We start from the raw sequence: 144179 nt of genomic DNA on the forward strand, positions 1-144179 counted from the left end.
CTAGCAACATTAGTTTAATTAGTTTCGCTCTTTGTTTAACTCTAAAATTTTAGATTCTTAACCTAGATATTTTTCTAAGATTTTTCATATTTTTATTATAATTTTTTGCAACATTTTTTCGGTACGCGCTTTTACGTAGCCAGTATCAGTTTTGATGTCAGTTCTCATTATTTTGACTTCAATCTTGTTATACTAGTCCTATATATTATTCTAGTAATATATACATACTTTTTATAATTTTCTGGAATACTTCATCAATACGCATTTATACCGTGAGGCAGAACCGGTATCTGCACTTTTCGTCAGAAAAACGACTTTCAACATTTTTAATCACTTACTATATTTATTTAAGCCCTCTTATAATTATTCAAGATCAATTATGGAATTTATCCACTTAAGCTCATAATTAATTAATTAAATTTCTAATTTAATGGTGCGGGTTCTTACATTGCACATTCCTATGCTAAAATGCTTAAACTCGGAAGAAACAAAATATGTGTTGGCTGAGATACATGAAGGAATCAATGGCCAGCACATGGGGGAAGAGCTCTAGCTACGAAATCCCTCCGAGCTGGCTATTACTGGCCAACTATAAAAGCAATTCCAAAGAGCATGTCAAAAGATGCGACAGTTGTCAGAAGCATGCTAAGCTAATTCTTTCACCACCGGAAGAATTGAAATACATCTCAGCTCCATGGCCCTTTTTCAAATGGGGGATGGATTTTGTGGGACCCTTCAAAGTTGGGAAGGGACAGTTGAAGTGGCTAATTGTAGCCGTAGACTACTTCACCATGTGGATAGAAGCAGAACCGGTTACCACGATAACTTCGGCCAGAGTACAGAGGTTTTTTGAAAGGAACATCGTCTCCAGGTTTGGAATACCAGCCGAGGTGGTGACTGATAATGGAACACAGTTTGCTGATAAACGGTTCCAGGAGTTGATGTAAGACCTGAAGGTCAAACACCGCTTTGCATCTGTGGAACACCCACAGTCAAATGGACAAGCTGAAGCTGCAAACAAGGTAATTGTTAACGGGCTCAAGAAACGAATGATGGATGCCAAAGAAAGCTGGGTCCATCAATTATATTTTGTTTTGTGGGCATATCGAACGAGTACCTAAGCAGCAACAGGGGAAACCCCTTTCAGATTGACATATGGATGTGAAGTCATGATTCTGGTGGAGATTGGAGAACCTTCTTGGAGGAGAATGAATGCTATCAAGCATAATGAACAAGAAAACAGTAACTGCTTACTGCTGAGTTGGATCTCGTTGATGAAGCTAGAGTCACAGCTCATTGTCGGGATATGATGGCCAAACAATTAATAGCAGTCAGATACAACAAAAAAGTGAGATCAAGAGTCTTTGAAAAAAATGACTCGGTACTCAAGAGAGCAGATATTGGTAATAAAAACACCAGAGATGGAAAGCTAGCTGCAAATTGGGAAGGTCCTTACCGAGTTAAAGAAAAACTTGAAAAAAGAGCCTATTGTCCTAGAAATAATAGAAGGAAAAGGAATCAAGAGAACCTGGAACGCGGATAAGCTGAAAATATATTACAGCTAAATTCGGGATCCACCTTCTAAAGATTTGAAATATTTCAATTTATTTGAAGTTTTCCTAGGCGAATTATTTTCCTTTCTTGGGGACTTGACTAAAGCTGAATATGCCGGCAAATTCATGTAATCGACAAGTTTGATATCAATAAACGAGGAATTTTTCTTTTTAAGATTTATTCTTATTCAGTTTTGATGCATCAATACACATCCTGAGGTGCAAGTGCAATTTGTCATACTGACTCTGATCAAGTCGAAATGCTCTTTACCTCAGTCTAAGGACCTAAGGGAGACATGTGACAATACTGCCTTTACCTTGGGTAAAGTCGGATTATAAAATCCAAGATATGATGAAATGGTTCAGTCAACAGAGACAACTACAATCATCAATGCAGGCTTACCAAAATGGTTAAACCAAAATAAACATGCATCATAGAAAATGACAGAAAACGAAATCCGTGTAATGCTTTTGACCTCGGCCAGGTCAATATATAGGCACTCATAAAATGCATGAGTTGCAAAAATGAAAATATATTCGAGTTGTTAAGAATAACCCATGCTGAATGGGGGGCAATGCGAATTAAGGTTTAAGAAAACTTGAAAATTTTTCTAAGTTATAAACTAGATAACGGATATGCAAATATGTTTATCAAATGCTAAGACCTAAGAAGTATTTGATAAATAGGTTAGGCAACCAAGAAAAAATATAAACCTTCGATACTTAGGCAGATGCGTCTAAGTTATTAAAGGACATGCAATACAAAAATATCAACATATGGAGCAAAAATATAAAGGCAAATAAAGAACTTTAAAAAGGTTATGAAAGACCGGGAAACACCATGTCAATATTCAAGACAGATTAAAAAGGGGCTCAAGAGCCCCAAATGAAAAAGAAAAAATTACAAGGGTAACCGGCATCTCGGACCTTCATTCAGCAGGGGTGGCAGGGGTCTCTTCTGGCGCCGAAGGAACGTCAGTGGGCTGAGTCCCCGGGATCTCTTCTGATATCGCAGGAACCTTAGTGGACCGATTACCTGCCTCATTACCCTCTTCGACGACAGTCCCTCCCCCCTCAGTATGAGTGACTAAGTAACCTGCTGGAGATGCAGAAGGAGGTGGAATGATTTGGCCATTGCTGACATATGCACGAGCATTCAACCCGACCACATTCAAAGGCAGATCTGGATTAAGGACTTGAAGTTGGCTTAATGCATTAAAGAAGGAACCTGTGATGGATTTTTCAAGTTCATCCTGGTAGAGCTAGGCACTATCCTCACATTCCTTCAACTTCTCCTCCAACTTCTCATACATAATCCGGAAGTCCTTCATCCTCAGGGAATCAGCGGCATGCAGGCTTCGAAGCTGAGTGTTGTCCTGCTGAAGAGTAGCGCAGCCCTCCTTTGCTTTGGCCAGGTCAGCAACAGTTTGGTCATGCGCCTCTTTCAGAGAGGACAAATCCTCCTTCACCTTCAGCAATTCGGCAACTATCTTGGCTTTCTCCTCCCGGGATGCAGCTACCTCATTTAAAGTGCGAAGATATTTGTGCTTAAGAGAAAGAAAAGACCTTGCTAATCTGGCCATCTTCACACAACAGAGTTCTATTTCCTCCAGTTCTTTAATCTGGACCACGGTAAGAGGAGATGAGTTGCAGAAGGTTTTCGGAGCGCAAATCGCATCCCGAAGAACACCGTTTATCCCGGACTGCCACACAACATGTTCGACCAGCTCGGGAGATGGAGGAGGGGGATGAGTCTTCATTACTCGCTGAGAAGAGGCAGGGGCACCAGTATCAGCAGGGACCCCTTATTCTTAGTGCAGCCAAAAACGACATGACTTTTATCAGCCGGGATGTCTTGAGGTTTGTTAGTAATGACCTTCTTCTTAAGCTCTAACGCTTTCCTTTTTTTTGGCAACTCGGCAGAAGTGTCCTTTCCCTAAGTCAAAATGGCCAGCCAGCTGGGGGGCTCATTCTGCTGGGAACTTCAAATTAGAAATAATAAAACAAGGTTATTAGATGCAATATAACGAGTATACATGCATTTGCAAAAATGAGCCATACTTAGTTCAGCATCAAGTTCATCTTGGAATTTGAAAAGAAGGGATGCAACACTAACATGCTTATGCGATTGGAGATATGTACCAATGGCAATTGCACTGTTGACATCCGTAGAGTTCAACTCAGTCTCTTTGAAACGGTAGCTTGAAGGAGGAAGTTGATCATGGTCATATGACCAGTACAAAGGAAATTTTCCCTCTACATCCTCGGTACCACAGTTATCAACAAACCACACATCCTTATCGGGATGAGCAGAAACTTTAAAGAACTTGTCTTTAAAGTTCTTGAAAGAATCAGTGTAAACTCGGAAGAGTTTGCGGCCAGGGATACCTCGGATGGTAATCCAACCTTTTCGTTCTGCGAGTTCACGGCCAGTTCGAGGGGTAAGGATTTGAAAAAAGAAAAAGAAAACACAAACAGAAGAAGCAAGAGCAAAGTATGCACAAAACACTCAAAAGCCTTAATAAAATCCCAGCCGTTGGGGTGGAGTTGGGTGGGAGCTATTTGAAGATGATTTAGAAGGTACATTTGAAACTCGGTTAGAGGAAACCAGATGCCAAGTTGAGTCACGACATCCCGATAGAATAAAAAGAAACAAGGTTCTTCTGAACTTTCCCCAGAGCAAATCGGTTCGTCTTCTTGTGGGGGGACTATATCATAATTATCTAACTTCCCAACGGGGAGACCCGCCGCATCATCCGGACCCAACTCAGAAGTGGTACTTAAAACCACGTAAGTTACCTAGGGAAACTGGGATACTAAAGAGGCAAGAGGACATATGGAGTATGATTCAGTAGAACCCGACTCTTCTACGATCTGCGGGGGAGGGGAGATGCCATAAAAACCTAAAACAAAGAAAACAACTTGATCAGAAGAAGAGAATAGGCATACCTGAATCAAAAATGTTATTATAAGAAGAATCACTAGAAGATGAAGAAGTCGATATATCTGAGATCATGATTGGGTCATCTGCCTCACCAGATGCAAAAGTAGATCCCGAAACATCTCCATGCCAGCAGCTAGCCAAAGTAGACTCGGCCAAAGAGTCACAGCCTCAATAAGTTTGGAACTCAAGTAGACACAAGAATAACAAGGTCTAGTTTTCTGGATAGGGGAAGACTGAGAGATATCCCGATGGACTAAAGCAGGACCCGGATGTGCTATAAGTAAACTACTAGAGGAGTTAAACTAGTTTGGGGAAAATGCTGGGGAGTACGTCGGCTCACAGAAAGACGACTCCTACCTCGGGTGACCGAACCTCTACCCCGGCTCTGCCCTAATCCTCTATCAGACAACCGGAATCTCCTCTGGGATCTACCACCGCGATAACCACGAAGCATGGCTTCACGCTCTTCTTCTTCAGTCCTTGGAATCCCCCACAACCAGAAACGAGCACCAGGGAGAATCTTTTTCAAACAATCAGAATCCTCCTCCTCCTTCCCCTCACAATGCAAAGCCGAAGAGGGAGGGTTTCCCCCCTCATTTTTTTAAATGATGCACACTAAAATGGCAGAAATGAAGCAATATGTAGCACTTTGGACATATTGAGCGTTGGAACAGCAAGGAGAAAAACCATCCAGCAAGTAAATTGCCAGAATAAGGTTCGAAGAAGAACAAACTCACAATAAAATGGCAAATGTCTAAAATTCAGACAACCAAATGCAAATCATGCAGAAAAAGGGTAAGGCAAGTGCGAAGGGAAGTGGTAAATACCTGAATAAAGAAGACGAAGAAGATGAACTTGCACAAAAAATATAAAAGAACACTTGCAGATGCTAACACTCAAAGGATTTAGGGCAAGAAACTTCTCTAGAATAAGCAAAGTAAAAAATGAAAAGAGGGAAAAGTTCGGACTTATATAGCCACAAGTGTAACTGCTGTGGTTACAAATGGCAAGGATCAGGGGCAACAATGTCACTTCACTTGTGAATAGAAACCGCAGCAGTCGTGGATGGCAAGGGTCGGGGGCACCAAAGTCACTGCACCCAAAAAATAATGATTAGACGTCTGAAACGACGCTCCTAATCAATGCGCACAAAATGCAAAAATGGCATAAAACGACTGCAACACGCTACCACATGCGGCTGGCAGCACGTGTCAAAATGAAATGAGTGCTGTTGATAAGTCGACACGCGAGACTGACATGTATACAACTCTTAGCCGGATTATACGCCTGATTCTTGGGGGCAACATTCGTTACTCGGATACACATAGAGTATCTCGGCGGGTTCATGCATAACCCGTCCTCATAGGTGACCAGGGAAAATAATTCCCGGTTTCATAAGAAAGCTACAAACTCAGGACGTGTGCATAAAGAATGATACTTGAGGGCAACCCGCCAGTTGGACCCCAACTACTCAAGATCATCCCTAACTCGGTGCGGGGATACGTGAAATGTATTCCCAAGTTTATGCTCAACCCGCCGAGATGGGGGGCAATGAGGACTCCGGTGGAAAATCCTGAGATGTAAGGAACACCTATGCAAAGAGTTTACTAAAACTCAAACGCGCCCAGTTCAGCAAAGAACCTAAAGCAAAGCGTAAAGAAATTCACCCCGACAACCCGGACACCCAGGTAGCCTGGCTGAGGGGCAACTGTTATGGACCTGTATAAGAGGCCCATTGAATGACAGGCCCAATAAGGGGCAATCCAAGATTCAAATCAAGGATAATTACGGATAGAATCCATCGAGGATACTAATCCTAATACGACAGCATAGCAGATAGGCCAGGGCCCTCATCAAAGGAACCAAAGGCCCATTTCATACTACCCACAAGTAACCTCTATAAATACAACGTAAACTCTAAAAGTATGTTACGCTCTCTCTCTTACTGTTATGCTGTCACTGTGCGCACACACCCCATTGGCTAACGTTGTTATTAGTTCGTTGTACACAGTGATCTGCTTGACTCAAGGGTATCTCTTTCATAGATACCTTGAAGAGGGAACCAGATCCAAGATTAACATACCAGTCCATTGGGCTGGACATCTCTGTTGCTAAGACAGAACAGTATACTATGTATGTTTGGATTACAGTTTGTGTAATAGACAAATGTAAAAAAAAATGGTGAACAATGCAGCACTCTTAGCACCGTCATGTGAGGGGAGTTGGCACCAATGGCACCAAGATATTTGACAAATTGGTTGGCGTTGAAAGCACAATTTGTGTGAGAAGATGGCGATTAAAGCATCATGTTTTATAAAACTAACAATGCCATGTGGAAAAATCAACGCTGAAAAACGTTAAAATTAAAGAATAAATAATAATAAAATAAATAAATATTAAATATATTAGAATAATAATAAATAAATAAATACGTAAATAAAATATAAAAGTAATCAAATAAAAAAATATTTATAGATAAATAATAAATTATAGATAAACAAATAAATAATATGATATACAAAAAGATAGGGACGTGTGGAATAAAAATAAAGATGCTTACAATTAACGATTAAGTGTCGATGATTACGCAGATAGTTAGATTTTTTTAAGGAAAGCATAAAGTAAAGGAAATCATATATATATATATATATATATATATATATATATATATATATATATATATATATATATATATATGTGGGATTTATATTTTTACAGCTGTTGTACGTGCAGTAATCAAATACTTGCCATATATATACTTGAAAGCATTAAATGCGGGGAATCATAACCATACAAAAGATGAAAGCATTAAATGTGGGGAATCATAACCATACACCTATCATTGATTTACGTAAAGCGGCTGCAGAAATGATTTTACCTATATATATATATGTAGGATCCTTTGACACCAGTGATTTGTAAGCATGTGACACCATTGGTCTTTTTTGATCTAACGGCTCTGAGATAAAGTGTCAAATTTCAAATTTGACACTGGTGTCAAATGATTCTACATCATATATATAAGGTTTGATGTTTGTCATTTTAAATGACACAAGTTATGTCATTTTAGAAGAGAGCTAGACACAAGAAATGAAAATAATGGGAGAGAGTGATTGGTTTTTTTTTAAATTTAAATTTTAAATAAAAAAATATTATGTGTCTATCTCTCTCTTAAAATGACAAATATTTTTCTGATATATATATATATGGTAAAATCATTTCTGCAGCCGCTTTACGTACAACAACGACAGGTGTATGGTTATGATTCCCCAAATTTAATGCTTTCATCCTTTGTATGGTTATGATTTCCCGCATTTAATGCTTTCAAGTATATATATGGCAAGTATTTGATTGCTGCACGTACAGCAGCTGCAGAAATGTAAACCCCTATATATATATAGGCTTTAATATTTCTACAGTGAATTTAGATAAGTTATCTACATTCACTCCCAAAATGACGTCGTTTTGAGCTGAAAAATAAAAAATTATAATAAAAAGACTATTATATGAAATAAATTATAATTATAAAAATACCTTGATTTTCGCCCCAAAATGACGTCATTTTGAGCTCAATGTAGATAACTTATGTACATTAACTGTAGAAAAGACGAACCCATATATATATATATATATATATATATATATATATATATATATATATATATAGGGAAAGGATATACTTACCACCAAAAAAGTTTACCACCTTTACAACTTACCTAATCACCATTGATTTTCGTCAATCTAATGGTTATAATTTATTGGAATTATTGGGTCGTATTTATTAATTAATTATTAATTTCCAATAAATCCAATAAATTATAACCGTTAGATTGACGGAAATCAACGGTGATTATGTTGGTTGTAAAGGTGGTAAAAAATTTTGGTGGTAAGTATATACTGCCCTATATATATATATATATATATATATATATATATATATATATATATATATATATATATATATATGAGTTTGATGTTTGTCATTTTGAATGACATAACTTATGTCATTTTAGGAGATAGTTAGACACAAGGGATGAAAATCATGGGGAGAAAGTGAATGATTTTTTTAATTTAAATTTTAAATAAAAAAATATTATTTTGTGTCTATCTCTCTCTTAAAATGACATAATTTATGTCATTTAAAATGACAAATATTTTTTTCTATATATATATATGTACACACACGAATACATGACGAAGAAAGAAAGAAAGAAAATGCATAAGAAAAGAAAAGATAGAGAGAGTGAGTGAAAGAAAAGAAAAGAAAGAGAGCGAAACAAAGAAAGGAATGAAAAGGAAAGAAACCGAGAGAAAGAAGTGAGAGGGGGGAAAGAAAGAAACAGAACCAAGGAAGAGAAAACTAACAAAGGAAGATAATATTGGGAGTAAAACTCCATTCTCTTATGTTTATTTCTTTGATATTTAGGGTTGGTATTTTAGAATTATTTCTTAAAAACCTGAGAAAGTGCTATTACTCTGTCCAAATATTTTCTTATAAATCTTTTTTACTCTTTTGGTTTATTTGCTATCTTTAGTTTTGTGGATTTCATTAATTTATTATTTTACTCATTTTCAAAGATTGATTATCAAATTAAGGAATTGTTTGGTACCATATAACTACTAAAAGAATAAGTAAATTTTAACTGATGAAGATTGCTATGAACTGACCCACAAGGGGATTAGACAGTTATAGGATAAGGATGCCTTATCGTAACTTGAGCTTCGCCACAACATAACTTTTCACATGCAGGAGACCCACAGAATTGGAATTTAATTAGCTTCAGTTAAATATTACATGTTCTTTTGTATGCAGAAACCCACAAAGGTTTGAGTATATGTTTATTGAGAAGAAACAAAGGTATGGACTTATGATTGTTATTTATATTATTATTTTATTATTATAAATATATTTTGAAAGAATGATATTTTCCGTTAAGATGGCTGGATAGGTTATAGTTCGAAAACTCACTGAGATTTTTCTCACGTGTTTATTTATTTTATGCTAACCTTTCTAGAAAGTACGCATCCCAGTATGTACAACTTTGGAGCAGGATGAAACACTATGGATAAAGGCTTTGAAGACTGTTCGGAGTTTCTATGGAGTGATTGATAGAGAAGAAATATTTTCTTTTTAGTTAGATGATGATGTAAATTAGTATTTTTTAGATGTAATAATGAACTCGACTTCTGTTTCATGTATATTAAATTTTAAGAATATTTCTTTTATATCTGCTGCATTAGAATCTTACACTCTTTAATTTAAAATAAAATTTAAGAATGTATGTGATATCCTCTATATTAGCCAGTAATAGAGGATGTTATAGTTTGCAAATTTAATTTTGCAAAATCAACTTTAGTTATAAGTGTGTTTGAATGAATTATGTTTACAAGCGTTTACTTAAAAAGTGACATAATAAATGTCGCTTCGATAGTTGCGATAATATTTTTTATATGTATTTATAAAAAATGGTATAAATTTTTCTATAGAAATTGAAATGAAAATAAAATAATATTAAAAATATTATAAAAAAATTGATCACCAAATAATTAATTTTAAATTTTTTTGGATACTGTACAATTAAATTTCCAAATTATGTTTTTTTAATAATTTTTTATATAGAAATTCCTTACATTGGTAAAAAGCCCCAAAATTAGTAAATATCATATAACATATGTTTAAGGGGCAGGATATTCTTATATCGGTATAAGAATAAGAATTACATCAAATCATTATCATTGTTTTGCATGCATATAACGGTTCAAATATTTGATAAATCAGAGCCGTTAGATTTAAATAGGATCAACGATCAAGATTGAGAATGTAACTTATATCGGTGTAAAATGATCCTTACCCTATGTTTAGATTAAAAGAATCAAATGATGGTAGCTCAGTTGATGCATGGGAGCTGAGAGCATTTGTTCGATCCTTTTCAGTACCATCTTTGAGAGGGGTTTAAAGCGTTAATTTTGGATCCGCCCCAAACATAATTGTCTCTCTAGGAGGATACATGTCGTTTATAATAAGAATAAAATTAAAATATATGAACTAAATTTATCCTATTGAATGTATCTTTTATTAACCTATATTTGCATCTTTTTTGAATTTTTTATATACAATGATGAATTCAAACCTATGGTTTTATATATATATATTATCAAAACCCTACACCATTATTTCACATTGAATTGCTTTGTTTTTCATTGTGTTTTTTTGTTTGTTTAATATGTGTTACATTGTTAATGTTGTCGATTCTTGTTTGGGTTTTTGAGGGGGGGAAAAATAACTTCCCCCATTGATATCTAAGAGGGAGATGGCGAAATGACAAAAAGTAATGCATAAGAAGCAATGAAATGACATGAAATCACATATAAATATTAAATACGTCAAGCAATGCTATCGTCAAACTTGTGGATTGCATTGCATAGAAGTGAATGTGAGACAAATGCGTTAAGTGGCTGCAAATTAAGGGGACCGGGTTGTACTCCCGCATGCATTTACGGCTAATGAAAATGACCATGGTGGCTACTGCCTAGTCAAACTTCTTGGATTGTGTTTGCCCAATGGCTAGCAATTTTTTTTTTTTTTTTTATAAATCACAAATATCTTTTACGATAGATAATTTTGTTTGAGGCGAGAATATCCACATCATGAAAGAGCTAGCTCTTTCAAATAATTTTTTTTGCATTCATAAGAACTTGAACTCAAGACCTTACTTTAACAAAATCAAATATGTATCGCTTACACCAATTCCCTTTGATTATGGCTAGCATTCTTTGCTACGCACTTAACAAAATAATTTTCCCCTAGAATACCAAAAAAAATAAAATATTTTTCCCCTTATTATAAAAGAAAAAAAAATCTCTAGACTTTTACCTCTTCTCTCAATTCCCTCTATTTTTTATTTTTATTTTTTATAATCTTATAATGGACTCCCCTGCATTTAAATTTGTTTAGTAGAATAATTAGTAGTTCATGAAGTTTCCTTGAATTTGAATATAAATTTTTTTCCTTGTAGTAAAAAGGTGTCAACTGACTCACTCAGTTGGTAAAATTATTTGTAAATGAACTCAAGAATGTAAGATAAAATTCATCTTGAATTGTTTATTAATTAAAACTTGAAGGATTTCACATATTAGTTAAGTAAAATATAAAAAATTATTTCAACTGGAAAATTTAGAGCACTAAATGATCAATATTTTCTCTCTCTTCTCTTTCCCATGCTGAAATTCCGGTACCTGTGTTTTTTTTTGTTTTGTTATAATTGGACTCAAAGGCTCCAAAGACATGGTAATTAGTAGATGAATCATTCTCAAAGTTTAGGTTTAAAATCCCCATGTACTCCTCTGGTGTGGTATACTATATTTGATTATTTACGTCATAAATTGAAACTCCATTATTAAAAGCATATTGTTATCAATTCCGTGAATAGATACCATGAAAGTTTCTCCTCAGTTGGTAACTTGGCGCTGAGTTAGTGGGGTTGGATATGTGTTCGATTCCCGCTGAATGCATTTTTGGGGAGGGGGCTGAACCTTTAGCCATCACTGTTCTCCCGCACTCCGGATTAGTCTCATAGCCGGCTCAAAGAGTCGAAGCTCGTGGGGATACCGGAGGGAGCCAACTCGTCTCAAAGAGATAATTAGGGTTGGGTAACTCCAAAAAAAAAAAAATTCTCCACAAGCGCAATGAACAAAAAATGCTCACAATATTCCCTTTATTTTTTATTTTTTTAATACAATCACAATATTCCCTTTATAGCTACTAATTAATTAGTTGTCTTTCATATTACATATAAAAAATTGTCTCAAAAGGCTAAGCTTAAAGAACATTGGATAAAATACATCAAATAATTCACATCAATTAACTGAGAAAAATATTTAATTTGGCTTAAAAAAAAAACCATCCGTGTGGATAACTCAGTGATAAACATTGCGATTATTCTTATAAAATGACTTTTGACTCTCTGTAACTAAAACTATTTTTTTTTCCAATAAATTATTTTACTCGTGTATTTATTAGCTATCCTCTTCTAGAGTGTTAAATCCTAATGGAATTGAACTGGGACACGCTTGATAAGATGACTAGAAAAAGTTAGTACGAAATAAGAAATAAAATAAAGGTGAAGTGAATATACTTTTAAAGAACAACCCTTTTGGCCTCTTTTAGTGTGTTATATTATGTCTTACCAGTAAAATATAATTATAATATAAAAAATTATATTTTTTCACTTTACATAGCTGATATAATTGAGAAAAGAAAAAAAAAATAATTTTTCGTATTAATACTATATTTTATCAGTAAGATATAGTTTAAACACACTAAAATTAGCTGACACACTTTTCCCCCATAAAATAAACATATATAAAATTATACTTAAGCAGTAATACATAATTACATATAGACATAATAGCTGAAGTGGAGAGCATTGGGATGCATACCAAATTGATGTGGGCATAGCCAAAAGGTCCACGAGGTAATAAAAGACATCGCACTAAACTGAATTAAAAAATCAAAACGATAGCAATGCTTGAAGCCAGAAATCCTCTAAAGTGAGACCATTTCTGATTGTATAACATAACTTGACGTCTAGTACCCAGAAATATATATATAATTTGAAGTCAAAACTTAAGGATCCAAATCGAGATTATTATAACTATTTATCGCGCAGCTGAGCCAACGCAATAGTCCATAATGTATCTTCTAGAGAGGTTGCAAAGAAGATGCAACTGCAATTGTGCTCCTAAAATATTGTTTGAATGTGCAACTTGTGAGGTTTTCGTGTGGTTCCATTGCTCATATAATAATTGGCATAAAGATTAAATAGTCATGAATGGTTTTGTCCGCCGATAGTGATATCTTTATATTTCTAAAAACAAATCTGAACTACTACTTTACCAAAATAAATTAATAGACGATGCTTAGAATTTTAGCCTCTCATCTTATTGAAGCCCAGAAGTATATATATATATAAACAAGTGCCCGATTGAATTTCATTATTCTATATTATCATGGAATGGTTTGGGTAGCTGTTCATAAAAAAATGAAGGTGCCAAAGAGTAGGTGGGTCATGCAAATGGATTGTGGAGAAGGTGGCTTAGTAATTAGGTCCTGCCACTTGCAAATAATGAATGATGATGGCATTGAAATCCCGCGCTCAATATTATTAACAAATTGGAAATTAATCGAGCACTTCATTGTTTGAATAACCACATTTGATTTGATTAGAAAAAAGAACCTTCTGATTGGTTGATGCCAGATTTTTTTTAGATATGTAATATATACAGGGGTTATTCATTCCTTACCCTTCCTTCCAGAGTGGCGTTGTATTTCGAAAGCAATCATGTACCTAAACCATTTACCTATGCTACATGGTCTCATGAAAAGGTACAGTGATTTTAAATGCCATGGGTCAAACTTTTATATGTTATAATCACAGGAGAATTGTTATATTTTACGAAGATTATTACATGAAAAGTCAGACTTCTGAATTGCTGATTTTTATTCAAACAACGAAGTCATGTATCCTGATTCGAGGACAAATCATTCAGTTTTTTTCTTAATAACTTTAATAATAAGTAATGTTGATCTGTACATCTATTTTGTGTGTGTTTATGCTCAAAAATTAATATAAGATATATTTTGTATTTTTTTTTAGGAACGTATATTTTCTTAATACCTTTTTAATATAAACTTTATCGTATATATAATAAATGACATAAATATCTTAATAAAAAACTTAAACATGCGAGTTTATAAATGTCGCCAAAATTTTGACTTTATTGGTTTGATATCGTAAATATCTCAATTATCTTGTTGTTAATGCTTGATTGAAATCATAAAATGTAATAAAGAAAACAGTGAAAGATGTTCCATTCCGTCAAGGAATTGCTTATAAGGATAAATTCTTTGACTTAGTAAGGTGACAATATATATACTATGAAAGAAAATGTGCTCACAAAACACTACAAGCAAAGTGCAAAACACTGTTTTTACTTTTACAAATATTTTTTAAATAAATTTAATTATTGATGGAAATTGACCAAAGTGCCTACTTGAAAAGAATATATATAGGCATTTACGTATAGATACATTTTTTTTTCACGCTCTGTATAATACTTCTACGAGGTCAATTTATAATTTCGTTTAACAGTTTTAATAATAAATTTCTAACCTACACTATCTTCGCTTATAGTGTATTTATTAAATTACCAAGTTTAACAAAGAAAAAAGAAAGTATACCTTTCGTCCCAAAAATCATCAAAGACATGAAAAAAATAATATTGCTCATACTTATTAACTATGATGCACGGATACTGACACGGGACACGACACGACACGCCGATACGTTAATTCTAAAAAATGTCATATTTCCACACATTGGGACACATTTTGATATTAAATAAAATTTTTAATATATATAATATAATTTATATTTAATACATATAAAAATCTATAATAAGTCATATAACCGATCAAATATTTAAATTTCATAAAATAAATATAAATATAAATAATTTTTCGTACTTTGTTAATTATTCATGTCAAACTTCATAATAGAAAAAAATTAATTTATAAATTAAATTTTTTATATTTAGTTAATAAAATTAAATTAAGATTAAAAAAAAACGTGTTCGAGCGTTGACCGCGTGTCCAAAAAAATTAACTGTGTGTCAGAAAAACGTGTCAGAACGTGTCGGAGAGTTGACTGTGTGTCTCCAAATGTTGACCGCATGTCGAACGCGTGTCCAAATATGTCTGAGCGTGTCCGTGTCGAATACGTGTCCGTGTCCGACACCCAAAATTTTGAAAATTTTCATGTCCGTGTTTGGTAGCTTATTAAGACATTGTCTTAAAATACATATATATTTTTTCACATTTACTCTTAATTATGAGACCTTATTCTGTTAAAAGTAGATGTACACTAAATATTATTCCATTTGAAATGTCAACAGCAATGTTGAATAGCATATTCAACGAAAGTAATGGCCCGCATTTGTCAAATTATCCAAATATTCAGACTGTGTAGAGTGATTTCACCGTTATCATTATCCAACCACCACTCCATCATCTCACCATAACACATTCATTGAAGTATAGCAAAGTGTTTCTGTTGATGTTTAGTTTTTATTTTATTTTTCAAACAACTCTTGGGAAATCAGAGTTGGCAATTTGCTCTCTTGGATCGAACGGTGATCGTGGCACGTTTATCAAGGTTCACTTTTTAAAAAAAAAAAATTTATTTTTATTTTTTGACCTTTCTACATGTTGACTTTATAATCCTCACCCAGGGTTGATTGTAATTTCACATTCTTTTGTACCGCACCCAAACGAAAACAATCCTCAGGCAGCGTGTGATGTGGTGTGGGGCACACTAAAATCATTCACCAATGGTCCCAGATCTTGTCCACTTGAGGCAGAGCGTGTGTCTCACGCTCCCCAAGAAAGGTTAGTTGACGAATAATCATTCACCTTTGAGTTTTACTTAAGCTATAAAGCATTGTCAACGCCCCACCCCAAAACATCATTAACTTTGTTTTCTTAATAAGAAAACGAAACCGAACATTTTCTTATTTCAAGAAAAAACTCTTTTCCCAAAGTCAACGCCTCTCTTCTTCTCTCAACTTCAGCTTCTTTTTCTTCACCTTCTCTTTCTCTCTCCTATGCTTCCCATCTACAACTATCTGCTATGAACACTCGGTTACACTAGTTAGCGTTGTTAGTTACATCTCTGTTGCTGCGATGGGTAACGGTTTACGGAAGCTAACGGTGTGCTTCACCGGCGGTAACCGGAAGCAGGACATAACGGTTTTGATAACGGAGCCACTCGACGAGGGACACGGGCACTCTTTCTGCTACGTTAGGCCCGACCCGACCCGTTTATCTTCTTCGAAAGTTCACTCGGAGGAAACGACGACGTTCCGAACAATCTCCGGCGCGTCCGTGAGTGCGAACACATCCACTCCTCTCTCCACGGCGTTGGTGGATTTGTACTCGTATGGCTCCATTGATAGAGCTGCGGCTTTCGAGAGTTCAACCTCGTTCGCTTCGCTTCCTCTTCAACCAATCCCAAGGAACCTCATGAACTCGGGTCCCTTCTCGGGAAATCTCGGTGGAATTCCCGGGTCGGGTCCTATGGAGCGAGGGTTCATGTCGGGTCCGATCGAGCGTGGATTCATGTCGGGTCCTATCGATCGCGGGTTGTTCTCGGGTCCGATTGAAAAGGGTAGCTCCGATCAGTTTCAGAGAAGCTTTTCTCATGGGGGTTTCGCTTTGAGCCCCAGAACGAAGAAGGGTCGATGGTTTCAGTTTCTTCAGAGGGCAATTTCGAAGACCTTATCGATCAAAAGGGTTAAAGTTAAAGATCTGGAATGGATTATTGGGGCGGAGAAACAGCATAACGAGAATCTGACTGTGAGTAGCGTGAATTTTGGCAGCGATGGTAGCTTGGAAGATGATGATTCCATGGAAAGTCAGAATCTTCATTGGGCACAAGGGAAAGCAGGGGAGGACCGTGTTCATGTCGTGGTATCCGATGAGCACGGTTGGGTTTTCGTGGGAATCTATGATGGCTTCAATGGTCCTGATGCTCCTGATTACCTCCTTTCGAATCTTTACCCCGCCGTGCACAAAGAATTGAAGGGGTTGTTGTGGGATGATGGGTCAAATGAGAATTTTGAAATGCGAGATTCGTTGTTGCCGAGCAGTGATAGTGAGAATGATAGTGATAGTGATTTGAGGAAGAGAGGAGATGCTTGTTCTCACTGTGTTGAGCCAGAGAATCATCCGTGCACAAGTGGGGCTGATGCGAATTTTGATCCTATTTTGAAGAGAAAGTATCTAGAACTTGATACAAGATTAAAGGAGCAACTGAATCGATGTGTTGGGACCAGCGCAATTAATCACTCAGAAGTGTTGGAAGCACTTTCTCAGGCTCTGAGGAAAACAGAAGAGTCTTATTTGGATGTTGCGGATAAGATGGTCATGGAAAACCCTGAGCTGGCGTTGATGGGTTCATGTGTTCTTGTAATGTTGATGAAAGGGGAGGATGTTTACGTGTTGAATGTAGGTGATAGTAGAGCTGTGCTAGCTCAAAAGGCTGAGCCTGATTATTGGCTTGGGAAAATAAGGCAGGACTTGGAGAGGATCAATGAAGAAACAATGAATGATCTTGAATCGTGGGATGGTGATGGGACAAACTTGGTTCCTAGTCTAAGTGCGTTTCAGCTAACCAAGGATCATAGTACTAACGTGGAAGAAGTAAGTTGTTTACCTCAATTTGACTGTTTCGAGCAGAGTTGCATTCATCTGCTTTTTATCTTGATAGAAAAAGTTCCTCATTTTTTCCATTTCAGGAAGTCCAGAGAATAAGAAAAGAACACCCGGATGATGCTTGTGCAGTGGTAAATGATCGTGTTAAGGGTTCTCTGAAGGTTACCCGAGCATTCGGTGCTGGATTTCTCAAACAGGTTGGTATATGTTAGTCCATGTGTATTAATATCCATATAATATCTAAATGTATATATCCTGCAGTTATCTGCAGTTCAGTTACATTTTTTCCCCATGTTATGTGAATGAATGTGAAGAAGTTTTGGAATAACATTATTATACCCTCTAACTAACCTAATCCTCGGATGAAACAAATTTTGCTACCACTAGTATGAGCTCTGATTCTGTGAAACAACTGGAGCCAGATGTGATTTTCTTAAGGAGAAAAAGTAATTAGTAAGAAACTGATTAATTTCCTTCCATTTCGATGATATTGGATTCCGAACATAACTGAGATGTGAACTTATCAATGGTAATGGTTATCAGAAATCGACCAAATTTTACAAACTACTTAAGGTTTTTTTTTGCTGAATACAAATAAGTGAATGCAGATTGTTTTAATACTTGGAAATGTCTCTAACTTTGTTCTTCATTTGATTATTGTTTCTTTTACTCCCCACTCTACAAGGGCCATTATTCTACATTTGCTTATTGCCGGTTACCTTTTGAACATTTGCAGCCTAAGTGGAACAATGCACTTTTGAAGATGTTTCGAATAGATTACATGGGAACTTCTCCTTATATAAACTGCCTACCATATCTAAAGCACCATAGATTAGGCCCAAAGGACAAATTTTTGATTTTATCCTCAGATGGGCTCTACCAATACTTGACAAACGAAGAAGCAGTAGCTAAAGTTGAGCTTTTCATTATGTTGCAACCTGAGGGAGACCCGGCTCAGCATTTGGTTGAAGAAGTACTATTTCGAGCCGCGAAGAAAGCTGGTATTACTTTTTTTTTTTTTTTTTGCCCCTGGTACAAACTATATAATTTTTTTTATTTAATAGATCACATAATTGCGCTTTAGAACCGAAAGGGTCGTGGTTGTACTAATTATTCTGTCTTAATCTTCAGGTTTGGACTTTCACGAGTTGCTTGAAATTCCACAGGGTGATAGACGTCGTTATCATGATGATGTTTCCATCATTGTTATTTCTTTCGAGGGAAGGATATGGAGATCCTGTGTACAAGTATAGTGAACTAAAAATTATGTTACATTTGAAAAAAAGTCAAAAAGGAAGGTGAGAGATACACTGCCGAAGGGTTGGGCTATAATTTTGCCCCTTCTATGAATCACCTTTTGTCAAATAGCAACCAAGTTCTGGGAGAGTGCCTGAGAGACTTAGTTGTGCAATTTAGTGGCTTTGATGAAAGTGAAAGTGTAAAAGCTGGATTTGTTTATTATAACTCAGTCTCACATAGAATTGTAATTTTTTTTTAATAAAAGTCATTTCTTAAAAACTATTTGTCGTGCATAAAGCTTTTTGAAGTTCTGGTTGGCATCATGTGGTAGAGCTAGTCATTCGTTTGTGCATAGCATATGTCTTAATGTGTTATGAATAAAAAGTTTGAGTTGAGAATATGTGTCTTTTCATCAGTCACCAATAAGTGTCATCCAAATCGTGACTCAACATTTTTTATAAATATAAAGTGAAACAGATTTTTCGGGATTCTAATTTTTTTTTTCTACTGATTTTTTTAACATTTATGTACATATTTACATTCTCATGTTCCATTGCAATTCTTCAAATATTGGGTTACGTGGAGGGGTCTTGATTGGCTATTTCGGGCTATGTTTGCATTTTCAATTTGACGTGGATCGAGAACTATTTGTAAGAGGTTATGCGAGCATTCTTTTTTGTGTCGCACTATAGGGGCGTTTGATAGAGGAGAATTTTTTTTAATCGGGAATATCAGTTTTCAGAAATATGATAAAAATATTCAATTTACGATAATATCCAAAAATTAAAAATTTAAAAAAATTCAGTTTCCCGAAAATCTTGTAAAATACTAGCTACCAAATACTCCATATATTCTTTCAGCAAAATTGTCTTCTTATCTTCTTCCCTTCCCAGAGTTCAATTCAAAAAAGATTCTTATGTCTATTTTATTTCAAATAAGAAACAGATATCAAGTGGTATTTTGTATTCCCCACTCAGTACATCAAAATCAATTTTAAAATTTGATTTTGACCTTAGCTGTCTACTTCCATTTTTTCATAAGAGTTTACATTTATAAACAGTGAATCTCGGTATATGTGAGTTGTATGAATCGATCAGATTAAACTTTGACTTCAAGCACAGGTCACTATGCAATTCCTATACCAGCTGTAACACCCTATTGGAAGCCCCAAGAGGATGATTGGATCAATATGAACTTTGATGGAGCATGTAATAGTGAGGGTAGGGCGGCGAGTTGCGGTGGACAACTGAGGGACACCAATGATGTTTGGATTGTAGGATATGCAGTTTTTCTGGGATATACCAATCCCCTTGATGCTGAGCTCAATGGAATACTTCTAGGTATGCAGGTGGCTTGGGAGGCAAGTGTGAGGAGGCTCATAGTGGAAAGGGATGCTACAAATGCTTTAGCAATCTTGGACAGAAGTGGTGCAACAGCAAGAGACTCTACAGTGATAAAAGAGATATGTGAGTGGCTAAAGAAGGATTGGGGGATAAAGAAAAGTCATTCCCCTGGTCAAAATAATGATTGTGCTCATTTGCTAGCAAAGTCTGCACTATCTAATGTTCGAGAAAGGAGAATTATAAAGGAACCACCTCTTCATGTGAGGCATAGGCTGTTGTTAGAGGCTAGGGATGGTAGAGGTATCTCCACCCCTGGATAGTTTTTTTTTCCTGTTTGCTGGGCTAGTGCCCTCCTATTGTACCAAAAAAAAAAAAGTCTCATGGACTACAATATCCCTAACCTGTTTAATTAGAAAAGGGCATATGATTAAATATTTGATCATGGGTTAAATTAAGTAAAAGACCTAATTAAATAAATTAGGGTTACTTTTGAGGTAAAAAGTATAGTCAATGAAATTTTTTGGGTAAAAATGTGTGGAGAAAAAATTACCCAGAATACAAAATTAAAGTTAAGAATATGACAGAAAAAATATTCTAGTTCATTGGGTAAAGTTTGGTATTGAATGGAGGTGTGTAGATAGATAAGTTGTTACCCAGTTAAAGCAACTTAACTTTACAAACCGTGATTCCTTTATATTTCTTTTCCTTCCTACGATGTCTTTCCTCGTCTCTTTCTCCTGGTGTTGTGCAATTTGTAATCAATTAAATCTACCACACAAATACGCAAGTACACGTGTCACAAGTAATAAAGGGATGTGTGAGTCCAAGTATCGTTCCCATGGAGATAAGTATAAAGTGTCAGCTATTAAAGTAAAGAAAATAGGAAAATATTGATTTTGATGATTGGATTTATAAAATAAAAGACAATTAAAAATAAGAAAACAATAAACTAAATTTAAAGGTGTTAAGATGATGGATGAGATATAGGTTAGGTTCAATTTCCCTGATACAGCAATACTGAAACAATGCTTTAACAATGCTATATCAATGTTTAACTAGTAACCGAACACTAAGATATGCTGAGGCTTTTGGCCAACCTAACATATATACCCAATAACTAATTCCCACATCTCTATGGCCAAACTAATTATTGAATTGTTAAAGTTAAAGTTCAAAGGCTATGTGGTGTGAATAATCTCTCTACCCACAACTTAATCAAGTTAACTTTAACCTAATTAATCCACACAATTCAACAAGGGTCTGGATTCGGAAATCTCTCGGCCCCAACCTCTTCAATATCACATATGTATCTCTCGACATGCACACATGAATAAGAATAAGCAAACTCGTTGAATAACTAATTAAACATTAATAAAAGCAAAGTTTAGGCATACATCTCAATGTTACAGCATAGGTACTTTATCACCTAACCTATAGAGAAAATTAGCTCATAATGGAATTAAATAAAACAGAGAAAAGGAAGAAAGAACTCATTGGAAAACAGAAAAGAAGATGAAAATGAATGTTGTTGTAAAACTTCGTCACGGTCTTGCTCCAGCAGCTCTTCCTCCTCGAAGAATCTTACTTTCTCTCTCTAAAATGTCCCTTTGACTTCTCAGCCTCTTTCTAACTTCATCTAACCTCCTTCTGTAAACCCTCGGATCTACCTTCGAACCTCTTGAATCTGTGGGGGAATTCACTTTAAATAGATAAAGTGGTTGGATTATTAGGTCTTAGGTTTGGGAGTGAGATTCCTTGAATCGTGTTGCTACAGCCTTATCTTATTCCTATTTTCTTGGGCTGTTGGCACTTGATTGGATAAGATCTTGATTTTCTTGTGCCAATATTGTTATGGACTAGGTACGAGTTTGTTGTCCTTGATCCTTGCGATTTTAGGATAAGAATCAGTCTTCAAGAGCGCTTTTGATCCTTCCTTGTTGGTGTCTTTTCCAATTGTTGGGTAATAACTAACTTTTGAATTTTGAAAATTTAGTTGTTCCCTTGTCCACGCTGTCATGCTGTACCGATTGTTATATCATTATTTCGTCAGCTTCTCTGCTACATCATTCTGACGTCAACTTTTTCTGCAAAGATAAACACTCAACAAGTCATCTATTCTTATACAAAATCAAGGAATATTGTCTCATTTTCCATAGTTAGTCATCTCAAAGCACTTAGTCATGAATATGCAACATTTAGCTTAATTATCATGCAAACAAGACAACTTATATGGAATTTATGCAACAAATTCATCAATAAAATACCAAATTAACTCTCATTTGGGAGAGTTAACACACTCCAAACTCAAAACGTTGCTCGTCCTCGAGTAACAAAGAAGAAACTGATTAATTGGCCTGCATAAATTCAGTAGCATAATTGCAACAATGACTATTATTGAGATGAGCAGTTCTGATGTAGCATTCCAACAACAATGTACACGTGAGAGTTGCTTTTCAACCTTGGCTTACACTTCCACTTTGGGACCTTTGTTAGCTTGACTTCTCTTGGCTTTTTGCTTCTGGAGTATTGAGTGTGTGTGTGAAGAACTTCCTTGTTGGCTTGATCCACTTGAGAGTATCAAACTAAGAATCATAAGACTTAGTTGCCGTATCCATACTTTGCCAATCAAATCCTATGTGCAGAGAATTGAAGGAACGAGTGTCCACCTTGCTTTCTTTTGACTTTGGCTCCCTCTTTTATTTTTGTGAGCTTTACTCATGTGCATTGGCACTTATTTTATTTTTTTTACCTTTAACTTGATTTTTCTTTTTGAGGGGCTTTCTTTTTCACTTGTGCTTTTGCACTTGATTTAGCTCGGCTTCTTTCACCCTTATAGCCTTCAAGACTTACTCATATGGTAAGATTCAAATCCATCAAACCTTGAATCCTAAGTCCTCATCCGTAATCAACTCTTTCGGCTTCTCTTACTTTCAAGTTAATCCTTTGTGCTTGAGTGTTCAATGACTCCAGTTGCCTTCTGCCTTGTTCAATTCAGCCTCCAATTTATAATTTCATTGCATTTAAAGTTAAAGAGCACTTACTCTCATTCAACGTAACTACTACTATCCTGCTACAGTAAAAAAGATCATAACAACATAGATAAAAATGCAATCTGTTTTACCTTATTGATGCATCATTATTCTAAAACTTTTTGTTACTCTTTATTTAGGCTTTTTCCAACTCTTTTTCTTTATTCTCATGCTATAATGTATAACCTAACTTCTTTATTCAAACTAAACTGAAAAGTAAATTTACCGAATTTAAAATTCTAACTAGCTAGCAAACATGTTCCTCTTTTTTCATTAATTTCCTAAGTGATGCAAGAGATTACACATAGCAAAAAGAAAATAAAAGAGCAATACAACCTAGATGTTTCCTTCTTCTAAATTAGAACTATTACAAGTTATGATATAGTCTTCATCTTTCTCTTCTTCGTCTGAGGGGTTCTCTTCCATGTCATCATCTTTTTGTTCGACCACCTCTTCCATTTCTTCTTCGTGTTCTCCTTCATCATCATTCCCTTGCTGCATTGGCATTGCTACATCAGAGGCTTGAGGTGCAAAGTTGAGAAATCCCAACTGACCCAAAACAAATTTGTCCATTTCTTTTAACTTGTTCATCACAAGTTTTCTTGTCTTCAATTGGTCTTTCTCTATCTTCTGCAGCCTCTTATCAATTTTCCCCCAAATTTTAGCACCTTCAGCAGGTGGTGCTGTGTCATCATTTTTGTGGGGAGTTGTAGTAGCACTGCTTTGTGCTAACTCCTCAGCCTTCTTTGATATTCTCTTTGCAGCAGCATGGGAGATTTCTTCATTCATTTTGATTTTCTCCTCTTTATCTCCAATTTGTACATTGGCTTCCCTGCACAAACGTGTTATTAAACCTGGAAACCACAAGTAACCACTGTCAGCCTTGGCACAAGCCAAGATTTCAGAATGTATAATTTGGCCTACATCAATAAGCCTTCCATCCAACAAACAACAGAGCAAGACTGCTCTATCTTTTGAAACTGTCTCAGTGTGAGATGTGGGCATCAATTTATTTTTCAGAAAATGATACCACACTCTAGCCACAGGATTAAGTGTGGTTCTTGAAAAAGACATGTGTTGTTGGGGTGTCACGGTCTATTCAGTTCCAGACCTACAACATTCATCCAGTACTTCTTACAACTTTTCTTGATCAAAGGTGTCCTTCCACTCATAAAACTCGTCCACCACCTTGGCCAAGTCATAAATCTTTCGGATAGAGGCAGCGCTGAATGATACAACTTTACCTCTTACTTCTACCTTTGAAGGTCTTCCTTGGGGCATATTGGCATAGAACTCTCGGACAATGGGGAGTACACCATCTTGCTCATGTAAACAGAAAGTTCTCCATTGGTGAGCCTCGATGATGACTGAAACGTAGGATGGATAGGCATTGGAGTCAAGAAAGTCCTTGACAAAACCCTTGTCTGGTGATGGTGACCTCTTGAGCATGATCTCATGCCTCTGCATTGCTCTTTCGGTAGAAAAGGAGGGGATTGGTTCTGATTGAGAGCTTCTCCCACTGGTCCTTGCCCTAATTTTGCCACTTCGAGTACTTGGGGCCTCCATTGTTCCACTCCAAACTCAGTTTGGTTGCCTCGAGTGAAAGAAAGAAAGAAATATAGTTGGGGGACTCCAAACTCAAGCCTTTGCTATGGCTTGAGTTCTTGCAAGAAGGTTCTTAAAATTGGAATTATAGAAGAGATAATATTTACTCAGAAAATCAGTACAAACACGATAATGAAGGTAGAAAATATAGAACCTGGTTTTTATAGCAGGGTGAATGTGCACATGGGTCACAACAGTTCACTGTTTGTGGCTGGGTGAATTGGACGGTGCTGCATCATGATGTGCGTACGATTCTGACAGCTGTGTCGTTTCATCCATTCCTTGCATTTTAAATTGTTGCATTGTTACAGCTTCAGTGATGATGTGGCAGCCTCTAAAAATCTTACCGTTGGTCCTGCTGTACATCATAATGACTTTAATATCTGCATCTGAATTGGGCCTAAAGCTTGCTTGGCCAGATTCTTTTATTCCAACCCAATTGCTATGGGTTTTCCTTGTTTTCCCATGACCTTGTGCTGTAGCCCGAGTTCTTATATATTTTTTTTTTTGTTTTTAATGGGTATCAACACCCTTTCTCTCCCTGCAAAACATCTTAGTTTGGCATTTTCATACGCATTCATTCTGAACTCATCCAATTCATTTAGCTGTAGCATTCTCTTCTGTCCAGCTACTTGTTCATCCAGATTCAGCTTTGATATAGCCCAGTATGTTTTATGCTCTAACTCAACAGGTAGATGACATGCTTTGCCATAGACAGTTCTGTATGGAGATGCACCTAATGCTGTCTCATAAGCAGTCCTATATGCCCATAGTGAGTCATCTAATCTGAATGACCAATCCTTCCTTGAAGGATTTACCACCTTCTCCAAGATCCTCTTGATTTCTCTATAGGACACTTCAACTTGCCCACTGGTCTGAGGGTGGTATGCTGTAGCAATCCTGTGTTTCACTCCATATTTTGCCAAAAGATGTTCAAATTGCTTGCTACAAAAATGACTTCCTTCATCACTTATGATTGCTCTTGGTGTGCCAAATCTTGTGAAGATATTCTTTTTGAGGAACTTCCAAACCACTTTGGAGTCATTGGTGGGTAATGCTGCTGCTTCTACCCATTTGGAGACGTAGTCCACTGCCACCAAGATATATTGATTTCCAAACGAAGGTGGGAATGGTCCCATGAAATCTAGCCCCCCAAATGTCAAATAGTTCAACTTCCAAGATAGGATTGAGAGGCATTTCATGTCTCCTTGATACTTTTCCGGTTCTTTGGCACCTATCACAACTTGAAACAAAAATATGTGAGTCTTTAAATAAAGAGGGCCAGTAAAAACCTGATTTCAGCACCTTTGCTGCTGTTCTGACTCCAGCATAGTGGCCACCATAGGGAGATGAGTGACAATGTTCAAGTATAGATTGCATCTCCTCTTCCGGCACACATATTCTTAAAATCTGATCTGGGCATCTCTTAAATAAGTATGGTTCATCCCAAAGATAATATTTACAGTCATGGATGAACCTCTTCCTTTGTTGCGAGTTCTTATGATTTGGCATTATTCCACTCACTAGAAAGTTTGCTATATCAGCGTACCATGGTGCTATAGCATAGTCAATAGCAAATAGCTGCTCATCTGGAATTCATCCTTCACTGGTTCTTCATCAACTTCTGACTTTCCATCATCTAGCCTTGATAGGTGGTCTGCAACTTGGTTCTTTGTGCCTTTTTTATCTTTAATCTCCAAATCAAACTCTTGAAGTAAAAGAATCCACCTTATCAATCTTGGCTTTGAGTCATTTTTGTCCACCAAGTATTTAATGGCTGCATGGTCAGTAAAAACAGTCACTTTAGCACCAAATAAATAAGATCTAAATTTTTCAAATGCAAAAACAATAGATAAAAGTTCTTTTTCAGTGACTGTATAATTAAATTATGCCCCTGTAAGCGTTTTGATAGCATAATAGATAGGATGGAATATCTTATTCTTTCTTTGACCAAGTACTACACCAATGGCACTTTCACTAGCATCACACATGATTTCAAATGGTGAAGTCCAATCGGGTGCAATAATTATGGGTGCTGTAACAAGCTTCTGCTTTAAGTGCTGCCTTGCATTGATCATCAACTATAAATGGGGTGTTCTGCTCCAGCAATCTGCATAGCGGTCTGGAAATTTTTAAGAAGTCCTTGATAAACCTCCTATAGAATCTAGCATGCCCCAAAAAACTTCTGATTCCTTTGACATTAACGGGTATGGGCAGCTTCTCAATCACGGGTATCTTTGCTCTATCAACTTCTAGTCCATCCTTTGATACTTTGTAACCCAAGACTATACCTTCTTTGACCATGAAATGACATTTCTCCCAATTCAGCACTAGGTTAGTCTCTTCACATCTTTTGAGTACCTTTGATAAATTCTCGAGACAAGATTCAAATGATTCTCCAAAAACCGAGAAATTATCCATGAATATTTCCACAATTTTCTATCATATCTGTGAATATTGCAATCATACACCTTTGGAAGGTGGCAGGTGCATTGCATGATCCAAATGGCATCCTTCTAAAGGCAAAGGTTCCATACGGGCAAGTAAATATGGTCTTGTCTTGATCTTCTGGTGCTACAGCAATCTAGTTGTAGCCTGAATATCCATCTAAAAAGTAATAGAACTCCTTCCCTGTAAGTCTATCCAACATTTGGTCAATTAATGGCAAGGGAAAGTGGTCTTTTCTTGTAGCATCATTCAGCTTCCTATAATCCTGTCATATTCTCCATCCGGTCACAGTTCTTATTGGTATAAGCTCATTTTTCTCATTCTTCACAACTGTGATTCCCCTTTTTCTTTGGCACACATTGCACAAGACTTATCCATTGGCTATCTGAAATAGGGTATATTACTCCTGCATCAAGCCATTTAATCACTTCTTTCTTGACAACTTCCTTCATTATAGGATTTAGCCTTCTTTGAGGTTGCACATTGCTGCTGTAACCTTCCTGCAACAATATTTTACGTGTGCAGAATGTAGGTCTAATTCCTTTTATGTCTGCAATGCTCCATCTGAGGGATGTTTTATGCTCCTTCAGTACTTGTAACAACTGCTCCGTTTCTGCATCAGAGAGAAAAGATGAAATAATAATAGGTAAAATATTTTCATCTCCTAAATATACATATTTAAGATACTGGGGCAGTGGTTTGAGCTCAAGGATAGGAGGTTCTTCTATAGATGGCTTGAGTGTCTTTATTACTCTTTCTCCAAGAGTCTCAAAGTGTCTCTCCTTGTATGGCCTTATTGGTTGTGAATCCATCCATGCAAGGCATTCCTTCATTTTCTCTTCATCTTCTGCACATTCCACTTCTATAGCAACATTCAGTGGTTCTGTCTCTGTTTGTTGCTTGAGTTGTTGTAGCAGAACCGCATCGATAGTGTCCATGCTAGCACATTTTTCCACTTGTTCAGGATACTTCATGGCTTTGAGTACATTGAATGTAACTCGCTCATCATTGACTCGCATAGTCAAGTCTCCTTTCTTAACATCAATCACTGCTCGTCCGGTGGCTAAGAATGCTCTTCCCAAAATGATGGGTACTTCCCTATCTGCTTCAAAGTCAAGAACAATAAAGTCAGCGGGAAAAATGAACTTATCCACTCTTACCAACACATCTTCGATTTTTCCTTCTGGATAAGTCAATGATCTATCAGCCATCAATAACGTGATAGTGGTTGGACGTGTTTCTCCTATTCCAAGCTTCCTGAAAATACTTTTAGGCATAAGGTTAATACTTAAACCAAAATCTAATAATGCATTGCCTACATATTGGTTACCAATAGTACAAGGAATAGTGAAACTCCATGGATCTTTTAGCTTTGGTGGTAACTTGTTGAGGGAGTATTGACTATTTTCTTGGGTGAGAGCTACTGTCTCATATTCCTCCAGCTTCTTTTTCTTTGCCAAAATGTCCTTCATAAATTTTGCATAACTTGGCATTTGCTCAAGAGCTTCAACCAAGGGTACATTAATGTGTAACTATTTGAGAACATCAAGGAACTTCTTGTACTGCTTATCATCAGTCTGCTTCTGTAATCTTTGAGGAAATGGAGGTGGTGGTCTTGTTGCTTTGCTGAAAGTCTGACCTTGTTGTGGTTTTGCTGTAGCAATATTCTCAGTGTTAGCAACTTGAGGTTCTTTGGGTTTATCATGATTTTCCACCTCTTCAGCAACTTTATATTCTTCATTCTGATTCAATGCTTTTTGCTTCTGCTCATGGTAGTTCTTTATGACTTCTGGTTATCTACGGCTTTACCACTCCGTAATGATATAACATTGACCTGTTCTTCTCCATTCTTCTTTGGGACTTCAGTATTGCTTGGCAAGGCTCCTTGAGGCCTACTTCTAAGTGCTTCTGCCAATTAACCCACTTGAGTCTCCAAATTCTTGATTGATGCAGCCTGATTATGAATTATAGCATCACTCCTTGTCATGTAATCTTTCAGCATACTTTCCAGCGTACTTGATGTATCAGCTTGCTGTCTGGGATGTTGTTGCTGTTGCGTGAATCCAGGAGCGTATGGAGCTTTATATGACCTTCTTGTTGTATCTGAGGACATTCGTTGCTGTCCTTGATGTTGTCCTTGAGAATGAGAAAGATTTGGGTGATTTCTCCATCCGGGATTATAGGTATTTGAATATGGATTGTTGTTCCTGTTGTAATTACCTATAAAACAAACAGATTGAGGGTTTTGTGGACAATTATCATAAACATGGGGACCATTACAGAAAACACATGATATAGCATCAGTTATGGCATTGACTGGTTGTGCTTTAGCTTCAGCAGACAGATTCAACGTCTTGATAGAGTTATTCAAAGCTGAAATCTGTGCTGACAATGCTGTTATAGCATCGAGTTCTAAAACTCCAGCAGCCTTCTTTGGTGTTGAACTTGATCTTTCAATAGGCCACTGATAGTTGTTGACTGCCATCCTCTCTAGTATTGCATATGCTTCTGTATATGTTTTTTTTCTAAAAGAGCTCCTCTAGATGATGCATCGACCATGCTCTTTGTTGTTCCATTAAGTCCATTGTAGAATGTCTCCATTTGAATCCATTCAGGAATGCCATGATTTGGGCACTTCCTCAACAGATCTTTGAATTTCTCCCAAGCCTCATAAAATGACTCTTCTTTCAATTGCTTGAAGGTTGAAATATCATTCCTGTATTGGGCTGCCTTCATGGAGGAAAGAACTTCAATAAAAACTTGTCCACTAACTCCTCCCAACTTCGGATTGATTATGGTTGTAAAGAATTCAACCATGCTTTAGCTTTGCTGGTGAGGGAACATGGGAACAACTTCAGCTTTAGAGCATTGGATGTAACTCCTCTGATCTTGAAAGTGTCTGCTACATCCATAAAATTTTTGAGGTGAGGGTCTTCACTAGGCAGTCCATTGAATTGACCAATGGTCTACAACATATTAAACATCACTGGCTTCAGCTCAAAGTGCTCTGCTGCTACATTAGGTTAAACGATTCCAGAATGCAAATTGTTGAGCGTAGGAATTGCATGCGCTCTGATTGGAATCTCAACTTGATCTGGACCTCCATTGTTATGTTCAGGTTTATCCTCTTCACCGTTTCTCAGCCTTTTAGCCATGTCAGGTATTGCTGTAGGATTGCTACGTCTTTGTCTTCTCCTTCTTGCTCGAAACGTTCTTTCAATCTCAAGACCAAAATCTGCTTCTTGCTCAGATGAAGAACTGCTCATAGGCTGTAATTAACAACTTGAAAACAGTAAGGAAGAAAGGTAAAGGATAGAAAAGAAAGAAAACTTCTTCACTAAAATAAAAACAAACTTTATAAAATTATCCCCTACAACGGCGCCAAAAACTTGTTGTGCAATTTGTAATCAATTAAATCTACCACACAAATACGCAAGTACACGTGTCACAAGTAATAAAGGAATGTGTGAGTCCAAGTATCGTTCCCATGGAGATAAGTATAAAGTGTGAGCTATTAAAGTAAAGAAAATAGGGAACTCGACTCTTCTGGTCCTCATTCCAAAAGTAAAGAGACCTGAAAGTGCTAAGCAGCTCAGACCAATCTCTTTGTGCAATGTCATTTATAAAATCCTCAGTAAAATTCTGGTTAACAGAATGAAGCCCCTAATGGAAGAGATGGTGTCTCCCTTCCAAGCTAGTTTTGTTCCTAAACGACATATCCAGGACAACATCATCATCACCCAAGAGCTGATCCATTCAATGCGTAGAATGAGAGGAAGAAAGTGTTTCATGGCAATTAAAATCGACTTGGAAAAGGCTTATGATATGTTAAATTGGGAGTTTGTTCGTAAAATTTTGGATGAAATTCAAATCCCACACTGGTTCACAAATATTATCATGAATTGTATCAACTCTGATAAGGTCTCAGTGCTTTGGAATGGAGCCATTGCAGGTGACTTCCTTCCTTCAAGAGGAGTTCGTCAGGGTGATCCTTTATCTCCCTACATTTTTGTTCTAGCCATGGAAAAATTGTCTCATCTCATTCAAGATGCGGTTGACAATAAGAGATGGAAGCCAATCTCCGTGGGATCAAAAGGTCCTAAGATAGCCCATCTGATGTTTGCTGATGATTTGATGTTGTTTGCAGAAGCTTCTCTAGATCAAATCAAAGTTATAGTGGATTGCTTGGAGACTTTTAGTTCAATGTCTGGCCTAAAGGTTAGTATTCCGAAATCTAGTATTTTTTTCTCGAAAAATACAGATGCTCACATTGCAGATGATATCACAAATGTGTGTGGCTTCAAGCAAACTCACAATATAGGGAGATATCTTGGGTCCATGATGAAACATGGTCGAGTAACCAAAGACCATTATGCTGATGTTGTTGCAAGAATTAGGCACAAGTTATCTGGTTGGAGTAACCAGGTCTTATCTTTTGCCGGTCAAATTACACTTTCCAACTCCGTTATTTCAGCAACTCCTATATTTCAAATGCAACACAGTCTGCTTCCTGTAGCCATTTGTGATGAAATAGAGAAGTTGCAGCGTGCCTTTATTTGGGGTGATAAAAATGGTCAAAGGAGATCTCATCTGGTTGCATGGGATAATATTTGCAAGCCTAAGAGCATGGGTGGCTTAGGGGTGATTAACCTTCGTGTCCAAAATATGGCTTTCTTTCACAAGCTTGCATGGACGATACTTACTTCGCCCGATTCGTTGTGGGTTCGAGTTGTAACAAGTAAATATAAGAGAGGTTTGGATCTTCGGAGGGAAGTAAATCATAAAGCATATGACTCATACTTCTGGAAAAATCTGTGTAGTGTTTGGCCATCTTTTCTTCAAGCAATGCAATGGGAGATTGGAGACGGTAATGATGCATTATTTTGGACAGACAATTGGTTGGGTTTAACTGAGTGTCTTGCCTCTCTGGCTACTCGTACTCCAACTGGTTTGGAGTTGAATCTCCCTGTTAGTGCCTTCGTGAACAGCAATACTGGTCAATGGAACTTTCCCTATATTCGTCAATATCTCAATGATCAAGCTGTTGCAAGGATCCAAGCTGCTCTCATTCCTAGCGCATCGGATGGAAATGACCGCATTATTTGGAGAAATCAAAAGGTTGGCTGCTCTTTAGTTAAAACCGTGTATTATAACATGCTTGGTTTCCCTCTCATGCCGTTGAAAAATTCTTGGACTACCATATGGAAATGGCATGGGCCTCAACGTGTTAAATCTTGTATGTGGATCATAATGCATGGCCGCCTTCTTACTAAAGACCGCACATCTAGATGGAGTGGGGAATCTGGTCATTGTAAAATATGTCCTGGTGAGTTGGAAACAAACCTCCATGTTCTAAGAGATTGTAAGCATGCTAGAAGTGTTTGGAATTCTCTGGTTTCAGCTAATCGGCAAAGCTTATTCTACAGCTTGGATCTTAGAGATTGGGTTGAAAATAATATCTCAAAAGCTTGGAATCAAAGTAATTCAGATGATTGGCGTGATGTCTTTTTTATCTCTTGTTGGTTCATTTGGGGATGGAGGAACAAAAGTGTCCATGATACTAACTTCAAGCATCCAACCCATGGAACGCACATAATTGCTATGTATATAGAGGAAGTTCGTAACTGCATGGGTAGGAAGGCTATGGCTACTACTAGCATTCATCCAACTCGTATGAGTTTATGGAAACCTCCAAGGTTAAATTGGGTGAAGATTAATATTGATGGGGCAGTTGAAAGGAATACTGAGGTGGCTGCTTGTGGTGGGATTATCAGATCTGATGATGGCTCTTGGTTGGGAGGCTTTGAGTATCATATTGGTGCTTGCACTCCTTTAATGGCGGAGCTTTGGGGAACTCTAAAAGGTCTGGAATTGGTTTGGCAACTGGGATTTAAGAAGGTGGAACTAGAAGGAGATGCTTCTGAAGTATTCTCTTTGCTTGCTGATTGCAATGCAGCTTGTCAGCCTCGTATAGTGGCTAAGATACAAGCACTCATCGGTCAGGATTGGGAGGTAACGTTTTCTCATATTCCAAGGGAAGCTAATTCCTGTGCTGATTGGTTAGCCAAGTCTGCTCTTCACAAAGATACTGGATTCTGGAGTCATAGAGTTATGCCGTTTCACCTTGCTCAGTTATTTGATCACGATCTACAGGGAATCTCCTCTTGTAGGGGTATAGACCCTGGATAGTTATTTTTTGTTTCTGGTTGTTTGTTTGTTTTTGTTTGGGGCTTCGCCCCTTAATGTTATCAAAAAAAAAAAAGTAAAGAAAATAGGAAAATATTGATTTTAATTATTGGATTTATAAAATAAAAGACAATTAAAAATAAGAAAACATTAAACTAAATTTAAAGGTGTTAAGATGATGGATGAGATATAGGTCAGGTTCAATTTCGCTGATACAGCAATACTGAAACGATGCTTTAACAATGATATATCAATGTTTAACTAGTAACCGAACACTAAGGTATGCTGGGGCTTTTGGCCAACCTAACATATATACCCAATAACTAATTCTCACATCTCTATGGCCAAACTAATTACTAAATTCTCAAAGTTCAAGTTCAAAGGCTATGTGGTGTGAATGATCTCTCTACCCACAACTTAATCAAGTTAACTTTAACCTAATTAATCCACACAATTCAACAAGGGTCTGGATTCGGAAATCTCTCAGCCCCAACCTCCTCAATATCACATATGTATCTCTCGACATGCACACATGAATAAAAATAAACAAACTCGTTGAATAACTAATTAAACATTAATAAAAGCAAAGTTTAGGCATACATCTCAATGTTTACAACATAGGTACTTTATCACCTAACCTATAGAGAAAATTAGCTCATAATGAAATAAAACAGAGAAGAGGAAGAAAGAACTCAGTGGAAAATAGAAAAGAAGATGAAAATGAATGTTGTTGTAAAACTTTGTCACGGTCTTGCTCCAGCAGCTCTTCCTCCTCCAAGAATCTTACTTTCTCTCTCTAAAATGTCCCTCTGACTTCTCAGCCTCTTTATAACTTCGTCTAACCTCCTTCTGTAAACTCTCGGATCTACCTTCGAACCTCTTGAATTCGTGGAGGACTTCACTTTAAATAGATAAAGTGGTTGGATTATTAGGTCTTAGGTTTGGGAGTGAGATTCCTTGAATCGTGTTGCTGCAGCCTTATCTTATCCCTATTTTCTTGAACTGTTGGCACTTGATTGGATAAGATCTTGATTTTCTTGTGCCAATATTGTTGTTAGCTTTTCACCTAGTGGTAGGTGCTCGATCTAACACTTGGTATCAGAGGTGAGGTCATGGTTTCAATTCCCGGTGATGACACTTTGCGGAAGGCAGGTCTTGAGGGGATTGTTGGTGAGACCAACATCCTATCTTGTCACGGCTTAGTGTAGGGTCGGAGTCAGATCTAACCATGGTGCTTGGGCTAATAGGGGTAAGTAGAAAGAGTTGCATCTTGACTAGTTGTAGGTGCATGATCCAACACTTGGTATCAGAGTTGAGATCATGGTTTCGATTCCCGTTGATGACACTTTGTGGAAGTCATGTGTTGGGGGGATTGTTCATGAGGCCAACATTCTACCTTGTTAAGGCTCAGTGTGGGGCCGAAGTCAAATCTAACCAAAGCGCTTGGGTAGGTAGGGTGAGTAGAAAAAGTTGTGTTTAACTAATAGCTATAGCTTTTGGCATGGTGGTAAGTGCTCGATCAAACACTTGGTATCATAAGTGCACGATGGCTTAAAAAATAATTAGACTTTAAAAAAAAATGGACTAACTATTACCTTGGGTGTATCTGACTTGAGGGAGAAGGTGAAGAGCATTATGTTATCCAGAGTAGATTCCCAATAAGAATCTGCCAATGCCATTGAGATATTTGCTTGTGTGGTAATAGAACAAAATTCTGGTGTTTCTGACATTCCTTTGCAGCTTAAGTCATTGTTAGGGGTCTTTGCTAATGTGGTTCATGAGGAGATGTCATTAGAACTGCCATATATGAGAGACACCTAATATTGCATTGACCTTATGCTAAGATTTGTTATTCCCAACAAAGCGCCATATAGGATGAGCATTGAGGAGCGAAAGGAGTTATATTCATAGGTTCATGATCATATTCAGAAGCAGAATATGAAATATAAGTAGCAAGCTGACAAGCATAAGAATCAAATCTTTTTTCAAAGAAGGCGATATGGTGTGGATCCACCTTAGGAAGGATCATTTTTTGGCTAGCAGGATTAACAAACTACCTAGAGCTAATAGTCCCTTCAGGGTGCTTGAGAAGATCAGCAACAATGTTTACAAGATTGAACTTCTTGGGGAATACAATGTTTCTAGTATTTTAATGTTGCTGACTTGTCTCCTTATCATGATAACGAGGAGGGCAAAAGGTGCAAGAGCAACCATGAAGACCCATTAGATTCGAGGACGAATCTTCTTTTGGTAGGGGAGGATGATGCACCTCGGTGATTGACTTGGATTGGACTCAAATTTGGACAGGAAACTCGAATGGGCTTCTAAGCAAGACCTATCGCTTTGCAATGGGTATTAATAATCTCGAGCTTTTCTATAGTTTAGGGTTTTTCAATAATTGTTAGTTATTTACCTTTTTTTATTTCTTAGATTATGTTTCATCGTGCGTTTATTGTGCGTTATCTCCTGTGATTGAGCATGATTCCTTCTGATTCTATTTGATTTCATTTTCATTTTATTTAATTTTTCTTAGAGAATTGATATGCGTCCAGCATATGTTGCTTTCTAAGTTAAAAGAAGTAAGGAAGTAATCATAAATGTGTGAAGGTAAGTCATAAATGCAAGAAATATTGATTATTCCTTCTTAATCATTTTCTCACTCAATTTATGCATTTTAATAGCAGGAAACACAAAAAATGAAGTGAATGAGAGAAGTTGCAGTTTTCCAGCCAGCGCGTTTTGCTCGGAGCATGGCGCAAATCGCACTATTTCAACCTGAAGATTCTGTATCTCCACGCGATTTGCGCTGAGAGTGGCGCAAATCGCGCCATTTGGTCCAAATCACTTCTATTTCCTGGCGCAATTTGTGCGGTGAGTGGCGCAATTTGCGTGAAGGTGGCGCAATTTGCGCAGAGTCTGGAGCAAATCGCGCCATTTGACAGTTTCAGCTCTGTTTTCCCGTGCAATTTGCGCGGGTGCTGGGGCAAATTGCGTGGGCGATACTTTTTAATTTTAATCTGATGCGAATTACTCAAAAAGGAGACCCAATTGAAGAGCAATTAAAATTAGGTTTTCCCAAAACCTAATAAAAGGATCAGATACAGAGGAAGGAGGCACTTTTGACAACAAGGAGAAGAAAGATAACAAAGAGAGTGAGAAATCTTGGGAGCCTCTTGGAGTTTCAAAGATTCGAACGATCAAGACGGAAGATCCTCATCTTCTTTCTCTTCTTTAGGTTCTGAAATTTATTTTCTCTCGTATTGATTTTGTCAGACATGAATATGTCTGGCTAGTTTTTAATTATTGTGGTAAGGGTCACAACCCTTGATCTGAACCCCTTGTAGTTTGGTTGATTTTATGTTTATTTATTTAGATTGAATTTATCTTGCTTTATTCTTCATCTTATAGTTCTTCTAGAACCGATCAATCTAGTAGAATTGCTAGGGTTAAGGTTTTCAATAGGGATATTGAGATTCTAATTCCTCACAAAGGGTAAGATAACTATTCATGTATGCAATAGGGATAGGCTACATGAATAGAAAACGTTAAAGATTCATTGATTCTAAGGTTTAACTTGAAAATGGATTTCTAAGGGATTAGGATTCTAATAGAGTTAATAAGGTTAAAGTCACTAAGGAATTAGCGTTTAACTAATCATATAAAAGATGATGAATCGTTTGATCAATTGAATAAGTAAACGTAAATGTAATCGAAGTTGCAAGGTGGGGATAATAAAGGTGTTTGTTTCTCTTTACCGCAATATTTTCTCAACCTTTAATCTTTTGTTCTTGAGCTTTAAAAGAACCTTTGAATTATTTACATTTTTTTTAGAATTGTTCTCATTATTTCACAAATCATAATAGTCTTTAAACCATTTTCTTATTAATCCAACAAGAGATGAATAGTTATAATAAATTCGGTGCCTCAATCCTCCTGGAGACGATACTCTACTTACCCTTTTATTACTTGAAACGATCGGTACACTTGCCGATTGCGCAACAAGTTTTTGGCGCCCCCAACAAAGCGACATATAGCGTGAGCATTGAGGAGCGAAATGAGTTACATTCATAGGTTCATGATCATATTCAGAAGCAGAATATGAAATATAAGTAGCAAGCTGACAGGCATAAAATCAAATCTTTTTTCAAAGACGGTGATATGGTGTGGATCCACCTTAGGAAGGATCATTTTTTGGCTAGCAGGATTAACAAACTACCTAGAGCTAATAGTCCCTTCAGGGTGCTTGAGAAGATCAGCAACAATGTTTACAAGATTGAACTTCTTGGGGAATACAATGTTTCTAGTACTTTTAATGTTGCTGACTTGTCTCCTTATCATGATAACGAGGAGGGAAAAAGGTGCAAGAGCAACCATGAAGACCCGTTAGATTCGAGGACGAAACTTCTTTTGGTAGGGGAGGATGATGCACCTCGGTGATTGACTTGGATTGGACTCAAATTTGGACAGGCAACTCGAATGGGCTTCTAAGCAAGACCTATCGCTTTGCAATGGGTATTAATAATTTTGAGCTTTTCTATAGTTTAGGGTTTTTCAATAATTGTTAGTTATTTACCTTTTTTATTTCTTAGATTATGTTTCATCGTGCGTTTATTGTGCGTTATCTCCTGTGATTGAGCATGATTCCTTTTGATTCTATTTGATTTAATTTTCATTTTATTTAATTTTGCTTAGAGAACCCTATTATTAGTTGATTATTTTTTGTTAATAGAATTCAGAAAAGAGAAATAGTATTTTCTCGTAATTTTTGTTTAGCCAATTGGTTACTATTTCATCATTAATAGTGTTATTATATTACTATGAAGGTTATTTTTTATTCACTTTTGGATTTAAATGCTAGAATCTATTCAAATCAAACTAATGCTTATGAAATTCTAGTTAAAGGATGCAATGATGTGTTCATTTGCAAACATTTTTTTTGGTAGACACATTTGCAAATATTTATATGTTTGATTTCATTATTTTGTTAATAATAACACTGAAATGATTAATTAATCTTAAGATATGATTTGTACAACTATGTTAAATGATATTATTGGTTTAAATCATTCTTTCATATTTAACTTATTGGTTCATGCTTTTTTCAAACTTGAGAAAAATTTAGATGCTAGAGATTAAAATAAAATGATTAACATTAATACATTTAGATATTTTTAATATTTTATTTTTGAGCCAACCCGCCTCAAAACGGGATGTGTTGGTATTTTCAACCCACTCACCAATGGTAGGTCAACCTGCTCCACATGTTTTTGGTCTGGCGGGACAGGTCTGGACGAGTTGACTGGTTTTGCCATCTTTAAGTAAAAAAAATTGTGCTCTGACTAACAACTATAGCTTTTGATTTAATAATAAGTTCTCGATCCAATACTTGATATCAAAGGTGAGGTCATGATTTCAATTCCCCCGGAATGACACTTTGCAAAGGTAGATGTTGAAAGTTGTGAGGCCAACATCCTACATTGATAAGATCCATTGTGGGGTCGGAATTAGATCTAATGATAAAGCTTGGACTAATAAAGTAGGGGTAAGTAGCACAATTATAACTTTTGGCCTAAGCGCTTGATCCAACCGGAGAATCTTTCCTTTGTTACGTGTGATTTTCTTATTTCTAATTAGAATGGAAAGACATGAATGTCTTCTTCTACCTTCTCACTATTCGGAACTTATTCCGTAAGAATAAGATAACGCTGAGATCAAGAGAAATTCTAAAATATATATGAAAGTATTATCTTGGGAAATTTTTAAATATTCTTGACAGTAACATGTTCTAATGTTTAGTATAGTGATGTAATACTCTCGGAATAAATAATAATTTCTTCTAAACTAGAGACTTTTTTTGTAGTAGTTCAAACTATAGGAGAAGGTCATCTTAATAGACTTAACAACAATACTAGATACGCACATTTATGAGCATACATATCATTTCATATTTGCACAATTTTTATTATTTGATTATAACTAGATTCTGTAAATGTAAATGTAAGAGGTGTGAATGTTTCTAATTAGCAATTTTCTTCGCAATTAAGTGCTACACAGGCTTCGAAGGGCCAGTTGAAGGAAAGTGGACTCTAATTCCTAAAGAGTTGGGTTGATATGCAAATTCATTAAAATCTGGGCTGGATTTAGTTGAGACTAAAAATCCACAAGAAGTTTCTTCGTGATGCTTTTTTCTATCATTGCTAGTCAATTCAGGGACAATATTTTCACATTTCCGATACAACGGTTTCTGATTTTGGAAACGTTTCTTACCCAAATATGTCGTGCGCACAAATGTCATACAAGCTATATCAACCATTGAAAAGAGGAAGGATAGGATATTATGAAATACGTGAAGAAATTTTTTTTATATATATCATTATTAATTTATAGAGTTAGTTTTGTAGTACGTGTCACACGATGTCATTGCTGATGAAATCATTGTTCAAAGTTGGTGGCGGAATTTCTCATGGTGTTTGGTGCTAATGAGTATAGTTAATTGATTATGACTTTGTCCAAATTATCATTGTCCTTTAAGTTTCATCTTAGCATAGCAAATGGGTCGGCAAAGCCAAAGAGTAGTTTAATTTTTTTGTTCTTTAAGCCATATATTTATCAGAAGTATAATTGTGATACTAATTCTTCACGCAGGGATAATGAATAGGTAATTCCTCCATAAAAATTGAAATCGTATAAAATCATATAAAATTATAAAAAACTGATCAGTAGGAAGTTTGACTCTTTGATGATGAATTTGAGCTCAAATCAACAAAGATGATTTAAAGTCAGAAACAGCATATATGATTGACTTGAAGATCTAAAATAAAAATAGTCTTCTCTTGTAAATTACACACTGCTAGATCTGGAATTAGTAATAAACAATTTCAGAATTCAACATTCAAACTTTAAAACAGGCTGTGATGTTGACTTCACAAAGCCATGCTTTTATATTCGTTTACAATTTCAAAGACTCTGAGCCAAACCCAAATTACAATTCTCTATACCCCTTCTTCTCTTTCCTTTTTAATCTCAGTTCCTTCGCCAAGGGAGTAACAAAGTTTAGATCTTTTTTAAATTCATGTTGAACAAAAACGGCAGCTTCCATGAATTTAAAAAGCAAGCTTCTTTCTTCCTCAAGGAGAAATTCAAGACTGCTAGATTAGCTCTAACCGATGTTACCCATGCAGAACTGTAAGCTTGTCACTTTTATAACTCCATCACAAGATTTTGACATTTTGATTGCGCTTTAATGTGTTTCATAATCAAATTAGCTCTTGGATTTGTGATATATAGTTTTTGTTTTCCCCTCAACATGACCTTTTACTATTTGCAGGATGACAGAAGAAGTTACAAATGGAAATCCATGGGCACCAGATTCCCTAACACTCGGAACAATTTCAAGGGCTGCTTTTGAGTTAGATGATTATGGGAGGATTATAGAGATTCTGCACAAAAGGTGTTTCTGGCTCCTCTTTTTTTTTTTCTTAGTATACCTACCACATTTATAGCCAATAGTAAGAGAAGGCTTTTGTTGTTGTTTATGTTAATCATCTAACTATAGATATATGAATGGGAAAATTCTGAAACAGACTACTTAAATTTGACAAGATGAATTGGAGGGCCTCTTACAATTCACTGGTTGTGCTTGAGCACCTCTTGACTCATGGACCAGAAAGTGTTGCAGAGGAATTTCAGAGTGACAAAGATGTTATTAGTCAGATAAATTGCTTTCAGTATATTGATGACAGTGGGTATGTTTTTTGCAATTCTTAATCTAAAATCACACACTGCTCTCAAATTTTATTGTTTTTTTCTTCTGGACAGTTGGTATGTTTTTGAGTATTTGCATGCAGGTTCAATTGGGGCCTAACTGTTAGGAAAAAATCAGAACAGATATTGAAACTGCTGGAAGAAAGAACACTACTTAAGGAAGAAAGAAACCGTGCTCGGAAGTTATCCAGAGGAATTCAAGGTTTTGGGAGTTTCTACCAAAGGCCAAATCCAGCACAAGGTGGCATTCTGCGGAAAAAATCATTGCCAACCACATTTGACCAATGTAACTCTGACTTCAACAACCATGAAAATGAGGAAAACCAATCATTTTGCTCAAACCATTGTATAGACACAGCAGCATTTAAATCTTCAAGTCCAAGCCATCAAGGTGGAATTGTCAAGTCCCTGGATCTGGATAGTGTAGAAACCGAGAGTGAGTTCAGTGAGAGCTACCTTGATGATCTGGGTAACAATCAAATGCTTGAGAAATCTGAAACAAGCTCTAAAGAAAACATGACGCCTAGCAAGAAGGAATTCCATCTTTGGAACTTGAAAGCGGAATCCAATCCACTTTTGGATGGTAGCCAAGAGCATTCCAGACTTGGGAACTTAGTAGCAGATGATGATCACCCCTTTAACTTAACAGAAATGCATGCCACTTCTTCCCTTCTTTCTTCCAGATGAAGCAAGTTGAACATTGAACTGAAGGCAACAAAGTTTTAGCAACTATTGCACTTCCAGTGCAGAAAAACCCTTCCAATTAGGAAATATCTATGGTACTACTGTTGTACCATTTACTCAGTACATCTATCCAATAAAAAATGAGGAATGACTGTCATGCTTGAATGAAAAGGAGAAAAAAATAATTTTTTTATCCAAGTGTCACTTATTCAATGACAGATGTACCTACTACAGATGTACAGAAGATGATCTCTTCCAATTAAGGTTTTATGGTACAAGTATTTATGTAAGCGGATTATACTTATTTTCTCCCACAATTTTCTCCCAATGCACAAATCCTTTGTGATTGTGCAACTAGAACTAAGTATTGCTTATTTCGGACACTGCCAGCTTATTTGTTATTATGCGCTAAAGATTTACGTTAGTTTACAGACATAAGATCTAAGCAATTTGCTAAGAAATCGGCAATTCATAGTATAAATTACAAGATTAAAAGCAGAGTTTAGACTCATCTCCGTAGAGAATTTTATAAGCTCTAGAATTTTAAAAGATTTTCCAGTGGCAATTGCGAATGCAAAATCAATCAACTTGATCGCTTCTCACTGATTCAGGGAAGCAAAACCAACAGCAAAACAACTAACCTTGTATATCATTAAATGGTTAACAATGACGAGGCTAGATGTTACGAGTTCCGTATTGATTGTATGAGCAACTAATGTAAGGTTCATAGTGTCTTGGACACTCTTATTTTTTGAGGTAGTTTTTGGAATGATGACTACAAAGTTCATAACAATTAGTGTTTTCATTTAGAGTTGGTCCTACCTATAGGCCGGAATGGATTAAGGTGTCATATCTCTTAAAAAGGAGGTGTTCCGCCATTGACGACGGTCCTTAAAGAGAGTGATAATGTTATAAGTTCCATATTGATTTGTTTTATTTAATGTGACCTTTATAAGGCCTTAGCATACACATATATTTGTTAACATGCATGAACAAGCAGCAAAATTGTTCCTTTTGCCCCCTAAATACTGAACTTGTTTCAATTTAATCCCGTAACATTTTAAGCCACGATAGAATGACGGGGGCATAGACGATGACCATGTCGTACTTTCCCTTTGTTCTCTTGGCATGAAACTATGGCGAAAATACAATCTTTTTTATTCTACTTGAATGGCGTAACATCGGCAATTTCCATAAACTAAAGTTGACTAACTTCAACTTAAGGGTTTAGATCAAATAAAATTGACAATGTTTTGTTAGATACAGGATAGATTTACATCCGGGAAAAATAAAATAAAATCATGACACTAAAACGAAACTAGCCCCAATCTAATAGTAATAATAATAATAATAAAAAAAAAAACAATTTAGCCTATATGAATTAACGAACCTTCAAGATTTGCAAAGCCAGTCTTGGATGGCAAGTCTAAGTGCGTGATTGGGAGTAAGAAGAAGGTGACTCAATTTTAAATTAGTCATTGGAGAAGTATTATGCCCATTTTCCAACCATTCACGTATGGCATCCCCTTCATAGGTAAATCCATCTGCTGCAACTTGAGGATCATGCATTATTTCCTGAAGAAGGGATCCAACAAAAACATGAGCCACACAGAACACCATAACTAACTTTAGCTATAAAAAGAAGAAGAAAAAAATGGATCCTTCAGAATAGGTCAAAAACAATTTTGAGTCCTCAGTCCTGACATGCACTCAGTGATTCATTAGCTCTTTTACGGGGCCTACTGAACCCAGTTAAGTTTTATTAATAAAAAAGTATCAGTTACCTGAAGGATTGGACATAAGAAAAAAGATGGCACAGGTCGTTCTTCTGAAACATGCAACTGCTCCAATTCTCTTACTAGAGTAGGTGTTAACTCTGGTCTGTCTCTTCGATTTAGTTGACAGCATTGCAATCCTAGTTCAAACAAACGTGTTGCCACAGCTGAAGGCCATTCTCCAGCTGAAGAATCCAGAATTGAAGACATTTTTCCACATGAAACTGCGCTGCGAACTACAACTGTTAATCCAACAGGAGTCCTACCGGTGAGAAGTTGCAAAATGATGATCCCAAAGGAGTAGATGTCAGACTTGGGTGTTAGTATTCCAGTTCTCTGAAACTCTGGATCCGTATATGTGAAAGCACCCTTTGGCTCAGTGCTCAAGCGGAAACTAGGACGATAGAGAGACTCCTCTGTCACCAGCCTGCAGAACCCAAATTCACATATCTTGCAACTAAGCGAAGAATCAAGAAGTATAGTTTCAGGCTTCAGATCACCATGGATAATTGTTTCAGGTTTAGAAGAATGTAAGAAGCAGAGTGCACTAGCGATTTCAGCAATCATTCGTGCTCGGGTATTCCATGGTAGAGGGGAATTGTTTCTTTTTCGGAATAGGTAGTCTTGAAGATTTCCATTGGGGGCGTACTCATATACAATTGACCAGGCTTCGGGGCAAACACCAAGCAAAGTCAACAAATGTGGGTGCTGGAGACAACCAAGAACTTGAACCTGCTCACAAAAGGACAACTTTAGTTGAATCAAACAAACACAGAAAAACAGTTGAGAAAGTTTACAGTTAATTATAGTATAACACATCTCCATTTACTAATGTGAGGAAAGAAATAAATATATATAAAAACCCAAAGGCCTCAAAATCATGCTTCCACCTCCAATCCTCTCAAGCCATCCCAAAATCATTTCAAGATAACAATTTCAAAAGCAGAAAGACCATTATGAACTCACCTCTTGATAAAACTCTGCGGGTACTTGCGTGTTATGTGGATGGAACTTCCTTATAGCAACAGTCCTACCCAACATTTCCCCCTTATATATACAACCATATCCACCTTGCCTGATTTTAAAGCTCTCGGAAAAATTGCAAGTGGCATTTTGAAGATCTGATAATGAAAATTCTGCTAACTCAGGCAAATCTTCAGCAAACCCAATGACCCCATTGCAATGAGCTGCTCCAACTTGTCCACGACTTTTCCACCGCTCGAGCCAGCGGAGGGCTTCCATTTTCTGTCTCCTGATCTGCTGCCTTTCTTGCCACAGGGTTGAGATGGATGCTTGAATTAGTGATAGTTCGTCTGCAGCTTCATTTCGCCTTCGGTTTGCTTCCTGAAAATGACTATCAAGTAGGGTAATATTTCTCATGGTCATTTGTAGCTCACCAGCAATTTCTTCGCTCTCATCCAAGATCTTTTGTTGTTCTTGTACTGTAACTCTCAGTGCATCCTCAGCCTCTTTTCTGAGCTTCACTTCACGTGCAACGGCAGATTCAAAGAAATTGACCTGAAGATAGGATATATAACTTAGGTTTGGGCAGATGTCATGTTATTCAAATATTAATGATACTATAGACTCAATATCCTCATTAGTCACTAATTCGGAGATGTACAGCTCAATCATATAACATCATGTCTGAGAAATTTCTGAACTGACACATTTAAACAAATCAGAGTGAACTAGGGCAAACCAGTTCAAAGTGCTGCTTCTACAATTTTATTCTAAAATGTTTAAGTTTCAGAAACTTGTGTACAGGATCCCAGTACGATGCAGAGGGATCCTCTCTTATTTTAATACTTTTTCAAAGTTTCTAAAATACATAAGACAGCATGCCTAATGCCTCATGACTAGCAAGAACAATAAATGCAAAGACCAGAAGCTCCTTTGCTAACAAGAGTCCTAAATGATGTTAAATCACTGGATCATGCTTACCTTCCTTATGGCATCCATGGCTTCGACTTCCAACCTCTTGCACTTCAATAGCTCTTCAAATGCCTCATCTGTTGCTGCCTCAGCTTCTCTTTTGGTTTCAGCAAGTTGACTATTAATACTTTCTTCCGTGACCTCTAAATATGTATCTAAATATACCCCAGAAGAATTTTGGGGGGAACAATGACTGTTACAATTGGATGATTTGGATGAAAAAGTGGCTTCGGTTTCAATAATTTCACCCTGAACCCAACTTCTAATTCTGGAACATGTGGTAGTTGTTGCAGAATTTGATTGAAGATATTCTGAATGGAATAATTCATTCTTACCATATTGAGAAGATTCACATCTCAAGCTTTCTGTGGCTACAATCTCAGGTTGAGTACATGAAGATAAAGAACATGATGTTTCGGAAGCCTCTCTTGTACAAATGTGTTTACCTTTACAGATAAACCATATTTCACAGAATGGGGGAGCATTTTTGGCAGCATAATTTGCTTTACTGGAATTCCTTTTCATTTTCATCCAACTGCAATTTTCAATTATGATTTTGTAAGTGAAAAGATTTATTTTTCCCTTCTATGAAAGAAAAGAAATTTCTGAAGCAGATTGTATGGTTCAAGTTATCAAAGAAAGATACCACAAGTTTTGTCAGTCTCTACTCTCTATACAAAAGATGGACATAGGGATACGAAATACTTGAGGGTCAAAAGAATAAAATTAACTTTTTCCAATCCACTTGAATGAATCCATGAAGCAAATAAACCAAGTTCAATGCAGACTAACAAGGTAGTTTTATACAGAAGAAACAAACTCCTCCCCACCCCCAACACACACACACACACACAAAAAGAAAAAGAAAAAGAAAAAAGAAATACAGCAAAAGAAAGAAAGAAGAATCTAAGACAAATCCAAAGAACAATGGTTAAGTAGAAAATCAATGCAGTACTTACTTTTCTGGCACTGCTCCGATAACAAGCTTCCTAATATTGTTCCTAATAACCAAATCAACAATTCCTTTTTGGACTTGGTCAGCTTCAGTAACAATAATGCTAGCCTTAACCTGACAAGAAATGTATATCAACAAGGACAATTAATAAAGGGTTTTCCTTTTAACATAAATAAATCAAGTTATAATTACTCACAGATCCTGGAGGCAGAAAACATGAAAACAGAATGATCATTAGCAGGATTTAATGCATTATTAGGTGCTTTTGCCCACCAAGACAGTTACAGAAAATACCAAAATGCAAAAGAACAAGCAGAAATGAGAGCATTTACCTTAGCCGCGCGGCAAATGCTCAAGCACTTGTTTAAAAGCCTCATGATCTGTTCTCTTTCATCTCTTCGAAAAGCAGACACCACTTCAGGATTAGCCTGGGATGCTGGCAATTTCCCCACTGCTCAATATATCAAAACGAATTCGCAACAAAAAATTGAGCAACATAAGCCAAATTGGCATATCAAAAGCATATTAATTTTACATCTAAAATTGAATCAATTGAGCTTACATAAAGTGGGGATCAAGAGAGAAGGTTGATAAACATGAATTATGATGATTTCTGTGTTCCGAAACTGGTTGAAAGTCCATTTAAGCAAGTTGACAGTTTTCTCGAGCGATTTCCCAACGGCTACATGAACCTTACATGCACGTTCTTCCATAGGTTGGGGTATCTGAGATTGAACAGAAGAGGGCACACGGTGAAAGCCAAGGTGTAAAATCGAGGTAGGTGCTGCATGGTGAGGATGAGGAGGATGAGAAGGATTCAAAAGCTCCATTGTTACAGTGAAGGATATGAATTATTGGAGGAGGAAATGGGTGGGTCACAACCAACCACCACCACCGGAAGCAGGTTGGGTAGGAACGAAAATCACAACATTGAATTGGGATGCAAATGGTTTTTTCTCTTCCGAAAAGGAACGAACGCTTGACTTTTAAATTGACTTGATGCGCGTAGATGCCATGCCCATGTAGAAATTGGAGTCATTTCGCTTTCCACCGCAGTACAAAGTTAAATAAACGACAACCTTTTTCAATTCAACTGCTCCTTTGTTCTGTCTGTTTGTTACTTTCGGTTAAATTAACATTTTATTATTTGCATATTTATTTGTAAAACCTTCAGGTATTAGTTTTTGTTGACTGGTCCTAATTCCTTTTCCATCAACGTCTTGCAATTGCAACCCCGAACGAGTCTTCTACAAGAGTTCAAGCTCAGTAAAGAATAAGTACAAGGACGAGGATATCAATACAATATTTATTTATTTATTTTAGATAAACTCTTATGTGCTTTTGTCAGTTGTCATACTGCATTTTTTCAAAATGTAAATTAAATAGATTTTTTTTAATCTGTATGGTATAAAACAAAATATTTTTATTTTTACTAAGAATTATAAAATTTCATTTTATTTTTACGCTAACTTTTTATTATTTTTATTTAGGGTTTATCGTTTCTTTCTGTCACAAGAAATAAAATTGTCGCAGACAATTTTAAAATTATGTCATTTTGAGGATTGAGAGAATTAATGAAGGATGATTTTGATGAAATTTATATGACAAATAAACAAATACATTTCTTAAAATATTCTTAATGAATTCTTCCAATTCTTAAAATAACGTAGTTTTATTTTTTGTGACATGAGAAACTTTTTTTCCATTTATATTTATTAAAAATATTCAAAAAAAATAAAAAAGAAAATGATATTTTTATCATTATTAATATAACAAATGTGAAAACAATTATATACAAAATATTTTTTATTTTTTTACGCATACTTATTTTTAAATTATAAGTTAATTTACTTTATAATAAAGAATACTTTAAAGCCCTCCTCCCCAAAAAAAAAAAAAAAAAGAATGATAATAGATGTTCAGTATTGAGAGGAGAGAATACTGTATTAGTTAGTATAAAGCCCATGAGGGGCGCGAATGAAAAACTAAGAAAAGTTGGACAATCTCTCTCTAATTACCCTTTCTCTCTCATCCTCTTCAATCTCTCTTTCTGTTACGTCTTTCTCCTTATCTCATAAGAAAAACCCTTACACTTGTAAGAAATGAAAAAGGAGAGTGGATGAGTGGATTCATCGAAGATTTAGGATACACTAACCCTCTTGAAGCTGAACTAAACGGTGTGCTCACAGATTTGCAGTTAGCCTGGCAGATTGGAATTCGAAAACTAATAGTGGAAGGTGATGCCTCTAATGTCATTGATATCCAAGAGTGGCTTCACAAGCAATGGGATGTGCAAAGTTCACATGTTCTCCGACACGTTAATCATTGTGCGCATTGGTTGGCTGGATATGTCCATCATTTGGAACGACGTCTGCATTTACTTGCCAGACCACCACAGGAGCTATTAAGGTTAATGGAAGCTGATTGTTCTCAGGCTTGCTTAGTTGTTTCTTGTGTTTTCAGCCCTCCACTTGTACTTAAAAAAAAAAACTTTTTATTCAAGTGTTACCTCTTGAAAGGAAGAACCACGTCGAACATGGAACACCAAAAAAAATGCCGCAAAGTAGGTAGAAACGAAAATTACAACATTGAATTGGAATGCAAATGGTTTTTCTCTTCCAAAAAGGAACGAACGCTTGACTTTTTATTTGACTTGATGCGGGTTGATGCCATGCCAATTTAGAAAATGGAGTCATTTCGCTTTCCTAAAATCGGTTCAGTCATATTGATGCGGTTCAGTCATTTGTGAGAGTAGGAAATTTGATTTTATATTACTAACATAACAAAAACAATTCCCTTAGACTATGGGAATTGTTTTTATTATGTTACATAACATAAACTCATCTTCTTACGCACACAAATTTTATATGGGATCCATTTTAAATTTTTTTTCTTTTTCCTATTCTCTCTCCTCTCTCTTCCTTTTGTGAGAGTAGGAAATTTGTTTTTATATTATGTAACATAACAAAAACAATTCCCTTAGATTATGGGAATTGTTTTTATTATGTTACATAACATAAACTCATCTTCCTACACACACAAATTTTATATGGGATCCACTTTAAATTTTTTCTCTTTTTCCTATTCTCTCTCCTCTCTCTTCCTTTTGTGATAGTAGGAAATTTGCTTTTATATTATGTAACATAACAAAAACAATTCCCTTAGATTATTAGGTTATTGGTTTCATTAGTAGCTCATTGGTTGAACCGATCCGGTGATTATACGTAAATCTATAATTTATATTAAAAAAATTATAAACATACTCAAATAATTATTTAAAAATTTAAAAATAGAGATTTAAAAATTACAAACATGACCCGATGATTATATTTTTTTAGAGTAAAGACCCAAATTGGTCCCTGACAAAAAACTCGGTGCCCAAATTAGTCCCTCACAAAAATAAACTCGTTAGATAGTCCCCAACAAAGTGAAACAGGACCCACGTTAGTCCTTCTGTCAATCCAAAACTCACGGTGTCAATGACAGTGATGACGTGTCACGTTAAGTGACATGCTGGAGGCCACGTGGGTTGAGGAACGACGTCGTTTTGAGAGACTCATCCTCGTTGGTCAGTATGGTCCCTAATAGTTTTAACAAAGGGGACCAGTATGGTCCCTAACATTTTTATCGGGGTCCTTTTTAGTCCCTGCTGAAGTTTTGTTAACATCAGTGCCACCATTTGCTATTAGCACACCAGCAATGTCATCTCCCCTTGTACATGCTGATATTAGTCATGCATAACACAATTAACTTCTGCATAATTCACACCATGACATTCTTAGTTTAGTCTTTATATATTGTTTCCATTCCTTTTTTTATCTCCATCGAGTTTATATAACATTTTGTGCCAATAAACATAACTTCAAATACATAAGTCATGCTACATACATTGCATGAACAACAATTCATTACACCAGCAAATCTCAACAGAACCACATTTTAAATTTTACTCCAGCCTACTTGCAAGATATATACATACTAGAAACACAACAATAATGGATCCAGCAAACACCCTAGCACACATACACACATGCATTATTTCCTTCTCAACATCCTAGCAAACACCCATACACACCAGCAAACACCCTAGCACACATACACACATGCATCATTTCCTTCTCAACACATGCACACATATACACACATAACTTCAAATACATAAGTCATGCTACATACATATACACATATACATAAACACCCTAGCACATATAGAGGTGTTCCTAAACAGAAACTTCCAATAGATAATCCCATAATTAAAGCAGGAATGCCAAATCCAAGACCCCATCCTGCATTGTCTTGAATCCATACAATTAAGCTGCATGATACAACGGCACCTAAGTCGATAGAAAAGTAATACCAGTTGAAAAATGATCCCTTCTTAACCCTTTCCTTGGGATCAGTATCATTAAACTGATCTTCCCCAAAAAGTGACACACATGCTTTTACACCACCGGTTCCAAGTGCAATAACGTAGAGACCAAATTACAACACAACATATTGTGCAGTAGTAGTTGGAGGGCATTCAGAACCCAAACAATCCAACACATCATTTCCTTTTCAACACTTGCTGGAGTAAAAAAAGTTATGTGCATGTGTATATGTGCTAGGGTGTTTGTGTATATGTGTATATGTATGTAGCATGACTTATGTATTTGAAGTTGTGTGTGTATATGTGTGCATGTGTTGAGAAGGAAATGATGCATGTGTGCATGTGTGTATGTGTGCTAGGGTGTTTACTGGTGTGTATGGGTGTTTGCTAGGGTGTTGAGAAGGAAATGATGCATGTGTGTATGTGTGCTAGGGTGTTTGCTGGATCTATTATTGTTGTGTTTCTAGTATGTATACATCTTGCAAGTAGGCTGGAGTGAAATTTAAAATGTGGTTTTGTTGAGATTTGCTTGTGTAATAAATTGTTGTTCATGCAATGTATGTAGCTTGACTTATGTATTTGACGTTATGTTTATTGGCACAAAATGTTGTATAAACTCGATGGAGATAAAAAAAGGAATGGAAACAATATATAAAGACTAAACTAAGAATGTCATGGTGTGAATTATGTAGAAGTTGATTGTGTTATGCATGACTAATATCAGCATGTACAAGGGGAAATGACATTGTTGGTGTGTTAATAGCAAATGGTGGCACTGGTGTTAACAGAACTTTAGCAGGGACTAAAAAGGACCTCGATAAAAATGTTAGGGACCATACTGGTCCCCTTTGTTAAAACTGTTAGGGACCATACTGACCAACGTGGATGAGTCTCTCAAAACGACGTCGTTCCTCAACCCACGTGGCCTCTAGCATGTCACTTAACGTGACACGTCATCACCGTCATTGAGACCGTGAGTTTTGGATTGACAGAAGGACTAACGTGGGTCCTGTTTCACTTTGTTGGGGACTATCTAACGAGTTTATTTTTGTGAGGGACTAATTTGGGCACCGAGTTTTTTGTCAGGGACCAATTTGGGTCTTTACTCATTTTTTTAAGTTAAAAGTTACTTCTAATTTAAAAATTAAAAAATACAGATTTAAAAATAAAGTTACAAGCTGTTTAATGATAATATAAAAATTTTAGTTTAAAAATTAATTAAAAGCTGTTCATTTTTTAAAAAGCACAATGTGTAAAACAAAATCTTGGGTATTAAAGGTGAATTCAAACGTTTGGTACATTTAGTTTGTGAAAATATTTTTACTTTTATTAAGAATTATAAAATGTCATTTTATTTATACGTTAAATTTTTTTATTTATTTTTATTACAAACATTAAAAAAATAAAAAAAGGAAATGATATTTTTATCATTATTAATAAAACAAAATATGAAGACAATTATAAACCAAATACACTTTATTTGTTTAAGCATACTTTATTTTTAAAATTATAAATTAATGTACTTTATAATAAAGAATACTTTAAAACGATCTGCATTTTTAACTTAACCTAGAGAAAATTAAATCCCAACTTAAACGGTTCATTGGGTGGCAAAAATGATTAAAAAAATTAAAAAGTCCAAATTCCCCTTTTGTTTGTTTGCGTAACCAAACTTAGATTCAGTATGTAAAACAGTAAAAGTCTGAAAGACAAGTACCTGAATGCAAAGTTCGGTTAAATAAGAAAAATGATAGCTAATGGCAATAAGTGAAAGACTCATGTATCACATGTCAATTTTTTTTTTTGGTACATTGTCAGGAGGTATCCCATTCAACCTTCTCCGAGCACCATGCCCTCGGGGTACGGCCCGTTTGGGCTAGCCCCTCAATTTTTTTATACGTGCGATAAATGACAGATAATGTGCAATTTTTTACTCAATAAATTTTAGATTTGATTACAAAATTAGACACAATTAAATTAAGAGTAAATACATTTTTTAGTTCCTAAGAAAAATACGGTCTTCACTTTAGTCCTTTACAGAAAAATTTAGTTTCGAGATCCCTAACAAATTTAAAATAGACTCATTTAGTTGAAATCGTGGTACCTCATAAATTCAAAAAAGATCCATATTAGTCCCTCAAAAGGACTAAAATGGGTCCACTTTGAATTTCATAAGGGTCCACCGACTAATTTTTTTTTATAACGAACTAAAGTGGGGACTGTGTTTTTTGTTAGAGACCCAAAAAGATATTTACTCGTAAATTAGTTTTTATAATGTTTATATGCCAAGAAGCTCGCGAATTTTTTTTTACAATATTTGAAGATTTATTCAGAGAATTTTTTTCGCTCAAAATTAGATATTAAACACGCAAATTATTTTTGAGATAAGAAAACCGAATTGAAACCAGGTTGCATTTACCTTTTGACCTACAAAGTGCCCAAGGTAAAAATTTGCCCTTACGCAAATTTGATACTGAAATTAGTGTGACGGTAGTGCATTCTTACTAGGATACGTAGGCAGATCTTGGAGTCCTAAAAATTTGCACAAGATATGTCTACGTATCCTAGTAAAAATGTGTTAATGTCGCACTGAACTTCAATTCGATTGGTGCATTGAAAATTTGTTCCAAAAAGAGTTGACCAAGGAGCAATACCAGAACAGAAGTGGGCCAAGAAGCTCCAATTCTTATTTGATTGGGATGAGTAGAGGTGTAAATGGGCTAGGTTTTGGCTTTGATAGCTTAAGTCAATGTAAAATATTTAGAGCCTATTAGTCTAGGGGTGTGCAAAATAACCAAAAAATTGAACCGAACCGAACCGCCCTAAAATTACCAGTTTTTAAAAACCAGTTCATGAACCGAATCTGTTTTTAGAACCAGTTCAAGAACCGAACCATTTTGAACCGAACAGAACCGTTTCCGAACCGAACCATTTTCAAATCGAACCAAATTGATTTTTATAACTTTATTTTTTAAATTTTAATTTTTTTTTTCTATTCAAAAGAGGGTCGACCCGAACCGGTTCTGAATTGAACCGAACCATTTAAACCAATTCGGTTCGATTTTTCAAAAAATCTGGTTCGGTTCGACCTATGCACATCCCTATATTAGCCTATTAAAGACTTGATTTATAGGTCTGGCCTAACCTATTATAAAAACTAAAAAGCCTAACACAGTCAGTAAGACCTACCAAGTTGTAAACTAAAGTTTATAGGTCTAAACCAAACTGGAATATAAAATATAAAAGATCTCATTCACAGAGATCATGTAAAATAATATTTTCATGGGTAAAGTGTGTGTTATTTTAAAGGATGTAAAGTGTCATTTTAAGAGAGAGAAAGAGATAGATAAAGGAGGAGAGAAAGTTGACAAAAAAAATAAAGGTGTGGGTCCCACATCTTTGTGAGAATGAAAGAATATAAGTTGTGTCATTTAAAAGGATAAACATTTTTTTTCCTATTTTCATTAACACATGAATTAATATTCATAGAGATCACATGAAAATTTCACGCACGCACACACACACATACACACACATATATATACACACATATAATTTACACTTTCTTTACTAATTTTATTTAATATTATATTTTAAATTTAAAATAAATATTTTTTTTTTGTAAAAATAAAATCAATCATATTACCTTGAAAATTATTGCTACAAATCGTGATTTCAGAATATGTCTTTAAGTGAACAATATATAACGTAAATATATTATATTATTAAAATAATACTTCTTGTACTTCTAGCAAGTAAAAGGTTGTTGGGCTTCCTCCTTCAATGCTAAGTCCAAGCCCATTGAGGGGTTTTCTAAAAACCCTAAACCCTAAACCTTAGATTCCACCTCCTCTATATATTCATTAGTTGTGGGTGGAGGCTAGGTTAGAGAAGGAGATTTGAGAGAAAATTATTTGAGGATTTGTGAGCAAAACTTTAAGCTTTGTATTTGAGAGATCTCTATAGAGTTTGAGTGAAACATCTCTAGGGTAGTTTGATCATCACCATTGTTGGAGAGGTTGTGTTAACCACCACATTGGTGTATTTTGATTCTTTGTATCCATTATTTTCATAGTGGACGTTTGATATGGACTAGATCCCGTGGGTTTTTACTTCTTCAATAGAGAAGGTTTTCCCACATTAAAAACTGTTTGTGTTCTCTTTCTCTCTCTCCTTTGTTTTTGTTTTTTCGCTGCGCTGCTCGACCTAGTGAAGTTCAGGTCGAGGTAAGATTGACGAGTTCTGAGATCCAGGATCTTGTTGACTCATTTCCGCAAAAAGGCTGCTTAGCCGAGTTGAGGGAACCGAGTTCCTAACAGTGGTATCAGAGCCTGGGTTCGACCGGTTCTGAGGGAGACGAGATGGAGACCAGTGGTATAACCCATTATGGAGATATGTTCAAGATGACCGCAGACAATTTCACCTATTGGAGACCGATGTTGGAATATCATCTCTACTACAAAGATTTACATGAGCCCATTATCCTTGATGAGAGACCGACAAGCAAAACATATAAGGAGTGGGAGATCCTGAGTCGTAAGGTGTAATAGCCCGTTACGTACCGGTGATGTTATCATTACGTATGGTATTAAGCGCAGTTACAATCACAGTAATTGAGTTAATTAAATTACGGGTAAACTTTTTCTTTTATTAAATCCTTAACTTTAAACATTAACCATTTTCGTAATCAATTAAAAACAACACTGTAATCGTAAATGCAAAACTCGCGGAAGCGTAAAACTTATTTATTATGACCCCTTTAAGCAATACCATCACTTTAGGTTGTAAAATGACACCTTTTCAAAATTTGGCACAGTGGGAATCGATTCCTAACCTCAAGGAATCGATTCCCAGCAGCTACAATATCACACAGATGCTGAAATTTGACTCCCCTATTTTGAGGAATCGATTCCCTCCCAAAAGAAATCGATTCCTTGAAGCAGAGAACGCAGAATTAAGCCACTGTGATGTTGTGAATCGATTCCTTTCAAGAGGGAATCGATTCCTTAACTGTAGAATCACATTTTAACAGCTTTTAATGCACTATTTGGGTCATATAATCCACTCCTAACACCTTAATACCCATTATACATCTTACACAAGTACTAAAGTAGGCACTAGACCCTTCCATCATGCATATTCATTAATCAATGCATCATTTACAATAATTCACAATATCCTTTGCCATTTACACATCATATGGCTCATTTTACATCATAAGTTTCTAAATGCCTTTAAACATAATGTGTGGCCATGGACAAGTCTCATGCTCACCAAAATACCAATATACACAATAGGCATGAAATCTAAACCAAATACAAAAGACTTAGAATATAACCATGAACACCACAAAAGCATGGAAACCTCAACATGCAATAGATTCATGATCTAAGTCTAAAATGCTAAATGTAATGCTATGTGCATCAAATATGCTCCTCCAAAATGCCAACCTCACCCTATGCACATCATCCTCAACTCATCACTAAGCGGTCATCTTGCCCGAAGCTCCTTCATGCTCACTATAGCCTGAAATGATGTCCTCAAACGCGGGGTGAGATATACAAATATATCTCAGTAAACCAAGGGTACTAGAGGATCACTCCACCCCATGGCTCACTCAATGTGCAACAAAAAACATCATGTAAAATACATAACATACAAAATCACAACAACTGGGCACAAATCCAAGAACATCCACATAAGGATTCTGTTCAAGGACCCCATCATATAACTCCCGGTAAGCTTCCTGGTGCCTCTCCCATGGATGAGACGACCCCATGGCAAAACCCAACTAGAACTTCTCATGAGCCCTATCCAGCGGAAGTCCCACATTTGGATCATCCTGGTACCGCTCCCAGAGTCGGCCCCATGGCAAAACCCGACCGGAATCCCCAAAGGATATCTCCAGCGAAAGTCCAAACCAACACACATCTACTGGTCAGAGATCACAAAATTTAACACACAACATGCTCCAAGCATGTCACACAATCAAGCAATAATGCATGGACATACATATTCACACAATGACAAAAGTACAAAATTCAACCACAACCTTCCACTAGGTGTGGTGGAGCACACAAGGGACTAAACCCAAGTTTCAAAGGTTTACCTCAATCCAAGAGCAATGCTCCACACGTAAGCTCCAAGCTTAGTCTGTTTCTATCACGTCCATGAGAGGCAACCTATATGATCAAGACAATGACCATCAAACATATGCAAACAATTCATCATTTTACAAAATTTAAAACCAATTTATAGCCACTTAGGCCTAATGGCCCTTTCCCATTTGATTTAATTATCTTACTACTTGACTCATCAAAGTAATTCACCAACCCATCAATTATACACTAAATCATCATCCATTGCCTAAACCATATTTTCAGATCATTTTTCCTCCCAAACACCTATGGTTCGAAATCTTCAAGGAATCCCCCCACAAGGTTTTCAATCCAATTCAACACTTACACATGTCATAAAATCCTATTATTAACCTATACCAATGGTCCATAATTCAATGGTTTAATTATATCACATACCAATTTTATAAAGTCTTGAAAACTCATCACAAAATTTCCTAAGTTAAAATTCTCACATCACCATAAATTTTATTGCATCAATCATCATCATTTATCATTCTAAGCATTTAATTCCAAAGGAGACATACCATTTAATGCTCCTAACTATCACAACTCAACTTATAACTTCAAAACCCTCATCAATATTATGATCTCATTGAAAACAAAGTAAGAGAGAGAAATCTTACCACCAATAGCTTCCTAGGACCCGGAGGAATGATCTCCAAGCAATGAATCAACCCAAAAGTCACCAAAAATTCCCCAAAATCTCCAAAATTTTGTGGCTATTTTAGGGCATTATCTCCCTCCACAATGCTCCCCACAAGATGCACTCTACATGGAAGTCACTCACAAGAGTGTGGGGAACAACTTTGTAGTTGAGAGTTTTTCCTAAAAGTGGCTAAAAATCAAGGTTGTAGAGAAAAAGGCTCTCTTTCCCTTAAATGGAGGAAGGTCACGATGGAGAAGAAGAGAGTAGGAGAGAGAAGATCGGATTTTCAAATGAAATGGGTTCACTTAAGTCACTTAAACCATAGGTGGGTCCCACATGCGAATTTACTTTAATGAATCACCTAATTTAAACCACAAATTCATAACCTACGTATTTTTTCGTTCGTGTCATATTTTTGTTTCCTAAAAACATTAATAAAAATTTTACGCTTATCGGTACAATTATACCGCAACATTTTACACCTAGAAAATCATTATTCATCAAAATTTTCGAAACTTGCCTATCCACTCGATTTTTCGTTCTGAATCCATTTTCGACCTTATTTTTACCATTTGAAACATTCTACTCAATTTTTCATGCCTAGGGATATGTGTTTGGTAAATTACCATTTTGCCCTTTTTACATATTTCGGCCCTAATTTCAGGATTTTCACTAATCCTACCCTCTTAATCAACATTATCACATATAAATATATATTTAGAAATACGAGGTGTTATATAAGGCGGTAGCTACAATCAGGAAATACATTGACAAAAGCCTTTTTGAGCACGTGTTCGAGTTCACAAACGCGTACGAGTTGTGGATGAAGCTGGAGTCCATGATTCAGAAGAAGACTCCCAGGAACAAAGCACACTTGATTCGCCGACTTGTAAAGCTGGAATACAAGGACGACATGAGCATGATTGAACACCTCAACACCTACAAAGGTATTGTTAATCAGCTGACTGAAGCCGAGATGAAAATCGATGACGAGATGCAGGCTTTGCTGCTGCTGAGCTCACTGCCAGAAAGCTGGGATACTCTGGTGGTGACTTTGAGTAATTCGGCTCCAGAAGAAAAATTAAAAATGGATGTCGTAACCGATAGTCTCCTGAACGAAGAAGCCAGGAGAAGAGAACGAGATGTTTCTAGAATGTCTGAGGCCAACGTTGCAGACAACAGAGGAAAATCTGACTCCCGGGGTAGAAGCAAAAGCTGGGGTAGATATCCTGATAGACGAGGAAAGTCCAGAGGCCGGTCAAAGCTGAAATATGAGTTGAAGTACTTCTATTGTGGGAAGACATGACATAAAAAGCCAGACTGTTGGACTTTGCAGAATGACGAGAAGAATGACTCATTGAAGCCGAATCAGACTATTCCCAAGAAGAGGGAAGACAAGAGCATCACTGCTGTGGTTGCCAACTCGGATGTCAAGATATTCCTCCTTGGTGAGGATAATTATTTGAATGTTGCATATGATGACTGCACCTGGATTATTGACTCTGGTGCCTCCTTCTACGTTACTCCATACAAAGGTTTTTTCTCGTCTTACCGAGGTGGTGATTTTGGAGTCGTGAAGATGGGAAATCAAGTGACCAGCAAGATTGTTGGTGTCGGTGATGTGACCCTGACCACAGATGTTAGGTGCCGACTTGTGTTGAAGGATGTGAGGCATGTAACTGAAATGCGTTTGAATCTAATCTCGGTAGGCAAGCTTGACGATGCCGGGTTAGTGAACTACTTCGGTAGTGTAGTGTTAGAAGGAAGCTGGCCAAGGGAAACTTGGTTGTTGCCTGAGGTAAGAAGGAAGGGTCCTTGTACGTGATGCAAGGAAAGGTCAAGGGCGGTGAAGCCAATTCTGTCCGAGATGGACCTAGCTTGGAGATATGGCATAAACGCCTTGGCCATATAAGTGTGAAAGGGCACCAAATCCTGAACAAGAAAGGATTACTGACCGGGTTGAAAGGCCAAGTGTTGGAGAGTTGCACGCACTGCCTAGCTGGAAAGCAGCGCAATGTTTCTTTCGTGAAACCGGATCAACCAAGACGACGTAGGTATATTCTTGACCTCGTCCATACTAATGTCTGCTCCATGTCGGAGAGAAACCTTGGAGGAGCTTAGTATTTTTTTTCATTTATTGATGACCATTCCCACAAAATGTGGGTATATTTGTTGAAGTCTAAAGACCAGGTACTCCAATCCTTTAAAGAATTCCATGCTATGGTTGAAAGGAAGAATGGAAAGAAATTGAAGGTGGTCCTATCTGACAATGGTGGTGAGTATTGCGGCCCTTTTGATGCATATTGCAGAGCTGTTGGGATTTGACTTGAGAAGACGCCCCCCAAGACACCTCAGTTGAATGGACTTGCTGAGCGGATGAACAAGACTATTGAAGAAAAGGTACGAAGCATGCTATCCAATGCCGGGTTGCCAGAATCATTTTGGGGAGAAGCCGTCAGAATTGTTGTTGATTTAATCAACCTCTCACCATCTCAGCCACTTGAAGGAGAAATTCTAGAAGAAGTCTGGACAGGTGGGAAAACGGCCTATGATCAATTGAAAGTGTTTAGATTTCGAGCTTTCATGCATATTCCTAAAGATGAAAGGGCAAAACTTGATGCGAAGACTAAAGAATGCATTTATCTTGGTTCGCCGAGATGTGAGTTCGGGTTTCGCCTTTGGGATCCAATTAATAAGAAGATAGTGTGAAGCCGAGATGTGATCTTTCATGAAGATGAGAATATTCTTGACATCTCGAAGCCCAAAGTCTGGGTTACTGTCAGACGTGAAGAACTCAACCCTCTTGTTCGAGCTGAACCAGGGGGAGAAAATCAAGAGAATGAAGAAATTGATGACTAGCAACAAGCTGATGATGAAGTCCGAGTTGATAATGAGATCCGGGGTAAGAATGATGAACCGGGTTCTCAAGCTAAAGAACAGCCGAGATATCCAACCTGAGAAAGAAGACCCTCTACAAGATACCCATATGATGAATAAGCTGTTGTTGCTGAAGACGGTGAGCCTCAGAGTTATAATGAGGCTGTGACGAGCTCAGAGAAAGAAGAATAGGAAAAGCCAATGCAAGATGAGATGAAGTCTCTGCACGAGAATCAGACTTATGAGCTGACCGAGTTGCCTGAAGGAAGATGAGTTCTGAAAAATAAATAGGTCTACAAGATTAAGACGAGCTATAATCAAAAGAAAGAAGTAGACTTTGAGGAGATTTTTTCTCCTGCGGTGAAAATGACCTCGATCTGAACCGTGTTAGCCATGGCGGCTTCAATGGACCTTGGTCTGAACCGTGTTAGCCATGGCGGCTTCGATGGACCTCGAGGTAGAACAAATGGATGTGAAGGCGACATTTCTTCATGGTGACTTAGAAGAAGAAATATATATGGAGCAACCTGAGGGGTTCCGTGCTCCAGACCAAGAAGACTTGGTATGTCGATTGAAGAAGAGCCTCTATGGCTTGAAGTGGTACAAGAAGAGCCTCGGCAGTGGTACAAGCAGTTTGAATCATTCATGACTGATCACAAGTTTGAGAAGACAGAAGCTGACCACTGCATATTTGTGAAGAGGTATGAGGCCGAAGATTTTTTGATTTTGTTGTTATATGTTGACGACATGCTTATTATAGGGAAAGACAAATCGAAGATAACCGCTCTCAAGAAGGCGTTGAGCTCGTCCTTCGCAATGAAGGACCTCGGCCTTACAAAACAGATTCTCAGAATCAAGATTATCCGAGATAGACAAAAGAAGCTACTGTGGCTGAGTTAAGACAAGTATATTGAGAAGATTTTGAAGAGATTCAGCATGGACAAAGCCAAAACAGTGAGCACCCCCTAGCCGAACACATAAAGTTGAACCAGAAGCAATGTCCGAGATCTGATGAAGACAAAGATGAGATGCTGAAGATCCCATACCAATCCACCGTCGGAAGCTTGATGTATGCAATGGTTTGCACTAGACCCGACTTGGCGTATGCTGTTGGAATGGTAAGTCGATATCTGTCAAACCCCGGCAAAGAGAACTGGTAATCAGTGAAGTGGATCTTCAAGTACCTCTGAGGTACGACCAACTTATGCCTCCAATTTGGAGAAGGCAAAGCCGAGTTGCAAGTCTACTCGGATGCTGATTTAGGGGGAGATTCCGACTCGAGGAAGTCGACGATGGGATACATGATGAGATTTGTTGGAGGAGCTGTCTCATGGAAATCAAGATTTCAGAAGTGTGTTGCACTATCGACAACCGAGGGGGAGTACATTTCCGCTACTGAGGCAAGCAAAGAGATGTTGTGGATGAAGAAGTTCCTCATGGAACTCGGCCATGATCAAGACAAGTACGAGCTGGGTTGTGACAATCAAAGCGCAATACATCTTGCGAAGAATTCGACCTATCACTCCCGCACTAAGCATATTGATGTGAGGTATCACTGGATTCGGGATGTGGTGAAAGGTGGAGAGCTCAAACTCGTCAAGGTGCACACTGACCAAAATTGGTTCGACATGATGATAATGCCAGTTCCAACAAGAAAATTTGAAGACTGTTGTGAAGGAGCTGGGTTGATATTGAAGCCGACGCATTGAAGTCGAAGGGGGAGATTTGTTGGGCTTCCTCCTTCAATGCTAAGCCCAAGCATATTGAGGGGTTTCCTAAAAACCCTAAACCTTAAATTCTAGATTCCACCTCCTCTATATATTCATCAGTTGTGGGTGGAGGCTAGGTTAGAGAAAGAGATTTGAGAGATTTGTGAGCAAAACTTTAAGCTTTGTATTTGAGAGATCTCTAGAGAGAGTTTGAGTGAAACATCTCTAGGGTAGTTTGATCTCACCATTGTTGGAGAGGTTATGTTAACCACCACATTGGTGTATTTTGATTCTTTGTATCCATTATTTTCATAGTGGACGTTTGATCTGGACTAGGTCCCGTAGGTTTTTACTTCTTCATTGGAGAAAGTTTTCCCACTTTAAAAACTGTTTGTGTTCTCTTTCTCTCTCTCTCCTTTGTTTTTTTCCCCCTACGCTGCCCGACCTGGTGAAGTTCAAGTCGAGGTAAGATTGCCGGGATCCGAGATCCATGATCTTGTTGACTGACTTACACAAAAAGGTTGCTTAGCCGAGTTGAGGGAACCGAGTTCCCAACAAAAGGTGGGGTCCACTTGGAAAGCAAGAAGAAAATGATGCTATAAAGCTTGACTGGACGCGGGAATTAGCATCTTTTGTCACTTTTATTTTTCAACTTTGGAATCACTTTTTGGATAATTGTATGAGAGTGAAAAACACTGCTGCATTCTCTTTTGCAAGTAGCTTTGTAATTCGAACATTTTTCTCTGTAGATTGTCTCTATAGTTCTTTTTCGTTCAGCTTATCTACTTTAGAGTTGAAGCTTTCTTAGATCGGACTTTAGAGTTATGAAGAATGCACTTCAGATTTAGAAATTCTCCTCCTTCTATTCATCTTTTAGTTTTGGATCTCAGATCTCTGTTTATTTTTCATTAGTGTTCTAAATTTAGTTTCAAATTGTTGTGAACATTTGGTAAGATCTATATAGAAAACATGAATGTATATCTGAATATTAATCTCAAAAATATGGAAAGCTAAACTACTTTTTCAGATCTGGAATCTATGAAAATTACCTTTAAGTTGTAATTAAGCTTTGTTGCAGAACTTAAGTTGATTTATCTAAGATGAACCAATTTAAACTCACTTAGATTTGGCCAATTTAATTGGTTAATTAGGTTTAATTATTGGAAAATAGTAAATCAGATCAATCCTAGACATTACTCAGTTAGTTTAGGAATAATTAGCTGTATAGAGCATAGATCCGGGACGTTCATGACATTTAGGAGTGACTTTGGGAGTAGGAATACCTCAGATCATAATTGAACTCAGTTTATGATGCTGGAAGGTGCAAAACCGCTGTAGCAGATTAGTTAATCAATGAAGGTTCTATAGCAGGTTTTGGAAAATAAGAGAAAAACAAGGTAATTGGATTAGCTTTCAGATCTGAAGTCTTTAATCAGTAATTACAAGTTTTAAAAAATCAGTTGCCTAGTTTTTTAGCTTAATTGCTTGTACTTTCATTTTACGTCATGCTATTTCAATTGATTTTTAGAAAATTAATCAAGTGTATAATTGTATAAATCCTCGAGGAAACGATTTTTTAAACTCACATATTATATTACTTGCTGATTGTGTATTGCACGTAAGGTAGTTCTCTTTCTTCACTTTTCATATTCATATATTGGAGATTTACAAATCTGAGGACTGATACTGCATTGGTGATGTTGAGTGTTCTAACCTGTGCACACTAAGAGTGGAGTGCAAACACTAATCATGAGAGGTATTCATTGGTAGGAATCTATAGTATTCTAAGCTAGGACCTGCGTTGCATTTAACTGACATGATACATTGATGGTTTGTTTAATTTGAATTTGGTTATCTTGGATTAGAAGTTGAATAAGGAAAGAGCTGATTTCATTGATAATATGCATACGATGGCTGCACTATTCTGATGGGTTGTAGGATACTTGAATTTGGTGAGATTAAGATTTAGGCTTGTTTATTGATGGCTGAAAAAGAGGGGTTGACATTTGCTTGTAAATATTCATTGGTTGAACTGAAACTCTGACCGTGCATACTTGCACGTAAGGTAAATCTCTACCTTCACTAGGTTTTGGCAAAAATGAGTTAACCCATTGGGTTGGCTCGTAACCCGACTAAAATGGGTCGTGTTGGGTTAGGGAAAATGAGTTAGTAACTCGAGTCAGCCCGACTCGTTTCAGTTCGAAAAAAACCGAGTCAACCCACGGGTCAAACGGATTGGCTCGCGGGTTATGGTTTTTTTTTTTTTTTAATATAAAAGTATAAAAATTAATGAAGGTAAAGTGAAAAACTAAAATCTAAAATCCCAATTCCAAAGACCCAAACGAAAATACCCTGCAGCTGCCAATAGTCCAAAACCATGCATTAAGGACCTTTTTTATAGCATGTATGACAGTGTAAATGTGGTGCCAACTGCCAATAATTCCAAGTCCAAATGCAAAAGGAATTTTCTATGATTTATCTGTATAATGCCTTTGTATTGAATGAAATAATAATTTAGGAAAAAAATTTAAAAGTTATAGCATCAATGAAACTTTGAGGCATTTTGGATTTTTTTTATTAGGGAGGATGTTCTTCACATGAGGCAAACTTCATGTTTGTAGGAATCATAATCAGAAGCTTTGGTCTCATTTGAGCTTTTATTCTTTCTGTATTCTTGAATCATGCCATCATCTAATCTTTGTGAGACCTCTTTCGTTATTGGCGATGCCATCATCTAATTTTTTATTCATTTTTTTTAAAATTTATAGATTTTAATAACAAAATTAGACACAATTAAATTAATTTTTATTAAGTTTATATGCCAAGAAACTCGCCAATTAATTTTTTTTACAATATTTAAAGATTTATTCATAGAATTATTTTCGCTTAAAATTAGATATTGAACACGCAAATTACTTTTGGGATAAGAAAACCGAATTGAAACTGCCCTTACCTTTTGACCTACAAAGTGCCCAAGGTAAATGCAATGACGACCTTGGCCCCAATCACAGACAGTCTAAAACCGAGGTCAATGCAATGAGGTGGGTCCCACAATGTTTTATGTAGAGACATAATTAAATGAGTCTCACAATTGAAAAAAAAAAAGAAAAAAAGAAAAGAAACGATGACTCGGATTTCGATGAGTGCGTAACACGATAACATAAGAAAAACATTTCCATAAATTATTTGAAGTCTTGTACCAAAAAAAAAATAATAATTTATTTGAAGTCTTTGCTGTGTAAACCTTCAACTTTTAAGTATTTAAAATGTTCCAACACTTTGAATACACAGCAAAAACATGTATACGTTAAATATTCAAAATCTCACCTCAGCAGCCAAAAAAAAAATATATATTTAAACATTTTGAAAACTCAGATTATGTAACAATTGCACCATTCACAAATCCTAACTCAGTAACCTATTGGGCAAGAGGCTCAATTCAATATGATTAAATCCAAGAACAGGTTAGGTTTAATTAACTTGGAAAGCATATATGTTTATTTCTTCTTTTTTGGTATGAAATTATATGATCCGACTCCAGTTTAATTAGAAGAAAATGATTATGAGAAAGCAAGTAGTAACAAATTGAAATGGCTTCGATTTATCGTTAAAGATCAACTGTTCAACAATTGCCAATGCTAAAACAAAACAAATGAAAGAATTAACTCTGCCATCAAACTCCACTTTCACTGTTCTAACAACACATAAATATTTCTTTAAAAAAATCATCAATCGTTGCAAGGTGCTATTGTATTGCCAAACGAGGACACCTACCTCCACCAAGCCATTCTGCAGCATTTAAAAGCATTTCCTGTGTACAATTGAAGGACCAGACTCATCATACTCTGCCTTCGCAATCCACATCTGCATTAACAAAAGTAAGTGTCTTATCATTAGTATCCCTAATAAATCGATAAAAGCTAAAAGTTGTTTTCTGATTACATAAAATTTTTAGCTTAAAAGTTACTTAAAAATACATGTTTCAAGAAAAATATCTCTCTTTATCTCTATGGCTCTTCAATTCCAAAAAAGCACACAATTCAAAAAAAGTTGATAAGAGCTTAAAATAAAAAAAAAAACTCCTTCTAGGAACTTTTGGTTGTTGACTTTTTTCTTTATTGTATAAAAAAGAGTTTTTCATTATAAGAGTTTTTTTCAAAACCTGTTTGATGTATCTTCTGTTTATAAAGAGAAAAGAAACTAAAAATTAGAGGATCCAAACAGACACTAAGGTGTGCACAAATGCGAGTGGATCCAAAAATAAGTGTCTATCCCTAATAAAGTGCATGGGGGCATCACCAATATGGATTTATTAGTTCTGCAACACAAATTACTTCAGTCATTAGAATCACTACAGCACATTTACCTGTTGGAAAGTGCTGAGAGAAGCCAAGATAGAGCCACCAATCCAGACACTGTACTTTCTCTCAGGTGGAGCAACCACCTTGATCTTCATGCTGCTTGGGGCCAAAGCAGTGATTTCCTTGCTCATTCTGTCAGCAATACCAGGGAACATGGTAGAACCACCACTGAGGACTATGTTTCCATACAAGTCCTTTCTGATATCAACATCACACTTCATAATTGAATTGTATGTGGTCTCATGAATACCAACAGCTTCCATTCCAATCATGGATGGCTGGAAGAGGACTTCAGGACAACGGAAACGCTCAGCACCAATGGTGATGACTTGTCCATCAGGTAGCTCATAGCTCTTCTCAACGGCAGAGCTAGTTTTTGCAGTTTCAAGCTCTTGCTCATAATCAAGGGCAATATAAGCCAGCTTTTCCTTAACATCCCTTACAATTTCGCGCTCGGCTGTGGTAGTGAAGGAATAACCACGCTCAGTAAGGATTTTCATCAAGGCATCAGTGAGGTCACGCCCAGCTAAGTCAAGACGGAGAATGGCATGTGGGAGGGCATACCCCTCATAAATGGGTACAGTGTGGCTGACACCATCTCCAGAGTCCAAAACAATACCTGCACAAATTAATTTAACAAGCATAACGAAAACCAGCCAAGTTAGACAACCTCAAACTGATCAGATAAAATTGCCAGAGACAAAACCGAAGTTTTTTAATTTTGAACTTAGCTAGACTTCACTTTCCATATCTATTCCATATTTCCATTAGTAAACTGAACCTTTTAGAGCATTGGTTGTTTTTAATAGCCAGCAAAACATTCTTAGAATGTAGACTAAATGCAAGATAATATTTTTCTTAAACAAGAAAATGACTAACCAGTTGTACGACCGCTGGCATATAGGGATAGAACAGCCTGAATGGCAACATACATAGCAGGTGTATTGAAGGTCTCAAACATAATTTGTGTCATTTTCTCACGATTAGCCTTTGGGTTGAGGGGTGCTTCAGTGAGCAGAACTGGGTGCTCCTCTGGGGCCACACGGAGTTCATTGTAGAAGGTGTGATGCCAGATCTTCTCCATGTCATCCCAATTACTCACAATACCATGTTCAATGGGATATTTCAAAGTTAATATACCACGCTTGGACTGAGCTTCATCACCAACATATGCATCTTTTTGGCCCATGCCAACCATCACACCAGTGTGACGTGGACGACCAACAATGCTAGGAAACACAGCCCTTGGAGCATCATCTCCAGCAAATCCAGCCTAAAAGTTGCAAATTGCAATGCAGTAGAAATTGAAAGGCACCATGCACATGTATGAGACAAACAGCAAGCAGAAGATAATTTACTAGCCAATGACTTTTGCAAGCAAAAATTTTGGAAATAAAATCATCCTTGTATTTTACCTTAACCATTCCTGTCCCATTATCACAGACAAGTGGCTGAATATCCTCAGTGTCTGCCATTGTATTTCAAAAGCTGCACAAAGCATAACATTTCCACTCAGAACATTGTTTGACATGAGCAGGTGTAAAGAAAAAACAACTTTAATATATATATATATATATATATATATATATATATACAATGCTTGGAGTCTTGGACATTCTAAATCAACCACATATTGATCATACCCACAACTCAAAACGCTTGCTGGAATAATGCCTTGTTTTTTCTTACTTAATTCTACCACAATGTGAGAAGAATCAAATTCGTGACCTCTTGATCATTTTCAACACAAAAAATCTTAAGGTATTATTAGGTAAGAATATATTAATGATTTTGTATGTTTTGTATTTCTCAAACACAAACTAAAGATGTCTAAATACAATGTTTGGCACAAGGCATTCACAACATCATTATCTAAAACTCTTCAAACATATGTTTTTACAAATACGGTATACGTATTGATCCATACGAGACAAAGAGAAGTTAACAAACCCGAAATGGCGCGTCAAGGAGAGGATTGATTTTCCGATCTCAGCTGGTTCAAAGCAAAAAAATTATAGAGGAGAGAACAACGCCCAAATGAAAACTCAAATTTCAATGTGTTTCGGTTTTTTAAATGAAGCCCATCACGTCCACGACATCCCCTCAACAACGTCCAATTCTATGAACGACATTCATGTTGTTCGTCACGCGTGTCCTTTCGATATGTGGCTCCGCAGACACACCCTGTCGTGCGCTGAAACGTCGAATCTGCTCCACTGCTTTTTATAGTTTGGCCCATTTTCAGCACTACCACTACTTCTTCTTCTTCTTTCTCAATTTTGGGCCTATCTTTTCCTTTTCGACCCACTAGATTACGCTTATCGCAAATTGATTTGGGTCCATAATGGGCTCGTTTAAATGATTTTTTATCAACATTTTTTAGATAATAAATTTAAATTATGGGAAATAATTTTCTCATTTTTACATGAGAGAATTATTTTCCCCAACTGACCCAATAAATAAGTGAGGCCCATACAAAAAAGAGAAGATAAAAAAATCAAAATAAGACCTGGACCTACCTTGAAATTGTGTGTGTAGAAAGAAAACATTTTCTCATATAAAATAAGAAAAATAATCCCCTTAAATTATATACTCAAAAGAGCGAATTAACGAAAGAAAGAGGTTGAAATGTTGGAAGGACATATGGTTCATGAATCTTAGGGATGCAAAGTCATTAAGCATGAGCATGAGATGCGATTATGTTCCATGAGAGTGTGTTTTATCCTCTCTTTACTTTTATTTTTGGCCCTCTTCCTCCTACTCATACCCTACGTTTTTATTTCTTTCTATTTCTTAATTTGTATGCTTATGTAGTAGTAGTACTACTCATATATAAATTAATATTACACTATAACATTCACCATGTTTTGATCAATGATTTTCCCAAATCGACAGATCGAAAATATATATAGAGCTTGATTTAACTAAATAGATGCACTCCTTTTTGTTGTACTTGTTAAACAATATCACATGTTAGCTCTCATGTCTCGTTATTATTTCCTCAACAACGGACAAGTAGATACCTTTGGATGAAGATTTATCTTATTTGGTCTTATGAAACACGAAACATGCTCAAGTATCAAAGAGAATAATTTTTTTTTTCTCGGAAATCATGATTCCCAAGAATATGGTAAAAAAGAGATTTTTGGGAATGTGATCAAAAATTTATTTGGTAGGCCAAAATATCAAGAAATTGGGTCAAATTTACCAAGTCTATGTTTGGTTGATTGTAAAATATTGTTGGGAATTTGATGCAATTTTACAAAAATAACCTCCTTTTCATTATTTTCTTAAAGCACGATGGGGTTTTTAGATTTTAAGATCTGGGTTTTCTTCACCCATCTTAGTCAAACACGATTTCCTTTGGAGTACATCAAGTTATTGTACATCTGGATAGTCATTTTAAAAACCAACAATTAGCAATTCCAATAAAAGTGTTTCAGCAATGAACGCTAAATGAACTGTGAATGCACCATTCTAAATTGATAATGAAAATTGGTGTGTATGGTTAGCTAGAGAAAATCCTAAGAAAAAGAATCAGAGTTGATAGTGAAAAATGGTGTGTATGGTTACCTAAAGAAAATCCTGAGAAAATGATGAACCAAATTGCTCTATGGAGGAGAAGAAGAAGAAGAGCAAAAAGGGGTTGTGGGGTATGGAGGCAAAGTGGGGTTGCTTGGTAAGTAGAAGAAGAAAGGGGAACCCAAGTGTGGTGGCTCAGTTGGTAGCATGAGAACTGAGTGGTGGGAGAGGACCTCGGTTCAAATCCCACCAACACCATATGGGGAGGGGCATAAGTACTGTAATCCTTGGACTCGCACCCGAACTCTGGATTAGTCCCATAAGAGACTCAAAGAGTCGAACCCGTGGGGATACCAGAGGGTTCTGATTCGCCTCAAAGAGGTAATTAGGATCAGTTTCAAAAAAAAAAAAAAAAAAGAAAGAAAGGGGAAGGTGCACTGAAGGACGAGGGGATGAGGAAGGAAGGAAGAGATGAAGGTTTGAAGGTGAAGGGAAAGAAATAGTAGAGGATGACACTGAGACTAAGAGAAGTATTCTTCTTCTTATTCACAATCACAGACTTATGTTGAGAGGAGTGAAGCAGGTGCTTTATGGTGGAGTAGTGGACCAATCATCATTCCTAGTACAATATAATATTATAAGAGGGTTATTTTAGTCAGCTTCTTCCCTTGCCATTTTCTATTTTTTCGATAATCTAAGAATACTACCCTCTGTTGGATGGTATTTTCAATCACAATTTGCTCGCAAAATAAAATCCCAGGAAAATCACATTCTCAGAAATTTTTTCATAAATCCTATATCAAACATGGATAAATAGGATTATACCATCCTCACTTTCTCGAAAATCTCAAATAAATACCCTAACAAACACCACCTTAAGAAATATGGAAATGGCGGGAAAGCAAGGAAGACAAAGAAAAAGAAGAACATCAACATATTCGAAGATGTGGTGAAATTCGAGTAATCCAATTCGGTCCTCATCTTCTCTGCATATTCGATTTGTCAATTTCATCTACCGAGTTGAAAAGTATCGTTTCTTTTCTTTTCTTTTTTGTACAATATGACAAATATCGTAACCTCTCTATTTTCAATCCTTGATTTTTGTGTACACAATATCTTTGCATTTTTCTTAGCCTCTCTATATAGGTATACCCAAAAAATGAAACTTACCTAACCTCTAACTTCCCCTGGATGGTTTATATTAAAGTTTAGGAATACCAAGTCCAACCAAAAACCTCTACTCTATTGCTTGCTCGCCCAATTATCAGCTACATGCATGATAAATGACCGACAGTAAAACCTAAATGATAATTATATGTTGCTCTATAGTATTAAAGGTGCGCTGAAAGCACTGCTTGAAATAAATTGATATTTAATTTAGCTGAATTTCATGTTTGAGATCATTGTAAACTTTCTAAAATTATAGAAATTCAATGATATACTCTCTCATAAGTGGTTCCATCCTACGATTTATAATTTAGTGCTACGTCTTTGGATCGACAAATTATAGCAACTTTCTTTTCATATATGGATAAATGATAATGGTCTCCAATAATTTTTTATTGTGTACTTTTTAAAAAATTTCATATTACATATTGTATCAGTCATTTAAATTTTTTTTTTTTAACTAAACATGTTTTAAGAAAATTATAAATAAAATTAATCATATCAATCTTAATGAATCTTATGATAGTAGTAACAGAATCATAAAGCAAATCATACACATATCTAATAGCACTAATATTTTATGGAGATAACTTTATCTCCTGCACTCACATGAAAGAAAGTGAGAGGAATATCCCCTAAATATAACAAATATATATAGATATATATATATAGATAAAGAGCTTATTTATTAGCCTTTAATTTGCTAATTATATTAGAAGAAAAAAGAATTAAAGATATTGTTTAAATTGGAATTTAGTCCAAAACACAATCAGATCTATGTGAATATATACAAATTATATTGTTGGGGATATGGGCTTGGTTTGAAAACCTTGCGACGCTTTCTAGACCACTGAATTAATGGAGAACAACATTTGTTGCTGCCCCTGCATTCAGCAACAAATAGAATGTTTGTTACCCACCCCAATTTACGTCAAAGACACTCAATTCACAGAGGAAACTTTTGAGTAAAAGTTATTGGAAAAAAAAAGTCCCTTTCTTGCCAATGTTGAATAATTAAGTGGAAACCAAGATATTATTTATCAGCAACTAAAAATAGTGACAAACAAACAAGAAGTTATGATATGATATATAATTAATAAATATCTTTGTTAGACTATTAAGGTCAAATGTATCTTGGGAATAGTAGCGAGAATATTTAGTAATGCAAAGTAGCATGCATGTTTAGACTGGATGGCTTTCTCATAGTAAACCACGTGTTTAGATGCATCAATGTTCGTAGAAGTTATGAAGGAGAAAAAGGGAATTGCATAAACGAAGTTTTATAGTTAGTTTAATTAAAAAGGTTGACTCAGAGTAAAAGTCCCCTACTTCCCGTATCCAACTTATATATATACAGAAAGAAAAAATTGTGTGTTTGTGTAGCATTTGTTGTTTGCATTGGATCCTTTGCCGTAGTGGGTTTCAAAGCTTCTCTTTCTCATATTTCTCGTAAGTCATAGCACACATGATATGAAGAAAGTCTGCGGTGCCCAAATTTGTTGGATTCCACAACTTGTCTAATTTTGATGATAAGAAATAAATAAAGCCAAATTATCTAACGATTTGTTTAATTTTTGACAAGTTGTTGCAGGACTTAATTTGTAATGAATTATGATGAACAGAATGCAACACAATTGTCATGAAATTGCGAAGATCGTAGATGCAAGATAAAATTTTAAATTTTATATAATGGTTGGATGAGGTGAATCATGTTCATGCCTTGAGTTAAAATCTTTAAAGTTTTGGAAAGAAGATTTAAAAAAATTATTTTTAATCTAAATAGATTTTTAAGATTTAGTTTTTGATTTGAAAAATAAAAAGTTAATTTTAGATTAATTTTCTTTTAAAAAGATTTGATTTGATTTTATCTATTTTTGAAAAGTTAATTTGATGATTTTGGTTTTATTTTCAAAAAGATATTTTGAAAAAATTTCTTTAAAATCATGATAATCTTTAGATTTTTTTTTAGGATTTGATTTTGAGAAAAAATCTATAAAAATCATACTAGGAGCTTTTCTCCAAAGTGGTTGTGACTCTCAAGAGAAAAAGATTTTTGAAAATTCAAGAAAAAATCCTTAAGAATAAAGGAATAGTTTACGTTCATATATAGGTACATCCACCATGCATCTTTTTTCTCTCCTCTCCAACCAAGCCTCCCATCACTCTCTATACCAACATTAGCATTGTTATATATCCACCTTATTTTAAATAAAATTTGGATCTCCTTCTTTAGTTTCTTTATCAATTTTGAACATTCTTTATTCTTAAATTTTTCTTGAACATTCTCTCCAAAACGATCATTTTGCTTCATGGGTGTGTCATTGAATTGTGCAGTTTTTCTTTCTGACAAAGATCTGAAAGGTAACATGGGAATCCACGAGAAGGAGTGCCAAACTTCAATCCAACAAGAACAGCACCAGGTTATTGGACTGAAACAACTATCAGTGCAACAACGTGACCAAGGAGAAGATAAAGATCATCAAGAGGAGCAAAAACAACAACACAATAACATTATTGTTGCAGTACCAGTGGCTCCTTCTTCGTACGTAGGATCAGAGAACGATGAATCAAACGATGGATTCAAGACACCAACATCTTCAGATCACAAGATTCCAAGGATCCTAGAATGTCCAGGTGCACCGAGGGTGCCAGCCACCAAACGAAAAGCATGTCACCGAAGAATTGTGCGTAATCGTTCCAAAGAGTTTGAATCTTTGTTCCCCACACCGTTAGATCTTGGTGATGGCGGTGAGAATAAGAAAGTCAAACAATGTTCTTTGTCTTAATCATTAATTGTTCTAGCTAGTTTATGAGAAATGTAATTTTCTTATGTCTTCTCTAGTAGTACATTGATTTGATAAATGAGTCCATTTTTTCTGCGGTTACTGCAGATAATTTTTTCTTTTTGCAGCAGACACAGAAAAAATAAAACTCATTTGTTTTTTTTTTCTAAGAAAGGATCCATCAGCATATCTTGACTTTTCTATGTGTCTGTAGAAATTTATTTTGTAGCAACAACAGAGTTATATTTCCCTTGATAAATATAAAGGTTACTCATACAGCTTTTAAATTTCTTTTTGAGATTTTATTTTATTTTTCCCATTATGTTTAACTTGTATGAGGGGATGGATGTTTTAGTACTATGTGTGATGGTGGTATTATAACTATGTATTTCGGAAAATAAATAATTATAATATTAAAGTTATTTTTTTTCTCTCTCCACGTTAGCCGACAAATTTTCAAAGAGAAAAAAAAATAACTTTAATATTATAACTATATACTCCCCAGAAAACAAAAAGTAGAATGTGATTTCCAGTAGTGACAATGTTGGAGCTTGATTTAACTAAATAAATGCACTCCTTCCTGTTGTACTTTTTAAACAATATCACATGTAGAGAAGTTAACTAGCCGAGCCGAGCTTTGGTCTTAAAAAGTTAAGTGTATGTTTAAATATGTCAGCCAGATTTAGCATATTACCTATTATGAATATAATTATCGGCTTGTGACATGATTTATTTACAAAAAATAAAAGTCTGGTTTAGCCTAATTAAAAAAACACAACAAAAATTTATCCAAACAAAATATACAATCAACATTACTAATAATTCCACAAAGATTCATAAATTTAATGTATCCAAACAACAAAATCATTTAAAAAGTCTGTTTAACAAATAAAGTAGAGTAAAATGTGTTGAGGAAATAAAAAAAATAAAAGTTAGTATACAAGGTCAGTCCGAGAGGCTCTAAGGCTAGGCTTTTAAATTGGAGCCTGAAACTTTTTTATTAAACGAGCTTTTATACAAGTTCAAGCTTAGTTCAACAACCAATTTTAGACATGTAAGTTCAAGTTTTCGCGAGTCAGGCCTGAAAAAGGTCACTGGTTTGTTTAGCACTCCTAATCACATGTTAGCTCTCATGTCTCATTATATTTCCTCAACTACAGACAAGAAGATACCTTCGGATGAAGATTTATCTTATTTGGTCCTATGAAACATGAAACATGCTCAATCATCAAAGAAATTACTTAAGAAATATGGAAATGGCGGGAAAGCAAGGAAGACAAAGAAAAAGAAGAACATCATCATATTTGAAGATGTGGTGAAATTCAAGTAATCCAATTGGGTCCTCCTCTTCTCTGCATATTCGATTTGTCAATTTCATCTACCGAGTTGAAAAGTATCATTTTTTTTTGTACAATATGACAAATATCGTAACCTCTCTATTTTTTTTTTTTTTTTTTGTTGGTATTCAACCTCTCTATTTTCAATCCTTATTTTTTTGTGTACACAATATCTTAGCATTTTTCTTAACCTCTCTATATAGGGATACCCCAAGAAACGAAACTTACCTAACCTCTAAGTTCCCCTGGATGGTTCATATTAAAGTTTATGAATCTCAAGTCCAACCAAAAACCTCTAGGGGGTGTTTGGTTGAGGGTATATTTTTATTATCCCATGCATTTGGTTGAGAGATTCTTAGACATCCATGTTTGGTGAAGGTTTTTCAAAAATTTCCCCATCTAACTTATTTCCCTAGCATTTGAAGAATGTGTGTAAAATGAGAAATGTTTCACTATTTAGAATGACAATTTCAATGGTGGTTTTTGTAATTGCATGGGTAAATGGCAAGAGGGACATCATGATAGAGACCACAATACCCCAACTAAAGAACATATATTGACATTCAAAAATTATAAATGGATTAATTTGGTAATTTTAACCCATTTACCTATTTATATTTTATCTCAAACCAAACATAGATTTTATAAATCTTACCTAATTTTCCTGGTAAAGTTTTTTCTAACCAAACAACTTTTTTGACAGTTTCCTACCAAACTCACTTTCCAACCATTCCCTATCAATTACATTTTCTTAGTATTCAAAAATTTTCTCCTCAACCAATCGCCCCTTGCTTGCTTGCCCAATTATCAGCTACATGAGAAATGGGCAATAGTATGAGAAATGGCCAGTAGTAGGTCCTAGATGATAATTATGTTGCTCTATAGTATTAAAGGTGCACTGAAAGCAGTGCTTAAAATAAATTGATATTTAATTTAGGAATTTCATGTTTGAGATCATTGTAAACTTTCTAAAATTAAAGAAATTCAATGATATATTCTCTCATAAGTGGTTCCATCCTTCGGTTAATTATTTAGTGCTACTTTGGACTAATAAATTATAGCAACTTTCTTTTAATATATTGATAAATGATAGTGGCCTCTCATAATTTTTGGTAGTGTACTTTTTTAAAAATTTCATATTACATATTATATCAGTCATTTAAAAAAAAAAAAATTAACTTTACATGTTTTAGGAAAATTATAAATACAATTAATTGTACCAATCTTAATGAATCTTATGATATATAGTAGTAACATAATCGTAAAGCAAATCATATGCCTATCTAATAGCATTTCACAATAGACACAGATTTTTTCTATACATATAGTAACAATAAATTCAATAGAATTAATGTTTCTCATTTAATATAGAGATATGCACTCACATGAAAGTAGGTAGGAGAAATATTATTCCCTAAATATAACAAATATATATATAGATAAAGAGCTTATCTATTAATAGCCTAAAATTTGTTAATTATTTTAGAAGAAAAAAGAATTAAAGCTATTGTTTAATTTGTAATTTAGTCCAAAACACAATCAGATCTATGTGAGTATATACAATTATATTGTTACAGAAATGGGCTTGGTCTGAAAATCTTGCGACACATTCTAGACCACTGAATTAATGGAGAACAACATTTGTTGCTGCCCCTGCATTCAGCAACAAACAGAATGTCTGCTACCCACCCCCAATTTATGTCAAAGTCACTCACAGGTCACGGAGGAAACTTCGAGTAAAAGTTATTGGAGAAAAAAAAATGCCCCTTTCTTGCTAGTGTTGAATAAGTGGAAACCATGATATTTACCAGAAACTATAAAAATAGTGACAAACAAACAAGAACTTATGATATGAGATATAATTAACAAGGGGTTTGCATTTGTCATATTTAACATGACACAATAAATTTTTCTATGTATATAACATTTTGTGAGGTCCATACTTTTTGAAGAAAAAAAGAAAAAAAAAATTACGATACTCAAAACGAATTTCTATAACATTACACAATCACTTTTTCTACAAATCGTAACTCTTATAAAACTCAATCAATTAATTCGACAGTTAAGGTCAAATGTATCTTGGGAATAGTAGCAAAAATATTTAATAATGCAAAGTAGCATGAACGTTAAGACTGGATGGCTTTCTCGTAGTAAACCACGTGCACAGTGACAGATGCATCAAAGTTCGTAGAAGTTAGAGGAGAAAAAGGCAATTGCATAAAACGAAGTTTTATATAAGTTAGTTTTAAATGGCTGACTCAGAGAGTAAAAGTCCTTTACTTTCCCCTATCCAGCTTATATATAGAAAGAAAGAAAAAATTGTGCGTTTGTGTAGCATTTGTTGTTTGCATTGGATACTTCGCCGTAGTGGGTTTCAAAGCATCTCTCTCACAAGTCATAATAGCACAAATTACATGAAGAAAGTCTGCAGTGCCTAAAACCAAACAAGGTTGAGAAAATCCTTTAAGATAAAAGAATAGTTTATATGTTCATATATAGGTACACAGAATTTCATCCACCAAGCATCGTTTTTCTCTCCTCTCTAATCAAGCCTCCCATCACTCTCTATACCAATATTAGTATTGTTATATATCCACCTCATTTTAAATAAAATTTGGATTTCCTTCTTTACCTTCTTTATCAATCTTGAACATTCTTTATTCTTAATTTTTCTTGAACATTCTCTCCTACAACAATTGTTTTGATTCATGGGTGTGTCGTCGAATTGTGCAGCCTTTCTCTCTGACAAAGATTTGAAAGTCAAAATGGGAATCCACGAGAAGGAGTGCCAAACTTCAATACAACAAGAACAGCACGAGATTGTTAAACAACTATCAGTGCAAGAGCGGGACCAAAGAGAAGATAAAGATCATCAAGAGGAGCAAAAACAACAACAAAATAACATTATTGTTGCAGTACCCGTGGCTCCGTCTTCGTACGTGGGATCAGAGAACTATGGATTCAAGACACCAACATCTTCAGATCACAAGATTCCAATGATCCTAGAATGCCCAGGTGCACCGAGGAAGCCAGCCACAAAAGTGATGAAACGTAAAGCATGTAACCCAAGAATTGTGCGTAATCTTTCCAAAGAGTTTGAATCACGCCGTTACTGGTAGATCATGGTGTTGTCGGTGAGAATAAGAAAGTCAAACAATGTTCTTTTTAATTGTTACCTTTAGCTAGTTTCTGAGAAACTTAATTCTCTTATGTCTTCTCTAATTGTACATTGATTTGATAAATATAAAGGTTATCATCCAGCTTTAAAATTTCTTTTGTGCTTTCTTTTTGTGATTTTATTTTATTTTTCCCGTTCATGTTTGACTTGCATGAGGGGATGGATGTTTTGGAGATACAACTTAATTTGCATAACTCATTTGAAAACAAACCCTTCCTACATACGTCATAAAAAAGTGTACCACTCATATTTTGTTTTTTATCCCACACTTAATGTATTTATGACATAAGATTAGAATTTTCCTTCATTTTTCCCTAATAAGATTTGAAGACGAAAACGAAAACGAAAAAGTAGAACGTGATTTGCAGTGGCAGTGTTGGGGCCTAGATTTCGCATTCTCTTCTTGTGGGATCATATCTCATTGACTTTGTTTTCAGAAACAAAAATCATTAGAAAATAAAAATGGGATACATCAAACATTGACTTTCCCAAGAAAAGCAAAATATCCATCTTGAGTGCGCAAACCCATGCGCAAACCCATGTGGGCTACGGTATTCTTATTCGAAAAATTGCTAATTACACAAGTTAAGCAGAACATTTTCCATTTATTACAACAGTTTATTATAATTTTGTACTACTCATAATATATAATTATAAAAATAAAATTATTTTTTCTCATTTCGTGATATCAGACGATAATATTTGAAGATAAAAAACAATTTATTATTATAATTATATACTATGTGTGATACATTATTATATTATGACTGTTCTATTGAATACTCGATGCAACGGTTGTATCTTAAATTTTGAGTAAATATCATTTTTGGTTCCTAACAAAAAATACGATCCCTACTTTAGTTTCTTATAAAAAAAAATTAGTCTCGAGGTCCTTAACAAATTCAAAATGGACCTATTTAGTTAAAATCGTGGTCCCTTACGAATTTAAAAAAGATCCATATTAGTCCCTCAAAAAGAGCTAAAAAGAGTCCACTTTGACTTTGTTAGGAACCAACCGAGTAAAATGGGTATTTACTCTAAATTTTTTCTCAACATTCAGACACTCTAGCTTCTCACATTTGTTCTTCGATTTCGAATACTGGAATTACAGTATAAGCCTTAATTGTGTAACCGTATTCTTGTATTTTGTGTTTTCATAAAGAGGATGTTTTTCAATTCAAACATGTGACCTCATTGTTATAAAGTGTCAGTTATACCACTGCTTCAAGTTTACTTTTTTATTTTATTATAAAATTTAATAAATCATTTATTATTTATTAAAAAAATATTAAACTTTTAAATAAAATAATGGGTCAACGCAGGTAAGTAACTGTCTTTTATTATAGCTATACTATCTCTGTTTGAAAATCTTAGTCATTTAAAGTAATGTATCCAAAAAAGAAAAAAAGTTATGTATAAAATTTAAGAAAGTTATTAAATAATTTTAATTTAAAAATATAAAAATAGAACTACATTTAATTAAATCATCTTATGACTTAATGATCTCTTCTATTTCACTTATTGAAAATATCAAAAGATAATTAATATTTTTTTAGTTTCCAAAAATAAGAAATAAACGAATTTATTTTTTCAAATGAATGATATTTTAAAGCAAAATAAACATTCAGCTAATTTAAACAAAACAAAAAATCAGTACCTCAAAAAGTATTTTTCATTCCCCTTGAAATTATTTTAATTGCAGTGGCCTCAATCTGATTTTTTGTAACTTCCTTCATGATTTGCACGTTATCAATCGGCTCCTCAGTGTTGTATAACTGCTCGTTATTAATTTTCTCCCATGCTAGCTAGCTTGTAATGAGTTTCCGTTTCAATCAGAATATATTGGCATCCCTTTTCTTCCGTTGTTCTCCATGCTTGATATTTGAGTTTCATGCACACATTCAAGATAGAGTATCATTATTGTGATTTTCCTTACTCATTATGGGTGTAACGTCTGCAATCATTGGGACATTATTGCTGATTGCTCCAACGGTAACATCCTCCGCTGATGGACTTAGGGACCAAGGGTGGTATGTTTACATGCTGCAGAAGGAGTTATCCAACACCTTGGAGCAAGAGGAACTCTTGTGGTATCAAAAATCTATGGAAAGGTGGATCGTGGATGGTGAGTGATAAGAACACAAGATTCTACCACCTAAAGACGATTATTCGCAGAAGCACAAACAAGATTACAAAATTAAAAAAATAAGGCGTAAGCATTGATTAAAGATGCAAAGGAGTTATAGCAGCTGGCAAAAGACTGCTATATAAAGTTGTTCCATGATGAATAGCCTAACCGAGCTTGGATTTCCACGAATGGATGCTGGCCTCCACTACCGCCTAGCCAAACTTACCATATCCATCGAATTCCTTCAACAAAGAAGTGCAACAAGCCATTTTTTATATGGATTCATTTAAAGCACCGGGAGCATATGGATTTCAAGCCTATATCTTCCAACAGAACTGGAAGAGAATCCAAGAGCAAGTATGCCAAGAGATCAAACAATTATGTCAGACATACGAAAAATAAATAGCACCCTTCTTGTCCTGATCCCAAAGGTTTCAACTTCAGTCTACATGAGCCACCTGAGACCAATCTCCTTATGTGGTGTTCTATACAAAGTGTTGAGCAAAATAATAGTCGAATAGACTAAAACTAGTCATGGAAAAGATAATCTCTCCATGTCAGGTAGGATTTGTCCCTAGAAGTCACATACAAGATACTATTGGTATTGCACAAGAACTCGTCCATACCATGCATCGGATGAGAGGAAGGAGAGGAATCATGGTAATAAAATGGATATAGAAAAAGAATATATTCGGATTAACTGCGGGTTCCTGCATGTGGTGCTGAATGAAATCAAGCTGCTTGTCCAACTAACGAAGGTCATTATGGGTGTTGTCTCTTCATCAAGCATAAGTCTTCTCTGGAATGGCGAGCAAACCACCTCCTTCCAACCGTCAAGGGGAGTTAGACAAGGGGATCCTTTATCTCCGTACCTTTTCGTTTGTGAATGGAAAAACTCTCACTTGATTTCACAGGAAGTTAATACGAGAGAGTGGAAGCCCATAAGAGTGGAAAGAGGTGGTACTCAGATTTTGCATCTCATCTTCGCAGATGATCTAATTGTTGGGATAAATTTTAAATGTCCGTTTTTTAGCAGTTTTGCCTTTTTAGTTTCTTGTGTCAGTTAGAATATTAATTAGTCAGTTATGTCAGTTAGAATATTAATGAGTCAGTTATAAAGTAATGAGGGTGTTATGTGTGGAGTTATGTTTGTCAGTTTTATAACTTATAAATAGCCTTTGATAGTTTGTAGATCAAGTAGATCAAGAGAAAAAGGAAAAGAGCAAGCAAGAATAGACAAGAAAAGTTTTTTTGTAGATACACAAGTCTGGTTGTCTCTTGCATCTGTGTAGATATCCAAATTCTAACAAATTGGTATCAGAGCTATGGAGAAAAAGAGCGAGTAGGAGGTGCCACTCTTCCATGGAGATAAGGATGAAGCATTAGATTGGCTTCTCTGTTTGAAGGAACATTTTCGGAAAGAAAAAATCTGGACGGAGAACAAATGGCAGGTAGCCATGAGAAGACTCAGAGGAAGCGCAATCAAATGGTTCCGTACATGGAACTGCCGCGACTTTAATAATATGTGGAAGGATTTTCTAATGGCCGTCGTAACAAAATACTTGCCTGGACGTTTTGATCTGATTAATGAAGAAGATGAAATCTTCAATGATGATGATGAAGATGATGAGAATGATGCGGATGAAGAAGAGACCGAGATGGTGGAATCCGAGGTTGCCAACGGCAACGCATCCGCGAAGGAGATTGACGTGTCAGAACGCGTAAGAGACGACTCGGAGAAGAAGATGATGGAGATGACTGCGGCCGAAGGAGCCGAGATAGAAGAGGAGGAGAGAACAAGGGAGCCGAGATAGAAGAGGAGGAGAACAAGGGAGCCGAGATAGAAGATGAGGAGAACGAAGGAGCCGAGATCGAAGCGGAGAAGGACGGGAACGACGAGTCCATTGTCGAGGTAGAAGACTTCGTGGAACCTGAGTGTCTGGAGACAGAGTCGAAAATCGGAAAGGAGATTGAGAAGCTGAGGTGCTTGATGGAGACCGGCATGGAGGAGACCGCGAATCCGAGTTCTGTGTTGATAACCGGGTTGGGGGAGATCCCGGCTGAATCACCGAGTACATGTTTTGGAGAAGAGCTCGACCCGGGCGTGATGAGATTGATGTCGGAGACCGACATAGGCGCGGTTCAGGTTGGAAGTCAGAAGTCAGAGACTACATTGAATTTATGGTGGAAGTGGAAGATGTCGACACCACCGAAAATAGACCATTTCCCTGGAGGACGGTGGTCTGAGATTCCGTTGATGAGGCGCGTGGAAGCTGGACTCGATGAAGAAGAACCCGGCGATGAAGAAACTGAGAGCGAAAAAATGGAAGGTGCATTTGAAGAAAAGGGTGTGGTCTTGAAGAGAAAAGGAGGTTTTGTTGACAATACCAATGATGCAGAAATTAGGATTGGACGAGAAAATAAAATTGTGAAAGCAACTGATGAAGTGGCGAATGAAACTAAGAAGAATTTGGGTGACGAGAAACTTGCAGGTGAAGAAGATACAGCGAATGGAAACAAGGAAAGTCCTGCTAATGAAACTGAAAATATCAAATTGAAGAAGCCACCGGATAAAATAAAATATGTTCAGAAAAATAATTGCAGAGGAGATATTTTTTTTTTTGAGTTAATTAAGTTGGAAGGTGTTAGATGTTTTTTGCCAGTGATCAAGATTGAAGAAAACAGGCGCGATCAGAAAGTTGAAGAAAAGCAGAAGCAACTCGAAGAAAGAAAGAAGAATTTAAAATTTATGGGGGAGTTTTGTTGGGATAAATTTTAAATGTCCGTTTTTTAGCAGTTTTGGCTTTTTAGTTTATTGTGTCAATTAGAATATTAATTAGTCAGTTATGTCAGTTAGAATATTAATGAGTCAGTTATGTCAGTTATAAAGTAATGAGGGTGTTATGTGTGGAGTTATGTTTGTCAGTTTTATAACTTATAAATAGCCTTTGATAGTTTGTAGATCAAGTAGATCAAGAGAAAAAGGAAAAGAGCAAGCAAGCAAGAATAGACAAGAAAAGTTTTTTTGTAGATACACAAGTCTGGTTGTCTCTTGCATTTGTGTGGATATCCAAATTCTAACACTAATGTTGATCGCAGAAGCCAACCAGCGCAAATTGCATATATCCTTCACATTCTAAACGAGTTTGGAGTAGCTTCAGGGTTACGTATAAGCCTAGCTAAGACAAGTATTTATTTTTCTAAAAATGTATCTGAGGTGATGGCAACACAGATATCGACCATAAGTGGACTCAATAGAACGAAGAACACGAAAGGGTGTAAAAAGAGCTATACAAAGACACCGTGGATCGAATCAGGATGAAGATACAGGGTTGGCAATCCCAGTGCCTATCCATGGATGGGAGGATCACCTTAACAAATCAGTAATATCAACGATGCCTTTCTTTCAAATGCAATACACAAAACTGCTGGGAACAGTAATCCAAGAAGTCGAATAGCTACAAAGAAGATTTATTTGGGCCACTTTTGATCCAGGAAGGGGATTGCACTTCATTGACTAGAACACATTAATTCAACCAAAACAAACAGGAGGCTTAGACATCAAGAGTCTTGAAGTTATGAAGGAAGCATTTCTAGGCAAGTTAGCCTGGCAAATATAAATAGAGATTGATAATCTTTGGGTACAAGTTCTAAGGGCCAAGTAATGTGAGAATATGTTAGAAATTGAATATCCACACAGATGCAAGAGACAATCAGACTTGTGTATCTACAAAAAAACTTTTCTTTTCTATTCTTGCTTTCTTGCTCTTTCTCTTTTTCTCTTTATCTACTTGATCTACATTTCATACAAACTATCAAAGGCTATTTATAAGCTATAAAACTGACCAACATAACTCCACACATAACACCCTAATTACTTTATTACTGACATAACTGACTCATTAATATTCTAACTGATATAACTGACTCATTAATATTCTAACTGACACAGAAACTAAATAACCAAAACTGCTAAAAAACGGACATTTAAAATTTATCCCAACAAAACTCCCCCATAAATTTTAAATTCTTCTTTCTTCGCGTTGCTTCTGCTTTTCTTCAACTTTCTGATCGCGCCTGTTTTCTTCAATCTTGATCACTGACAAAAAACATCTAACACCTTCCAACTTAATTAACTCAAAGAAAATATCTCCCCTGCAATTATTTTTCTGAACATATTTTATTTTATCCGGTGGCTTCTTCAATTTGATATTTTCAGTTTCATTAGCAGGACTTTCCTTGTTTCCATTCGCTGCATCTTCTTCACATGCAAGTTTCTCGTTACCCAAATTCTTCTCAGTTTCATTCGCCACTTCATCAGTTGCTTTCACAATTTTATTTCCTCGTCCAATCCCAATTTCTGCATCATTGGTATTGTCAACAAAACCTCTTTTTCTCTTCAAGACCACATCCTTTTCTTCAAATGCACCTTCCATTTTTTCGCTCTCAGTTTCTTCATCGCCGGGTTCTTCTTCATCGAGAACAGCTTCCACGCGCCTCATCAATGGAATCTCAGACAACCGTCCTCCAGGGAAATGGTCTCTTTTCGATGGAGTCGACATCTTCCACTTCCACCATGAATTCAATGCAGTCTCCGAAGACTTCCAACCCGAACCGCGCCTATGTCGGTCTCCGACATCAACCTCATCACGTCGGGGTCGAGCTCTTCTCCAAAACATGAACTCGGTGATTTAGCCGGGATCTCCCTCATCCCGGTTATCAACACGAAACTCGGATTCGCGGTTTCCTCCATGCCGGTCTCCATCAAGCACCTCGGCTTCTCAATCTCCTTTCCGATTTTCGACTCTGTCTCCAGACACTCAGGTTCCACGAAGTCTTCTACCTCGACAATGGACTCTTCATTCCCGTCCTTCTCTGCTTCGATCTCGGGTCCTTCGTTCTCCTCATCTTCTATCCCAGCTCCTTCGTTCTCCTCCTCTTCTATCTTGGCTCCTTCGACTGCAGTCATCTCCATCGTCTTCTTCTCCGAGTCGTCTCTTACGCGTTCTGACACGTCAATCTCCTCCGCGGATGCGTTGCTGTTGGCAACCTCGGATTCTGCCATCTCGGTCTCTTCTTCATCCGCAAGATTCTCCTCATCTTCATCATCATCATTGATGATTTCATCTTCTTCTTCATCAATCAGATCAAACCGTCCAGGAGAGTATTTTGTTATGAAGGCCATTAGAAAATCCTTCCACATATTATTAAAGTCGCGGCAGTTCCATGTATGGAACCATTTGATTGCGCTTCCTCTGAGTCTTCTCATGGCCACCTGCCATTTGTCCTATGTCCAGGTTTTTCTTTCCGAAAATGTTCTTTTAGACAAAGTAAGAAGACCAATGCTTCATCTTTATCTCTATAAAAGAGTGGCACTTCCATCTCGTTCTTTTCCTCCATAGCCCAAGCTCTGATACCAATTTGTTAGAATTTGGATATCCACACAAATGCAAGAGACAACCAGACTTGTGTATCTACAAAAAAAACTTTTCTTTTCTATTCTTGCTTTCTTGCTTTTTCTCTTTTTCTCTTTATCTACTTGATCTACATTTCATACAAACTATCAAAGGCTATTTATAAGCTATAAAACTGACCAACATAACTCCACACATAACACCATCATTACTTTATAACTGACATAACTGACTCATTAATATTCTAACTGACATAACTGACTCATTAATATTCTAACTGACACAGAAACTAAATAACCAAAACTGCTAAAAAACGGACATTTAAAATTTATCCCAACAGAATAGACGACAAAAGAATTTTTTTATTAGCAAGGCTGGTGACCCGAGCCAAGTCGAGCTAGTTTTGATCTTAACAGACCAAGCCTGTATTTAAACGTGTCAGACTGGCCTTAGCCTGTTACCTGTTACGAATATAATATTGGCCTGTGACCTGGTTTGCTTACAGAAAATAAAAGCCTGTCTTAAGCCTTAAGCCTGTGATCTGATTTATTTATTAAAAATAAAAACCTTATCTTCCAATTTGCAGCTCATGCACTGATATTTTTTTGTAAGAAAATAATAGTTGTTTCTTTTATAATAAAAAATATATTAATATTAAAAAGTCAAAATAACAACAGTACCTTTACTTTGCGTCTTTGCTTTTTCTTAATTTTCTTCCACATTCGAGGTTTGAACCCCACCATCAACCTTAGTTTCTTTAAATTTTTGTCATTTTTAATCTTTCTACATCTTATATCTTCATCTTCAACGGAGATACAAAGTGCAGCCACCACACCATGGTGGAATGTTCATCTTCATAGATCCTGTCGCTTTTCACCAGTGACCGTGCCTCCGTCTCCGGAATGATCATCATCACCACTTCGATACTTCCTAGCATTAAAAAAATTCCAAAAAAAGACTAGTGAATTCCCATCTCCACATAACAGTTTATCAGGCATGATGATGCTTATCCAAAACGAAAAAGGAAGGGAGGAAAAAAATACATATGGACGACAATGAATCAAAGCTCAAAAGCCAGAGAAAAGTATTTTTTTTTTATCAAATTTATCTGTTTTCTACATTTGACCCTTTGTTCCTAGTTCCAATCGATTTGTGCCACCAATTATAGAATAGAGAAAAATGTATATTAGTGCATCCAACTCTAGTTCTATGGCGAAATGCCATCCCCACGTAGAAAGATGCAACAAGTATTCAGAAAAGAAAGTCAGTGGATCTGACTGGATTCGATTTGGGAGAACTTGGTTGAGGAGAGAGAGCGCGCAGAGAAGAAGGTTGAAGTAGATGGACTTTGTCAATTTGTCACGGACTCACGGTAAAATGATTAATATAAATAATAATAATAATAATAATAATGTAATGACGGGTCAGCCTCCCAGGCTCCAAGGCCGGGCTCACACATGGAAGCCTGAGGCCTTTTAAATAAAAAAGCTATTAATTGAGTTCAAGTTTGGGTCCAATTAATAAAAACGGCGGGCTGGGCCAGGCCGAAACAGGCCGAGCCTAAGGCCTCTAGCAGGCCCATGGCCTTATTATCACCCCTACTGGTGACTCTAAACTATGGAAAAATATTTGCAGGGTGTGGTCAATGTTAAAAGAGAATTTTGTTTGGGAATTAGGAGATGGGAAATCTACTAACTTTTGGATTGACTCATGGGTTCCCAGAGTAGGCCCACTGCTAAAGATATAAACAAAGGACCTTGATGCTTCTACTCAAACTAAGAAAGTCAAGGAATATTTGGATGAAGATGAGAACTGGGACATTAACATGATGCAAGATCTTATGCCCAGGGACATATTAGAGGAAATAAAGGCACTCATCCCACCTGGGCCAACTGATGGACCAGACAGGATAAGGTGGAACATTGGTGACCATGGTGAGTTCACTGTTCATGATGCTTACAAATTTTTGCTGCAGAAGAGGCATCCTTTGGGAACCCAACAATTGCCTGAATGGTTATGATATGCACTATGGAAATGGAAAGGAACAAAGAGGGTGCAAATATTTATATGGAAATATTTTCATCGCAGGCAACCTACGAGAGTAAGGTGCACCCAATGGTTTGATGTTAGTCCCTTCTGCGTCACGTGTGGAATTAAGGAAGCAACAGATAAGAACATCTTGAGATATTGTAACAAGGTCAGACAAGTGTGATGCCAAATTGTTCCCGCTAGATTGAGGAGCAGATTCTATGAGCAAGAATGGAATGAATAAAGGAACTTCATCTACGTACCACAATCAATAAGGCAAGAAATGTGCAGGCTATCGTGGGGAGCGTTCAATGAATGGTGGGTGATATACAAACATGCCAAGCAAATAGTGTAGCCAATAGAGAATATGGAATGGTCCATCAGATTCAGGTATCATGGCAGCCTCCTGAACTAGGGTAGACCAAACTCAACACAAACGGAAAAGCCAAAGGTGCACCAGGACCAGCAGCATGTGGAAGTCTTTACAAGGGATCCAATGGACAATGGCTAGGGGGATTTGCATATAATATTGGCACAACAACAGCTATCATGACTGAACTCTGGGGTGTCTTAAAGGGCTTGGAGCTTGCGGGGAGCAAGAGGTTCAGGAAAATTGTTTTAGAAAATGACTTCATCCTGGTGATCACTTTGCTTATCAAAACTGGTAACGCTGCCTCAGAGTCTTATATTGTTACTTGAATTAGGCCTGGCTAAGCAAGGAGTGGGAAATAAGACTGCAACACACATATCATGAAGGCAACCAGTTCGGAGATTGGCTTGCCAATCATATGTTTCTCAAGAATGATGGTGCTAGTCTTAGAGAATTTAGTCATGTCCCCCTGGACTTAGTAGTTTATTTCTTTGCTGATGTTTGTTCTTTATGTCATTCATGTAAGATTAAATTTGTTTAGGTTCTCTCGGTCGTGTTAAGGCCTTTATTATCACCCCAAAAAAAATTAATTGTTTAAATTAAAGGGTAAATGAATTGTTATGTTATATGATGTAACATAACAATTTTTACTCTCACAATGGAGAGGAGTTTGGAGAGAGAAAAGTTACGGGATGGGGCTCACATATAATTAGGAGAGTATGAATTTTTTTTACGTCATGTAACATAACAATTCATTTACCTTAAATTAAATACCTTACTTTTTATTTAATAATTCCTATTTAAATTACTTGGTTAAGTTGAAAGAGTTAGTTGCAATCCCTGATTAGCATTTGTATTTGCATAAGAGATACTCTCATCGGGGAAAGCTAATATGGTTGAAGCTATGCCTAATGATGGGGAGAGGGAAGGCTAAAAAGTAGGAGGTGATGATGGTGACAATGAGACTACTTCTAAACAGGGCCCTAATGTATGGAGGAAGCTATACCTGAAGATGGTGACAAAGGAAACCGAAAAATGTTAGGTTTGCAGTGTTACAAGTTCCTGAAACGAAAAATTTACAAATGAATGTTACACAAGCAAAAGCATCAATTACTAAGGAAAATGGACAATCAAATATGTCCAAGATCAATGCATCACATGATTATAACACAAGAAAGAAAAGAAATGGTGTAGGCCCGACTATTCAAGGAAACATTCGAGCAATAACTCACGAAACAATACAATGACAGATAAAGCTATTACTGATAAGGCAGCAAGCTCTTAAACTCCTAGGGCTTGTTGAATAAAGAAACTTGATTTAGTTTTTCGTCCATTGGGCTTAGTATACATTTAGCCCAACATCTAGAATTATAGTTTAAGAGTTAGTTTAGCCCAAGATCTAGAAATTTCTATTCTAGTCAATTCCATGAAAGTTTTAGAGGGTAGTTGCACCTACCATTATTAATATGGGTAGTTGCACCTACCACAATTAATATTTGTACTAGGCTAGTATAGAAAACTTTAGAATTATTTGGAGTCATTGTTTTGTGGAGGTGCCACTAGTATAAATAGGGGTCATCTCCATCATTTTGTATCAAGCCAAAAAGAAAAAAAGAGTTACGTAGCAATAAAATTGTTCGCTTCCTCCATATCTTTCTATAACCTTTACTTTTCTCAAAAATTCTTCTCCCAACAAAGTGGTATCAGAGCTTCAGTGACGACAACGTCACGAGTTCGATCCTCACCGCCCCTCACTTATGGAATTAAATAAGCATAAGTTAACAAAAAATTGGGCCTATGCAATAATCCATGCTTCAAGCCCAAAGGGCTCTTACGTGAGGGTGTGTGTTAGAGAATAATATAAATCATTAAAAAGACCATCACTCAATACCTTAAGGTTTTGGGTTGAAGTAGTTCTTAACAATGAATTTAAAAAATAATTATTAATTAAACTGGTAGCTAGTCGTCTACGATACCATATGAATTTTTTGGTTATGCCAAATCAATATAGCTTAGATACTATTATTGTTGCATAGGAGATTATCCATTCCATGCAGTCTAAGTAAGGTAACAATGGATGAATGACAATTAAAGTCGATCTTAAGAAAACATATGATCGACTAGGATAGGATTTTCTTCATGATATACTTTTTCCATTTGGAAGTGAAGCGATGCTCATAACTTGAGTTAATGCAACAAAAGCAATAATTGGAGGAATTCATTGCCATAAAATGGAATTTTGATTCAACTATCAAAAGGAAAAAAAAATGTTAGTTGCACTATCCAGCTCTTCCTTCTTTATTTTCTTCCAGGTGCTACAGCTACGTCCTTCTCATTCTAATAAGACATAATATTTTCAGACTTTTTTGCTTTACATGAATTTTTACAATACTTTTATAGTAGATTGTCTTATGTAAAAACTGGACTAAATCATAGATAAGAATGTCATATAACATAATTTTCGCATCTCATTTGTATTATGAAAATAGCATAACCGATGGATCACAGTTTCAACATATGTCTTGCAAAAAATTGGTTAAGTGACTGGACGAAGAGCCTTCTTAATTGGCAGGCTTAGTCACGCAGGATCACTGTGCTTAAGCAATGAATGATGTATCATCAATCAAAGTTGGAGAAAGGCGCTGGTTATTAGATCATCTCTTATGCACAGTTGACATATACTAAATATTTAAAGTTTGAGAGAAATTCATAGGCCAGTGTAGTTTACCACATTGTGTATTAAATATTTCATCTAATAATTAACATGTATATAGATACATTATTAACGTATTTTTGTTCATAATCTAATTAATCAATTAAGTTATTAGGTGAAGATATATTTATTATTCATAATATTATTCTTTGACACACACTCTCGGGCCAAAAGGTTTATAGAATTGGAGCGTTAATATATAATTTATAGGTCCATCACACTAAGAGCCTCTTTTCTTAAGGGTTTAAAAATATGAATAATTTATACAAGCCCACCAGTCACCACATCAAGAGTGTCGATAATAAAAGATTCAATATTACGTAAAAAATCAATTCTAACCTAAAAATTTAAATTATTTGGTTAAGGTACATTTATTATTTTATATTATATAATTCTTGACACATAATATTAATTTCGCGATTCAATATATGTTTAATATGGAAGGCATTTATAATTTATATTATTTAACAAAAAATTATTTTAGAGATTGATTCATTCTTAACATGATAAAACGCATATAATAAACATCGACGAAGTTCCTGGATTAGCACAAATTCATAACATTGAACAGAAAGGTAGGAACAACGACCAATATGCAATTTGAATTCCTTTTCCTTGGTGTTTATCTTTATATGACTCTCAAAGATCCCTAGAGAAGATAGGTCGTGCCTCACCCCAGTGGGCTCTAGAAAATACACACGATTGGATGGGCCAGGCCTCAAGACCAATTCAGTGGGCATAGTAATGACTTTAATAATTCGTGGATTTGGGCTGGGATTTTACCAGTCATGGGAACCAATGGCGACTTGCAGACACAAAGTTGGAGAAATTTATTTTTTTCATATAAGATGGGTGCTTCAAGTCAAGTAAAAAAGAAAAAGAAAAAAAAGAAATAGAAAGATTAAAGAAAAAAGGTAAAAATATGTCCAACCCCTACAATTAAAAGCTTAAAACTTAAACCCTAGCTCATAGCTTTGTCTTTTATATATATATATATATATATATATATATATATATATATATATATATATATATATATAAACTTTATTAGCTCCAAATCATAATAAACATAACATTCTAGAAATTCAATCTTCATCAAGTGGAGGAGAATCTCACGGCATTTTTCACGTTTTTTTGTGAAACAAAAGTGGCCAACTTTGGATCAAATAGACATCGACAAAGGTGGATTTTTTATCGATTAACTCTTATAATTATACTATATTTTACAAATGTCTTTTTGTTGTGTTTATTTTTTTTAATTATCATAATCTATTATTTCCTTAAAACTTTGGTTGATTCACCAAAACTTTACTTTTAAAGTGGAAGCAAAAATTGAATCATGATCTTTAAAATAAAAAAATAAAAAAATTGTGCATACATAAAGAAAATGTCCTGGGTCCGCCACTGATGGGAACCCTACACATCTAACTTGCAGCAACACCATAGCTACCGTTTCGGCTCTCGCATCAACCGGGACCTTTTGCAAGTGCAAAGTATTCCACATCTTTCCCACATCTTTCTTGGCAATCAGAGCGTTTTTTAAAACACAGTTCGACCATTGATTCGGCGAAGGTCAGGGGTTATGAGTTTAACCGTAGGTCATGTGGTCACTTTGTTGACTCGCTAGACCATCGATCATTAAAGATTCAAAATATACTTAACATAATTCAACCAATTAAATCCACAAGTTAATATTCACAAGCTAATTAAGTATAGAACACATATTCCGATGGAGTTAATAAAAGTTATTACATCATCAAACTCAAGCCCTTCTTGTCATTCTTATGCACCTATAACAATATGTGAAAAGAGATCCTTTAACCAATAGAGAATAGCGGAGGAGAAGTGACGACACGACAAATTAACAATAGGAAGAGAAGAACCAGCACAGTGGAAGAGATCACCGGAACAGATAGACTGAGTTTGGATCTAGGAGAAGAACAATTCATATTTCAAATCTAATTCTAAATCTATGCAGCAACCGAGTTTTTTTTTTTTTTTACGCATCAAACTACGTCATTTCATGTATACTTTTTTTTTAAAAAAATGTCGTGACCCCATTGACCTGGGAATTCCGGGTTCAACTGGGGAATTTCAAGAGTTAGAAGGATCAACGTGCAAGTAATGTCTAATTACTAACCCCGAACCCTCAAAGAGCAAGGGACCGAGGAGGAACGAAGTTTTAAAACACTGATTAAATATCTAATAGAGACTTATAACGAATCACGTGATTTTGAACCAAACTATTTACAATATATAAAAGTTTATTTGTGTTATTTTAAAAGAATTTAATTTGTGTTATTTAAAGTAAAATTAATGTATTTTTGTGCATATTTAATTATTTTATATATTCTTTCTTCATAAAATTTGGAGGAGAGAGAAAATGAGAGTATTGTGAAAGAGGAAAGAAGATAAAAATCACCAAAATAGAATAATTTTATGTCATATCTTTAAAATAACAAACACTTTTTTCATTTATTTTTTTCACGTGATTTTGAATTTCTGTTTTATATATGATTACTTAACCCGAGTCTTCTAAAGTGAAGAAAGTAACCGTATCATTTTAACCACAATAGCATTGAAGAAAAGTGTGTAAGCTTTTGCAATGAAAAACTCAATTCCTAGTCCTTTTTTTTAAATTTAGTCCCACATAAACATGTTTGATCCATGTCGTTAATGAAAAACGAAATATGAAATTGAAATAATTTAGTAACATTAGCTAGAGATGAATCTAAAATTTGAAACTAAATTAAAAGTTTAAAGTAAAAATAGAGTTTAGAACCAACGAATATGTGATATCGTGCACGAATGAGTATTATGTTTGCAAATTGCAAGTAATAATTCGTAAAACCATAGACGACATATCTTTAATTTACTCCATTCACAATAAGCTCCATAGATAAATAATATCCTGGTCAGTGTCACCAAACATGGGCCGTGGTTTGCTATAAGTCCACCAATGCTGCCCTATAAAATCTTACGAAGTATATTTTGGGAAATGTGATGAAATAATTTGCTGGTCCCCACGCATGGGCCATAGTTTTGTTATAAGTCCATCAGTGTTGCCTTACAAAAACTTACAGATTATTTTTGGAAATGTAAATAAAATAATGTGCGTTAAACGACATAGCAATTAATTAGAAAATTACTATTTCATCACATGTAAATTACTATTTAATTAGAAATTTACAACAGAGCAATTTATTAACTAAACAAAGTTATTAATGAATTGAAAATGAAATTGTTTTTTTTTATTAATAAGTGTGTACTATATAATGAAAGATAACTATCTTATTTCTTTAATCTTTTTAAAATGACAAAACATGGATTTAATTAGTTACAATTTGTATTAGTAAGGGTCCGGTATAATAATTAGTGAGTTTCACTCTCAGCGAAATGATCAAATTTCAATCTCGAAGAAGAAAATTAGTAGGAAGACTTCCTATCAGTAACAATATAAAAATACTTTGGTCTAGAGTTCACATTGCGTTGAGGGATTACTTTTTTAATGAATTGAGTCTGAGTTAAGGTTGAACTAGGCCTAATTCAATTCAACTCACCTTACCTTCCAAAAAAAAATTATTAGTCTATATATTTTAGAATTAATAGGTGAGTTAGTTAACAACTTATAACCAATTCAATTACGTTCTAAGAAACCTTTTTGTCCATTTCGAATGTGCCTTGTTGGGGCATCCAAGTGACTAGACTTCACACTATTTTCCAACGGAAAAAAATATAATTAATTGATTCTTGATTGCTTTTTGTAATTTTTTATTTTTTATTTTTTATTTTCATGACTGAGTCTTGACATAATGGAAGCTAAGGTAAAATTATGAGTAACGTTAGTTGAATAGTCAATTGATAACTGAAAAAACCATATTCTCCGTAATGGTTATTGGAAGATTCAGAGTACGCATCTAGTCCAAAACTATGCAGACAGCGTGTATTATTTTGTGAAACACCTGCCGGGCTTTGAGCTTCAGCGAGACTTTTTAGAAAGTGATTCTGGATATTATTTTAGATGCTTGTGATTGTCTTCTAACATAACTGAAAAAAAAAAATTGTATCCTTTTCACAATTTTCATAGGATCCTTGCTTACCTCACTGTACGTCCTTTATAGAATTATAGTTGCTAAAATGATTTTTATCTTTTGGGTATAATACATGGGATAAGATTCGTTTACAAATTTTTTTGCAAATTACATTAAGTACGATCGGTCGTACACTGCATGATTAAAGTATGACCGATCGTACTTAGTGTAGTTTTTAAGAGTTTGTAAACAAAAAAGTTTGTAAATATAACATGCCTCATAATACATTATTGAAAACACTTTCTGTTATCAAAAAAAAAAAAAAAACACTTTCAACATTAGTGCCTACTCATATAAGATACAAGTGGTTCTGGCCCATGTCAAAATAAAAAAGTAGCCCAAGCTCATGTGGCCCAAATAACAACAGCAGGACAAACTCATCTGCAAAATGAAGTGCCCTCTGCAATTCACATACGTGCCACCAATCATGACAAAATGAACTTGCCACGTGAGATTTCTGTTGTAAATTTGTTATGAAGTTAGTTTTGATAGTTGAGTCTGTAAACTAATTTTGGCGCGCTTTCTTATTTCATCTTGGTTATGTATATTGTATCATGTATCAAATCACAGTAATGAGAAATGATGAATGATTTTCTCTTCTCTCTGGTTCACTTCTTTGAGTTCTTGAGTTTCAATACCTACGTTGATATTTGACATTCTTGGTTTTCCCTTTGTTTCCATATTAGGTGCGGTGGCAGAACCAGAAATTTTTGAGGGGGCAACGGATCCAAAAAATATCATTTTTGTCATAACATTTAGTGATAGACTTTCGGAGGCATTGACTCTGGAAATTTTTTTTTAAAGAAAGTTTTAAATACATTAAAAAACAAAAAATATTATAGCGAACATATATACTTCGTAAATTTCTTTGGATCGTGTAGCCACTCTCCCAAGTTCCTAGGAGTGTTCGCGGTCTGGATTGGATCGATTTTGAAAGTAAAAGTTATCCGATCTAATCCCTTCGGTTTGGATTTTTTTCAAATCTGATCGGATAATATAGTTTTTTTTTTTGGCAATGAAATGAAGCTCCACATAAATAAAATTTTGCTGATGAGATATGGCTAGGTTTTTTCTTGGGTTTAGTTAATGGGTTAATGGGTCTTGGGTTTAGAATTTTTTTGGCTATAATTGGGGAAAAACCCAAGTAGGTATAGGAGAATTAATATATTGGATCGATTTGGATTGGATCTGTTTTCATCAGCCAAACCGAAAATCGATCCAATCCAATTAAAATTTGCGATTTTTTCGGTTATCGGTTTATTCGGTTATCGATTTTTCGATTCGATCACCGCAGTTTGAATTGGTTTGGATCAATTGATGAACATCTCTACAAGCTGTTATAATAGACAATAAAAACACATTTAACTATGCAATTCTAGCTACAAAGTTCCAATTAATCTAGCAGCCATTTTTTTTTTATGGAATAAGTGTTATTTGAAGACAGTGGGTGATATTAAATCACTAAGAGATTTGAACCCATGTATAGAACAAAAGAGATAATATCAGAAATATCATACACAGTGCGATTATGAAAATTAGAACAGACTTACTTGTTGACAGTATAAAGGAACAAACAGATGAATGTATGCAGTATGAGGAATTAAATCCGAGCCCACAGAACGTGTCTCCTTAAGATAATTTGCCCCCTCACTGATGCCAAAGGTTGATGGACAAGAGTCTCCCAGGATAAAATGAATTTCGTCTGAAGAGTGGTAACACTACCAGTCAACAGCCCAAACGAACACAACAATTGCCAGAGGAAAGTACATCAGAAATCGGAAAGAAGAATGCAAACCAGAAGAAGGAAAAATTCCAGCAGAGTAACAGTGCAGAAAATTGGATAATTTTTCTGGGGGGTCAGGGTCTATTTATAGATTTTGACCGGTCACGATGAACCGTTGCCGGCGGCACTGGAGGGAAGCAATGAATAGTTCACAGGTTAAAAAATAATTTAATAAAAATTATTTTTTTTAATTTACACACACGTAAAAACCGAACTGAGCTCACCTAGCTCCTTCCCCTCCACAAAATGTGTAGCGACCCAAGGGCCAATTTATGAGTGTAAGGTGGGAGCTTATAAACTCTTTTACCTCCTACTAGTTGTCCAATGTGAGACTTCTTAAACCCACACACCCCTTCAACTTTCCTTTTCTCTTTTCTTTCTTAACCCACTTCTTATTCATAACTAATAGGTTGTCTACACAATTTCAACATAAATTCCAACAATAAGCAAACATATAATCAGATGAACAAATTGGTAAAATTTGATAAAATTAACTGGTAAAAAAAGTGGGGCTTTTGCTTTCAGAGGACCCGGGGGATGAAATTTTACCAATTAATAAATTATAAGTAAATTAATAAGAAATATGAAAAGAAATCCATGCTTTCCTTTCAATAATAGGTTTCCTTTTAATAAGATGTTATAAAAAAAGTCTATATATTGGTAAAAAGAAATATATGTTTACGTGGATTATATCACTTGCAGTATTCTTTAATTAAAAAACTATTGTCAAAAGGCTTTAAGATGGGATTTGAATTTTTTTAGAGTAATTATAGTAGGAATTGCAACTACTAACAACAAATAGAAAAAATGAGTTTTAAAAATGTACAATTCATTATTAAAGTATTTATATTTTTATCAAAATGTAATCCGTCAAAACTACAACACACTATATTTCAATAGGATAATGATAGCTACATATATAATTTCTTTCACATGTATACATCTCAAATGAGGGGGGAGGGGTGGAGTTTCAAATTTTAAGGATTATGAAATTGGTGCTTTACTGTATATGCTATTAGATGTTAAACTACATAGTAAATATCAACCAAAAAAAAAACTACATAGTAAATACTATTCAAACATCTTATTTGAGAAATAAGCATATTTTATTTTCTGAATATGTTTGAGATCAGAACGCGCTTCCCACTTCCAATTTCAGTTTGTTTTTATAACATGTTTGTACAAAATTTACTTCTAAATCCTCTTTTTAAAAAAAATTCCTTCAAATTTTTTTGTGGGGGGGGCGGATGCCACCCCCTGCCCCCCTAAATCAGCCTCTGATTAGACAATTTGAGATTAGTGACAAAACTTTTGCATTCTATGTGATGAAGGAAATGAATTTCATCTAAATGGTGGGCATACCACAAAAAAAGGGAGTAACGACATAATAATTCTGTAACCCTTTCTAGTCAACAGAGCTAAAGAAAAAGCAAAGAATGGCACGACTATTGCGGATTGCAAATGATAAGCATTATCACTCGTTATATCACTGTTTTTTTCCCTGTTCTTGCTTGCTCTTTTGCTCTGATTGGACTTGGATTTTACCAAGCATCTCTATATTCTCCGCTTTGAGCAATAATTCACATTTCTATCTAATATCTAAGGTGCCCTTGTGCTGAAAACATTCAACAACGATAATGCAAGAGTGTTGAACAAAACATGGCTGAACAGGTAAACTTTTCTCCACCCCATGTTTAGTTTTTTGGAATTTTCCTCGAGATTCATGTTTTTTCCTCTGGGATTTTCAGTGGTGGGTCTGTGTTTAATTTCTTTATAAGATTCTGAAGTTTGTGGGTCTACGTACATCTGATGAATGCATTGTTGTTTCTTTGTGTTTCGTTTCTTCTGTTGTCGGCTATATGAAGTCAGTGCTTTCTCTGAACCATTTTTTTCCTACAATTGATTTGATGTTAGGATGAGGACTAGACTCTGGGTTTACGGCCACTGAAGGCGAGGATTGAATTCGTCAGAAACGGTAACAATTCCGGGTCTATATCATTCAACACTTTACTAATTACTGGCTCCCAATCTTCTTCTGCAAATTCTTCATCAGATTTAGACAGAGGTCAGTCAAAATTAACAAAAAGTATGATAACATTTTTTTTAGTTTGATTTTATTTGTTTGTAATGTTTATGACCCTTTTCAATTATACCAATTGTAAAAAAAAAATCTTCTCATGCAAAACTTAGTAATTTAATCTTATAAAGTTATCAAATTTTGTAAAACAAACGTAAACTTAAGTAGCAACTGCAATTTAGAATTCAAATTATGTTTAGTTTATCTTTATGTTAATTAGTTTTAAGTTTGTTTTATCTTATCTCATGAGAAAAATTAATTATTTTACTATTGGCAGGGTATTTTACTTCATATCTTAGCAAATGTAAGTAGCTACAAATAGATAGTCCATTGATTACAAGAGGAATCAATGAATTAAGAAATCGCAATATTCTTTTTAAATTATCTCCTCTTTTAGTCTTTTTGTTATTGTTCTCCTTCTCCCTTACCCCTCCCTTATTCTTGATCTAACTGTGGGGTGTTTGGTTCAAGTGAAAATTTTAGTTCACTAGGAAAATGTAATTACCAGAGATCTACAGGGAAAGTGAATTAAATAGGAAAACTAAAAAAAAGTTGTTTTGTTGGAAATTTTACCAAACAAATTGTTTAAAATTTTTGATATGTATGTTTGGTTGAGGAAAAAATATTGATGGATAAATGATATAAATTTACAAATATAACCCCAATAATATATAATATATATATATATATATATCAGAAACCAACTCATCTAGTTCTCTATTCTCTAAACCGAAAATTCTCACCACCTCCATCTTGTTGTTCTATTCTTAACCGAAACTAGCCTTGGTGTTTCTATTTTGCATGTCATCAACTAGCCGAAGCTCGTAAAAGGGAATTTTGTGTGTGGATGTTGCTGAATCAAGAATGGAGCATTTGTTGAGAGCTTGCTACATTATCGATCTAAACATAAGGACTTGGGTCTAAACTGTAGGGGTTTTAGGAAAGGATTACAAGAGTCAAGGAAGATAAACTACTAACTCTGCGAAAATTTCATAACAAGCTGGTATCACTTCTTCCGGACGTCGTTTGCAGATTTGCAAATTTTACCACATTCACAAGGAAGATAAGCTTATGCGCTCACGGGCGCTACAGACAAGAAAGATAACATAATCTTTCTATGAATCTTTCTTTGAATCTTTCTTTACTCTTCAGAGGGGTATTTTGGTCTGGGTTGCCTTTCACCTTCCGCATTTACCTGGCTAACCAACAAAAACCATGTCCCAAATGTCTATCTAAACAGTGACTGTTGCTGGATTTCTACGACCAAACCTGCTTTGCTATGCAAGTAGAATATGTGGGGAAATTTTAAAAATCTGCGTACCAAACAAGGACTTCGACTATACCCAAGTTCATTTGCATGGGCAAGTTTTAAGAAAGCCCTAACCAAACAGCACCTCACTCTCTTTAATTATTCTCCTTTTTCCTTAATATCCCCTTCTTCTAATTTTTATCATTAGATTGGGGCTTTCATTCCTTAACTCACCTTCCATGGCTATATATGTTCCCCTTCGTAGCAATCACAACCATGAATGACCCTTACCAACTAATTCGATTTAGTTTAACGGAGATGAATGTCATGAAAATGCTTGAGAAACTTTTCAAAAAAAATGGTTATATTGTGTTCAATGGGGAAGTTAAATCCATAGGTGATACCTACACAATATGCAAAGAAGACTCAATGCTTCAAATTTGATCTTGGTGGAGCCGCAACTCAACCTCGAGGACGAGGTTGTTTCCAAGGGCGATGAAATGTAGCAACTGTCATTTAGAATTCAAATTATGTTTAGTTTATCTTTATCCTAATTAGTTTTAGGGTTCGTTAGATGTCTTGTTATAGGACATCCTTTTGCTCCTACAACCCATTTTTAACTATGTATTTCGGAGATTACATAGTTATAATATTAAAGTTATTTTTTTTCTCTCTTCCACGTCAGCAAAAAAAGCAACTTTAATATTATAACTATCTGCTCCCAGAATACATAGTTAAAAATGAGTTGCAGGATAAAAATCTCATTCCTACAACATAATACTTATATTTCCCTTAATTTTAAGTTTATTTTATCTTATCTCATTAGCAGAATTAGTTATTTTATTTCAAATCATGTTATCAGGCATTTCATTTCATCTATTAGTAAATGTAAGTAGCTATAAATAGATATAATCCACTGATCACGAGAGAAATCAATAAATTAAGAAATCATAGTTTTCCTTCCAAATTATCTCTTCTCTCATAATCTTTCTCTTATTCTTCTCCTTCTTCCCTTATTCATTTCTTATTCCTGATCTAACTTCTCTATGAGTCTCTTCAATCATTCTCATTTTCCCCTAATATCCCCTCCTTCTAATTTTTATTGCTATAAGGATTCATATTTTTCTTTCTTTCTCTTCTCTTTATATAGGTCAAGAAATAAAATTATTTTTTATAATATGAGATACAATAAAAAAAATTTAATACATGAAAACTTCTTTAAACTTCTGTGCCTAAACTGGAAAGGGCCAACTACGGAGGGTGACAGTTTTTCTTTTCTTTCTTTCTTTTTTCTTTTAAGTCCTGGAGAGGTTCATAATGGATACGGTAGAAGTTCATGGGAGATCTTAATGGAAGGGAATTAAAAATAAATAATTAAATTAAGGAATTTGAATCCTTATCTATTTTGTAAATGTCTTATAATTTTATTGACTGAATTGTGTCAAAAGATTATGTAGCTAAAGAGCTGAGAGGGCGGCCGGGCCAAGAAAGTATATAATTTTTTCTTTTTTTGGTATGCTAGTCTTTTCAATTAATTATGAGAAATATAAAAGTAACTTCTAAAGAAACAAGAATTACTCGAAGAATTATATGTCTTATATTTTTATTTCTACTTAGCTGAACGACGTCGACTAAATTATATATATAATTGGAGCAACTAATTAACATGTTTCTTATGTCATGTCATGCCCTTTGCTTCATTTAGTTGCTGCATAATTTTCTTTGCATTTGACAATCAAGGATCTTACGAGACATTAGCTATGATTGAACTATAAAATGAAATGTAATATAATGGGATATGATGAATTAATGAAATGAAATAAAAATGTTAAATGATTCTTTAAATATTTTACAATAAAATAAAATAAAGTTTATATTTCATTATTTGAAAAATTATTTAAGGAGATTAATAAATTATTATTATTATTTTATTTTATACTTTTAAATTAAGAGGAGAAAAACATAAATATTAGAGAGAATGGAATATAATATATCTCATTGCATTCTATTTTATTTTATTTCATTGTAAATAATTTAAAAATATATTAATGTCATTTCATTATATTATGCCTTATTTGATCCTACTTCAAACAAGTATTTCAGTAGCCTGATATATTTTTCTATTTAGCTGAACGACGTTTTAACTATAGATATAATTGGAGCAACTAACATTATATTTCTTATGTCATGCCCTTTGTTTAATTTAGTTTAGTTGGTGCATATTTGTCTTTGCATTTTACAATCAAGAGGATTTAATGAAACTTATGTTTTGATATTTAATGATGAGTGTAATGGAAGTAAATGTGATAAAATATAAGGTGTGGAATGAAATGAAATAAAAATACTATATAATTATTTGTACAATTTATGTTGAAACAGAGCAAAGTTTCTGTTTTATTATTTGAAAAGTAAATAGAATGGTCAGGTGATTAGGGAATAATAACTTGATTCTATACATATTCTCCACGTTGGAGGGAAGAAAAACATAGGTATTAAATGGAATTGGATGAAATATATTCTATTATATTCCATTAAACATAAAGTTGATGTGCTAACTTGAAACTATGATAACTTAATCATTATTGAAATACCCTTTATAGGTAGCATTTGGTGGCCAATCTTCTTCGTAGCTTAACATACCACCTACATTAAATTTATCTCTGATTGACCATAAAGGCCTACCCTCCATAATAATTTAGTGTAATTAGATAAATTAATTATCTTAAGTGTTTTGAAGGACTCACTCCTCAACATTTTTTTTTTTTTGGTAAAAACTCACTCCTCAACATTAAATTGACCAAGGGTGAGCTTTAATCTTTTTTAGGTAATCAAGTGAGCTTTAATCTATGTTATCTTGGATCACTCGGAGCTTATAATTCACTCTTGCCTAAAACCATGTGTCTTTAATTCAGTCCACAGGGTCAACAAAGTACCACATTTGGGAGCCTCATAGGTGTTTATAGTATTTTAGAGCTATCTAGAAGATCACTAAGAGGAGCTAAAACAGAAGTCTTTGAGAGCAAGAAGGGGAAGAAATTCAATTTGAGCTCATGGTTATTCAGTCTGTGCTCAACGAGTAGAAAATCTAAAGCTGAGAACAACAAAAATAATCCTCTATCCCTCATTCCCTTGGTCAAATTTCTTGCTGTAGAGATAAGAGCTGCAAATGAAAATAGAAGGAGCTAGAGCCATCTTTTAGATTAATATTGATACAATAACAAGTTTTAAAAGCTACGAATCCAGGACTAAACTTTAAACCTCTCCCAAAGATAGTATTATGAAAGATCAAACACATGTTCTTATCCTCATCTGTTCAGCTCCTTAGTGCCAACTGAACTACTATCATTTGGTAAACACCCATTTTTTAAATAACAAACACTCCAATCATATATTATACCATCAAGTAAAGTTTAAAATATTGGTGATAGTAGCAACTAGGATTGATATAATGGTGGAGTATTTGAGTAGTTTATATGAAGTTATAACCTTATAAGTTCGATCATAATGCCATCATTGTATAAAAAATATTATTGATGAGATTCTATTCTAATAGGCTACAAATGAACTACCCCAATAAGTAGTTTATTATTACAATTCTATTTAAAATCCTAAAATATTAGGTTCAAAACTATCAAAAAAAATTAATAGTTTAATGTTATGCTCACGACAAGTGCACCGGTCGCACAAGAAATAAAGAAGTGAGTAAAATATTATTCCTGCAAGGATTAGGTGCTCCAAGCATTAGTTCACTATTTTTACTTAATTTGGAAAAATCAAATGGTGGTTTGAAAAGAGTAATGTCTAATTGATGAGAAATCAATTAAAATAAATTACTAAAATAAAGAAACTAGTTAAAAACAAGAAAACAAGATTTCAATTGAATTTTATAAATAACAAGAAAAATGTAGCTAGGGTTCGAATTCCCCCAATTGCTCACCTCACTTGTTGTTAATTCTTAATTACCATTCCTTTTAAAGATGACGATCGATTTTCTAAATTTGACTAGGCCCGAATGTCTCGACATATCCTAGCCCTGTATTCCCCTTAAGATTTCTAATGTCTCAGTGAAACTATAACTGAAATACGCATTAAGAATCAGAACCAAATGATTGCATAAGTTATTAGCCTATGTCTAGGTCAAACAACGTTATGATGAATTAGCATTTCCAGTTTCATCTACGTACCAACATCTCTATTGCCATAGATAATTCTTAAATCATTCTATGGGCAGCAAACCCATAAAAAGCATTAAGGACAAAAAAATTCATTCAAACAAAGAAAGGAAAGATGCATTAAGAAATTAATCATCAAGTAATAAATTCACATATTATCCTTTGAGAGACTTGTGTCGAATTCCTAATTAATCTTTCTTTAAATATCACCAATCAATTCACTTAGTTAGTTAAACCTTAATCTCTTGGCAAACTAACCCTTCACCCCTCTTCAAGAACCTAATGTCTTAGTGTTTCTTAAAAAGGCTTAAGTATTAAGAACAAGAATCACTTGATTGCAAAGATCATATGTCTACGTATGCAAACCTAGGATGAAATTATGAAAGTAATTAATATACCAATATGTCTATTGCACACACAAACCATAGATCATTCTACAAGGAGTAAACTCATACAAAGCATTAAAATAGCATAATTTCATTCAATAAAAGAGGGGAGAATCCATGTCAGAATTCAACACCAACAAACTTCAAAGGATAAAGAGTTCCATCTTCCCCTAACTACAAGAAAATCTAGCCTTCTAAGACAGTAGATGAAAGAAAACTATAAAAATCCATCTCCCTTTCGTGAAAAGCTCCTTTAGAAAGTCATGAAGGTAATATTTATAAAGACATTGGTTCCTAAGAATTAGGATTGAGCTTTTCTTTTATAGGCACTCATGTGCCAAATCTTCTAAATAAGATTTTATCTGTTTTTTGTAGCAATTAATCATGATATTTGTGTCTTCATATCTTCTCAAATATCTAAAACACAAAAAAAAACTTAATTAATCATAAAAAATAATTTAATAACAATGCATCTCATTATTTTAATATTAACAAATTATAAACATTATATTCATATTTTAGTCCTTAATTTAGGAGTTTTAAGTCTCCATTTTGCAATCAAAATATTATGAACTTAAGGTGTATCATTTGATTAAAAAACTTTACGTATTGACATTGAACAAGAAAAGCGATAATAAAGTGGTGTACCTAGGGGTGCTAAACGAGTCAGGGGCCTTTGGCTAGGCTCGTGAAAGCCTGAGTTTTTATGTCTGAAATTGATTGTTGGAACCAGGCTTGGACTTGTATAAAAGTTCGTTTAATAAAAAGGTCTCAGGCTCCAATCCAAAAGATCAGTCTTAGAGCCTCTCAGGCTGGCCTAATATATTAATTTTTATTTTTATTTTATATTTTTTATACTACTTGTGATAGCCCTCTCTCTCTCTTCAATCCATTTCATCCCATTTTGTTAATTAAACAGACTTTTTGAATGATTTTGTTTTATATTATGTTGTTTGGGTATTCATTAAATTTATGAATATTTATGGAAAAACTAGTGTTGTTGACTGTATATTTTGTTTGGATAAATTTTTGCTGTCTTATTTTGTTTTAAACAGGCTAAACCAGACTTTTATTTTTTTGTAAATAAGACAGGCCACAGGCTGAAATTATATTCATAACAGGTAACAAGCTTGGTCAGGATGACACATTTAAACATAGGCTTAGCATTTTAAGATCAAAACTCGGCTCGGCTCGGCCCATTAATACCCCTAGGTGTACCCTTGTGGAAAGTCTAAAATTATTGGGGAGATTTATATACTAAAAAAAATATTGGTGAGATTTATTTGAATAAGTTTTAACAATGAATTACAATATATAATAGAATAAACATCACATTTCAGTCCAAATTTTTTAACTTATTAGATTATTAAGTCATTTGATTTATATGATTTTCTTATTGTCTATTCATATTCAATGTATGACTTTTTCACTCACGCCCACATTGTATTCAAACTCGAATTCTCATTAATATCTTTCCTATGTGTGATATAATAATATTGAAAATATGGCAATCAAACACACTCACTCACAATCAAAGTAAACAAGAAAAGAAATAAATATAGATTTATCTTGATTCATCCCAATTTAGGGTTACGTTTAGCAATAGGTTTTCCAATAAATTATGCTCTAAGCATTCATTACAATTCTATTATGAGATATTATTAATTGAGCTTTTCAATATAAAATTAAAATTTATCCTTGGAAGTATTATGAAGAAGATAATTTATACTTGTATATTATTTTGCTTCTATATATATTAAGAGATGCAAGAAAGAAGCATTTTAATATGTTTATTTTTTAATTTTCATTACCAAAATTACGTTCAATACTATTATACAATTAAATTATACTTGGAAATGTTATAATTAAAGAAGATAATTTGTACTTGTATTTATTTTACTTCTATAAATAGAATATACTACATATATTTATCATTAAAATATTACAAGGAAGAAGCATTTTAATATGTTTATTTTTTATTTTTATTATCAAAATTTTTTTATTTTATATATATATATATATATATATATATATATATATATATATATATATTGATATATACATTTGTGTGTGTATTCTAATTCTAACTATTAAGTATCCTATACAGTGCAGATCCTTATTTTCAAATTTAAATAAGTTTTAGTTAATTGATGTAAATCATTATAATTGTTTACGAATTAGTTTAGATATGATATTTAATCTCATTTGAAAACACAACCACTTAAAATTTGAGAGTTTATAAGAAATTAAAATTTGAAGACGGATTTAAAAAATAGGGTATTTTAAATAAAGAATTGATATGTGATAAGCAATACTAAATAAAGATTTGCTAGGAAATAGAACAACAAAGAAGAATATGTGATTTCTAACTGAAATCACATGCAAATAGAGAAAGAGAATACATTAAATTAAATTCTCACCCTTAAGAATAAGGATTTTATTTTATTATATGAAGTAGATTAACAATAAAACATAAGAAAATAAGGTGGCAAGTAGTTCAACTAGTACAGTCCTATGCAGGTACAAGAATTGACAATCAAATCTCATTTCTAGTACTCCTTGGAGCCACAAAGTAGTTATTTCATTTTTTAAGGTGTAACGTGTCTGAGTTTATGTACGTGTGATCTCAACAATAAAGCTAATAATTCATAATATTTTTATGAAAGTAATTTTAAAATTAAGTTGTGAAAATACTATTATGAATCCTTTAAGTTTCCTATGCATCATGTGAATACAAGAATTTAAAATCTCATTTCTAGTACTCCTTGGAGCCACAAAGTAGTTATTTCCTTTTTAAGGTGTAACGTGTCTGAGTTTGTGTATGTGTGATCTCAACAATAAAGCTAATAATTCATAATATTTTTATGAAAGTAATTTTAAAATTAAGTTGTGAAAATACTATTATGAATCCTTTAAGTTTCCTATGCATCATGTGAATACAAGAATTTATCTGCTTCAATAATGCCTATGTGCCTTTCCATGCACATTAAAAAAGAAAAAAAAGTCCTATGTGTGCATTATAAAGTTAGGTGCAGCCGCTGAAATTTTCTTTCCATATGTTCTTATTTTAAAATAAATTATGTCTAGTGCTTACTGATACTTGACAGCCATTGGCCCCAACCAAAATAAAAAATACAAAGTAAAAGAGGGTATGTCTGCTATTAGTCATTTAAGTTCATCAAATTAATGTTTAGAGAATAACATCTTCCCATTCCGATGGCCCAAGAGACTTTTTGAAAATTTTCTAAATGTGATTAATCTAATAGCACCATTTTTTACTTTTAATTTTTTGACATGTACTTTTTGACACGTGTTAGAAAATGATATGTTATTTATATAAAGTATAAATGAGTTTACATTTCTACGGCTGTTGTACGTGCAACAATTAAATATTTGTCATATATATACATGAAAGCATTAAATGCGGAGAATCATAACCATATAAAAGATGAAAGTATTAAATATGAGAAATCATAACCATATACATGTCGTTACTGTACGTAAAACGGCTGCAGAAATAATTTTACCTTATATAAAAAGTTTGTAACGATATAGCCACACATAATTGATAAAAATGTAATTTTATCTAATATATATATATCAAAATTAAATTCTTAAGAGAATAAGCATTTGCTATATTAAATTTATAAAATATTTAATTTTTTCTTCTTTAAAAAGTTAAATTAATTTAATAAAATAATAAATATGTTGTATTTAATCTTTGACATGTTAAAAAAAATTAAATTAAATCTTAGCATTGCTTACCGTACGTGACACGCTCTTCACTTCTTATTCGGATTCATGTGAATCTGCAACCACTTTGATTGGATCCAAATGTCAAGGTTACGAGATTCTGAATTATTTCCATTTTGATATAGCATAGGCCCCATGTGATTATGAATATGACCCATTATTGTAGATATTTCTGAATGTAATTTGTCGGCAGAAACCGTTGCTAATATCTAGTAAAGATCAACTCTAATATCTTGAAGTCTTGTATAACAAATTGTCCTATTTAATTTATATTTTCAAAGTCCCCCATACCAATAAATTTAAAATTGTAATAATCTATAGTGAGTAATATCATTTTTTTGTGAACACATAAGTGACGCATGTATGCTACTTTTACCAAAACTAAGCTCACTTATTTTCTTGTTCCTTTCAAAAATAGTTTTTACCATACAAGAGTATATATATAATTTGTTTAATTAAAACAACTATATAGAAAAATGTACTTAGTTTATTTTAAAATAAGAGTTTTTTTTTTAACATTTGTGAAAATTTACGGGACACTTAAACCAATATTATTAGAACCGATTCGGTCATTGATCCAGCCTTGGTACATAATTACAGGCCGTGAGTTACCGTTGAACTGCATGACTAGGGTTAGTACATAAAAACCTATATTTTATCCATAAAAATGCATAAAATATTCAAATATATGTAAAATATTGTTATACTTGGCTGCAAGCATATATAATTTTTGTGGAGATAAAAAAAAATATACAATATATTTAAAAGAAATAAATAAAGAAAAAAAATTCAAGTATCAGGTAATCATATATAATTCTTCTACCAAATATCATCAACTAAACATATTTAATAATTATAAGGCATTTACCAACAACTCTTCTTATAAAAATGGATTTGTAAAGAATTAATATGTCACATTCTCTTAATTTATTGTTTCACAAATTGCTTCAGTCGTAGAAATTGAATTTGAGATCAGTATATTAATAACAAACAAAATTAAAAAAGTTTTTGAGTTCCACACTTATTTTAGACAATACAAGACAATTTTATTTTATTTTTTATTTTATAAAAATGTATGACCCATTAATTTTTATTACCCAATCAGATCACCAATTTTGATCGAGCCGATATATACCACCAGATACTTAACTCGAATTTGTCAGATGATTAGTTCGCCGAATTTCGGATCTAACCGGCTATATAACCCTGCTTAAAAGAACATAATGGACACCGACAGGACAGACACTTTACACGGAGCGATTATTATTGTAATTATTTGTGCTCGCATATAAGTAATTCAGTAATTGCTTGTAATTTTGTAAATTTACGTAACTTAAATGCTGTTAGTCACATCCCACGAGTTGCAGGTACAATGAATAAATGTTTGACAAATTCTTGGTTCGAAGCCAATGTCCGCTTTTTCACAACAACTCAATCTTTCACATATTTAATAATTCTTTATAAATTAATATGAAATTTATGCCCTTTGAGTAATTATTCATTCAAATGTGATTTTGATTATTATTATTATTCAATCTATATTCATTCTGTCAACATCACTTTTTGCACTTAGGTATCTAAACACAAACTATTTCATTTTACTCGTTTTTAATCAAAATTACCTAAAATCAAGTTTGCAAACGTTCACCTAAACACACTTACCAATCACTATTTCATGTTTTACATGTATTATGGATTTAATTTTGATATATCGTTAATATCAAAAAATTATATTTTATTTAATGATATAGTGTGACATCATTAAATGAAGTTCACTTCAAATGTAATTATTAACAAAATAAAATTCATTACTTCGACTTTTTTTATGACATTTTCGACTTCATGGTTGATTATATAACTTTTTTTACCAAATAATATAACCGTTCGATTATTTCGACTTAGAGATAACTATGATTGGGAGTTGGAACGTAGCCCTCAAAGAACAGGTCAAACGCGTTGCATCTGTACCACAGCGTATGAAGAAGTGACTGGCCAATTAATGCCTCGCATGGTATAAATTTCTTTTGTTTGCTTTATAGCTGCGTGTCTCTTTCCTTTTTTTGTTGCTAAGAAGTTACCAACAAAACCTGGTTGGTACGTGGTGGTGGCCATCCGAAATTATTAGACAAGCACAAGAATTGAAGAGTATTCAGACATTCAGACATTGGATCAATAATCTACTATACGTTGCAAATTCTACGTGTCAAAATTGCGTTAGATCATGTGACTTCGATAGGAGCCAAGTTAGAAGTGTGACACATCACTTGATCTTGTCCTTGTTGTGTTATATATTAAGTCAAGGATCCTCCGAAGTGCACAAGTTATTCTTCCAACGGAGACATGATCACATGACAAGCAACAGCAGGCCATGTCTTTTTCTTTTGTAATTTATTGCTCATATCATATGGATACAAATAAATAAACCAAGATGCAAATAAGCAATTACATTTTGATATAATAATGACTTATACTTTCGAGAGAAATTATTCTCACTTTACTAGCTTACGTATAATAGTATTATTGACAACGCCCAAAATCATCGACGCAGGTGATGCTCCTTCATTCTCAAGTAATAATAATAATAACACTACAACAACACTTTGTACCTACCCGGAACTTCACTTCACTTCACTTCACTTCAACTCACTTTGCTTATTTCCCAAAATTACATAATATTCCTTCCAATTTTTAACTTTCATCATTGATTACCACAATCACTGTTTATCAACCCACTCAGCAGCAACCCTTCCAGAGCTGCGTCCACCCAACTTTCCGAATGAACTCACATTGGATAATCCCTTGAAGCTGCTGCTACCACCGTCGTTTAAGTTTCTGAGTTTCCTTGACTTGCTTAGCTTGGAACAATTGACATCAACACTATCTTGATCAGCTAATTCATCATGGCTTTCTATCTTCACAACCACCAATCTAGCTATGGTGCTTCGACAAAATGGACAAACTGGTGCAGTAAGACAAGCAGTGGCAGGGTTGGGCTTGTTGTGGCAACAGAGGGCTAGTGTGCATTGTGCACACATTTGGTGGCCACAGTTTTGAACTTCAATTGTGCATACCTGCTCAAAGCAGATGCAGCATAATTCCGATTCACTAACCTGCATAACATTAGACCCCATCATGAGGTGTATAAGTTTTATTGGCCCTACAATTAGAATACAAATATAATGGTTCAACTTTTTTGACTTCCTATTATGAATTTTCTGATTTATCAGGAACTATATTTCCATACTCTTGATTCAATCCACTTGCAAAACACAATAAGTTGGTATATATACACACAGGGTGTCAAATTACCTCAGAGATATCGTCATCCACCCCATCAGAATGTGATGGAGATGGAAGAGAGTATGCACTACCCTTCAATATGTTTTTCTCCCTTTCTCTGTTTGCGTCCATCAAGGCCTGTTCTAATAAAGCCTTGGCTTCCGGATTAAGTTCACTGATGAACTTCAATGGAGATGGCCAGACAAGAGGCTCTGCAGATGTAGGATTTAGCAACGACGCACATGCTCTATGTTTGTGTTTCAGAGCAACCATATATGGTATTCGCCTGCACAAACACACCAAACAACATGAAGACAATTCCATTTATTCTGAGAATCAATGATGAGGAAAGATGCCTGGTTAAATTCAATGAATCTATGTTACTAATGAATGACCAAATCTTTAAATGAGTTAAGTTGCTCCCTAAAGTTAAGAAGTTGCAACAGGAAGAAAAATGCCAAATATGAGTACAAGAGGAGGGCCCATCAAAACAAGTGATGGAATCATCAGATCAAGGATTTTCCTAAAAGACTTGAAATTTGATATTACAACAACACAGTAAGATAACTAAACCATAACCAAACAAGCCACATAAATTAAGATGAAGTGTGTTTAGATAAGTTAAGAATTAGAGTTAAAGAAACTAAACAATACCCTGATGCATCACGTTGAAGACGATCCGCACCCCATGCCAATAGTTCACGAATGCAATCAAGAGATCCTCCTCTAGCTGCTAGATGAAGAGGAGTGCTCCCAGGACAACTGCAAATAGCAATTGATTAAACAACAAAACACAAAGGAACACATCAGATTCAAGCCACTCACCAAAGAGCTTTTAATTTGAAAGATCATTACCCATATCCACCAGTTGCAGCAGAAACAAGAGCTCCATTATCTAATAGAATATGCACACATTCAGGCCGTCTTTGACGTGCTGCCAAGTGCAATGGCGTTGTACCCTTTCCATCTCTAATATTCACAAACCGAACAAATCCCCTGAAATGAATTGAAAAAAATAAAAAAGAGTAAAAACAACAACAACAACAAAAAAAAAAACATAACAGCATCAATTGATACCGAAACAGAAAAGGACCAACCAAGAAGCAGCCACAGGACTAGATTGAGCAGCAGAAAGAATTGCCTTCAGACAAGAAGAATGACCGTAATAGGCAGCATAGTGTAAGCAGGTTCTTCCATAAAGCGTATCAAACATCAAAACCTGAGAATTTCACATTTCAGTTTTCGAAATTTAAAAAAAGAATGGTAACTCAGGTATGAGACTGAAATGAAACATTTAATTACATTAGCTCCAGCTTCAAGAAGCTTCTCAACACAAGCGATCTTTCCGTGCATTGCAGCCAACATAAGCGGAGTCTGAAGAATTCACAACGCAATGAAAGGTAAGCGAAGGTACCATTTTTTTGAATTAGGGAATATAATATAGCCACAAGTTAATTACCTGCTTTTGTCGATTTAAAATATCTGGGTTAACAGATCCATCTAATAGCCTTGATAGAATCTGCAAAGAAAAAAACCCAGCAAAAAATCTGAGAGACCCACGAATGAATATCCAAATCTGCGTGAATTGAACGCAGAGAAGAAAGTGAGAACTGAAAAGAAGAAGAAGAAGAAGAAGGGACCTCGATCTGGCCATTAGCTGCAGCAATATGAAGAGGAGAGTGGCGATCGTAGAGAGTGGTGTGGTGTAACAGAGTTGGGTCTGTCTCTAACAGAGTTGTGACAATTTGTAGGTCACCGTGTTGCACGGCGGTGAAGAGGCCATGGTCATGGCTGCTTCTGCAACTAAGGCCTTGACCCATTATGCAGAGTCTCAGGTGGTGGTTGACGGAGAGGTGAAGTGGTTCACCTTCCCCTTTTGGCCTGGCTGCGCCACCTGGTGGACTCGATTGCTGAATGTTCTGAATAAATAAGATTTTACATTACAAGTTGTAGTTGTGTGTGTTGTGTGTTGTGTGAAACAATGGCAAAGGTTTCTAGAGAGAGAGAGAGAGGGTAGAGATGGTAGCTGACCGTGTCAGTGATTAGCAGTTACTGAGAATGACTTCGGGCAGCGCTTAGATTCCGCGTAAACCTTAGCTTCCCCTAACCCAAATATTACCCGTTACTGTTATTCAAACTGATGGCCCATTTTTTTCAACGACCGTGCCTAATTACTGCAAAAAAAAAAAAAAAAAAAATCATTTTACGTAATACGTACTGCATATCAATATTTTTCGTACTGTAATCATGATGCAATAAATGACCAAACTGCTTATCCATGCGAATTATCATGTTCCTTTTAATTATGTTTCATTTTAAAAATATATATATATATATTACATTTTTTGAGGGAAAAAAACTCCCTTAGAGAAATTTTAATTTAAAACTATTTAACCGTCAAAATAGACTAATACAAACGCACACTTTAGACCATTGATGTTTCAAACAAGTTAATTGAATTAACAAAATTTGATGAACAAGATTTTACTAATTTAAGGTAGCTTTAAAAGTAGTTTATAATATATTTTTATCACCAGCTAATATAATATTAATATTAATATTAATATATATATATATATATATATATATATATATGATTATTTAGTATTAATCCTCTATATTTGACTAAAGAAGTTATTTTTCATATTTAAATATAGAAAATGATCTGTTTATAATTTTTTTTTAAATTACACTAAATATAATCGGCCATACACTCTTAATTAAAATATGACTGATCAGATATAATGTAATTTATAAAAGTTTCTAAATAAAAAATATGTAAATATACCATTTCTCTTCAAATATATGACCTTTGTTAAAAAATAAAATAAAAAACTAAAAAATCTTACTCTATATATCTACATATGTCTATGCATATAGGTCTCGTATTATGTTACTGCTGTAATCGTTTTTTAAAAAAAGAAAAAAGAAAAAAAGAGCTTTATGTGTAGTGAATTATTTCTCTCATGTTTTTTCAATATTTCACCTTTAAAAATTGATTTGATTAAATCTATTAGTTTAATATTAATTGTAATTATTTTTCATTATAGGTGAATGAAGAAAACAACCAATTAATTAAACGAATCAGTTAAAAGGAATTTGTCTCAATTCAATTAATATGATAATAATTGCAATTATTTTATTTGACGGATTAAAAGAAACGAAATAATTAAAATATTAAATAATTTAATTAAAATAAATTTTATATCAATTAAAAATTCATTTTTTTATAGACAATTAAAAATTCATTAAATGTAACTAAAATTCACACAAATAAATATTATATTCTCAATAACATATTACAATGAAATTAAATTCACTCATCAAAAAGATAATAATATAATTATCTTGTAACTATATAATTCATCAAACATATCAATTAAATTATAACAACTGTTTAAAATGAATTAAAATTCAATTTAATGAATTTATCAAACATAGTAATTATTATAGTAATTCAATCAAAAAATTTCTGCAACAATTATTTTAACTTCAAATTACAAAGGATTCATATATTTATAGTTTTTTTCAAGGGTTTCAATTTTATCATATTATAAATACATTTTGTGTGCAGTTCAAATCTATTAAAAAATAAAAAAAAAATGCTGCATAAAAATCAAAGGGTCACTGATAGAAGAAAATTATAACTCTTATATAACATGAGAAAATATTTTTCCATTTTTCAAATTATTCATTCCTTATATATTTTATTTGGTTTTTTTCATTACTCAGTTTATGGTTTTATCTTGTTTATTGTAGTTTAATTAATTTCTTTTATCTTTTTCCTTTGTATAACCTTCTACTTTTTTTTTAATTATCTTCAAGTGTTTCTTTTCCTAATTTTAGAAATATAAATAACCCAGACAACATAAAATCTGTATAATATTTTTCATTACTTCATGTTAAGTTATTTTTGTTTCATTCAATTCGTCTTTTCTTAACATGAAGTAATGGGAAAAAAAAATGTATATCAAATAGCATGGGTGATAATTTTGAGGTAAATTAGGGAAGCACAGGGGAAATAGACTTTATTGGACATATCAGCTGCTAGCTAATTTTGAGATGTGAAGTTTAACTCAGATTTGACTTGTGTGTTAATAGGTTTGGTGAGTGAACTATTCTATGATATTCGATCTCATTTATATCAAACTTAAATCACATAAATCGTACCAAAAATTGATACGTCTATTAGTCACTATGATAAATATGAAATTTAATATTTTCATTAATAAAAACCTTATAGTAACCCTGCAAGCCGAGTGATGTGTACTTTTCTCATGTGTTGTTGAAGATATTTTAAGTCCCTGTCTCTCTCTAGGAGATACTATTCGACACGCTAAACTGTGTTTAATTCATTTATTTAGTTGGGAAGTCCAAGCTATATAATTACATATCATATATCATTGATAATAATATTTTATTCAGAAGCAAACATATAAAATTAAAGAGGATCAAAATGTTGAAAAGGGGATCACAATGACTAAAAGTTCAGATTTCAAACTAGGCTCCACGCGTTGCCAATTTGGATGCAACTGTCTGGTCTAGCTATTTACTTGGGTTTTTGACCCTTTTGTCTCTAATTAAATAATTAATAACCAATTTGCCCCTCCCCCAGAACTATCCACCATCATGCTCCCATTTAGTCGATTATGTTGCACTTTTAATCGACTAAATGGGCTAAACTCAGAAATTATGAAACGCGAATTTCAGTCGACTTAAAACTCATCTTAATCGACTAAATTGTTTGCACTTTTAGTCGACTAAGCACATTATTTAGTCGACTAAATGTCGCAGATCAGGTTTTTTAAAAAAACCCCCCCCCCATTTCGCAAAGGGGGTTATTTTCAAACCCTAATCGACTAAAAGGCTGTATTCTGTCCCCTCTCTCCAACCAAGTCCGAATCTCAACCCTTGAAGGTGCGATTGAAGCTTCCTTGGTTCACACTTGCGAAATCGACATTTAGGTAACGTATTCTGACTTGCATTTGGTTTTAAGTTTAGTTTTTATTTTGGTTTTCTTCATGCATTTGATTTATGTTTGCGGTTTTGTGGATTTAGGTTAGGGGTAGGGTGCTAAGTGTGTTGTGAGGGTGAGGGTTAGGGTTGATGTGGTGCCTTAGGCGTAGGGTTAGGGTTAGGGTTAGGGTTTACGTTGCTGTTTTGGTTGGGTTGTAGTGTTTAGGGTTAGGAATGGGTTTTTGTGTTTTGTTTTAGGGTGTAGGGTTAGGGTTAGGGTTAGGGTTAGGGTTTCTGTTTCTGTTTTAGGGTTAGGGATTGGGTTTTTGATTTCTGTTTTATTTTAGGATTAGGTTTTGTTTTTTATATTGAATTTTAAATTTTTTGATATTGTTATTGTTCATTGATTTTTGTTTCCACTTGCATTGTAGGTACAGTTGTTCCCATGGCTGGCCGTAGAAGATCGTCTAGCACTGGAAATGAGAGACGACAAAAGCTACGACAAGACCATCCGTCTTCGTCAAGGCCACAAGAGGAAGACCCCGCTGCTGTGGACCTCCCATTCGGATACTTGTTCGAGAATGACCCGGTGGTTCATGAATCTTTTGTCCGTGACTTTGTTAACCGACCGATTTGTGGGGCCAAATCACTTGATACAGCCTTTTTTGAACAAGAAGGTTTTAACATTGTGAGGTGGTTGGAGGAATCACATCTTAGGACCTTGGCTGAACTGTCGTGTTCATATTCTGAGCTGCATGTACGGGCCTTCTACTATAATCTCAGCTACCATCACGGTGAGCTGAGGTCTAGGGTCTGCGGGGTGGACATCATCATGACGGCTCCGGTATGGTTGGAGTTACTGGGGTATGACTTTGATTCTGCGCAGACTGTGGAATATGACGCAGACAGCGGGACCATACTTCCAGGATATACACGCGGTGATGCCGTGCAGGAGCAGAGGAGAGTCCGTGGGCAACACATTGCCTATACGGTGGGGTTGCTTACTGTGGAGTCCCGCATACTACACTATGTCATCACCCACATTTTGTTTCCGCGAGCGTTCAATCATTCCAGGGTGTTGGAGCATGACATTCCCATCATGTGGGCTATCCGACATGGTACTTCGGTGAACTGGAGGCACTACGTGTGTTGGATGATGTATAAGGCCAAACACAAGGGTGCACTTCCATTTGCTTGTCTTGTTCAGAGGATATTGGAGCATTTTGATGTTCCCATGGGTAATGTGACCTTGAAGAAGACCACAGGGTATAATCATAAGTTTGGAAAACGTCTACTGGAGCAGTGCAAGATGACAAAGAACCCCCAAACAGGAGTGTGGCAGTTCACAGGTGCGGCTGATGTTGAGGTTCCTGATGTTGCTCCAGTTGTAGACATGGTTGACCCCGAGGTGGAGGATGATGATGAAGATGATGATGAGGGTGACCAGCAGGAGATAGCTGAGCCTGAGGGTGGGTTTTCATTACGTGATGTCATGAAGGGCATAAACGCCACGCTGAAGAAAATAGGAAAAATGGCGCTGAAACACAAAAAATGGAGGAAGAGTCACGTGCAGAAGGGAAATGAAAGATTTAGACATATACAGGGACGGTTCAAGGGTGTTGAAGATAGGCTTGCTCGTCTAGAGCTTGGACGAGGACAGCAGATTGAGGATGTTGCAGGGCAGGGGGCTGATGTGTCAGATGAGGATGACGAGGAGACGGCATCCGAGGAGGATGAGGATTAGATTTAGGGTTTATGTTTCTATTTTACGTTTCTAGTGTATGTTGTAATGTAATTGACTTCGGTCTTCCTATTTTACATTTGTAGCTTATGTAATATTATGGTTATGAAATGAACTATTTGATGTTCCCATCATGTTGTGAACCGTTTACGTAATTATTGTTGTTTTCTTGTTTACCTATTAAATGACAAATATCTTTTACCTTCATGTTTTCAATTTGTGTCTAATCACAGTCCAACGGGTCTAAACTGTCCAATGAAATTCAGAACAGGTGACCTTAACAGAGTTAAAATAAGAACACAAGTTTCGGATACCCTTAATTATTGCATTTTTGCAGTACATGCACATTTGTGGTTTATAACCTGTACAATACTATTTTGTACCTGAAAGTGTGTTCCCCAAGTCATTATATGTGTGTACATTGATATTCGATCGGTTCCGTGCCAAAAAAAAATCGTGCAAAACAGAATGGGATGTCAAAACCAGTTATAATGGCTGCACAGATTACATCAATAAATTACGTAATGGGGTGTCAACACAATCAATAAATATACCGAAAAATTAAACCATAAACAAAAATGAATGTAATACATACTTATAATGGCTGCACAGATTACATCAGAATCCAGCTGTCTATGGTCCCGAGTAAGGCCTTGGTTTAGGCAGGTGTGTTTTTTACCCCACTTACTAACAACCCAACTATTTCCATTCTTGGGCAACATAGCCCGCACGTACCAGGGACAACCATCATTATGGTGTCGACACTTCATCACAAATCTATGGTCATCACTTTTTGCCACCACAGCAGTACGATGAGACTTCATACAATATAATTTGACAGCATGTTGCATTTCAGATTTAGTTCGAAACTCCTGGTACAAATATAATGGATCTCCTAAATGCCAGCCACCGTGGATGTCATCGTCGCCATACAATATCTCCGTCTCATCATTAGGGTGAGCCCAATTAATGAACGAATAGTGTGGGCTGTCGTTCCAAAATGGCTCAATCTCAGACCCTACGTCCAAATTTAAACTTATCCGTCAGTACGAAAGAAAACACAAATATATATATATGCAAAATTAAAACTTTATATTACAATCTTACCACTGCTAACAGGGTCAACACGGAGCGGTGGCATAACCTGGGAACTCAAGTTTCCTGAACTAGTATCAGCGTCAAAATTCCCCTCTACGTCCGTATCTGAGGTGTCACCCAGCGGAATAACACTCTCGGGTTCACCATCGTCTTCACTGTCCATATCCTCGTCATGCCCATCCTCATCCTCGTCTATTTCCCTCAGTGGTATCTGACTTAAGACAGGTGCAGGTGCAGATAAACCGACCACTCTGTCTTCTTGACTTTGACTTCTTCCATGCACAGGTGCAGATGAAGATTGACCACAGTCTATTTTAACATATATCTCAATAAAGTTTTGAAATTTTCGGTCCACAATTGCATCTATGACACAATCCACATCTTCATCGTCACATATATCATTACCAACGTAGAATATAGCATCTTACCAACTGTAGACTCTACCCTGGCGATCATCCGTTGAACGCCATGGCTCCCGTGTAGCCCCAATTTTTGGTTAATCCTCCCCTTCAACTCATTGTACGTAGTGCCCCGTTTGATTTTCAACATTTTCGTTTTTCCTTCAAATTGAACACCGTTGGGGCCTTTATAATGCTTTCCATCATAGTAAATCATGGTAACATACATGTTTGGACTTGAGCTTATCTTTCACACGAATTTTGGGGGTAGGAATCAGATTTTAGGGGTTAGGGTTCGGATTTGGGGGAAACAATTGAGAAATAAAGGAAAATGACAATGATTTCACAATTACTATGTCTTAGAGGTGGTGGGATGAAATGGAAGGGTGATTGGAAGGTTCCCAGCTGACAAACAAGAGAAAGAGACCAAGAGAGAAGTTTTGATTTCGAATATTTTGAAAATGAGCCCAAGAGAGGTCTGGATATAGGGTTTTTCACGATCTTTAGTCGACTAAATAATGTGTTTAGTCGACTAAAAGTGCAAACAATTTAGTCGATTAAGATGAGTTTTTAGTCGACTAAAATTCGCGTTTCATAATTTCTGAGTTTAGCCCATTTAGTCGATTAAAAGTGCAACATAATCGACTAAATGGGGGCAGGATGGTGGATAGTTCTGGGGGAGGGGCAAATTAGTTATTAATTATTTAATTAGGGGCAAAAGGGTCAAAAACCCTATTTACTTTGTAGTCATATAAGAAATATATTAAAAAAGAGAGCCATAATATATTCTAGTCAACAACGCAACCTTTCTTGGACCCCCATAAAACAAAAAAATAATCCCATGGAATAACGAAAAAAGAATGGATGGTAAGTTGCCTGCTGATGATTTGCTTAACCTTTTTATAAATAAATAAAAGTATTAATATTTTTTTTAATTTTTTATTTCACTGGTACCCAATCGTAAACCTTTTAAAAGATGAAACTGTGTCTTATAAAGTAATAATAATAATTATTATTATTATTATATTATTCGAATCGAAATTGTGAAAGTAATACATACATATATATATTAAAAAATAATTAGACTCGTATATATATGCGCTAAGCTTTAAATCCTTTTGCTTTTTTTTTTTATTGAACCTAATATTCAACATTATTCTTTTAGTCATTTCTTCTGTGAGAGGAAAGGCATTGCTTGAAGAAACAAACCCCATCGAAACCAAATATACTCACGAAGGTAACTTTGCAAGTTATCCATCCTTCACCATCACGGCCTCATCACAAAAGACGGTCCTCACTCCTCATTGTTATATTCAGTTTCGTTATTAACTGATCAAATGAAAATAAATAATTTTTATTTTTATATTAATTAAGTATAAAATAATTTATTTAAGATTTTCATTTTTTGCTGATTTAATCACATAACCTATAATTTATTTAATTATTTAAATAAAAACTAATAAGCATCACGGTTCAAAAAAGGAGAAAAAGATAGCGGTAATTTTCATGTTCAGTTTATAGTAATATAGTATAAATATCATTTTACACATATAAAAACTCACTATTTTAAGTAATTGTATTTACCTTTAAATACAATAAATACATGAAAACTTTTTTGTATAAAAATATAATGATCCTACATTTGTTTTTTTATCCTCCTCAGATCTCGTATGAGTAGTCCTGTCCCTTATTTTATTTTAGCGTCAAGTGCTGACCATCAACTTTTTCCCCCTCCCATTTATGCGTTTTTTAGTGATTATCTTTTGTTCATATGTCCACGCATGTTTCTGTCCAAGTGGCAATTTTCCACAATAGGATGCATGCATCATCTGTAGCTTTTTACAAAGCACACGCACCAAAAAATTCACAAATAAAAAAATAATGCTCTTTGATTACCAAAAAATAAAAAAATAATGCTCTCTCACGCGTCCATGCTTCACAACCCAGCATATTTTTTCAGCAACCATTGGTCACCGTCACAGATTACTGCTGACCAAGTAGCAGAAATTAGAATCATCTAAAAAAAATTGTTTGAATGATTTTGAATGCTTGTTAGTTAGTTTTTAGATAGATGAGTGGCTCTTACCATGTTATGTTATTCAATAATTACCCTGTAATATATTGAATTCTGATTATTACTTTTTCTACATGCGTAACCTTTTTTTTTTAGTAGAAATCTAAATGTGTAACTTGAAAGTTTAAATAATAATAGAGTAAATACCATTTTGGGTCCTAACAAAAAATACGGTCCCCACTTTAGACCCTTACAAAAATAAATTAGTCAGTTAGTCTCTAACAAATTCAAAGTGAACCCATTTTAGTCCTGTTGAGGGACTAATATATGTCTTTTTTGAATTTGTGAGAGACCACGATTTCAACTAAATGGGTACACTTTGAATTTGTTAAGGACTAACTGACTAATTTATTTTTGTAAGAAACTAAAGTGGAGACCGTGTTTTTTTGTTAGAGAAATATTTAGTCCTAATAAAATACAACTTGACATTCCCGTATGTGTTAAAAGCCATCGAATGAACCATCCCTAACTAATGTTAAATCTTTAGTTTTGTATCCATTATCAGCCCAATAAGCCAACCGCATTTGGAGCACTAAATAGAAACATCTTAACCCAACCATATGCAGTAAGCACTGATAGATAGATTTTGGTTTATGGGTACTGACTACTGAGAGACCATAAGTAAAAAAGCCTACAACAGTTGCAGGCCCATATTGTTTATCTAGCGTTAAAGTGAAGCCCGGTACTGAAATCTGGGTCAGTTTCTACCCTTTCCTCTTTAGCCACATTGCCCATGGACCATCGCATCATTATCATAGAAGAATTTAAAAATAACAAAAAAATTATTCAGATAATATTTTCAAAATGTTATATACCTATATCAATATCAGTTTATTAAATGAGTTTAATTATTTTATACTGTTCATACATAATATATTAAACTGATTTATATATAACAACACATTATTAAATATAAGTAATTTTGTTTTCTTCTAAAAATATGTTGAAATTAAATTTTATTTATATGCCTCTTAATATACGTAATGTCGGAACTGAGAAAAAACATCAAAGCAAAACGCACGCAGGCTATTGAATAAAATCCAAGTGTTTGTTTATGGAAAATGCGTTCGTTCCGCAAAACACCAAACCTCGTCAGAAGTGTCTGAGCTGTCCTTACGGCGGGTCACATGCACATGTACTGATATCTGACATTGTCCCACTCGTGGGAACCACTAGGTGCGACGGTGGATGATAATGATCCCATATCTATAAGAATCTGTGTAAATATGTGAATTGCCACGAATGTCTCCCATCATTCACTTGCACCATGTGCCGCAGTTTTTGCTCCCCTCGTCCTATGGATTGGGTCCTGCTAGGCTGCTACTGCCTTTTCTTGGTTTATTACAAAATTACTGTTTCATGATATTATATAGCGGATTATATTCTAGGAATCAAATTTGGGATATATTTTTCTTATGTTGTAGGAAAAAAATTACCTTATGTTATAGAAACAAAAGTATAAGTGGGACCCACATGTAAGAGGAGAGAGAAAAAAAAAGTGGTGGGACCCAACCTCTTTTTGTGTGTGTAGGAGAGATGTTTATCTCATGTAAAATGAGATAAACATAACCCATCAAATTTTTTTGGTATTAAGAAAAAGACATGGTATATAACAATGGTATTAAATTCGAACCGTGCATCGATTCGGTTAGGATATTGAGTTACTGGGTCACTGGTCGAACCGGTTGATCCGAATATATATATATATATATATATATATATATATATATATATATATATATATATATATAAGGTAGGATTCTTTGACACTGAAATTTGACACCTCATCTTATAGCCTTTAGATCAAAAAAGATCAATTGGTGTCATATGCTTGCAAATCAGAGTCGTTGTTTTTTTTTATCTAATATATATATATATATATGATGAGCATTTGTTGATGGACGGACTGGATCACATCTTGTGCTTGGGAAGGGACGGTGCTGATCAATTCACTTGAGTTAAAAGGAATAGAAAACACAAATCCGGGTGATGCTTCTTGATTGGCCAAAAATCCTTGCTTTCAATGGCTTTTTCTACTATCCTTTTTTTACTCTCTCTCTCTAAAATCCCACAACCAGGAGCACTATTTCACTCACTCTTTCTATGTAATGATGAATCTGGAGCATACCCATTTGGCAACTACTTGATCTACATGGAAAAACCTCAGATTTTTGTGTTTTGGAGATGAAATCCTTACAAGGGAGGCAATGTAAGGCAAAGCTTACAACTTTTTGTAAGGTCCTATGAAGGTGACGGCCATTACTAAAGACACATTGAGCTCGCCAAGGCAACATTTCTTCTTCTCGTTAATTCCCATCTCCTCTTCGTGACCGGCGACCCCTCTTCCTAAGGCAGTGAAGCTTCGAGTAACTTCTACACCGAGCTTGTCAATTACCTTTTCGGGGGAGATCCTTTTGCTTCTTTTTCTTTGTGGTCACCTGGACCTGAGAAAAAACCCAGCGGGTCAACGAGATCCGAAAAAACTGGGCGGGTCATAAGGGTCTTTACGGGCTAAATGCATGTTCGGTCCGAATGGTGACCTTAACCGGGTGACCGAAACCCGAGTTGATCCGGTCGGGTCGATCCGGGTTTAAATCACTTGTATATAATATTAAAAAAAGTGAAAGGACGCTTTTTTAATATGATAAAAAATTTGGTTTCTAAACCCCCAAGGTAGGTAGCTCAGTTGGCAACTGAGCTTCCAAGGGGGGTCAGGGGTTCAAACACTCTCTCTCAAGCAAATTCTTGAAAAATCTTTGGGGGTTAGAGGACATGCATCTCCCCTCGAAGAGGGAATTAGTCTCATCTTTCCTCTGGTAGAGAAGCTCGATGCACTCGTTGTTCCAATGATGGGTAGCCTTCGGGCTGTACTCTGAGAAATTACCATAAGAGGTTGAATGAGGATACTCTCAAGATTATACCAAAAATAATAATAATAATAATAATAATTTAGTTCCTACAACATGGCGGATGCATTTTCTTATTATATAAGAAAAAAAATATTTTTTTTTGTTATAAAATTTTATTTTTATTTTTACAATATATGATAGGACTTGATAATATAAGACCTGATTAAATTTTAATATTATTCAGCATTTTGCATGTTATTAAATAAGATAATGTATTGTACAAGATAACATCATCCGATATTTTCTAATTCACTGTATAATATTATAGAGGATAAAAACAAATATTTTTGACAAAAATATGCTTTAATAAATAATTTATATAATTCTTTCAAATATGTCATATGATATTAATTTTTATAAAAACTTATTGATGTGTGTCTAAAAAATATATTAGTATATTTGAAATTATTTTTTATTTTAATATGCTAATATTAAAATAATATATTAATTATTGAAAATTACACTGGTCAGATATGTTAATACATCAACCCCTTATCAAGCCTAATCCCACTCTCCTAGGCTTAATTTAGTTATATATCATTTTGATGTATTAAGAAATTATGTTGTATAAGCTTATATTATACGACGGTCATACTAAACAACTAAAAATATCATAATATATAGTACAATTTTATACTATCAGGTCTTATACATCACACCAAATATGTCATTATGGTGTAATTATTTTTAAAAAAATATTATGCACTATTTATTTATTGATAAAATTAATTATATTAAATACTTTTTTAACACTTTTTATGAATATATTCTTTAAGTTATATGAAATGCTTGATTTATTTTAAAATTAAATTAAAAATTGTGTAAATTAAAATTAAAATTTTCGTAAGTGTAAAATGAGACAGGATAGACAAAATTTTTAAAATTTTTGTTATAAAACATGTTTATACTTTATATATTAATTTTAGAATATATAAGACAGTTCAGTTGGTAACTTGGCGCTGAGTTAGTGGGGTTGGATATGTGTTCGATTCCCGCTGAATGCATTCTTGGGGAGGGGGCTGAACCTTTAGCCATCACTGTTCCCCCGCACTCCGGATTAGTCCCATAGCCGGCTCAAAGAGTCGAAGCTCGTGGGGATACCGGAGGGAGCCAACTCGTCTCAAAGAGATAATTAGAGTTGGGTAACTCCAAAAAAAGGAAAACACGATTAGATCTTCAAAAAAAAAAAAAAAAAACATTATTGAGAGTATACATCATTTTGCTGGCCACGAAATATTTTTTTTTGTAATAGGCAACAAAATAATTTTAATATATTTGTAATGTTTACTGATACGCCCAGGCTGGCATCAATCTGACGGTTAAGAAAATCCATGACAAATAAATTCATGGCCTCGATTCCTCAACATGTCGAAGCTCAAGCGTTAAGTCATTCGCTTTGACTTTTTATTACATCAAAAAGGTGTATTGGATTGAGATTTTAAAAAAATTTAATTATTTAATTTTAGATAAAAAAAATTCATTGGTATTCACTTAGGATTCTAGAGGATTGAATCACGTGATATTCGATTAAAATTTTAAAAGATTATTTTAGAGTCCGTCCAAATTCATTACTATTTAATCAGGATTTTAAATAAAGGAAAAAAAAAATTTATGGTATTCAAAAAATCTGACGATTTTAATGAATTTTCTAGATTTCTCTGTTGTATTCTTCTTCCTTTGGCGTGTTGACCCGCTTGAAACCGGGTTACGCCATAGGAACTTCGTCAAAGCTCAAAAATAGTAGATTTTTTAGTGATTTCCATCACAAAACAATCTAGAAACAACAAACCAACAAAATTCTAATATAATTCGTCTCAAAAATAGAAGATTTTTGAGAGCTTTTGGAAGTTTAAAAAATAATTTTTCAAGCTATGGGTCGCGATATTTCTTGGCACAAAAGTGTATGATTTTTGTATTAAAAAAAAGGGTTCGCTTTTTCTACAGTCAATGTAGATAACTTATCTACATTGAGCTCAAAACGACGTCGTTTTGAGACGGAAATCAAGATATTTTTGTAATTACAATTTATTTCAGGGTTATAATAGTAATTTTTATTATTATTTTTTAATTTTACAACCCAAAACGACGTGGTTTTGGGAGCGAATGTAGATAACTTATCTACATTCAGTTTAGAAACATTAAAGCCTAAAAACAATGTGAAAACAATTTGGAAACTAAAACCCTCAAATCAATTTTCGTTTTACATCAATGAACTAAGATCAATTTAAAGAAGGGGAAAAGAATTCTCACGTTACAGGAGAATTCTTTCTCCTACTAGTGATACATCGAAATGTGTGCATCAACTTTTTTTATTTATATTTTTAATGGAAGGTGGGACCATCATATCTTGTGTCTATAGTATGAGAAAGAATTCTCTTGCAACATGAGAAAAGAGAGACTCTTTGAAGAAAGATTGAAACTTTCATAATATATACCTTATATTTCGTAACAATGCATTCATGAACGAAATTCCTTCACTATAGGAAATGATTTCAAACAATTTTTGTGTCAATAGATATCTAAAAACTTATTTTTCAAAAGCCCCAAAGAAATTTAAGGTTTTAATGTATCGATTGAAAATAATTTGAGAAATTTTCTAAACTTTCATGTGATAAAACCTAGAAATTCAGATTCAAAATTTTCTTAGAATACTCAATGCAAACATGCATATGATATATGGTTAGAAAACTCTCATCATATAGAACAAAAACCCCAAGGTTTCCAACATCAATTGCAAAAAATTCTAAACAAAACTTTATCATGAACTTTAGGTTCTATATGCAAATTTTGAATTATTTTAATAAATAAAAAAATTGGATCTTATAATCATATATGCATAGCTCTTATACCAAATGAAAAAGATAATTTTCAACCCATTGGTAAAACCCAAGAGCGGGAACGAGAAAATGTTAATGCATGGAGGACTAGTATAACTTTAGATATACACAGAGATGTTGCTTAGTAATTTCGGATGTTTTTTAAAAATTATATTATGTTTTACTGATTGAGAAAATTATATTAGGTTTTACTTTTTATTATTAATATCATTGCACTTCTTTGTTAATTTTTTTATTGACTCTTATAATTTTGAACTTATTAATTCATATTGTCCTTTCAAATTTTATAAATTCTATTAAAATCCTGTAAAATCCAATCTTATGAAATCTTGATTGTAAAAAATATCTTTTAAAAAAGTCTTTAAAGTACCTCCAATTTTAAATAGTCTTTAAAAATATATAAGATTTTTTATCTCAAAAAAACTTTTGAAATCCTAATCCAATACACCCCTCTTAGAACGCCTACACATTGGCCCCATATTAATTGTTGGAAAAATTGCTTTTAGGGGGCGTTTGCAGGAGGGGAAAAAAATGTGTACCTAAAAATCACAATTACTAGAAATATGTTAATAAAGTGAATTTTTCGGGTATTTTTTTAAAGTCAAGCCATTTACTCATAGTGAATGGCCGCGAACCTTATATAATTTGAAAATTTAAATTGAATGAGAATGGTTTTTTTTTTTTTTTACAGAAAATGATTTTTTTATGTGATGTCAATCTCTAACAAAGATAAAAACTCAAGTTATTTTTAAAGTAATACACAAAATAGGTTTGGTTTAAGCCACTAGGATTGATATAGTGATGAGGAATTTGAGTAATTGTTATGAAGAAGGTTTAAATCTCAATGCTCCCATTATTTATATAAAAAAATATATGCTTGGTTTAACTTATTCTTAATTTAAAACTAATTAAAATTAAAATTGAATGTAAAGTTAAAATGGTTTGGTAATTATATGTTTTTTTTTTGCATAACTACTTTTAAACTCAAGCGGTAAACAAGTTATTTAGTAAAATATTTTATATAATTTCTAATTTAATTAAATTTATCATAAAGAATATATAATGACAATTTTCTTATATTTTATTTGGTATTAATTTATAAAAAATATATATAAATATATTAATTTTTATTTATCAATACTTATTTATTTAAATAAATTTTTAAAAAAATTTCCACTATACTTTTATATTAATAAATAAATAATTTTTTAATGACACATCTCACTCAATTAACTAGATAGGTGAGAGAGCTTGTCAATTGAAAGTAATGTGAATTATATACTTACGCTCTGCTAGGGTTTTGGTTCATGTGCCCATGCAAATACCTATTGATCCGGATATCGCCTCGGCAGAAGAGGTTAACAACCTTCAAAGGAGTACAAAGAAATATAAAAGTGGTGACGATGTTTTCTCTAATGAGCATTCAATGATATCGAGAAGTGACGAATGGATGGATGGTCATACGAGCTTCAAGGAAATGTTAATGAGACATAATGGTGAATGGGAATCTGGAGAGGAATCTGCTAAAGAAGGGAAGGATGAGATGGATGAGGAAGGAAAGTTCCGACCAGATGAGGATAAAGGTCATGATGCAAAAGAAGTGGTTTTGGAGACTTGATCGGATGGGAGAATGAATTTTAAACTACCTGATGAATTCAAGAGGAAAGCTTGGAAATCCTGGAAATGTACGATTATCGTAAAGTTGCTTGGGAAGAGATTGTCGGTTATTTTCATGAAGAAAAGACTCGAAAATATGTAGGCTAGAGAAGGGAAGATTCTAGTTACTGATATTGGCAATGATTATTATATGGTGAGATTTGAAAATCAAAAGGACATGGATTTTGCTCAATCGACTGGACCTTGGATTATTTTTTATCATTACCTGACTATTAGGGCTTGGGAAACAGATTTCAATCCTTTCCAATCCCCAATCTGCAGGTTATTAGCGTGGGTCAGACTTCCTGGGTTTCTTATGGAGTATGTCAATACACCACTAATAAGAAGTGTAGGTAACTGGTTGGGAAGATTTGTCAAATTGGATGCAGCGACCACAACTATGGCAAGAGGAAAGTATGCTAGAATTTGTGTGGAGCTAGATCTCAGCCAGCCGTTAAAAGCTGAATTTTATATTGAAGGTCGATACAAGCAAGTGGAGTATGAAGGGCTTCACATGATTTGTTATGGGTGTGGAAAATATGGTCACAATGAAGAATCCTGCCCTAAGAAGTCTTTCAAAGAAAATAATGCTGCTGAAACTGAGGGCGTTAAGCTTATAACAAATGATACTTCTACAGAACATGTTAGTGAAATGGTTGATGATTCTACATCTAATTATGGGCCATGAATGGTGGTTAACAGAAATAGAAGAGTTAGATATCAACAAGGGAATGATAACAAAAAGGAAGTGAAAGGGAATAAAGAAGAGCTTATGAAGATGGAAAAGAATTCTGCTAATTTATCCTCAACGAGTTATCATAATAGATATGCTTTATCGGATAATGAAACAGATGCTAGGGAGGGGAAAAAGTTACAAGTGGTGGATAACTTACAAAGAAAAAAGGAAAGAAGGAGATAGTCAAAGTTGTAGAAACTAATAATGAATTTATTCTGGTTGGAGGAGACAATTTGCATGGCACGAAGAAGAACAACAAGGAAGAGCCCATGAACAAAGACAATACCAAGAGAGTAATTAGCAGGGTCATCCCCAAAATAAACTCTGCTCCTAAAGGTAGTGGGGGTAGTCATGATCCAATGGAAACAGAGAATAATATCTCTGTTAAGGAAGTTGAGTATCATTCTCATGGTGAGAAATACCAGAATATGGTTCAAAATTCTAAGGACCCTAAACCTCCAGACCCTTCAATTACAGGTTACAAAAGCAAAAGTCCCAGGGGAATTACAGGTAAGGTAAGAGGTATTATAGGAAATATGGCTAAAGGTAAGATGTTGTATGGACATGATCAACCTGCAACTTCAGCTATATTGTCTTGATGTCCATTTTAATATGGAATTGTAGGGGAGCGGCTAACCCCAAAACTGGTCGAACTCTGAAAATGTCTGTGGATAAAAATGATGTTGGGATTGTGGTTCTTTTAGAGACTCGGTCTAAAAGTGACAAATGTAAACCCATTATGAAGAAGCTGAATTTTGATAAGGCTATCTTTGAGGAAGCAAATGGGTTTTCTGGTGGTTTGTGGGTTATTTGGGATTCAAAGAAAGCTAAGGTGCAGCTTATTTCTTAATCTAATCAGCTCATCCATATGAAGATTGAGTATAATCAGTTTGAGAACTTCCTTTGTACAGCAGTCTATGCCAGTCCTAGGGAGGAGCATTGTGAGCTAATGTGGAATGATGTAAAGAATTTTAGCCAGGGTATTACTGAGCCTTGGATTATAGCTGGGGATTTTAATGATATAAAATCCACTAGTGAAAAAAAAGAGGTTCAAGGATTGATTTAGCAAAATGTCAAATATTTGCTGCTTTTCTGGAGGAATGTCATGTAGAGGATGTCAGATTTTCTAGTTCAAATTTCGCTTGGCAGGGTCCAAAGTGGAATCATTTAGATAGAATTTTTAAAAAGCTTGATAGGGTGTGTGCCAATATTTTCTGGAGATTAAAATTCGAGAATGCTGAAGTCAGAAGCCTCCCTCGCATAAATTCTGATCATAATCCTTTACTTATCAAGCTGAATGCAATTAACAAGACTTGGCAGGAGAGGCCTTTCAGGTTTTTAGCAGCTTGGTTGGTTCATCCAAAGTTTCAGGATTTCATGCATGAGAAGTGGAATTCTTCAAAGGAGATAAACAAAATGCTTGAAGACTTAACTCTTTACCTTCGTTACTAGAACAGAAATGTTTTTGGAGATATTAATAGGAAGAAAGAGAATCTTTTTAGGAAGATTACTGATGTTCAAGAGCTTAGAACTCATTCTGATTCCTTTATGCTTCAAGAATTGGAAAAGCAAATTCTGAAAGATTTAGACCAAACATTAGACCATGAAGAAATGTTATGGTTTCAAAAATCAAGACATAGTTGGATAGTGGATGGAGATAAAAATACCAGATTCTATCATTCAAAGGTTGTTATCCGTAGAAGTGTAAATACAGTCTCTAGACTTTGTAATGATTCAAATGGCTGGATTGAGGATCCAGTTGAACTTAAGGATCATGTCTGCAATTTTTATAGAAGTCTGTTTCAACAGGAAAAGTTGAATCGAAGATGGATCTCTTCTCCTAATTGCTGGCATGGTATATCAATGGATGAAGAAAGTGACATGATTAAAGCTCCTAACTTTCAAGAGATATCCAAATTACTTTTTTCTATTGGTGCTTATAAGGCTCCAGGCGAGGATGGATATTCTGCTGTCTTCTTCCAAAGGCAATGGAATACTATTTGCCATCAAGTTTTCCAGGCTGTTAGTAGAATTTGGATTAATCCAGAGTTGGTTTCTGATATTAATTCCACCCTCTTAGTCTTAATCCCAAAAACTAAGAAGCCAGAAACTATCTTTCAGTTTCGTCCTATTTCTTTGTGCTCAGTTTTATATAAGTTGGTTTCTAAAGTTCTGGTTCTAAGGCTGAAGCCTATTATGGAGAAGATCATTTCTCCTTGGCAAGCAAGTTTTGTGCCTCAGAGACAAATTCAGGATAATATTATCATTGTCCAAGAAATGATTCATTCAATGCACAAAATGAAGGGAAGGAAGGCTTTCATGGCTGTTAAAATTGATCTTGTCAAAGCCTATGATAGCCTTAGTTGGGAATTTCTCAAGTATTCTCTGGAAGAAGTTTCTTTTCCTAATTAGTTTGTTAACCTGGTTATGTGTTGTGTGAAATCTTCTAAATTCAATGTAATTTGGAATAGAGGTAAAACCGAGGTTTTCAATCCTACTAGAGGCATCCGTCAAGGTGATCCCCTTTCTCCATACCTTTTTGTAATTGCTATGGAGAAATTGTCTCATATTATATCAACAACTATTAATGGTGGTCTCTGGAAACCAATGCGTGCTGGGAAAGCTGGTCTTAACATTTCTCACTTAGCTTTTTCTGATGATCTCAAGGTGTTCATGGAGGCTTCGGTGGATCAAATGAATGTTCTCCTGAAGTGTCTTAGCATTTTTGAGGAAGCTTCGGGGCTAAAACTTAGTGTGGAAAAAACTTCCATCTTTTTCTCGAAGAATACCAAAGATGATCTGATCAATGATATAGTGCAAATGAGTGGTTTTAATAGACTTAAAAACGTTGGTCGTTACCTTGGCCCTATGATGCAACATGGGAGAGTGAAGAAGGATCTTTATATTGGTATTGTAGAGAAGGTAAAATCAAAGCTTAACAACTGGAATCAATCGTGCTTATCCCAAGCAGGTAGGATTACATTGGCCAATTCTGTTATTTCTACTATGCCTTATTTCCAGATGCAGAGCACGAAAATTCCTTCATCTGTTTGTAAAGATATTGAAAGAATTCAACGGGATTTCATTTGGGGTGATCATAATAGAACCCGTAAGCATCATCTGATCAATTGGGAGACTATTACCTTGCCAAAGAAATCTGGAGGCCTGGGGTTAAAGAAGCTAGAGATCATGAACGATGCTTTTATGGCTAAGAGGGCTTGGGAAATTTTCAATGATAAAGGACAGTTATGGGTTAAGGTCCTTAAAGCCAAATATGCAGGTGGTAACAGAGGCTCTTTCCTGTTTGAAGAGAAAAGTGGTGACTCGAATTTATGGAGGAACACTTGTAGAATTTGGAGGAAGCTTGAAGAATTCTTAATCTGGAATTTGGGTGATGGAAAGAATATTAATTTCTGGACTGATAAATGGCTTGATGGAGACAGTTTATTACATGATATGATATTTCCAGTTGTGACAAATATTAATTTCAATAAGAAGGTGGCTGATATGATCTTGCTGGATGGTAGCTGGAACTTTGAGGCTTTGAAACATTGGCTTCTTCCTAATGTTATCAGCAAGTTGAAAAATACTTTACCACCTAATAATGATGATGGTCCAGATAAGAAAGTTTGGAACTTTGTTAACACTCCAACTGTTTCGATCAGGAATATTTATGAGGCTCTTATGTGTAGAGAAGTTGGTATGGAAGAGAGGAAAGATCTATGGTCAATTTTATGGAGTTGGAACGGCCCTCAGAAGCTTAAGATCTTAATGTGGAAGATACTTCATGGTAGATTACTAACTATGGAAAGGATTGCTCAGTGGGGGGAGGCCACAGCTAATTGCCCGATCTGTAATGATGTTAGTGAATCTATCCTCCATGCTCTAAGGGATTGTTTTGAGGTCAAATTGGTTTTGAATAAATTGATTCCTCCTCATCTGGTCAATGCATTCTTTGATGGTAATCTAGATGTTTGGCTAGAGTCTAACTTAAAATGTTGGAAGAATTTTAATGCTCCTGTTAATTGGCTTTCGGTGTTCATTGTTACTTGCTGGAAAAATTGGCAGTGGAGAAATGAGAATTGCCATGGTAGTGCAACTTTTAGCTGGATGAACAGGGAGACCATTATCCGTAATTTGGTTAATGAAATCGATGATGCTTTCAATAAGTCGAATAGTCAACGTCTGGGCAGAAGAACTATCATCACAAATGTTTCCTGGATCTTTCCTGAAGATGGTTTCATTAAAATTAATACTGATGGACCATCTCGCGGTAATCCCGGTCCTGCTGCTTGTCGTGGTGTTCTTCGTGATGCTAGTGGTAAATGGCTAAGTGGTTTTGCTTATAAGTTAGGCACTTGTTCCTCTTATAAAATCGAACTTTGGGGCATTCTTCGTGGATTAGAATTGGCTTGGAATGAAGGTTTTCGAAATATTGAATTGGAAAGTGATTCTTCTAGTGCAATCACTATGCTATCCAACCTTGGGTTAGCAGTCCGTGAGAGTCATCTTGTCTTTCGCATACGAACATGGTTCAAAAAAGATTGAAGGGTTAAGATTTGTCATACTTATAGAGAAGGCAACATGTGTGCGGACTCGATGACCAATTTTATTTTGGATAAAGAGGAGGAAGTGGATGTTGTGGTTGCTCGTGAGCCTCCAAACGATATTTTTGCATTTAGCTGATGTCTCTTCTGTTAGTAGGGATCATGCATTGTTAGTTTTTTTGTTTCTTTGTGTTTTTTGGGCTTCAGCCCTATTATTTACCAAAAAAAAAATACACAACCAATACGGTGGAACTGGAACGGGGACATCTTTTTCAGGGCTGATATGCTTGAGTGGCTTCAATGGAACTAGAGTTATACGGTGGAAAGTACAGATACGATTCCATAGGCTACATTTTTTGTTGTTGGTTGTTGGATAATATGGCAGTGGCGAAATTCAGTTGCAAATAACCAACCAGCTCTTCCTTTTATCCACTCGCATCTCGCTGTGATTGATAATGCGCAGCAAGTGTGCACTGCGTTTGTAAATAACACCTCTCTTCCAATCCAGCGTAATATATTTTGGCTTCCCCTTCTTGAAGAATTTATTAAACTAAATGCAGACGATGCTTCTAAGGGTAATTTGGGGGGTCGCTGCTTATGGTAGGGTGCTGCGATACTCCAGTGGCAGCTGGAGAGGTGGATTTTCTTATAGAATTGATACTTGCTTAGCATGGAATACAAAACTGTGGGGTGTTCTGAAAGGGCTCCCACTAGCTTGGAGTAACGGTGTCAGGAAACTAATCATTGAAAGCGACGCAAGCTCTGTTGTCGCGTTGCTCACTAGGCATGTTAAGAAAGCTCGCGAGTTTTCTTTGGTGACACAGATTCGAGTAATGATCAAACGTAATTGGAAGGTTCATTTTATTCACATGTTGAGGGAGACCAATTGTTGCACCGACTACCTGGCGAACTTCCTGCTCGACCACCTGTATATGGATGATGATTTGGTCTTTGCCGATCCTCCTACTAGATTACTCTTGTTTTTGCTTGCGGACTCCTCAGCCACTCCCCAAGTTAGGGGTGTTGGTTGATGCTCTTTCTTTCTTTCTTTCTTTTCTTTTTTATTTTTCTTCATGTATAAAAAAAAAACTACACAACCATACAAATGTAACATATTCAGAGAATAAAAATAGGATAATATATTATAAAACAAAAAACAAAGTGAAAACTGAGAAGAGATTTACCGGTAATTAAGCATATTACCTTACATACTTTACATTGAAAAGGAAAGATGACCATTTAAGGGTGTGCATGAACACCATTTTGTTATCTGGCACTGTTTCTAAAAAAAACAATTCTTTTCTATTTCTCTGTCTTGGAACAGTTTCTGAGAAAAAAATGTGTTTGATAATATGTTCTATTTTTATTTCGAGAATGAGAATTGTGTTTGATAACACAACAAATAGTATAATAAAAATTAATTTCTATTAAATATAAAAACCTTTTGGATCATCACTTTCCTTTTCATATGGTGTGGTGGTGGTGGCGATGGCGGTGGTGGCGGAAGTTGCGACGTGGTGATGTTAGTGGTGGTGGTGGTGATGACAGTGGTTGTGATTATGATGGTGGCGATGGTGATGGCGATGTTGGTGGTGATATGGTGAAGGTGGTGATGGCAGTGGCTGTCACGATCGTGGTGGTACGATAGTTGTAGTGGTGGCATGATTATGGTGGTGATGGCATGGTGATAGTAGTGATGGTGACGATAGTGGCTGCGACGATGGTAGTGGTGGTTGGTGACGGTGGCGGTGGTGTAGTGATGGCGATGATGGTGGTGACGGTGATGATAATGGCTTCGACGATGATGGTGATGGTTGGTGGCAGTGGTTGTGATAACAGTGGTTACGGTGATGGTAATGGTGGTGGCGATGGTGGCATGGGGGTAGTGACGGTGACGATTGGTGGAGGTTGTGGTGACAACGACAACAACGATGGTGGCGGTGGTCGTGTCAGGATGATGATGGTGGTGGTGGTGATGGTAGTGGTGATGTGATTGAGAGAAACAAGTGTTTCTCATTTTGTTCCCTAGAGCAAAAAAGCAGAATTTTTTTGATTCTTTTTTTGTTTCCCGTCACAAATATTAAGCTGGTTCATAAAAATTAAACCGGTTCATCCCGTGATCAAAAAAATAAACTGGTTTACCAAATGAATTTTCTATCCATTTTGTTCCTAGGAACAAAAGTTAAAAAAAAAACTCATTTCGAGAAAGTTGTCATGCACATCTTAAGTAACTCGTAATTTTTTTTTCTAAAAAGCTAGAAGCTCGAAGCTACTATTAAGAGATTTTTATAAAAAATATTTTTTCTATTTTTTCCTTCACTAGAAAAAGGTGCTATCTTTTTTTTAAAAAAAAATATGTAGTTTGCATTATTTTTTAAAATAGAAGGAAAAAAACTAACAAAAGTTAAGACAAATGAATACTAAGACCATTGCCATCTCTTTCTATTTTATAAAATGAAGGCTCTGTTTGATTACTGTTTTTAAAAACAATTTTTTAGTTTTCAGAACAAAAAAAACAAAAAAACTCGTTTGGTAAGACCTGTTTTGTAAAAAAAGTTTTTAAAACTGTAACTATTTTTTTGTTTTTAGAATCAAATTTAGAGAACATGTCAGAGTTGTTTTTGTTTTTTGTTTTGGTTTTTAACTTTTAAAACAAAAAAAACAATTGTTTTCATGATTATTTTACAAAATAATTTAAAAAAAAAAAATCAAATCACAATCAAACAGGCCCGAAAATTCAAGTTTTGTTTCTCTTCCAGAATTTCTATAACAGATTTATTGATGGAAAATTTATTTTCAATTGTTTAAAAGTATTTTGTTTAATTGAGATAGCATAAGAATGAAATATGATAATTGCTTATTTAAAATTTATTATGCATTTTTATTGTTTTTGTGTCTTTTCTCACATGGATGTATTCCCCCCTATTCTATACTTCGACTTTGCTACAAGCATTACTTAATTTTGATTGATGTTTATATATATATATATATATAGAGAGACGGGGAGGGGGGATACACCGGTGTAATTAATTACACTTTTAATCTTATCCGTTGATACTATTTATATCTAATGACTCAGATTTATTAGATATGTGAACCGTTTAATGTAAACAAATCAATTATCAATATTTAATTTAATACTTCTTATCCTTATGTAACATCTCCCGTAACCGGCTAGCATTGAGGATATTACATTATTCTTAAATTTTATTTTATATATAATGTAGCGGCTATAAAAAGAAATACCTTTTAAATCTATGCAACAAATATAAAAGAAAGCGTAAGATAAAATATACTTAAAATTTAATTATACATATGGTTGAATCAAATAAATTGATTTCTTGTTTCTAAACTATTTTACATCAAGTAGAAACTTTAATTAAGCCTGTATACACAATTTTCCTAAACTCTGTATGGTCCTCATAATTATGTATCATTATGCTCAGGGGCGGACCGAGGTTTGTGCAATTGTCTGCATTTCACAGGTGTTTCGTTTATAATTGGGGAAGGTGCCTTCCTTTTTTGCTAAATAGAAAAGTAGGTTTTGTATTTTTGAATTAAATATTATTTCATTTTCACAGGGCTTTCATTTTTTAATAAGAAATTTTTTTAAAATAATTTCTTACTCAATTTTTTTATATTTTATTTATTTATATTTTTTGTATATATCTAAATTTTCTAATTGATTATTTCTTTTTCATTTATTTAATTTTAAATTTATTTGGATTCAGTATTAAATATTAACATTAACATGAAATATTCAATATATCATCATAAACAAAATTTGTTTTTTTTTCCCTATATAACTGTAACCAGCAAACGGAACCGATTATACCTAAGAAACAACTAACAAATGATATTGATAAGATTTATAATAAAGATATGATGTAATATTTTCAAGGAATGAAGAATCGAAGAACACTTTTGTAATTATTTTATCGTAACAACTTAGTTGACTCTTGATTACTATTTTTTTTACTCTTAGTTTAAGTTTCATTGTTTTTTCTTGTTTATATTCTTTTATCTTTTAATACATTTGAAATTTTCTTTAAAAAAAAAATTCGGGGGCGTCTCTAAATGTGTAGACATAAATAAAATTCTCTAGGTCTGTCACTGATTATGCTCCAATTTTCTCCCAGGATACGCATACTAGGCATGCTTTCTTTTCTAGAAATGTTAGCATAAAAATAGACATACGTGAGAAAATCCTCAGTAATATTGAGATTTTTAAATTATAATCATTTTAGCCGCTTTAGCGAAAAATATCATTCTCACAAACATATTTATAATAATAAAATAATACCATGAAAATTAAATATATGCCCAAACCTTTGTGGGTTTCTTCCTACAAATATACTCAAATCTTTGTGGGTTTCTACAAACAAACATACCCAAACATATGTGGGTTTCTTCATACAAACATAAAAAAGAACGTATAGTCTTTAACTAAAATGACTAAAGTTGAAACCTTTGTGAGCGCCCAAACTTTTGTGGGTTCAATATGCGAAAGGTTCTGTTAGCGGAAGCTCAAGCCAGATAAGGCTTCTCTTACCCTATAATTGTTATGATCCCAAACCTTTGTGGGTCAGCTCACATCAGTTTTATTCAGTTAAAGATTATGTGTTTCGTTAATATCCATTTGGTACCAAAGGAATTCCTTAGTTCTATAGTCTTGATTCAAGATCATTCTCATAACTGATATGAATAAATTCATCAAATCCACGAACTCATATATAAAAGATAAATCAAAAGAATAAAAGAGATTCATAAGAAAATATTTGACCAGAGTAACAACATCTTCTCAATTTTAAAAGAAATAACTTCAAAATACTAACTTTAAATATAATAATAGATTAAAAGAATAAAATTAGGAGAATGATATTTTCTCCCAATATTACCTTTCTATTTTACTTCTCCCATTTTATTTTATTTTCTCTTTCTCATTCTCCTTTTTTTTCGGGTTTCTTACTATTACACGATTTCTCTCTCTCTCTCTCTCTCTCTCTCTCTCTCTCTCTTTCTTTCTTTCTTTTCTTCTCTCTCTTCCTGCTTTCGTTTCTTTCCTCTTTGTCTCCTTCCTTTATTTTCTTTTCTCTGCTTACGTGCTTTCTCTCTCTCTCTCTTTCTTTTATTTTTCTTTCTATGTCAGGGGGTATATAAGTCACATGCTAAGCTCTTTTAAAATATCTAACTCAATCTTATCTCAATTAAAAATATCAAAGACTTTCACCCAATTATTTCTGTGTGGCACTCCTAGTTTATTTCTTATATGTGGCACCATTGGCATCATTTTTCTTCTAACACCACGGTCCTTTTATCGCCAATTAATTACATAGCACTAGCACTTTAAGCGTTAGCACAAGGAACAACTTGGTGCTTTGTGCGCCAAACTTATTTCTTCATGGCTCTTTTTGCGCCAACCATAGACACATGGTGGCGTTTTAGGCACCACTTTATTAAAGTGCCACCTTATTGCACAGGTATTTTTTTTTTAAATTGAATATTACACCTTATACCTGTATAAGAATAAATTTCCATATATATATATATATATAAATTAAAATTTACCTCAGTGTTTTTTATTTTTCTTTAATTTTCACTTTTTATTCTTTGTCTTTTTTCAAACATGTCATTTTCCTTTGGGTACTTCGTTATGAAACAAACATACATAGGAAATTTAGATATTTTTAATCACAAACATATTTAATTCACATTCAAAGAAAAATTTAATTTATATTCATATGTTATGTATAAAGAGACTAATTCAGAATATACAAAATCTTAAGATCCTAAGCAAGTGGCAAGCGCAAATACTTGAACTAAATAAAAAAAATGGCATGGCACCTCACATGTTGCAAGTGTTGAGTTCGTGACTCTTTTTCAAGTGGTGGGGCCCATGCCACTTTTTTGTTTGAATTTTGAAATCAAAAGAAAGAAAAAAAAGGAAGAGAGAAGCGGATAGAAGCGAAAAAAGAAGAAGAAAGGGGAGAGCATCGTGAGCAGTAGCGGCGGAAGAGAGAAAAAATAAAAGGAGAAAGCTCAAATTTCAGGGGAGTGTTCGTGGTATCTAGTAGCTCACATTCACCGGTCATTTTGCATTTTAGAGGTCTCTAGAGCACATATTTGGTTTCCCCCTTTGGAGTTTCTTTGGTGACATTTTTCTTGACCTTTTCTCTTGATTTCCATCTTGTTGTTGATGTTGTTGGACTCCTCTATTATTATATATAGAGATAATACTTTGTATATGTACCCTTTATTATTGACTATTGATAGTGGAAGTTTGGATGGACTTCGATAAAGGTCCCGTGATTTTTCTTCCCACATTGGGTTTTCACGTAGAAAGTCTTGTGTGCCATTTATTTTGTGTTGCTGCTGTTAGTGCTGTTTTTGATGTTGTTATTTTTCTAAATTATAGATTTATTCAATTTGCACTTGGTTATTGTGTTTGGCCCCCAACAAAGTGATATCAAGAGCTTTGATTTATAATTGTAGGTGTTTAAAGTGTAAACTGAAATGGAATGGAAGGTAGCTCAGGTTTTATGCTTAAACTCAATGAATCAAATTGGTTTCTCTGGAAGCCTATGATGGAGGATTATTTATTCTGCAAAGACTTATATGCACTCGTTGAGGGCAATGCTAAGCAACCATTAGAGATGTCAGATGCGGAGTGAAATAAATTAAACATAAAAACAATTGGTACAATTAGACAATGGTTGGATATCAGTGTATTTCATCATGTTGCAAATGAGATATCAGCGGAAGAACTTTGCAAAAAGTTGGCAACTCTGTATAAGAGGAAAATAGCTGGGAACAAAGCATTCTTGATGAGAAAACTTGTAAACTTGAAGTACAAGGGTGATATCACTATCAGTGAACATTTGAATGAGTACCAAAGTATAATGAATCAGTTGAGCACAATGAAGTTGACACTTGAGGATGAGCTTCAAGTTTTACTTTTGTTGAGCTCTTTACCATATTCTTGGGAGACCTTGGTGGTATCTGTTAGTAATTCTGCTCTAGAGGGTAAACTGTTAATGAGTATGATTACCAGCACTGTTGAATGAAGAGACCAAAAGAAAGTTCATGGGTTCAAATAATGCAGAAGAAAAAATTTAATAAAGGTCATTACCGAGGCAAGAGTCGTGGAAAGTCACAAAATAGATCAAAATCTAGAGAAAGAGTCAAGAGTTACCATTGTGGCATAGAGGGTCATATGAAGAGGAGTTGTCGGATTTGGAAAAGAGAGCAAATTGAAGGTCGTAGCCATAGAAAAGATGATGATACAAATATCGCTGCTATAGCTCCTGATGACGAATTATTGCTTCTTCCTTTTGGTAAAAACTATTGCTTGCATGTGTTAGATATTCAGGTTGAATGGGTAATTGATATAGGAGCATTTTATGATGCTTCTCCCGCTAAGAAGTGCTTCACTAGTTACAAGGCAAAAGACTTTGAAACTATGAAGATGGGTAGTACTAGGTGCTGCAGCATTGTGAGAATTGGTGATATTTGCATAACAACAAATATGGGTTATACACTGACATTGGAGGATGTACGACATGTTCCTGATTTGCGCATTAATTTGATATCAGAGATTGCTTTGGATTGAAAAGGTTTTGAGATCACTTTCAGCAATGGAAAATGGAAGCTCACAAAGGGGTCTTTGGTGGTTGCAAAAGGAGATGTTTTCTGCAATTTATACAAGACTACAGTGAAGATATGTCAGAGTGCATTGAATGCAGCAGAGGATGATTCTTCACCAGACTTGTGGTATAGAAGATTGGGTCATATGAGTGACAAAGGTTTGCAGGTAATGGAAAATAAGTCTCTAATTCCTTTGCGAAAGTTATGCATTTAAATACATATGACTATTGTGTTATTGGTAAGCATCATAGAGTTTCATTCCAAAAACATCATGGTAGGAAATCCAGTATATTAGACTTGTGCATTCTGATGTTTATGGTCCATTTGATGTTCCATCATTAGAAGGTAATATATATTTTGTTACTTTTATTGATGATGTTTCACGAAAGATGTGGTTGTTTCTTATGAAATATAAGGACTAGGTGTTCCAGTATTTTTAGCAGTTCCATGTCATGGTAAAAAGAGAAACGGGAAATCTCCTAAAATGTCTTCGTACTGATAATGGAGGCGTGTATACTTCAAAGGAGCTTAAAAGTTACTGCTCTAAATATGGCAAGCAGAGCGATACAACCGCACAGTTGTTAAGAAGATCATATGTATGTTGAAGATGGTTGCATTGCCAAAGTCCTTTTGGGGAGAAGTTGCTAGTACTGCCTGTTATTTGATGAATAGATCTCCCTCAGCTCCATTGAACTCAGATATTCTAGAAAGCTTATGGAGAAGGAAAGATGCCTCCTACTATCATCTGAAGGTGTTGGTTGCTACGTTTTTGTACATGTTTCAAAGGAGCAACGGTCAAAACTTGATGACAAGGTCATTCCTTGCATATTCCTAGGCTATGAAAATGAAGAGTTTGACTACAAACTATGGGATCTTGAAAAGAAGAAGATTTTCATAAGCAAAGATGTAGTATTTCGTGATATTGAGAATATTACACACTTAGAGAAGATAGTTGAGCCTACTAAGGGGAAAGAAATTATGTTTGATCCTATATTCATTCCTTCTTCTTCTTCAAATGGTGCCATTAGAAGAGATGAGATTCAGGAAGAGTATGTTGGTCATGATGGTTCAGAGGTAGTGGGTGATGTTGGTGATGAGATCATTGAGCAGGGGGAACAACCTCCACAGGAAGAGGTTGTAGAACCACAGGTTAGGTGATCCATGAGAGATCGTCAGCCATCACTATAACACCTCACATTTCTAAATTAAATATTTAAAATATTAAGTGAGTATTTAAGTGAAGGATTAGTGAAAATCCTAAAGATTAGGACAAAATACAAATAAATGGCAAAACAGTAATTAGCCAACACGCAACCCTAGG

General features: G+C 34.9%; 7 protein-coding genes and 1 non-coding gene across 11 annotated transcripts; 5 read left to right on the forward strand and 3 right to left on the reverse strand.

Moving 5' to 3' along the window:
* The first annotated feature begins 16237 nt into the window (after window positions 1-16237).
* Window positions 16238-19102, forward strand: LOC133302818 (probable protein phosphatase 2C 4). Of its 3 annotated transcripts, none has more exons than XM_061502644.1 (5): window positions 16238-17263; window positions 17327-17755; window positions 17851-17964; window positions 18504-18768; window positions 18899-19102. In XM_061502644.1, exons 1-5 carry the CDS (start codon window positions 16238-16240, stop codon window positions 19018-19020), a joined length of 1956 nt encoding a protein of 651 aa, XP_061358628.1. In that variant the 3' UTR covers window positions 19021-19102. The 3 variants fall into 3 exon arrangements, with proteins under 3 accessions (XP_061358628.1, XP_061358626.1, XP_061358625.1); XM_061502642.1 differs by having other exon boundaries at window positions 16238-17157; window positions 17203-17755; XM_061502641.1 differs by having other exon boundaries at window positions 16238-17755.
* Window positions 19103-30048: 10946 nt separating this feature from the next.
* Window positions 30049-30153, forward strand: LOC133302825 (small nucleolar RNA R71). The gene has a single exon (XR_009750388.1). It is a non-coding gene; the product is annotated as a small nucleolar RNA R71 (small nucleolar RNA).
* A 10485-nt stretch (window positions 30154-40638) lies between these two features.
* Window positions 40639-42355, forward strand: LOC133302820 (epsin-3-like). Its single transcript, XM_061502646.1, has 4 exons — window positions 40639-40802; window positions 40945-41067; window positions 41201-41362; window positions 41465-42355. Exons 1-4 carry the CDS (start codon window positions 40690-40692, stop codon window positions 42066-42068), a joined length of 1002 nt encoding a protein of 333 aa, XP_061358630.1. The 5' UTR covers window positions 40639-40689; the 3' UTR covers window positions 42069-42355.
* An 898-nt stretch (window positions 42356-43253) lies between these two features.
* Window positions 43254-47675, reverse strand: LOC133302817 (U-box domain-containing protein 33-like). Of its 2 annotated transcripts, none has more exons than XM_061502640.1 (7): window positions 47293-47675; window positions 47063-47166; window positions 46735-46844; window positions 45785-46310; window positions 44807-45358; window positions 43850-44572; window positions 43254-43640 (listed from the first exon to the last, which is right to left on the reverse strand). In XM_061502640.1, the coding sequence occupies exons 1-7, from the start codon at window positions 47558-47560 to the stop codon at window positions 43458-43460; spliced, it is 2466 nt and encodes an 821-aa protein (XP_061358624.1). In that variant the 5' UTR covers window positions 47561-47675; the 3' UTR covers window positions 43254-43457. The 2 variants fall into 2 exon arrangements, with proteins under 2 accessions (XP_061358624.1, XP_061358623.1); XM_061502639.1 differs by having other exon boundaries at window positions 47063-47181.
* An 18391-nt stretch (window positions 47676-66066) lies between these two features.
* On the reverse strand, window positions 66067-68989 carry LOC133302808 (actin-like). The gene is made up of 5 exons (XM_061502630.1): window positions 68783-68989; window positions 68248-68320; window positions 67712-68105; window positions 66838-67451; window positions 66067-66335 (listed from the first exon to the last, which is right to left on the reverse strand). Exons 2-5 carry the CDS (start codon window positions 68305-68307, stop codon window positions 66270-66272), a joined length of 1134 nt encoding a protein of 377 aa, XP_061358614.1. The 5' UTR covers window positions 68308-68320; window positions 68783-68989; the 3' UTR covers window positions 66067-66269.
* A 9417-nt stretch (window positions 68990-78406) lies between these two features.
* LOC133302812 (cyclin-dependent protein kinase inhibitor SMR3-like) lies at window positions 78407-78760 on the forward strand. The gene has a single exon (XM_061502635.1). It carries the CDS (start codon window positions 78407-78409, stop codon window positions 78758-78760), a length of 354 nt encoding a protein of 117 aa, XP_061358619.1.
* Window positions 78761-99005: 20245 nt separating this feature from the next.
* On the forward strand, window positions 99006-103858 carry LOC133302813 (uncharacterized). The gene is made up of 4 exons (XM_061502636.1): window positions 99006-99017; window positions 99273-99411; window positions 100576-100579; window positions 103585-103858. Exons 1-4 carry the CDS (start codon window positions 99006-99008, stop codon window positions 103856-103858), a joined length of 429 nt encoding a protein of 142 aa, XP_061358620.1.
* A 7477-nt stretch (window positions 103859-111335) lies between these two features.
* Window positions 111336-114274, reverse strand: LOC133302815 (putative E3 ubiquitin-protein ligase XBAT31). The gene is made up of 8 exons (XM_061502638.1): window positions 113903-114274; window positions 113722-113781; window positions 113565-113636; window positions 113360-113481; window positions 113118-113258; window positions 112917-113024; window positions 112293-112548; window positions 111336-112093 (listed from the first exon to the last, which is right to left on the reverse strand). Exons 1-8 carry the CDS (start codon window positions 114080-114082, stop codon window positions 111698-111700), a joined length of 1335 nt encoding a protein of 444 aa, XP_061358622.1. The 5' UTR covers window positions 114083-114274; the 3' UTR covers window positions 111336-111697.
* Window positions 114275-144179: the final 29905 nt, after the last annotated feature.

The sequence above is a fragment of the Gastrolobium bilobum genome, unplaced genomic scaffold, assembly GCF_033153095.1.
Source record: "Gastrolobium bilobum isolate Gb01-03AN ecotype WA unplaced genomic scaffold, APGP_CSIRO_Gbil_v1 utg30383, whole genome shotgun sequence".
NCBI lineage: Eukaryota > Viridiplantae > Streptophyta > Magnoliopsida > Fabales > Fabaceae > Gastrolobium > Gastrolobium bilobum.

Coding starts and splice junctions, on each gene's coding strand:
- LOC133302818 (XM_061502641.1), top strand. CDS start 16,238: ATGGGTAACGGTTTACGGAAGCTAACGGTGTGCTTCACCGGCGGTAAC. Junction 17,965..18,503: donor GTGCTGGATTTCTCAAACAG/GTTGGTATATGT, acceptor GAACATTTGCAG/CCTAAGTGGAACAATGCACT. Junction 18,769..18,898: donor TCGAGCCGCGAAGAAAGCTG/GTATTACTTTTT, acceptor CTTAATCTTCAG/GTTTGGACTTTCACGAGTTG.
- LOC133302820 (XM_061502646.1), top strand. CDS start 40,690: ATGTTGAACAAAAACGGCAGCTTCCATGAATTTAAAAAGCAAGCTTCT. Junction 40,803..40,944: donor GATGTTACCCATGCAGAACT/GTAAGCTTGTCA, acceptor TACTATTTGCAG/GATGACAGAAGAAGTTACAA. Junction 41,363..41,464: donor CAGTATATTGATGACAGTGG/GTATGTTTTTTG, acceptor ATTTGCATGCAG/GTTCAATTGGGGCCTAACTG.
- LOC133302817 (XM_061502639.1), bottom strand. CDS start 47,560: ATGGAGCTTTTGAATCCTTCTCATCCTCCTCATCCTCACCATGCAGCA. Junction 47,182..47,292: donor TCTCTTGATCCCCACTTTAT/GTAAGCTCAATT, acceptor TATATTGAGCAG/TGGGGAAATTGCCAGCATCC. Junction 45,359..45,784: donor CCATGGATGCCATAAGGAAG/GTAAGCATGATC, acceptor TCCTATCTTCAG/GTCAATTTCTTTGAATCTGC.
- LOC133302808 (XM_061502630.1), bottom strand. CDS start 68,307: ATGGCAGACACTGAGGATATTCAGCCACTTGTCTGTGATAATGGGACA. Junction 68,106..68,247: donor ATGGGACAGGAATGGTTAAG/GTAAAATACAAG, acceptor TGCAACTTTTAG/GCTGGATTTGCTGGAGATGA. Junction 67,452..67,711: donor TGCCAGCGGTCGTACAACTG/GTTAGTCATTTT, acceptor TAATTTGTGCAG/GTATTGTTTTGGACTCTGGA.
- LOC133302812 (XM_061502635.1), top strand. CDS start 78,407: ATGGGAATCCACGAGAAGGAGTGCCAAACTTCAATACAACAAGAACAG.
- LOC133302815 (XM_061502638.1), bottom strand. CDS start 114,082: ATGGGTCAAGGCCTTAGTTGCAGAAGCAGCCATGACCATGGCCTCTTC. Junction 113,259..113,359: donor AGTCCTGTGGCTGCTTCTTG/GTTGGTCCTTTT, acceptor AATTCATTTCAG/GGGATTTGTTCGGTTTGTGA. Junction 112,549..112,916: donor CTTCAACGTGATGCATCAGG/GTATTGTTTAGT, acceptor GTGTTTGTGCAG/GCGAATACCATATATGGTTG.